Here is a 124,970-nt window from a genome sequence, read left to right as displayed (position 1 = left end):
ACAGATTTCATTAATATTAATATTAAATCAAAAGTACGTTAATTTTAGAGATAACTCTAAAAATATATGTATAATTAAAACACCGAGAAAAATAAACAGTAAATTAAACATAATAGTTCAATATTTATGAATATTAAATAAAATACATACCTTGATGCTTATTAACTAAAAATTGAGAAAAAATATAATTTATTATATTTTTTTAAATCTATTGCATTCGATTCGAATGTTGAACACGTTTTTCACTTTAACTACCAGGAGATCTTGCAATGTGCAATGTTCAATTCAAACTGATACAAAACTGTCCAGTAGCAGCGACAGCGACATGATGCATTTTGAATCGGCGAGCGCTTAACCAATCCGCACTGCGCGCCATCTGTCTTCAAGCTTTTTCTTAAAATCTACCTAGTGCAGTAAACGGAGCGTTTTAGGCCTGAATTATTTTACTGTGCTCCGAATTGAATGAAATTTTTGAATTAGGTTCATCTTACCCTTAAGATCAGAAGTGAAAACAATTCGGGTTGGCGCCATCACCCCCCGGGGGGATGACACCCCTTCTCAATTGTGTAATTACATTTTTTCAAAATAACGTCGGAAATCGATAGAAGAACTAATTATAAGAAAAAAATGTCTCTTATAGTTTTTTCAAAAAAACTAATACTTTTCAAGTTACTGGCCACTAAAGATTCATATATTTTTGACGTTTTTCTTGTTTTTTTTTTTTCAAATATCTCCTAAAATATACATTTTAACGAAAATCATGTAATGAACAAAATAATGTCAATAAAAATCTTAATAAATCGGTATTACATAAAGTGTTCTAGGAAAAATATTAAGCAAGATTTGAAAGAGCAAAGTCGTTTTTTATTTCGTTCAAGATTTAATTGTATTTAAAGCCATCTAGTGTCGAGGTTTTACATTTTATGCATTTCGGTGAAATTGGGTTTTATATTGTTCAACATAAGCTTTAAAATGAGTGCTGTTACAAGTTTTTTACATGTAAAATGAGTGAGCTATCATGCAAATAAGAAGCATATACGAAGTTTTTTTCTTTCAATTAATATGGTTTAATGAGCGCCATTTCCACCAGAATTAAAGTAATTCACATTCCATCTAGAATTCACTTCATTATAGGCATCTTGATGGATCCTAGCACATTCACAATTTTAGTACAAACTATTTTCAGAAAACTCACGATTTTATAAAAATTCACAATTTTTTTTTAAAAATCGAAATTATTTTCATTATATCTCAAAAAGAATAAAAGATACGTATAAACGCATATAGATAAAAATCAAAGGAATCTTGAGGGTAAGATAAACCTAATTCCAAAATTTCATTCAATTCATAGCACAGTAAAAAAATTCAGAGGTTATACCCTTTTTTCCTCTCCGTTTACTGCACTAACCCTTTATCGAACTATTGATATTATTCAATATAGATATTAAGACATAGTTATCCGATAGCTGCAATTAAAGAAAACTAAACAATTACTAATTGCTCATGTACGAATAATTTATAGTAACAAGTCATAACATGATCAGAAGAAGAAATAGATAGACAAGTATGATATAGTTTTTACTTTTGTGGATGTTAATTTGAATACAAAGAAGGTTTATTTAAAATAATCTGATATAGTAAATATTTTTGTATAAATTGTGAAGCATTTATCTAATAAATAGTATAAATTTGTCTACATTATCAAAAAGTAGATGATACGCATTTTATTTTAAAATAAACGATGGTTGTATAGTTTACCAATTACGATACCGTGTGGCGCCACATATAAATCATAAATGTAGTTACTGTATAAAATGTTTCCATAAATTAGTAAGTTTCTATTATTATCTATAGCATTTTATCTTTATTGAATAACACATCCAATTATATTGTAATTGATAATAATAAAATTTAAAAAAAACTAGTGGGGCGCATGGCATCGTGCCTTAAGGCAAATTGCTGGAACTTCCCGTACCAAGGAGTTTAACATTTTTGGAAAAAAATTACTTTGAAAAAATTAGATTTTTGAGAAACGATAAATTTTTGAAAAAAAAAATCACTTTTTTGGAAAAAAAGCTTTTGGAAAAAAAAAAAAATAGTTTGAAATATTTTGGAAATTTTGAACTTTTTTTCAAAGCAATCGCATTGCTTTAGCTGCATGGAGACGGAATATCGAAGCGCGAAAGCGCGGCGTCGCCGCCTAACGGATAAACATTGGTACGGAACCCATAGGAATGTGAACCAAATTTATACTCATTGTTAAAATCTCTATAAAATATCTGATAATTTGATGTGCATATGTTTAATGATCATTTTTGACCGCCAAATGGCATTTTATTTTACTTTTTTTACTAAATCTCCGAAACCGCTAGATCTGCCTTCATGAAAATTTGATCAGTTTTTCAACTTGTTAATACAAGTAAAATATTTTCTGAATTATTCAAATCGGAGGCTCCGTTCTCTTAAAATCTGAGTTACCGTTCTTGGCACTTTTCTCCCCATGCCTTCGGAACGGCTAGACCTGTCTTCGCCAAAAACTAATCAGCACGTCTCCCTATCAATACGATTCGAATGTTTTTTGAATTATTCAAATCGCTTCATCCGTGTTCCCGAAATCATCGACGAAAATTTGCATCCGCACACACACATACATCCATTTTTTCTAAAGTATGCCAAAATGTTCAGAAGGTTTTGAAACGTAAAGATATATAAAAAATTTCATTTTCGATTTTTTGCGATTACTATAACTTGCCCTACGGGAAGTTAAAAATATTCTCGGCAAAGATTAACTTTCCGGTTACTAAATAAACTTATTAACTTCCCGTAGGATAGTTATGTATGGGGCCGAAAATCGAAAATGAAAATTTTTGCATTTCTTCACGCTTTGAAGGTTTCTGACCATTTTGGCATACCTCAGAAACAATGGAGGTGTGCGTGTGTTTTGTGTGACCGTATTTTTCGGTTCACGTTTTCGGGCGCACCGTTCAACCGATTTGAATGGTTCAAAAAACGTTTGATTCCTATTGATAGGGAAATGTGCTGAATAGTTTTTGGCAAAGGCAAGTCCAGCCATTATATAGAGATATAGAGCAAAGAGTGCAGAAAATAGAAGTCAAGTTTTTGAGAAAACGGAGTATCCAATTTGAGTGAGCCAAAAAACATTCAATTTGTAATGATTGGGAGAAGTAGTAATTAGTTTTTGGCAAAATCAAGTCCAGCCATTTCGAAGATACAGAGCTAAATGTTTAAAAAATGGCAGTTTTTGCGAGAAATAAGCAGCCAATTTGAATGATTCAAAAAACATTTTGCTTTTGTTGACGAAACAATTGCTTTTGAAAAAAAAATTTTATTTCATTTTTTTGTATATCGACGATAATTCAGATTTCAATTTTAATTCTGGCTAAAGTTCTAAAGCTCACTTATATACTTTATATGAATAATTTTATCTTTGTAATTCAGTTTATATAATTCTTATAAATATTAGACCAACATTACAGTATTTATAATAATCTACGATACGGGAAGTTTGCTCAGTAATTTGCCTAAAGGCACAATATTAAAGTCTTCTGAACATTCTGGCATCCATTAGAAACAATTGATGTATATGTGTGTTTGTGTATGTATGGGTGTGTGTATGTGTGTATATTCGGATGTAAATTTTGTCTACTTTTTTGAGAGCACGGATCAACAGATTTAAATGATTCAGAAAACATTTAATTTTTATCGGAGGAATGAAGAATAGATTAAATTTTTGGAGTGGCAAGTTCAACGGTTTTGGAGATCTAATTTTTTTTTAAAGTGCCATTTGGCAGTCAATAATGATCATAAGACACATTTTATAGTAATTTTAATATTAAGCATACCTTTTATTTACATGTTTATGGGTTCCGTGCCAAGATTTATAATGTTTAACTGTTAGACTGCGAATCTGTACTTACGCCTTTCAAAGAAAATTTCAAAGCTTTTAATAATGTTAAATTACGGTACTGGAAGTTCCAGCAATTTGCTTTAAGGCACCACGCTTTATTTTGTCTCGTAAATCGTAAAACTTTTTGTTTGCTTCTTGAAGTGTTTTTTTTTTTCTTTAATATTTTAGCAAATGTTTATATTGGTATAAATTGCACGGTAAGAATAATTTAAAAATATTATATCGGAAATCGCAAAGTTTTACTAATAATTGGGTTCAAGTATAATAAAAATAACTAAAAAATAAATAAAAATAAAAAAACAATTCAACTATGTTGTAAATATTTTATATTCTGAACAGGGATTATAAGTAGAATTCTGGACAAAACATTTGCGAAACAATGAAAAATGAATGAATATAATAGTGAATCGCCAGGAGAAGATGCACTGTGAGTATGTAATTACTTTTGTTTGTGATCAAGGTAAATAAAAATACAAAGATAGAGTCCTGATAATAGTAGCCTCAGATGTAAAGTAAAATTGTTTGAACTGTATTGTGATCCAACAATAAAACATAACTAAGGTTCTTATAATAAGCAAAGAACTGCCTCCAGTAAAATCTAATAAAGTTGTTATCTTAAAATAAATAAATTTATATAATAAAACATTATACATTATTTAAGTAAAGAATTACTTATTTCACACTGAATATTCAATTTTGATAATAAATAATTATTTTAATATTATATCATACATATGAAAGCATAACAAATTATGTATGACGCCTGTGTAACATGTATCATTTTTTATCTTTAATATACATTTAATATTTATTATATATATATATATATATATATATATATATATATATATACGTATATATATATATATATATATATATATATATATATATACTATATACAAATATGTCTAGAAAAATATCATTATAAGAAATAACTAACTGATTGTGAAGTATGTCGTGTATATCGTATAAGTGAAAAAAGCAGCTAACACAAATTATATGGATGGTTCATTCACTGCAAATTATAACACTTAAAAATATTTCTGGGGTATATTAGTAGTCATTGCGAGTGCCAAGTGGGATTTTGATGAAATTTCAGATTCTGATAGTATGCCCTAAGTCTAAGATATTCTTTTGACTTTGACTTATATGACTTTACCGACTCAATCAACTATAATCACGACCGGTCCTGCCTTGCATGCAAAATGCGCACGCCTTAGGGGGCGCCGAAACGAGTTTCGAAAATTAAATTTATAATATAATATTTATATTTTTTTATATAAAATCTGGAATTATTTATATAAAATCTAGAATACTTAATAAATTATAATAAATAATTTAACTTAACTAGAGATACGGAGACACAAAAAGCATATTTATTTTGCAATGTGATATCAGTAGAAACAATTAATCGATTAATAACTCTGCAAATTAGTAAATAACAGCTCTATTTATTGCTATCCATTTTTTTATTGTTTGAAGTTGCCGTAGAATCAAAGAAGAAATTATCTAGTGTCAATCCCTTAATAGTGCAGTAAACGGAGCGTTTTAGGTCTGAATTTTTTTACTGTGCTCCGAATTGAATGAAATTTTGGAATTATGTTCATCTTACCCTCAAGTTCAAAAGTGAAAACAATTCGGGTTGCGCCATCACCCCCCGGCGGGATAACACCCCCTCTCAATTGTGTAATTACATTTTTTCAAAATAACGTCGGAAATCGATAGAAGAACTAATTATAAGAAAAAAATGTCTTCTATAGTTTTTCAAAAAAACTAATACTTTTCAAGTTACTGGCCACTAAAGATTCATATATTTTTGGCGTTTTTCTTCGTTTTTTTGCAAATATCTCCTAAAATATACATTTTCACGAAAATCATGTAATGAACAAAATAATGTCAATAAAAATCTTAATAAATTGGTATTACATAAAGTGTTCTAGGAAAAATATTAAGCAAGATTTGAAAGAGCAAAGTCGTTTTTTATTTCGTTCAAGATTTAATTGTTGTATTCAAAGCCATTTAGTGTCGAGGTTTTACATTTTATGCATTTCGGTGAAATTGGGTTTTATAGTGCTCAACATAAGCTTTAAAATGAGTGCTGTTACAAGTTTTTTGCGTGTAAAATGAGTGAGCTATCATTCAAATAAGAAGCATATACGAAGTTTTTTTCTTTCAAATCATATGGTTTAATGAGCGCCATTTCCACCAGAATTAAAGTAATTCACATTCCATCTAGAATTCACTTCATTATGGACATCTTGATGAATTCTAGCAGATTCACTACTTTGGTACAAACTATTTTCAGAAAACTCACGATTTTATAAAAACTTTTTCTTCCAATTTTTTTAAAAATCGAAATTATTTTCATTATATCTCAAAAAGAATAAAAGATACGCATAAAAGCATATAGATAAAAATCAAAGCGATCTTTCTGGCTTATTTTTGTTTTTTATTATTTTTCTTTCACACAAAAATTGACAGAGTTATGAATGTTTAAAGACTGCGCGGCCGCGCAAATTGGAAAAAAAAGTTTTTATAAAATCGTGAGTTTTCTGAAAATAGTTTGTACTAAAGTAGTGAATCTGCTAGAATCTATCAAGATGTCCATAATGAAGTGAATTCTAGATGGAATGTGAATTACTTTAATTCTGGTGGAAATGGCGCCCATTAAACCATATGATTTGAAAGAAAAAAACTTCGTATATGCTTCTTATTTGAATGATAGCTCACTCATTTTACACGCAAAAAACTTGTAACAGCACTCATTTTAAAGCTTATGTTGAGCACTATAAAACCCAATTTCACCGAAATGCATAAAATGTAAAACCTCGACACTAAATGGCTTTGAATACAACAATTAAATCTTGAACGAAATAAAAAACGACTTTGCTCTTTCAAATCTTGCTTAATATTTTTCCTAGAACACTTTATGTAATACCAATTTATTAAGATTTTTATTGACATTATTTTGTTCATTACATGATTTTCGTTAAAATGTATATTTTAGGAGATATTTGCAAAAAAACGAAGAAAAACGCCAAAAATATATGAATCTTTAGTGGCCAGTAACTTGAAAAGTATTAGTTTTTTTGAAAAACTATAGAAGACATTTTTTTCTTATAATTAGTTCTTCTATCGATTTCCGACGTTATTTTGAAAAAATGTAATTACACAATTGAGAGGGGGTGTTATCCCGCCGGGGGGTGATGGCGCAACCCGAATTGTTTTCACTTTTGAACTTGAGGGTAAGATGAACATAATTCCAAAATTTCATTCAATTCGGAGCACAGTAAAAAAATTCAGAGGTTATACCCTTTTTTCCTCTCCGTTTACTGCACTATAAGCGCAAACCGGCGAAAGATAAAATTAATTAATGGGCATTATTGACGAAAAATTGCGAGCTGATTTAGTTGAAACAAAACTTGTTAGAAAATATAATCAAATTATAATCGAAAAAAAGGGAAGTCAGTGCTTTAATGGCATGTTTATTCCGAAAAATTGAATTGTAACTTTTACTTTTGTTGCAAATGTTTCGCATCTGATGAATTTTGAATGTTGAAGATAGGTTAGGGTTATGGAAATGGAACAAATATGAAAAATGAAAGCAAAATTTACTTTGGAACGAAAATTTTAAGGCTTTTCTTATACCTAGTGGTGTCCATACTCTAAATTTTGAACTATGCAGAAATAATACATATCAAATATAATGAGATTTTTTTCAATATAGTTTAAGTAATGTGTAATTTCTTTGCAGTTTTTACTGATTTTTGGACAATACTTCTTAAATACGTTAAAAATTTAACTTTGAAACAACAAACTGATACTCTGAATATAACGGGAAAGCATGGATGAATACAATTCGGCTCTTACAATATCAATAAGGAGAAGTTTACGACGCCCGGTTATGATTTGGATAATAAATTAAATTAAAATTTAAAAAATCCATCATGGAATACGAGTGTTATGATTGAAAATAGAAAGCTAGTTTTTTTAGCTCACTTGGCATGATTTGCTCAATAGAATATATCGCATAATAAATAAGTAAAATGTTTTAAAACCCAAATATTATAATTGCACATACGTTAAAAAAATTGAAAATGTAAAAATATTTAATTATAATCAACCCGCGAATCACCTCGATTTTTTAAATAAATTTAAAATAAATATATTTTATACGATTTAGGATTATATGTAATTATTTGAGTACTAAATCCAAATTAATTAAAAATTAATTTTTAAAAAATATGCTAATATTTATATAATTTTAATGATAAACTGTTAAAACAGTTAAAATTAATAGTGGGGGGAGGCGCTGAAAAAAGTTGCATGCGGGTACTAAGGACCCCAGGACCGGCCCTGACTATAATCGATCTAACTATATAATCCAACTTCATTCGACTCATAAGACACACTGCATCAATCGACTTCAAGCGAATTATGTGACTTAACTGTATTAATTAACTTCTATCAACTTCAGAACAGATACAACGCGTCATTGTTCTTATATGTATTGTTTGTTATGTATGTATGTTTTTTTGTACACCAGCCAGAAACTCAGTAGGGGAGACTTGATACAGCTGTTCCGGGTTATGGTAGTGACAGTCGTCATAAAAGCTAAACTATAATAATTTTGTGATAGAGTCCAAAGGAAGAAAGATGAAGTATGATTGTTCGAACAAGTCCCCATTATTGCTTTCAGTCAATGTCTTACAGTGTGTGTGTGTTTTTTTTGTATAGCGAATAAAATGCATTTATGGATTCAAGACCGGTCTTTTTTCTGGTATGTCAAACGCAATACCGCCTGCATATAAGACCGACTAAAACCTCCGCTTTGCCTTTGCTTCCGGACTCCACGGAAACCACAATTGGGCATTACTTCATGGGGGAGGATCTAGAATGTTATTATTCTTGCACTGGAATTATACTTATCTTTTAAATGAGCAAAGTCCCATTCGCTCTTTCTCTTTTCATAGATAGCAGGTCAATTAGCATTTCTTTCGCAAATCTGTCTATGACGTTCCAAGCAGCCTCATTTGTCAGCATCACTTCTACAACAGTATCTATTTCTATTATGACAATATGGGCAATCCGGCAAGGTATCGAGCTTGACGTAGTGTAGGTAGACTCAGAAACGGCCGTGCTCAGATAGCATCTGTATAGTGTAATAAATAACTTTTCCAAGCTTGCGATTTAGCCAGACTTTGATATTTGGAATGAGACGATGCGTTCATCTGCCCTTTACTGCGACATCCCACAGTTGCTAATTCTTAACTTTTCAAGACTCAGTTGTTGATATCTTCAATGGTAAATTGTCCGTCTTTCCTCTGCTAAGACTAAGAGAGGCAGAGTTTTGAAATGACATACACTGCTTCCTCCGATATTGTGCGAAATGTGAAAGCAACTCTTGAAAAACCCCGCGATTTTTGAGTTTTGATAGCATCATCCCATATGGTAATACCATATGTAAGCACCGAAGTGACCACTGATGATAGTAATATCCATCGGGTTTGTTTTGGGCCTCCAAAAATTTGGCATCAGTCGAGCAAGACTCGTCTTAACTACTGACGCCTTAGCACTAACGTGTTCCACCTGTTGATTGAAATTCAATCGAGTGATTTCTAGATTTCCTATCTTCAGCTTGATGGTCTCTTTAGTTTTTCTATCACTTTTTTGTTGTGCTAAATGAAGGTCCATTGTTCCAGCGACTAATTTTTCTCAAGGTTATGTCAAATAGACTTACGATCTTATCAATTTGTTTGGAAACAACTACTATGGCTACGTCGTCCGCATATGCTATTAGTTTCACACATGCTGGAATCTCAAGTTTCAAAAGGCCATCTTATATAATATTCCGCAGCAAAGGCTTAAAACAGAGCACTGCGACACACCTCCTGTTATATTATATTCTTCTGTACCATCGCGTAAATCCTACATTAGAATTCTGTGGGTGTGTGTGGGTGTGCCGATACAAATTTTTGTCGACGATTTCTGAACACCAATCAACCGACTTGAATAATTTGAAAAACATTCGATTCCTTTTAATAAGGAGACGTGTTAATTAGTTTTTCGCAAAGGGAGGTGTAGCCGTTTCGAAGATACGGGACAAAAAGTGCCAAAAACGGTAACTCAGTTTTTAAGAGAACGAAGCGTACGATTTTAATAATTCAAAAAACATTTTACTAGTATTGGCAAGATGAAGGACTGATTAAAATTTTGGGAAGGCAGGTTTAGTGGTTTAGGAGAACTAATAAAAAAAGTTAAAAAAATGCCATTTAGCGGTCAAATATGAATTAGACATATGCACATTAAATTATCAGATATGTTATGGAGGTTTTAATTATACTATTTTTGTTTACATTTCTATGGCTTCCGTAACATCGTTTGACCATTAGATGGAGACGCAGCGCTTACGCGCTTTGATATTTCGTATCTATGCTGCTAGAGCAGTCCGATGGCTTTGAAAAACAGTTCAAAATTTTCAAAATATTTCAAAATAAAGAAAACTTTTTTTTTCAAAATGCCTTTTTTAAAAAAAAAGTATTTTTTTCAAAAATTAAAAATTTCTCAAAAATCTAATATTTTCAAAGTTCTTTTTTAAAAAAAATAATTTTTGGTACGGGAAGTTTCAGCAATTTGCCTTAAGGCACGATGCCATTCGATGCCATGGTGTTTATACATAACATATTGAAAAATATCATCGTAGCATTATTAATTACTTGTATAATAATCAGATTTATTACAAAGATTAAATTATTATTACAATTTGTAATACTAATTTAATCTTAATTTAATAGTAATTTACAAACATTTATTTTCATCATCTTTACATATTTTTGCGCAGCTCAGCCAGAAAAAATTAAGTAATATTGCACCACTCAGCATTACGTTGATAACAGGTAACACGAATGAATGCACAACCGAGTCATACTATTTTATAATAGCAATACTGTTTTGGCCTATGTTCGATATAAACAAAACGCAAACCGGTGAAGTTCAAGGCAGGCCTGCCGTTCCACCGCAGGGATAGGCAGGCAGATCGTCAGATCGCTCGGCCGTCGGCCCCCACCAAGTGACACATGTCAGTAGAAGACGCGATCATCTTCAGTACAGGTCACCGGTTGTGACTGTGAGTCGCCTCATTGTATCGCAATAATATCCCGTCAGCGCGGTGCTGCGCGTTCGAGCGGCTGAGCGGAGTCAACAATAAGCGGCACACATAACATCGCTTGCCGGCCGACGGCGGCGGACGCGTGATAAGAACAGTCGACTCCTCCGGCCTAGTGTCAAGTGAAGTGTCTGTGCTATCAGGCGTTGATACGGGACCGGTGCAAAACAAATAAAATCGTTGCAAATTGCAATTTGTGGAGCAGTGCTGTGCGTGCCTTACCTCCGAGCTGTTGTTACTTGTTCATTTTCGCCGGTTTGCGTTCGAGGAAATTTTGTTTTCGGACGCACGTGAGCGGTAACGAGGTATCTTATGTATGTGTGATTGTTTTAGATGATACTCAAACATAGATTGATTTTATTGAAGTAATTATTTTTATATTAATATTGAATTATTTTCTTTGAAATGTTTTACGCAATTATAATTTAACACGTTAATCGCCACGATATCGAAAAAAAAATCACATGGGACATGTTGACTTTATAAGATAATTTATTAACTTCCCATAGGGTAAGTTATTGTAATGGGCCGAAAATCGAAATTAAAAATTTTTACATTTCTCGATGTTTTGAAGGTTTCTGAATATTCTGGCATAACTCAGAAAAAACGGATGTGTGTGTGTGTATGTATGTATGGATACAATTTTTCGCCCACGTTTCCGGGCGCACGGATCAACCGATTTGAATGGTTCAAAAACATTCGATTCCTATTGATAGCGAGATGTGCTGATTAGTTTTTGGCAAAGGCAGGTCCAGCCGTTACGGAGATACTGAGCAAAGAGTGAAGAAAATAGAAATCGAGTTTTTGAGTGAACGGAGCATCCGATTTGAATGATCTAAAAAATATTCAATTAGTAATGATTGGGAGAAGTGATTATTAGTGTTTGGCAATGGCAGGCCCAGCCATTTCGAAGATACAGAGCTAAATGTGCAAAAAATGGCAGTTTTTGAGAAAACTAAGCGTCCAATTTAAATGATTCAAAAAACTTTCAGGTTGTTTTAAAAAAATAATTGATTTTGGAAAAAATATAGTATCCTTTTTTTCTTTTAGTTTTTTTTGTACATCGAAAATAATTTAGATTTTATTTTTTATTCTGACTAAAGTTCTAATATACTTTAAACAAATAATTTTAACTTTGCAATTCAGTTTATATAATTCTTATAAACATTAGACAATGTTACAATATTTATAATAATCTATTTGAAAACATTCAGTATTCCTCGAACATTTCGTTACGGTACGGGAAGTTCCAGCAATTTGTTTTAAGCACGATGCCATACACCCCACTAGTTTTACTAGTGGTGCGTAGCATCGTGTCTTAAGGCAATGTGGTGGAACTTACCTTACAAAAAATTTAAATTTGTAATTAGGCTTTAAATTTTTTTGAAAACTGAAAAAATAGATTTTTGAGAGTTTTGAAATTTTTTAAAAAAATTCGACTTTTTTGAAAAATTTTATTTTTTGTATTTCGAAATTTTCTGAAAATTTTGTAATTTTTTTAGCAGCTATTTTAAAGATGATATATCTAAGCGCGTAAGCGCTGCGTTGCATTGTAACAGATAAACATTGATACGGAGCCTGAAGAAATGTAAACAAAGTTTGAACTTAAAACTACAAGATTTGTACAAAATCCTTATAAAATATCTGATAATATGATGTGCACATGTTTAATGATAATTTTTGTCCGCCAAATGTTTTTTTTTTTTACTTTTCTTATTGGATCTCCGAAATCGCTGGACCTGCCCTCCTAAAATTTAAACAGTTCATGTCGTCAATATCGTTATAAAATGGAAACTAAACTAAACTTCTTACTGCTTTTCTTATTGTTTATTAGATGTACGCTACTGATGAATGTTATATAAAAAAAAATCTTTATAAATAATGTGTAAAAGGTAACATTTTAATTTCAAGACAAATAATTTGTGCATTATGTAACAAATTAAAACTTTGTATACTTCAATTTTGAACATTTAAACACTTCTTATTATTTATTCTTTCTTATTATTTATTATACATATGCTATACATTTAGTTTTATTAGATGTACTGATGAATATTATATAAAAAAATATAATTCGATAGAAAATAACGAAGAGTTCAAAATAATTTGAATTGCATTTCTGATAGTGAGTAAAAAAACATTGTTTCTATATATTGGCATAATTATAATGTTGACTAAGCATTTGTACTCATTGGCCATGTATCACTGACGATAATCTTTATCGTTTATTGTAAAATATTATTGAAAAAGGTGTGAAATATCACACAAAACTTTTATTTTAATGTAGTCGATTTTTACGGAATTTTTATGTGTTTTAAGTTTTAACAGGTTTTTCCTATGAATTTAAAAGAATCGATTTTAACAAACGACGTAAATAATGTATGCTGAATCAATTACTTCTATATCTAGCGTAGCTGTCGATATTCATTAAAGTATTATTTGATCGTATTTTGTATCCATTAAACAATTCTTCATCAATTTCAAAATAAGCAATAAACAATCAATGGATTTTAATAATTTACGGCACATTAAGTCTTGATATTTTTATATCACGTGCAGCAATAATTGTTTATCTTATCTTCAAATATATTTAATGCCTTCATAATAATTTACTCTAATATCGAAATGTAATATTTTGACATCGATTCCTTATTTCGTCGAGGAGAACGGCGATGCACGTGGTTTCTTGAGCTGTAATAGATTAAGATTTGACAGCTGCCAGAATAACGTCTTTTTGATGTATTGGCTTTCGTCCTTCACGAAAGACATAATTTTAAGATGTTTTTATAGAACCATTCAAAAAAATGATTCATATAGAAGTCATTTTTTGGTTTTACGTAATCATCTATAACTCAACAGATTGGCATAAAATTTATCACATAATTACTATTGTGTACTATAATGCACATCTTTCATAAGCATTTACATACATATATGACCAAAGCAGTAGTGAGCATGCCTCCTTATTAATATAAATCGGAATGTGAATATTTTGAATTATTCAACTCGGTTGATTCGTGCTCTAAAAATCGTAGGGAAAAATTGACTCCAAAAATACACTTATACATCCATATTTTTTAATCGTAAGATATGCCTAAATATTCAGAAACGTTTAAAATTTAAAGGTATAGAAAAATGTTCATTTTAGATTTTTTGCGTTCGCTATAACTAACCCTACCTGGAAGTTTAAAAAATTGTTTTTTTTTAATCTAATCTAAGTGTTTTAAATGTTTGTTTTTGTCCTGATGGCACACATCAAGTGTCGAAACCTATAAATAATAACTTTTTTCTATTAAATCTTTCGACGAATGGGGTGCTAACTATTTCAAATCTTGTTTTATATAATTAATAAAATTATATTTATATAATTATGTTTAGAGTTAACACGCTCTAAATTATGTATTCAAACTATCTATGTAAATAAAATTTGAGTTTTAAATAGTTTATAAAATTAATTGCATTGATGTTAAATGATGTCTCATTGTAACAATGCTAAATAGTTGTAATTCGGCACTCATTTGCTTTTATCGCTTACCTGTCAGAATCTACATAATACACTGTTTACAATTAAGTGCTTCAATATGAATAGATTATACAGCAATGCAACGAAAAATTGATTTCACTAAAACTAAATTCCAATTTTATATTTAAACCTTCTATATTTATAGTATTTTATATTTATAGACACGCGGCATACGCGCGCGCCCATTTGTGTGCGTTGAAAATTTAAATATTACGTGCGATGAAAAACAGGCTGAATTCTGCTCTGTCCGAAAATATTTATCATAATTGCTCTCAAAACAAACATGTAAATTTTGATAAAAAGCTTAATATTCAGTAAACAATTTTAATTGTGTCGTGCAATGATTATATTTGTTTAATATATAACACATAAATTGTTATGTAATTAGCCATAACAAATTATCAGAATTACTGGATTTGAAATTAACAATCGTACGCCGACTGTCCCAATTGTTGACTGTTCAACTATAATAAGCTATATTACATTTATATTAATTATTCATTCATATCACCGTGCAGAAAACCACATTATGTATAAATGCTTATTATTCTGTAATGAAAAATATAACGTACGCAGTTAATGATTTATTTTTATTTGCTGTGTAAGATGTGCAGATAAAAATGGTATTTTTATATTTATGAAAAGGTAATTAAAGATAACCGTTCGTGACAAAACATTGCATGAATATATACTTATATTGAGCGAGAAGTAATTCACTGAAAAAATCATAAACAAGTATGATGCCGTCCTATACGAAATAATTATTTGCATTATTTTTGATTTTTTAAGTTTTGTATTCATGAGAATTACATTATTAATTTTTTCTAGGGTAAATACAGCCTTTGCAAGAAATCGAAAATGTAAATTTTTGCATATCTTCACGTTTAAGAGGATTCTGAACATTTTGGCATACCTTAGAAATATTGACGTATGTATGTTTGTGTACTACACAAACCAGAAATTGAGAAAAACTCTGAAGGCAAACAATGATTTTTCAAAAAATTAATTTCGAAATACTTGGCATTTCCTTTTGTTTTCGAAAATTATTGAAATTTCAACTTTTAAGATAGCGATTAAATTCTTCATTAAAAAAATGGAATTTTAGGTTGTATTTGTAACATGATTGTTACTACTTCAATTATATGTATTTTTTTTTGTTATAATTTATTTTTGTTAATCAAGACTTTAATGTCTTATTTACAAAATTGATATGTGCAAGAAAATGAAATAATACAATAAATTGAAAAAAGTTAAAATGAACTGAAATAAAAACAGTAATACAAAAATAACATAAATGATTATCTGTATGATACGTAAATTTAATATTTATATTTAGATAAAGATCATCAATTAAATCATCTTGATCTTGCTCGGCAATCGAATCCTGCATAACTGACCTGACCTAAGTGGTTGTCAGACCTTTTGGCAAGTTGTGCTATTTCATTTGCTTTTAGAACTTAATATGACTTATTTAATATAAACTATTTTTGATAGATAAGTAAGAGGAGTTGAACTATGCAAGCAGAGTAATTCAAAGGATATAATTTTATAATTCACTAATTAATTAACAATTCTAATTTAGTATCATTAAAATTGGAGTCTAGTTCAAACACGCATATATAAAAGACGTTTTTGTACAATAGTAAATAAAAATATAACTATAATATTATCTCAAATAAAATATTCGTGAAAATTCAATCAACGGTGTATGGGAGACTGAGTACGGTAGTGCACTTTTTTTTCTTATCAGCAATAATCTTATTAATTTATCAGGGAGAAAAGTAAATTAGATGGTAAAATAAACATTTGCCCATGGGAAAATACAAAATGAAAAATTTTGTATTTCTCGACGTTTTGAAGGTTTCTGAAATTATTTTGGCATACCTCAGAAAAAATGGATGTGCTTCCTCCACGTTTTCGGGCGTACGGATCAACCGATTTGAATGGTTCAAAAAACATTCGATTCCTATTGATAAGGAGATGTGCTGATTAGGTTTTGGCAAAAGCGGGTACAGCAGTTACGGAGATGAAAAGCAAAGAGTGCAGAAGATAGAAATCGAGTTTTTGAGAGAACGGAGCATCCGATTTGAATAATCTAAAAAAACATTCAATTAATAATGATTGGGAGAAATGGTTATTAGTTTTTTGCAAAGGCAGGCCCAGCCATTTCGAAAATAAGGAGCTAAATGTACAAAAAATGTCAGTTTTTGAGAGAACTAAGCGTCCGATTTAATTGATTCAAAGAACTTTCTGCTTGTCTTAACAAAATAATTGATTTTGGAAAAAAAAAATTGTTTCAACTTTTTTTAAAATTTTTTTTTAAATTTTTTGTATATCGAAAATAATTCAGATTCTATTTTTAAATCTGACTATAGTTCTAATATACTTTAAACAAATAATTTCAACTATGCGATTCAGTTTATTTAATTCTTATAAATATTAGATAATGTTACAATATTTCAAATAATCTATTTGAAAACATTCAGTATTCCTCGAACATTTCGTTACGGTACGGGAAGTTCCAGCAATTTGCCTTAAGGCACGATGCCACCCACCCCACTAGTTAATTTTTTCACTTGATCTCTGAAACCGCTAGAGCTGTCTTTGCAAAAATGTAGACGGTTCTTCATATTGTCAATACAAATAAATTTTTTTTTTTGAATTACTCAAATCGTACGCTCCGTTCTCTCAAAAACTGATTTACGATTTTTGGCTTTATTTGCCCCGTTTTCTTCGAAACAGATAGATCTGCCAAAACTAACCAGTACGTCTCATCAATACAAATCGAATGTTTTTTGTATTATTCAAATCGGTTGATCCGTGTTCCCGAAATCGACGACGAACATTTGTATTCGCACACGCAAACACACATACACTCGCAAACACAAACACACACCACACATACACATACACATACATTCATATTTTTTTAAAATATGCCGAAATGTTCAGAAAGCTATGAAACGTAAAGATCTATAACAGTTTTTTTTCATTTTTTTGCGATCACTATAACTTACCCCACGAAAAGTTAAAAAAAAATGCTATTGGGCAATAATAATGCATATTAGACATATGCATATCAAATTAACAGATAATTTGTAGAGAGTTTAATATGTACAAATTTTGTTTACATTTAATTAAAAACACTTACTTGACGCAGCATTTCTGCATCACTAATACAGACGTTGTAATAACTAGTTGGTATTGGTATTTTGCCTTGAGGCAAGTTACATGAACTTCCCGAAATGTGTAAATCGACTTAATCAATATAAAATAAATTAATTTATGAGTGATTATAAGTATTCCGAGTGGATTTATTGCACATAATTGAAAACGAACGAACGAACACGTTAACTCGGAGTATTTTCCAAAAGCAAAATTTTCAAAAACCAATAATTTTTATAATCGAACCAGTTTCCGTAGGACTTTAATGGTTTACTATGTTTAAGACCAAGTACTTTATCGTTAAACCAACTAAATCATCTAATTTTAATTTTAACAAACGTCAAAAAAAACTACTCATTTTCTCAAACTTCGATGAATTTTTAAAATTAAACTACTAGTCGTAAGGCCGTAATATTTCAGTAAGTTCTTTAAGACCATAATATATATTGTCAAAAAAAGTTCCAATAAAATCGGCTTAAATTTTTTTTTCATCCGTTAATTACAAAAAACGGCTCGGTACATTTTCACCTAAAACTAATCAGTATCATTCCCAACTAATATCTTTCGAACAGTTTTTGGTTGTTAAAATCGATTCGGTAGTATGAGCTTAAATGTGGACGAAAAGTTTAACACTCTTTTTCAAATTACAATGAAACCGCTCGGCATATCGTCTCACGAAACTGACAAACGATAGTCTTCATTGAGATACATCAACTGGCTTTAAAATTTCTGAAATCGGTTTAGACGTTTTATTACAAGAAAACGGCCAGGCCGATCTCCACCAAAAACTAATGAGCACGATTCCCAAACAATATATTTCAAAGGGCTTTTGAATTTTCAAAATCGATTCAGAATTGCGGGCTAAAACGTAGACTAAAATTTTTTCACATTTATGCGATTTATAAAGAAACGGCCTGGCCGATCGTCGCACAAAACTGACATACAATAGTCCTCATCGAGATACATCGAATGGCTTTTAAATTCTTGAAATCGTCGAGCCATTTTTGAGAAAACGTCGATTTATGGCAAAAAATCTGTTCACACACACACACTTTTTCCAAATTTGGTCTCATTCGATTCAGAATGGCTTGAAACGTCGAGAAAACATAAAATTTGCGAATCGGATTTTTTGATGAAAACAAACTTCTCCTTCGGGAAGTTAATAAAAAATAAAAATTATTACATACTACAATTATTACATCTATAAAACCGGCATAGTAAATATAGTTAGTATTCCTTACTATTTGTATGCATATAGTTAAATATTCTTTGTAATAAGTTCAACTTTGAATAACTCTAAGTTCATTATATTTAGCCAGTTAGTGTAAATTATAAGTGTAACACCGCTAAACTGGCGAACGAAACAATTCAATATCTCTCCATTTGGCAACACAACATTAATTAAAATAAAACATTGATTAATTAACTAAATGATGACGTCTCCAATTAGTTATATTATTGAGTCTCATTCTTTCTTCAAATATATAAAATTAATTCTGATATATAAAATCATAAATTCTATAAAAATAGTTGAGGTTTTGCTGGGTGGACTCGAACATCATTTACTGGTTTTGTTTTTTTTTTTAATAGCTAAGTTTCTAATTTTTGAATATTAGTTGATTCCTGTAATTTCTGACTAATGTAATTTCAACTTTCTGTACTTTAAGTTAAATGAAAGTGCAAATCAAAAAAAAATCGAAGGATCAACCGATTTGAATTATTGAAATTATTCTATTCGTACTGATGGTGCGATGAGAGCCTTTTGGTTTTTATAGAAAAATGTTTGTAGGTGAGTCAAATTTCTCAAAAATAGCTGCGCCAATTTCAAAAATTGAATCCTTAGATGGAACACGATAAGTACTATCGTTGGTTATTAGTTTTACAAAGAGATCGGCAGATCTTCTTCAAAATTAGCAGAATATGCTATTTAGTTTCTTCCAAAGATCGGCCAGACCGTTTCTTTATAATTGTTCAAATATTGACTTCTTTAATGAAACATTGTGTAGGGATAGTTTATAGTCTGAATGCGCATCTTAAAATATTATGGGGATACAAATGATATAATTATGAAAAATAATTATAGTTTTCAATAATAATGTACGATTTATGTGCGGATTCATGAACTTAAATCAAAACAATTACAGATAGTAAACATATGATTGAAAGTCATCAATTAGAAATTGCATTAACAACATTTCAGCAAAATTTTCGAAATAAATAGTTGGAAATTTTAATGTTAATCTCAATTCTTATTAAGTCGATTATTTGTACTTATCGGGAATTTCATTGATAAGGCAAAATACCACTTATAGCTACATATTTTAAAATTAGTTCGTATTTATAGATTTTACTGTTTTTTATCATGAATTTGCATTTAATAAATATTTTTATGATCTTTTAACAAATCCAGCTGAACATATTAGCATACAACAGAGAAAATAGATGTATGTGTGTGTTCGTGCGAGCCTGCGTGCGTGCGTGTTTGTATGTGCGGGTACATAGATTTCGATGAACTCGAAAACACGAATCAACCGATTTGAATTATTTAAAATACATTTCATTGTTATTGATGGGGAGACGCTGATTAGTTCTTGGACAAGGCATGTCTAGCCGTTTCGAAGATACGGGACAAAAAGCGCCAGAAATAGTAATTCCGTTAAGAGAACGGAGCGTCCGATTTGAATAATTCATACATTTTACTTACCATATATTGACAAAATAAAGAACTGAATTTTTGGGGATGCAGATCCAGGGCTTTTGTAGATCTGATGAAAAAAGTAAAAAAAACGCAATTTGGTGATCAAATATGATCATTAGACATATGCGTTATAAATTATCAGATATTTTGTAGAGATTTTAATGAATTTTAGAAAAATTCTACAAAATATAATAAACAATTTCCATTTTTTTAAGAAAGTCTTAAACATACTCAAATCTAATTTTTTCGAAGTTTCCAATCAAATTAAATTACGGTACGAGTATTTCATCCATAGAACTCATTGAGCCAAATGCTATTCTATTCAATTTATTATTAATACAGCAAATATCGAGTATAAAAAAAAACTTAATTTATTATAAATTTCGATTTATTTGGTCGCTGACGGATAAACGTTTTTATAATGCTTTTATTTGTTTGTTTTATAGATTCGAAGCCTCATAAAAATTAATGACTCGTTAATGTTTGATTTACATGGAAAATCGAATAAAAGTGCATTTTTAGCGTGGCGCGAATTCAAGTATGCATGACGGCATGACGTCACACGGACGATTGCTCTGTGCGACCGTGATTACCTTATCAATCATTATTAACGCCATTGAACTCGATTCAACAATCATCGAGAGTTGTAATTATAATTATAGTTATCTGCATGCAATTCATATGCTGTTTATAGGCTTTATTATATTGCGAAATATTTTTACAAGTATTGTCTCGAAAAATAATCCGTAAGAGCCTGTTTTTAAGGTAAATTTTCATGACGTATAATTCAAGTGCTTTCATTGTTTTGCATTTATATGTTAGACACTGACGAATAGAATAAAACTACTAAAATATCACGTGGTGATAACGAGCCTTTAGAGGATTCTTACAGCAATTTAACTGATCAGGCAAATTTTAGGCATCAAGCAAATATTAGAATAATGTCAAAAATTAGACAAGAATTATTTGTAAGCTAGTTGTAAGTGACAATTTGCCTCGAGACAAGTTGCTTGAACTTCCAGATATGTGTAATTATTGAATTTAATCAATAATAATTTGATTTGTTAACGTGGGTCATTCAACAAATATAGTGCGATAGGCAGACGTGGGCCACGAGTTGTAGTGGGCCACCCGAACAACTCTAGACTAGTGACAACCGCGCACATATTTATCATATTATGATACTTGCTCAATTTTAAAAAGACTTTGAAGTCTATGAACCTACTCTCGCACTGCACAGAGAAACGCGCTAAGAATTTCGTCGAGAAAATTTTTACCCTCGTACGCTCTTACGTAATTTATCATCGAATTTTTACGAGAAAAATCTAAGCGAATATGCTATATTTTATATAGACGTTTTGTTGGATGCATATGCAAAAAAGGCGTTTGTAGGTAGAAGTGGGCGTTTATGAGTAGAAATTTTTATTGAAAGTCCATAACCGCTGGACCTGCCTTTCAAAAAATTCAATCAGTTCTTTATCTTCGTCAATACAAGTAAAATGTTTTTTGAATTATTAAAATCAGACGTCTCTGTGCAGTTATAGCAGTACGATTGCTTTGAAAAAAAATTTAAAATTTCCAAAATATTTCAAAATAAATCTTTCTTCAATCTTTTTTCAAAAAAAAGTAAATTTTTGTCAAAACTTTAGTTTCTCAAAAATCTAATTCGTTCAGAATAAATTTTTTTTCAAAAATGTTAATCTTTTAACAAAAAAAAATAATTTTTGGTACGGAAAGTTCCAGCAATTTGCCTTAAGGCACGATGTCATGCGCCCTGCTAGTTCCAAAAGCAATTGTTTTGTCAACACAAGCAGAAAGTTTTTTGAATCCTTCAATTCGGATGCTTATTTCTCTCAAAAACTGCTATTTTTGTATATTTAGCTCTGTATCTTCGAAATGGCCGGGTCTGCCTTTGCCAAAAACTAATAACCATTTCTCCCAATCATTACTAATTGAATGTTTTTTAGATCATTCAAATCGGATGCTCCGTTCTCTCAAAAACTCGATTTGTATTTTCTGCACTCTTTGCTCCGTATCTCCGTAAAGGCTGGATCTGCTTTTGCCAAAAACTAATCAGCACATTTCCCTATCAATAGGAATCGAATATTTTTTGAACCATTGAAATCGGTTGATCCGTGCGCCCGAAAACGTGGACGAAAAAATGCGGACATACAAAACACACAAATACACACACACATCCATTTTTTCTGACGTATGCTAAAATGTTCAGAAACCTTCAATCCGTCGAGAAATGCAAACATTTTTATTTTCGATTCTCGGCCCATTACTATACTATCTATACTATCATACTATCATACTACACTACGGGAAGTTAATAAGTATTCTACTGTATTTTTATTCTACTATAGTTTTTTTTTCTTTAATTTTTTTAATTTCACTTAATACTATTGCATAATCTTGTGAAGCTATAATGCGTCACTTAACGTATTTCAACTGTAAATAAAATTAACATACTTAATTAAGCATAAGTTGCGACATAATAAGGAAGAAATTATATCATTCTAATTATATCTACGGTGTTAATTACACATTTAAGCACACTATATTAATTATATTTAACAAGAGCAGCCAAAATCTTTCATTCAAGTGCCAGATGATTTATAGATTACTATAAAATCAACTTAATAGTATAAATAGGATTGGTGAGACACACGGTTTTATTATACAACACATTTTTCCTCAATATTCTATAATTAACTTCCCGTAGGGTGAGTTATTGTAATCGTCCAAAAATCGAATTTTTTTTACATTTCTTCACATTTTGAAGGTTTCTGAACATTTTGGCATACCTCAGAAAAAATAGGTTTGTGTATTTATGTTATGTATGGATACAATTTTTCATCTACGTTTTTGGGCGCACGGATTAGCCGATTTGAATGGTTCAAAAAGTTTTCGATTCCTATTGGCAGGGAGATGCGCTGACTAGTTTTTGGCAAAGGCAGGTCCAGCCGTTTCGTAGATTCGGAGCAAAGAATGCAGAAAAAAGAAATCGAGTTTTTAAGAGAACGGAGCATCCGATTTGAATGATTCAAAAAACTTTCTGCTTGTGTTATTATCTAAACCTTTTTACCCTATAGGCGGGGTAACTTAAAACGGGCAGGTGGCAAAAAGGTTTAAAGCCTTATTTTAATTATAAAGGTATTTTACAAAATAATTACATTTTTAACTAATGCTAAAATCTACCAACAGAAGAAAATACTTTTATTATGGATTTTCAAAGATTACCGTTTATCTCCCCCATTTCAAAGATTGCCGTTTTCAAATCAAGGTTATAGCTGGTTATACATCTTTTTTCCTTTACTTTCAAATATTGTTGTTAAACAATGCTTAACTTCAATGATTTTTGACACATCGGTGGTGGACCTTTTTAACCCCGGACCTTCATATATTACTATCTATTCTTCGATAAATTCTGGGAATTTATAACTGGGAAAATGTTATTCGACAAACTGTCCATTTGACGAAATTTAGGTTCTGCCAAATAAAAAATAATATAACCTAGAAAATGTTTTATAAATACCAATGAGTATATAATTATACAAATGAAATCTTTCGGAGCACCGTTTTTCAGAAAAATATGCCAAAAAGTGCATTTTGTATATAAATAAAACTACAAACAAAACTGCGTACTACAATTTAATCATAATTAAATAATATTCATGTAAAACATCCTATTAAACGTAATTGAACACCATCTGTCAAAAACATTTGACATTTCACGTATTAGTCACCGTCCAATGTTTTATTTAAATTGCGCTTCTACAAAAATTTTCAAATTAAAAATGTAAAGTTTCTACGCGATTTGAAATAATATCTCACCTTTCCGACCATCTCTGAATTGGCACGAATTTTTCAAGACTAAGACTGGCCAAATCGGTTTAGCCGTTTTCGAGTTTTACCGAATTATTTGATCGAGAGCTCCATTTTTATATATAAGATTAGAATAGCTGGAACTTATCAAACATACTAGATTGAAATCGACTATTTGACAGCTAAACCCTGACCTAACTCTGGCTTTTATCGAAATATACATATTCAATAAAAATTATCAATCTACAATCGGACAAATTTATTTTTTATAAAATCCGACACAGATATTCCCGTACATTTTATTGCAAAATGTTGATTGATAATCCCATGCAATTAAAATGTCTGTCGCAGATGTTTGAATTTGAACAGATTGTGAATTATTGATATTCCACAATATAATTAATGTATGCAGTACAACGTTCAATTATTTAAAACAGTATCCATATATTTGCATAAACGTGTAGTAATTTGAAATATAATGTAATAAAAAACTAGTGCATGGCATCGTGCCCTAAGGCAAATGGATCTTTCCGTACTGCAATGAAATATTCGAGGTATTTTAAATGTTTTCAAATAGAATTATTTTAAATACTGTAACTTTCATAGTTCGTATTTTGTCAACAAAATTAGACGACGACGTTTATATATGTTTCCAATAAGCAAAACTTAATAAAGCGGAATTAGAATGAAGGTCCTTATATCATATTCATAAGAATTATATAAACTTAATTTCAAAGTCCAAATTATTTATTTTAAGCATTTAAGTGAGAAGTATATAAGTTCGAATTGCAGCTAGAATTAAAATTAAAATCCGAATCATTTTCGACATTCAAAAAACATATTGCTTGGATATTAAAATAAATATTTTTTTGAACTTTTGAAATAAAAAAATGCTCTTAATCTCCAAAAACTAATACTTTCTTCACACTCACAACAAAAGCAAAATGTTTCTTGAATCATTCTAATCGGATGCTCCATTTACTCAAATCTGTGATTTTTAGCACAGATTGCTTTTTGCTCTGTATCTCCCTAAACCATTTGCCGAAAACTAATCAGCACGTCTCCTTATTAATGAGAATCGAATGTTTTTTTAATCGCCCAAAATTGTATCCACGCTTACGCAATACGCACACACACATAAACATGCGTAAAGTTTTCTAAGGTATGCCAAAATGCTCAGAAACCTTTGAAATTTAAAGACATGCAAAAATTTTCATTTTCGATTTTTGGACGATTACTGTAACCAATCACTACGATAAGCTGTAATAATCGACTTTCATTTATTTGACGATAACTCCGAATTGCTAAAATCAATTGGTAAATGGTGCATTAAGAATGAAAATAACCTTCTGTTATTTTGTAATGCATATTTTATTCGAGTATGTGTGCATATCATCTATTTAAGACAAGTTTTGTTATCTAATCATAAGATTATTAATATAAATTCAGAATATTTTTTTTTTATTATTGGTGTTCATTCAATATTAATTAAATAATACTTAATATTTCAGAATATTGAGTAAATAATTTTGAATATGGTTTATATATGTTTTTCAACATGGTATATATATTATTTCTGCATATTGGCCTCACATTCGGAATATGAGCGTAATATCGAAAAATGTTAAGCAAATCGTATAAGCTAAATATCCTATTCCCATATTTGCCCTACATTCCGAATCTGAGCGGAATATGGCCGAATGTTAACAAAATCATATGGGCTAAATATTGGGAAACAATATTTAGCTTACGTAAAAAACATGTTCAGCTCAGATTCGTTTCTACTCAGGTTCACTATAATAGATGTTTTGAAATATGTCGTCGGTTACATTCCTTTTATTGGTTTTCATTGTTCTTTCCGAGATATTCTGAACATATTCCTCCTAAAAGATATTTCGATTGTCTACGCATTATATGTATCATAGTATTGATGACAATAGATTCAATTAAACGTTGTCCAATATATCAGCATTAAACTGAAATAATTTTTAACTTCCCGTAAGGTTTCTGTACATTTTGGCATACCTTGTAAAAAATGGATGTTGTGTATGTGTGTATGTGCGGATACAAATTTTTGTTGATTGCTGTTGACAAAGAGACGTGCTGATTAGTTTTTGGCATAGGCAGGTCTAGCCGTTTTGAATTTAAGGGGCAAAAAGTGCCACAAACGGTAACTCCGTTTTTAAGAGAACGGAGTGCCCGATTTTAATAATTCAAAAAACATTTTACTTGTATTGACAAGATGAACAACTAATTTAATTTTCATGAAGGCGGTTTCGTAGATCTAGTGAAAAAAGTAAAAAAAAAATACCATTTGGTGGTTAAAAATGATCATTAAGCATATGCACATAAAATTATCAGATATTTTATAGAGATTTTAACAATAAGTATAAATTTTGTTTATATTCCTATGAGTTCCTTATCAATGTTTATCCGTTAGACGGTGACACGGCGCTTACGCGCTTTGATATTTCGTATCTTTGCAGTTAAAGCAGTACGATTGCTTTGAAAAAAGTTCAGAACATCCAAAATATTTTAAAATAAAGTAAACCCTTTTTTTCAAAAAGTCTTTTTTCCAAAAGAATAAATTTGTAACAAAAATTTATAGTTTCTCAAAAATCTAATTTTTTCAAAAATGTTATTCTTTTTAAAAAAAAATAATTTTTGGTACGGGAAGTTCCAGCAATTTGCCTTAAGGCCGGATGCCATCGCCCCACTAGTTTAATAACATTGTCTAAAATTCTATCTAGATCAATATTTTCAAGTTATTTTTAAACCGTAATTTGCATAATATATTTACATAATTCTATTTAATTTCTTTTTTATAAATCTTAAAAAGGTTTTAAGCAATAGTACGTCAACATAAACGTTTCTAGTGAGTAATTAGCATAAGTTTTTTGCGTAATTATTGAAAAATGCTACTTGTATTTGAATTACTTACGTTATTTTTTCTATAGACATTGACTTAAAAATATTATTTACATATCAACAAGTTTTTTTACAGTAGGGAGACTGGGTACGGTTGTGCCAGTGTATGGTAGTGATATTTGTCACAACAGGTAACACTTATATTGAGATAGGGTTCAAAAGAGAAAGATGAAGTATGTTTGTTCGAACAAGTTACCATTATTACGTATTGAGTGTACACGATTCTACTTTACACGATCTGTAGACCGCATTGCTTTGAGTAAAATTAAGTTTTTTTTTATTCAATTTCTTTTAATAATAACTATTTCTTATGATTTGTTTTTGCGTAAATAATTTAGCTCAATCATAATGATGATGTTTCCAAAAGTGTGCGTTGGGTACGGTTGTGACAAATTTTGTAGGTACGGTTGTGACATGTTTTTCTCTCTTTTGGTTGAAAAGATGAACATGTAAAGACAAATCTAACTAAACTAAGACAAAATACGAAAAAGAAAAGTAAGAGAAAAAGCAATACAAGAAAAAAAAAGATCTTGTCTGGTTTCTGGATACTCATACTTTGTAAGTGAGGGTGGTGCGAAATGGATTATGTGCCAAGAAACAAGGATCTCTGGTTCCACGTAAAATGCGCGCAGATGACAACATTTGTCACCATTGTAATGATGGTTTTGACAAGATCTCCGCATATTGATAATTGAACTGATAATTATTAGTTAACATTTTTGACTTAAGAGAAATTTATAATAACGCCACTCGTAATGATGACTTATTAATCATAAGAAGAAAAGTGATTGCATAGTTCAGTTTATTTCGTGTTAAGTTTGTTTAAAAAAAACATGTTATATATCACATTATATTCATAAGCTTTGTGATTGGTTACAATTTAAAAAAAAAATTTAATTGATTATGTTGCGTTGTTTTACATATTACTGACAAAAAGTCGTTATCAACCATTTTTTTGATTATAACAATTGTTTTTTAACTTATATTTTTGTCACTACTCACTACTGTCCTAGAGGTGTGGAAAGTTGTCACTCGCTCTTGTCACGTATGATTTATTTTATGACTAATCCATTGTATTTAAGGACAATATTTTTGTATTTCCACGTAGACGAATATTCAAATTACTATTAAATTACCAACTGACTGGTAAATTCACAAATTAATTGCTGATCAAACTAGCTGTAAGTGGAATTCTGTCTTAAGGCAATTAGGGCAGCGTGCCTTAAGGCAAATTGCTGGAACTTCCCGTACAAAAAATTATTATTTTTTTAAAAACGATTAACATTTTTGAATAAAATTTACTTCGAAAAAATTAGATTTTTGAGAAACTATAAAGTTGACCAAAAATTATTTTTTTGAAAAAAAAAAAATTTATTTGAAAAAAAAAAATTTTTTTTGAAAGAAATTTTTTTTTTTGAAAACAAACAATTTTTTTGAAAAGAAAAATGTTTTCTTCATTTTGACATATTTTGGAAATTCTGAACTTTCTTTCAAAGCAATCGTACTGCTTGAACTGCATAGAGACGAAATGTCACAGCGCAAGTGCCGCGCCACCGTCTAACGCATAAACATTGGTACGGAACCCATAGAAATGTAAAAAAAAATTATACTTATTGTTAAAATCTCTATAAAATATCAGATAATTTGATGTGCATATGTCTAATGATCATTTTTAACCGCCAAATGGCATTTTTTTTTACTTTTTTTATTAGATCTCCGAAACCGCTAGACCTGCCTTTATGAAAATTTGATCAATTCTTCATCTTGTCAATACAAGTAAAATGTTTTTTGAATTATTTAAATCGGACGCTCCGTTCTCTTAAAAACTGAGTTACCGTTTTTGGCACTTTTTGCCCCGTATCTTTGGAACGGCTAGACCTGCCTTTTCCAAAAACTAATCAGCACGTCTCCTTATCAATACGAATCGAATGTTTTTTGAATTATTCAAATCGGTTGATCCGTGTTCTCGAAATCGTCGACGAAAATTTGTATCCGCACATACATACACACACGTACATATATACACACACACACACACACACACATACATCCATTTTTTCTAAGGTATGCCAAAATATTCAGAAACCTCTGAAACGTAAAGATATATAAAAATTTTCATTTTCGATTTTTTTGCGATTACTATAACTTGCCCTACGGGAAGTTAAAAACCAAAGTGTCACAAGTGTAAATTTTTTTTTTCTCGTGTAAATATGTCGATAAATTCTAGAATAATAATTTTATAACTTTCCGTTTAATCTCCCGGATTCAATGTATAAATAGTATTTATACATTCTAAATACATTAATGTTTCCATAACATTTCTAACAGTTTAATTTTGATATTTTCAGTCCTGCAAAGATGTATATAAAATTCTGTTTATTGGCATTCGTGGCGGCTGAACTAATGTTAATGTTAGTTGAGGCCAATGTTATTCCTGGTGAAGAAGAAAAGAGCGATGGATTCGAGCTGCTCATTCTGCATAACAACGACATGCACGCTCGGTTCGAGCAAACGGCGGCACGCAGCGGCCCCTGCGTAGACGGAGAACGATGTTATGGGGGCTTCGCCCGGGTTGCACATTTGTAAGTTGTTAACTTCACGTAGGGCAAGTTTTAGTAATCGCAAAAAATCGAAAATGAAATCTTTTATCGATCTTTACGTTTCAAAACCTTCTAAACATTTTGGCATACCTTAGAAAAAATGGATGTATGTGTGTGTGTGCATGTATGTATGTATGTGCGGATACAAATTTTCGTCGACGATTTCGGGAACACGGTTCAACCGATTTGAATAATTCAAAAAACATTCGATTCAAATTAATAAGGAGACGTGCTGATTAGTTTTTGGCGAAGGCAGGTCTAGCCGTTCCAAAGATACGGGGCAAAAAGTGCCGAAAACGGTAACTCAGTTTTTAAGAGAACGGAGCGTCCGATTTTAATAATTCAAAGAACATTTTATTTGTATTTACTTAATGAAGAACTGTTCAAATTTTTGGAAAGACAGGTCCGATGACTTTGGAGATATGGAGGAAAACGTAAAAAAATGAGCCATTTGGCGGTCCAAAATGAACATTAGACATATGCACATCAAATTATCAGATATTTTATAGAGATTTTAACAATAAGTATAAATTTTGTCTACATTCCTATGGGTTCCGTACCAATGTTTACGCGTTAGACGGCGACGCGGCGCTTACGCGCTTTGATATTTCGTCTTTATGCAGTTAAAGCAGTACGATTGCTTTGAAAAAAATTCAGAATTTTCAAAATATTTCAAAATAAATGATTTAAGATAGAATTATTTAATATGGTTTGAAATTCTATTAAAAGTTTCAAATCATTGATCAACTTTTATTGATTATTATTATTGATTATTTTTAATTACTCGAATTTTGAATTGCGGTACGGGAAGTTCCAGCAATTTGCCTTAAGGCACGATGCCTTAAGACAGAATTCCACTTACAGCTGTTTATTTACGTTTTCAAGGGTTGCTATATATATATATATATATATATATATATATATATATATATATATATATATATATATATATATATATTGTTTAATATGAACAAAACAGCACTCAGATTTGTTTAACACAACTTTATTTTATGATTACAGACGTTTCGAGACCATGGTGTGTCTCATCTTCAGTGTAATTTCAAAAACAGTTACTTATATACTACACATTCTTTAATAATTTATTTAAATTTCATTTAATTTTTGGTATACAAAAAACACCAACTATTCCTTGCAATGCTTGACACCGTACTAAAGAAACATATAACACTTACAGAAATATTCTAAACAAATTTGAAGTACTTATATAGATGGAGACAGAGAGGGTATCATTATAATGTAAACAGAAGGAGTGCTATCGCATACAAAATCGATAAAAATGAAAAAACAAATTAATTTATTGAAAAGAATAAGATAAATGAAAAAATTTATAAATTATTAATGATGTTTATATAAGTGTCATGTAAAATATTTGTGTCGGTTCTTAGATTTATGCTATTGTTAGTCCGAACTATTAACATTGATTCTGCCATGCTCCGTTTAAATAAGTCTTTCTCATGGAATAAAATTTGGGGATTGTCAAAATCAAACTTATGGTTGTTGATATTAGCATGATCCACAAGTGTACTTTTAAATTTTTTGTTATCTATTTTTTCACATTGTAATTCATGTTGCCTGAGTCTCTTTTCTAAGTTCTGGCAGGTCTGGCCAATATAAGAGCAATTGCAATCCAAAGAATTTACTTTATAAACTATATCTTTCTTTTTTGTTAATGGAGTTTCATCTTTAATTTTGGAATATAAAAATTTTAATTGTTTTAATGGAGAAAAAGTAATACGAATATTGTGTTTTTTGAAAAGTCTTTTTGATAATTGGTTAAAATTATTGTCAAGATATGGAAAATTAATGAAAAAAGTTTTTTCAGGAACACTTGTTTTGCCAGGCTCTTCCGGTTTCTTATCAAAAGGTTCAAGTAATTTTGCGACTCTATTTTTAATAATTGGACAAATTAACTTATATGGAAAATTATTGCCAAGTAGGATCGTTTTAACTAATTTTATGTTTGTATCATAAAACAGGGGATCAGATAATAAAATAGCGTGATCTACAAGATTTAGAATGGTAGAAATTTTTATATTGAGAGGAACATGCGAATTAAAATTAATGTATCTCCCGGACCAACTATCTTTTCTGTACCAGTCTGTATAACATACACCGCCTCTATTAATGAGTTTTACGTCAAGAAAATGTAACGTCGAATCATTTTCAAGTTCCTGAGTGAATTGTAAAAAAGAATTGTACTCATTGAATTTGTTGAAAACATTATCTATATCTTTTTTATTAAGTAATATTAATGTGTCATCGACATATCTGAAATAGACCATAGGTTTGGAAGGTAAAGAATTTAAGACATGATTTTCCAAATCTTGTAATACTAAATCCGCCAAAACAGGACTTAATGGGCTGCCCATTGGACAACCTCTCTTCATCGTATAATATTTTTTATTAAAAGTGAAATATGATGCTTTTAAAAGTAATTCTATTCCTGAAATAAAAATTTCCATCGGTAAACAAGTGAATTCAACTATTTGTATCCATCTTTTCTTTATGGCTGTAATAATTAGATCATGCGGAAGATTATTAAATAAATTAATGACGTCAAGACTCATAAAGGAACAATCAGGAGGAATTACTTTGTTTTATATGTTCTATTAACTGGAAAGAGTTATTTAAACGGTATGGAGAATCTATGGTGACATTCTTTAAAATATCTGAAAAATATTTTGCTAAAAAATAGTATGGCGAATCAATGTAGGAAACAATTGGTCTAAATGGGCAATTAGGTTTATGGATCTTTGGAAGGCAATAGAATTTTGGGGTTAAAGGATGTTGTACTTTTAACTTTAATGATATGGTATTATTAATATGTCCCTTTTTCTCTAATAAATTTATAAATTTAAAAACCTGTCTATGGTGATAGTTGTTCGGATCCGATGCCAATTCTTCATATAGAGATTCATCACTGAGAATTTTCTTTGCTTCTTTATCATATTCCTCTTTTAACAAAACCACTGAAATGTTTCCTTTATCTGCCTTACACACTAATAATTGTTTGTTATCTTGAAGAAATTTATTTTTATCGATTTTGTATGCGATAGCACTCCTTCTGTTTACATTATAATGATACCCTCTCTGTCTCCATCTATATAAGTACTTCAAATTTGTTTAGAATATTTCTGTAAGTGTTATATGTTTCTTTAGTACGGTGTCAAGCATTGCAAGGAATAGTTGGTGTTTTTTGTATACCAAAAATTAAATGAAATTTAAATAAATTATTAAAGAATGTGTAGTATATAAGTAACTGTTTTTGAAATTACACTGAAGATGAGACACACCATGGTCTCGAAACGTCTGTAATCATAAAATAAAGTTGTGTTAAACAAATCTGAGTGCTGTTTTGTTCATATTAAACAATTAATATTCGTTCCACTCATATCATAAAATTCTATATATATATATATATATATATATATATATATATATATATATATATATATATACAGGAATACCCAGTTTAACGCGAGGGATGCGTTCCATCAAAGTAGAGCGCAGTGCAAACAGCGCCAAGCGAGGCTATCTTTACATGGAAATATTGGAGTTAGGGGAAGACAGCTAGGACATTGGTTCGGCATTGAGTTTAAAAATTATGTTTTTCTTTACTAAAAATAAAACCAAACATTTAGCTCTTAAAGCCCAAATCAATACCACATTTTTATTTCTTAAAAAAATAAAAACAAAATATAAATAACAAAACGAATATTCTTGGGAAAACAAACAACATTCTTAGTCAGCCATATTTAGTTAGTCTTCCGCGTTTTCAGTGTTTTGCCTTTTTGAGACAAAAGCATCTAATAATGTTTCACTTTTTCTTTTGCGTTTTTCTCTTAAAAGTTCTTCATAAACACATAGAGCATCCTTAACACCACGCCTTACTTTTCAGCTCAGAATTCAGATCATTTTCTCTGTCAAAATTCGGATCATTTTCAATGAATTGATTATCGTATTAGATCTGCCCACACATTCTACAAATCTCATCTTTTTAGAATTGGTATGGCAGAAGATCCCTTCTGTTCTTGCAGTTTAGAAATTCACAATCTTGACCACATCTTTTGGAAGTACAAGCTCTATGCTAATCAAAGAGCATCCTTACTACAAGAACTGTATAAATATAATTTCATTTTGCCTATTAACACCACAATATTCTTTTCGACTAATGATGAAAATATATATAAAATTTTTGTGTATTTTCTACAAAAATGTAACATTAAAGTATATAACTAAAAATTAAAGTGTTAGTTAATTAGGTTTTATGAATCAAGTCACAATCTTATGTAGCAAACAATTTGTAAAATATGTATTTCTCTGGTATTTATAAATTTGTAAAATATTATTTATGTAATAAGAGGTTAAATGTAAATGAATACACGGTCAAATGCCATAAATAAAATTTAAAAAAAAATGAATTGTTCAATTTCAGTTATGGTAGACAAACTGCTTTTTACAAACAAAATCGAAAGTCCTTTTTGCTTTTCTGCTGAATCACTGCTGTCAACATTTTTGTTTTTTTCTTGTTCAGTTCATTCCTTGAGCTCCTCACCATTAGAAAGTCTGCGCTGCTTCTTGAATTATTTCTTCAACATCTTCCTCATTTATCTCTTCAAAACCTGGGTTGAAATAAAAGAGCGTTAAACTGAAACAGCGCTAAACGATATGGCGTTAAACGGGGTATTACTGTGTATGTGATATGCCAAGTAGAATCAAGTGACTCGAATCATGCGAATCAAAGCTCTTGACAATCCGAGTCGAATCAGATGTCACTTAATTCGTATCAACCTGAGAAATATTTGCATTGATACAATATGAATGAACATAAATTTTAACAAATATAAATAAAAATATGACAGATATTTATATATATATATGTCTTAAGGCAAGTTGCTCGAACGCCCCGATATGTGTAATAATTGACACAATAAATCAAAATTGAGATTTGCTATTTGTATACAAATTTTAATTTCATTTCGAAAATAAATTTTACGCTTTCACTAAAACGCTTTCTAATTGATATCTCTCAAACACATTTATAATATTTGTAGTTATTTAAATTATAGTGCACAAACACTTGCTGGTATGTCCTAAAAGCGCCCAAATTTTAATTAATTTATATAATTCAACTAGTTTATGTAGGACAATTTAGTGCATGAACTTTATCGCCATATTAAATTTTATGAAAAAGGCTATTTTTTAAGAATCTTTTGAAAATCTTTTTTAAGAATCTCTTTAAGAATTATTTTGTGAAATCTTAAGTATCTGCTATAAAAAATATGATTACTTATATCACGTACGTAGTCCTTGATATTATTTAACCATAACTAGAGAACGCTTGTTAGTTGATACAGATATAAATAATCTGATAAAATAATAATTCTATAAACAATGCACAAATCCAATAATTTGCTATAGCAAGATTTTCGCAAAATTGGTTACGAAAAGCACTTTACTGCTAGCTCTTAAATTTTTGAAATCTGTTTAGCCGTTTTTAAGAAAACGTCTACGTTTTGACACAAATTTTAACTATCAATTTTTTTCCAACTTTGATGAAAATTGTACCACTTGTCGTAGAACCGTCAAATTTTAATGTTTACTATGACCATGATCTCAATCATGATTGGATTAGATTTATTTACATCTTGTCTCTATGTTGGCACATTTGGTTAATATTTGTTATTCAAATTATAAATCCACTGATAACATATTTTTTATTCTGAAACGTGTGAAAAAATAGATTTTTTTAAATATTTTTCATTTTATTTAATGTGTTGTATGGAAAACTCATCATTAGACGATGCTGAAAATTATTTATTTACATTCACACTAATGATTACCCAGCGAAATATTGATTTTCGAACATTGGTAACTTTAACACTTTTCGATTATTATTTTTACTATATTTCATTAATAATATACACTTGCAAAATTTAATAAATCGTATATGTACATGAACATTTGTAAATGCATACCGTTATCAAAGAAACAGTTGGATCCGACATGGTAAAATTCGAGTTAAATTTTTAAACGTTAAATTTTTTAGAGTTTGGATATATAACAAGTCTGTCAAAGTATAAAGTAAACGCAGTATTTTAATTTGGCAACAGTGATTTGACATTTAGCCCACTCAAAAAGCCATCATTACGTCAAGTCGAATAGTTATAAATTTAACAGAAAGGTTATAATTTCAAGCATTTTATATATCTTGAACATTCGCGAGAACAGGATTCAAGTTTAAAAAAAAGTTATTGCTGTTATTATAAGATTCGGTTTTCATTCGGAATACTTGGTTTTTAATCTCGGCACGCAAAATGTGTTCAGTTACTTCGCAGGCTGAATACATATGTTTCTATAAAAAGAATCGTTTAAGAATATTTATATAAGTCTTGATGCCAAACTAAGGATCTATGACATGCCTCTATTTCTGTATTATTCCATGAACGTACGTCTGTAAGTGTTTTTATCGTTAGACACTCTCAATAAATATTAGAAAAAACTTATCTACAAATGGCCTTATCAGGAGATCAAATCCAGAAGAACAACACATTGTTTTATTAGGAATTTGCATTAAAATTTAACTTCACGTTATATTTGTAATAGAAAATTTTTGTTACAATCAACACTTCAACACTTTCTTCTTGGATCCTTGATTGTTTCCATGTTAGGATATGCATCTATGTAAAATTTAAGATAATAAGTTATGCTATAAAATTAAGCTAATTAATTAATCAGTTCAATCAAATTATTACTTACTCGATATTACAAACTCCCGAAGAGAAGAGAAGTTTGTTTTCGCTAGAAGATACAACTTTTTTTTGCCGACGTTCCAAGAATTTTCCAAAATTTGAGACCAAAATTGTGCGTTCCTAAATGTAATATGTATATTTCAGCCAATTTTTAACTTCCCGAAGGAGAAGTTTTGTTTTCTCGACGTTTCAAGCCATTCTGAATCGAATGAGACCAAATTTGGAAAAAGTGTGTGTGTTTTTATTATTATTATTTGACGGTAATTACCATAGTCTTCTAGATCATAATAAAATATTACGGCCCTACAACTCGTTTAGCTTTAAAAATTTGTCAAAATTTGCAAAAATTAGTATCGTTTTTTGGCATTTGTCAAAATTAGACTTTTCATCGACGTTTGCTCAAAAACGACTGAACCAATATCAGAAATTTAAAAACCATTTGATGTATCTCGAAGAAGATTATCGTTTGTCAGTTTTGTGAGACTATCTGCCGAATCGTTTCTTTGTAATTCGGAAAAAAGTGTTAAACTTTTCGTCCACATTTAAGCTCAAACTACGGAATCGATTTTAAAAAATCAAAAACTGTTCAAAAGATATTAGTTGGTAATGATACTGATTAGGTTTAGGTGAAAATCTACCGAGTCGTTTTCTTATAATTAACTGTTGAAAAAAAATTAAGCCGAATTTTATGGAACTTTTTTGACTATATATTATGGTCTTATAGACCTTACTGAAATATTACGGCCTTGCGACAAGTAGTTTAATTTTAAAAATTCATTATAGTTTAAGAAAATGAACAGTTTTTTTGACGTTAGTTAAAATTAAAACTAGACGATTTACTTGGTATAACGATAGAGTACTTGGCTTTAATGAACAAAATTGTTGATATGTGAAAATTTGCTTTTAGAAAATACTCCGAGGTATCATGTTGGTTCGTTTTCAATTCTGTGTAATAAATCCACTCGGAATACTTTTAATTACTCATAAAGGAATTTATTTTTTTATTAAGTCGATTATTTACATATATCGGGAAGTTCTTGTAACTTGTCTCAATGCAAAATATCAATACCAACTAGTTAAAATTTGTCAATGTTTTCTCAAAAATGACTGATTTGATTTCATACATTTTCAAAACCATTCGATAAAACTTAATAAGGATTTGCCTACGATGTACACATGTCTAATAATCATTTTTGACCGCCAAATGACATTATTTTTCACTTTTTTTAATGGATCTCGAGATGCAGGTCCAGCGTCTTCGGATCCGGAGATGTTTTTTAAATTATTCAAATCGGACTCTCCGTTCTCTCAAAAACTGCACTACCATTTTTGCCACTTTTTGTCCCGTATCTTCGAAACGGTTAGACCTGCCTTACCCAAAAACTAATCCTCATCAGTAAGAATCGAATGTTTTTTGAATTATTTAAATCGTCTGATACGTGGTCGACGAAAATTTGTATCCGCAAATATTCAGAAACCTTTGAAACGTAAAGATATATAATAATTTTCATTTTCGATTTTTTTTAGCTCATAGGAATACAATCCTGATTGCTGAATAAAACGGAGTTAAAAAAAAACGATTTTTTTGCTACTACTATAACTTACCCTACGGAGAGTTAAAAAAAAGCTTTTCAAACTTTAAAATTATGGTGCGAGAAGTTTCAGCAGTTTGCTATGCAGTTTGCTAGAGTATTAGAGGCATACGAAAAGTGTTTGAATTATAAAAGATTCATTGAACATACAAGTGCTCTACATTTGCATATAAACCTACTTGAAACGTAGCCATTGGAAATCGTATTGATTAGATTTTAGTGAAAGCAAAATCTCAATTTTTATTGAATATGTCGATTATTTACACGTAACGGAAAATTCATGAAGCTTGCCTCAAGGCAAAATGAAATTTACACTTAATTTATATTGAGTGATATATAGTTTTTACGCAGGAGATATTCTCAAGTGGTAGTATATTTAACATTGAAATTTTTAAACAGAAATTATTTGCAGAGTACGGGAAGCTCGCAAGAATGAATCTAACGGCGGCCCTCCTGTGCTGTACTTGAACGCTGGCGATACATATCAAGGAACTCCTTGGTACACGCTTTACAAGTGGAACATATCTTATATGATGTTAAACGAACTCGCTCCAGATGCCATGGTATATAATATTCTTTATTTTTATTTCAATAGAAATATCTATAACTAGCTGACCCGGCAAACGTTGTTTTGCTAAGTAAGGTATATTCTAAACAATTTCTAAGGAATCAAAAATATTAATACTTTAAGTGTATAAGGATGTGTTGTTTCAATGCTATAAACAATGAGGTATTATAAAAACAATAAATGCCATTAGTTTGTCTATATTTTGTCAACACAATCAAACTGGAAGTTTTATACACTTTCTATAGAAAACACGGTATAATCCAATCAGAGTCTTTTTCGGTCTTTCAACTTATTGATTACGTTTCAAGATTTTTTCAGATTCTTTTTGAATTCCGGATTTTGTGTATAATTGTAAATAATACTACTGAACTTATAAAAAAAAATTAAATTTCAGACGAGAGATAAAAAATGAATTAAGTATTTCTTCTTCGTCCTGCTTTTTGAAAAGTTTCAAGTTACATTCGATGTAATAAATTTAATAAATGTAAATTTGAAAATCACTGTTCACAGCCATTCTGAATTTAAATAACATAAATAAAAAATAATATAACCTAAAAAATGTTTTATAAATACCAATGAGTAAATAATGATACAAATGAGATCTTTCAGAGCTTCGTGTTTGAGAAAAATATGCCAAAAAGTGCATTTTCATATTAACATTTCAAAAAATTTGATATTTTGAGTTCCTAGTAACACTTGCGGCCCGGTTACTAACGTTTTTGCATGTAATATGTAAATAAAACTACAAACAAAACTACTTGCTACAATTTAATCATAATTAAATAATATATACGTAAAACATTCTATTAAACATAATCGAACATAATATGTCAAAAACGTTTGACATTTCAAGTATTAGCTACCGTCCTTTGTTTTATTTACATTACGCTTCAACAAAAATTTTCAATGTAAAAATGTAAAGTTTCTACGCGATCTTGAAATATTATCTCACCTTTCTGACCATCTCTGGATTGGAACGAATTTTTCAAGACTAAAACTGGTCAAATCGGTTTAGCCGTTTTCGAGTTTTACTTGGACATTTGAAAGAGAGCTCCATTTTTATATATAAGAAGATATGTATGTTTATATATAAAGTTCTCTTGTCATGTTGCTTGTAGTTAGGGAATGCAATACCAGTATTTCGATATTTTAGGCTTTTAAAACCAGTAGGCCGGTAAAATACCGGTATTAATATTGTCTTAAAAAATACGAATAAAATTAAAAGTTACTTGTACAAAAATAAAAAATTATATATTTTGTAGAGCTTTGAACAAAGAATCCAAAAACTAATAAAAAACAAAAGTTTTTTAATAAACCATTTCTTTATTTATTACTGTCGAGGTTTCGGAACTAGGTACGTTCCATCTTCAGGACATCTGTCAAGATAAAATTGTGGAAAAAATTGTCATATTTCTGTATATGACAATATAATCAAAATGAAAATGATAAAACATGCACAATAATAAAAAATGATTATATAACACTATTATAAAAATGAATATTAAAAATGTTAAAAAATTTAGAAAGTTTTAAGAAAAGGTTACTGAAAAAAACAGAATTAATTACCTGTATGATTGATTTTTCACTAACACTTATTCACTAAAAAAAGTTTTTAGCAAAAAAAGTGATTGTATAAATTTCTTTTCAGTTGAAGAAACAAATTTTGTAATTCAAAATTTCTTTAAGGGGGTCGTTCTTTTTTTGTTACAAAAAATGCAAGGTATTTGTTTTTGTTTTGCTCGAAATGTATTTATCATAGAGACATGCGGTTTTTTTTAAACAAAAATTACAGAATCATAGAATATTAAGAAATTTTTTATTGTTATTTTTTCGCCGTCATTTTTTAACCAGGGGGCGTCAAAGTGGTCATTGCAAAATCGATCTCTTTTGCGGTGCCACGATAAACCCGTTGCGCATCGCCCGAAACAAAAAAAAGAAACTACGTTGAAGAAGAAGTTTGAATCCAGTCCCCCTACCAAAATGAAAGAAAAAATGCAAATAGGAAAAAATGGCAGCTATTTCAGAAAAAAAGTCTCAAAAAGGGCCTTTTTTGGGACGAAAAGCTTCGCAAATTTTTTTGCGCAATGTTATGAAGTTGTTTGAGGTAGGGGAACTAGGTATTGCAGTGATGAACAAATTAAAAAAAAATGCAAGTCCATCCAGTTTTTTTTTAATTTGTGGCCCCGCATTGAAAAAAGTCGATTTGAGAAAAACGTATTTAAAGTTTGTAATATAATGTACTAAATACACCATTTAATTTAATGTACTAAATACACCATGGTGTTCAAAGATGCTGACACATTAAAAAGGTCACGTGCATGAGGTATTATAATGAAAAAGAGAGCAGCTGGCATACAATAGCTCGCAGAGCGATGAAAGAAACGGTTTCAGAGAATCATACATATTGAGATATATATCTATAACTTCGTCAAAAAAATAGATATTGAGATGATTTTTTTTAAAATAATTCTAAGGTTTTAAGCTTTCATAATATCAAAAAATCTCAAAATGAAAAAAATGAATAAATAAAAACCGAACAACCCCCTTAAATTATGTCTTTTTTGAGTTTGTTATGTTACATAAGTTTTAAGTTTATCATTAAAATATTGTTAATATTATTTATAGCAGCTCTTGAGTTGTTTTTTCAACATGTCACTATAGTATACAATGTCCCTATTACGGCTGACAATTGTAAATTTCACAAATTTACTAAATGTCCTTAACTGGACAGTTGCAAATATAGTTGTGAATAAAAAAACCTTTGATCTGACCCTTATAGACTTATAGTCTTTTTTTCGTCCGCTTTTGGTCATCAACTTTCAAAATTTGCGAGAAAGTGTGCGATTTTTCTCTGACAAATATATTTTTACAGCGGGGGCGAAAATTGTCAATGTCCTCTCTTTGAATTAATTTGAGCAACATGTTTTTTTTAAATAAATTAAATAAAATGGCAACAGTTGAGTAAGTTGTGTGAAGCAAACTTAGTTTTGTGTAACGTTCGCGACCGGACAAAAAAGTTCGTTATGCGCAACAGCGCCGCGTCCTTTGTGCGAGGCGTACGTTGTGCGGGGTACCATTGTATAGCCTAAAATTTTCACTTTCCTACCACAAATCCCTCTTTCATAAGTCATTTCAGGAGTTTCATCATATTTCATCTAACTCGATAACTGATCAATTATCGTCTATTACTATTTGATGTGAACGTCTTTCATTTAATTTTGATCAAGATCATTCTGAGCTTTTGTAAAGCTTAGATTTATCCGCTCTGTCCGCTGAAACATTTTCAAAACAATTCTTAGATATTGGCGACGAATAGGATACAATCGATAAAATAGATGCGTCAAATTATCGATCGAGTTTTGCTTATACTCGTTGTACATACATTCAGTACATAGTTCATGAATGATTTGCAGAAAGAGCAAAACTATCAAAATATAAAAATTAATACATTTTTGAGAAAAAATAAGATACCAACCAAATTTCTGGCAAAGCTGTAAATTTTTCCAGAGTTTTTGAAATTCTACTCGATTCGATCCACACAGCGTAATACAAAAATCGATGCTTGGATTAAAAAATTAATGAATAATGAATTAATGAAATGCGCGGTAATAATATATCAAAACATTGAATCTTAAAATGTGCAAATTCAATTTGAATGAAATTTAAGTTTCATATTAGGCTAAGCACTTGCAATTTGCAATGGCTATCAATATGTGCTAAGAACTTTGCAGTGAGAAAACCAAACAGCTTTCACTTCTAAAATATACCACATATATTTCCATTAATAATTATTTTTCTAGAGATATTTTTTATTCACAGTACATACTTTTCTCAGTAAACATGAATTCTTCAACAAATTCATACCTAATTCTTACGAAAGGAAGACATATGCATCAAATAAAACGTATATAAGCATAGTACTATTACAATATATACTGGTTAAAATCAAACCATTAATTAATTAATTGAATTGTTATTGAATTTCTATCGGATTGGTTTCATTAACAATCTTAACTTTTTATTGTTAGATAAAAACAATAGTTTTTTTTACCAAATAGTTACCTCGATATAATTCGAAACAAGTTTTTTCACTTTGTGTTGAATCAGAATTATCAAACCATATAAACCTACATATATCTGGTTTATATAACTTGTATGGCTTGTTTATCTATAAACATAAACTTGCATCGTTTCAGTCGTTGGGAAATCACGAGTTCGACGACGGTGTCCCAGGTTTGCTACCATTTCTGGAAAATGTGAAATTTCCAGTGTTAGCTTCTAACCTGGATCTCACTGAAGAACCAGAACTAGCTAAACAAAAATCACTGGTAAACTCAGTTATTATTAAAAAGAATGACGTTGATATTGGAGTGATTGGTTATCTGACGCCGGACACGAAAGTTTTATCTGCATCTACTCGTGTTGGATATTTCGAAGAAGTACCGTCAGTGGCCAAAGAAGCTAAACGTTTGAAAGAACAAGGTGTTAATGTACTAATTGCACTTGGACATTCCGGATTTGAGATGGACTGCAAGTGAGCTTTATATTGAGTTTTTTGACATATTATAATTAATAACTAAATAACTAAATTACGAATGACGTAATAATTTTTAAATTAAAATATTAGAGTAATTTTCAGCGTTTACGCTAGAAAAAAATTAGAACGTAATGTCTAGCATATGTCTGAGAATGAACTTTGGTACTGTATATCTTTGCAACAGTAAAATTGAATATATATATATATATATATATATATATATATATATATATATATATATTTATAATATGCATTTTTTCTATTTTCTGGTTTTGTTTTCCATGTTTTTGTTTTCAACACGTTATAGTCACACTCAATCCTTGTAAAATAACAAAGAGAATGTCTGCATGGGTTTATATATTCTGTAGAAAGAGCCAACTAACACGCTGAGCCCGGCGTTAAATTTTCTGTCTTTTCATTCGGCCGGCAGTGACGAACGGGCCGTAACGTTTACAATACAACACATTTTTGCTTACTTTTTGCTATCGATCACACAAAACATTCAAAGAAAAATTCTAGTGCCGGATCGACCATACGGAAAGTTGACGGTTGCGGGCTCAACGTTTCCACTCGTGAATTGTGGAATTTGCATGTAATTTGCCGGCGGCGGCATCCGAGTCGAAAGGGTTAAAGTTAAATTTTGAATTAGATCAGTTGTGCGCAATGACTAATATAAATATTATCCACAGAATAGCCGAAGAAGTACCTGATATTGATTTGGTGATCGGGGGCCATACAAATACATTCCTTTGGAACGGCACACCGCCGCCAAAAAGTGAGCCTGTCGAAGGGCCGTATCCCACTGTCATAACTCAGAAAGGAAGTTCGAAGAAAGTACCGGTCGTCCAAGCGTACGCTTATACAAAATATTTGGGAAGCTTGATGCTGCGGATCGATTCAGACGGTAACGTGGTTTCTTTTGAAGGTCAACCGATTTTATTGGATGATTCGATTCCGCAAGATGAAGATGTACTAGATCTTATCAATGTATACAAACCTGGAGTAGAAAAATTAAAATATACAGTCATTGCAAACACTGCGGTGAGTAAATGGATAAAATGCAACCTAAAAAATTTCAAATATATTGTCCTAATAAAAGAAACTTATTCTAAAGTGACCGTACGTCCTGGTTTGACTGTGACATTCCCGGATTTCCATCTTGTGTTCCGGGTTTTTCTAAAAGCAATATTATCTTAGATCTTTTGTTCCGGATTGTCCAGGTCGATCTTCGAAAATTATAGGTTTTTATTAAATCTTTGCAATTGCTTAATAATCAAATTACAACAACCCATGAAATATCTGAAAATGATATATATTATGTTACAATTGTAACAAAATGTATATCAATTACAGATCGTCTTAAGACGAGTATGCTAATCAATACGTTAAAAATGAAAACGAATCAATACATTATAAATGAAAAAAATGTTTATTACAAAATTCCGAGGGCGGTTTCAAATAGTCTCTCCTTACATTATTAATTTCCATTTCAATTTCCCGAAATTGAACAAAATTTTATAAAATGCTCAAAAGTGAAGAGTACCATACATTAAGATCCAAAATTATAAGACTCTATATAACATATAATGGAATAAAGTTGTTAATAATTTTCAGTAATTCTTAAAAAATAAACTGATTTTTATTGTATTTTTAAATATTTGTTATTTTAAAATCATATTGATGTTATTTAGCATGAGGCTTTTTTGTTGCTAATTTTCGTAAATATGACGATGGAAGTTCGAAATTATCACATTGAGAGGCTTATTTATCTATGGCTAGAGGCTATTTTCAACCACCATGGATTCAGCAATTTGCTCTTTTGTAACATAGTTTTATACAGCATAATCGTTACATATATCATTTTTAGGATGGGCGGTTATAATTTTATTAAGTAATATCGAAAACTCAATTTCAATCTAGGATCACATTAAAAGAAACAAGTTTCTGCGCTAAAAAGCCGCCGAATAGTTGCCAAATATTTGGTATTATAGAATGTACTATTTGTTACAGACTTAAAATAACTTTACGTAGAAGCAACTCTATTTTTTAACGAAAAAAAAAGTTTTCCTATTTCAACAATGTATGTGATGCTTTGGACGCGGAATCATAATGATCCTGAATTGTTATATTCTTAAATATTTCTTTCATAACGTATCGCATCGCGTTTGTTGATTCAATATCAGTTTTCTATAATACAAGCAACTATTATTTGGGTTCAGGTTCTTCTGGATGGTAATTGTCGTAAGAGGGAATGCAATTTGGGAAATGTGATCGCTGACTCGATGGTCCATGCCTACACCGTCAACTACAAAGGTTCTGGCTGGTCGGATGCTTCGATCGCGCTTATCAGTGGCGGCGGCATACGCAGTACGATCGATGCAAAAACTAGCGGAGGAAACGTGACCATGGAAGAACTTATGACCGTTTTGCCTTTTGGTAACGATCTCATTGTTGCCCAGTATAAAGGATCTACTATAAAGAAAGCTTTTGAGCACTCAGTTCACAGGTGACTATAGATACTTCTTCATATCGGTTTTATAAGCCTACTTTATTAAAAATCATATATAACAATCTAATTTGTTAATCAAAAATTTCGATTTTTTTTTTGAATTTTTTTTTCAAGGCAATAGCGTTGCGTACCCGTTTTACAAACGAAATACCAAAGCGCGTAAGCGCCGCGTTCCAGTGTGACGGTTGATCATGATAGATCTTGGTACGAAACCCATAGAAATATAAACAAAAGTACTTAATATTAATTTTTTAATAAAATATCTTGATTTTTTGTGCATGTGTCCAATGATTATTTTTGACCGTCAAATGGCATATTTTTCACTTTTTTCATTGGATCTCTGAAACCGCTGAATCTGCCTTCCCAAAAATTTAATTAGTTTGTCATTTTGTCAATACGAGTAAAATGTATTTTTAACTCATTCAAATTGGACGCGCTCCGTTGTCTCATTATCTAAGTGCCGTTTTTGGCACTGTTTGCCTGGTATTTTCGAAACGGCTGGACCTTCCTACCTATCAATAAAAAACGAATGTTTTCAACCCATTCAAATGGGTTGATCCGCGTTCTCGAAATCGTCAACGAAAAATTGTACATACATCTATTTTTTCTAAGGTATAACAAAATATTCCGAAGGCTTTGAAACGTAAATAAATTTTCTTTTTCAATTTTTTTTGCGATCACTATAACTTACCGTACGGGAAGTTAATTATTATTTAATCTTATGCGATTATTTAATTAATTTGTTGCCATCTTCGTATGAGTACTACGTATTCAATTATAGATTAACGTACTGAGAATGCCCGCAAATTTGGTCTATGTTCTACCTTCCGTTCTATTTATGTTAACTATATTTTGCAATGTCTGTAGTATCAAAATACCTGTAAGATTTACGCTACAATTTAAAATATTAATTATGAGTGCATGAGCATGCACGTTTTTTGTGAAAAATGGTTCTAAACGCACAGACCGTTGTGTCCATAATTGAAATGATCAATGAATGTTGTTGGTATCGATTTAAACTATTCAACCACAACTCGTCATCGTACATTAAAATTATGCCTAATTTGTTAACCCCATTCCAACACCGACAGCAGTACGGTGCACATCGTGTTCTATTGTAGATAAAAACATTTTTTTCAGTGCAGTTCAGTTTACACTTTTTACCTGTCAGTGTTCAAATAAGACTCTTATCAGTGAGTGTAGTTCGGGGTTACGCAACATGGTCCCCATCGGAGGGGACAAAGAACCGGTCATACCTATTGTTCAATCGTTTAATGTTTTGAATGATATGGATATTTCTGCAGATCCTAGTGAAGAAATACCTCTAGCAAGCGGATCAGGTTTGATTTCAGAACCTATGCAAAATAAGGCAATAATTACTCACCAATTAGGTGAAAATTACTCTTCAAGACAAAGTGAATTCAGAAAACAGATTTCAAATGAAAATCCATAAAAGTATAGCTATTTCATCACGTCCAACTCAAGGGAATTCTTCAAATTCTACTGATAATACCAAAGATCTCAATAAATTTGACGTTAACCGATTTACTCATTCATCGGAAGAGAACTCGCTAGCATCGCAAAATCTTAATAATATGGAATACGATACACATTCTTCGGAACAACCAGCTACTGATTTTAATCCTAACCCTTGGCAAGTATTCACGCCTGAAAAACGAAAAACTTTTTATGTTTCTTTACAAATTAATATATCTACTAATAACAGATTTTCTGCATTATCTTCAATAAACGTAGAATATAAAACCCCTGCTGTATCAACCGTTAATAAACCTCCACCAATATTTGTTTATGGAGTTAAAGATCCCGCTGACATGTTAAACACATATGCCAAAATTGTTCCGCCAAATCAATACTATCTGCGAAGCCTCGCGGACAATACATTTAAAATCATATGTCAAACGGTTGATAATTTTCGTGAACTCTCAAAGTATTTAAAACAAACTAATGCAGTTTATCATACTTATCAACTAAAAGAAGAAAAGGCATACGGGGTAGTACTCGGGAATGTTCATTTTTCTACAGATACTGATCTGATAGAATCAAAACTACTAAAACAGGGTCATGTTGTGAGAAATATTCTCAACATACGGCATAGATTAACCAAAGAGCCCCTGAACAAGTTTTTTGTGGACCTGGAGACCAGTAAAAATAATAAAAATATCTACAACGTTTATAAAATATTAAATCATATAATCAGGGTAGGACTACCGCGTATATCCAGCAACATAGTGCAATGCACACGTTGCCAACAGTATAATTATACTAAGGCCTACTGTAACAGATCTTTCATATGTTTAAAATGTGGTGAAAATCATAGAACAAAAGATTGTACTAAAGACTCTAATACTCCAACCTGTTATCGCTGTGACGGTGCGCATACTGCTAATTACAGAGGATGTAGCTTCTACAAAGAAAATATCGAGCCAAGAAGTAGAAATCTTTATAAAGAATCAAATAATGTCCCATATCCCACACCTTCAATCCCAACTAAAATCAATTCACAAAAATTTACCACAACTTCTAATCCCACTAACCCCTATGCAAACGCCACAAGAAATCAGCAACGTGCTTCCTCAAATCCAACCATGGACTCCGATTCTACCACTTTATCGTCTTTTCTCTCAGAATTCAAGACTCTTTTCAGTCAACTTATGCAACAAAATAGCCTCGTTATCAACATGTTAAGTTAACCACTCTAATAACTTGAATCATGGCAAGCTTAATTAAAATCGCTGAAGGGAACGTAAATGGTTTAATACCTCACAAATATGAAGTGAAATGTTTCCTGAAACTAAATCATACCGATATTCTTCTCATTTCGGAAACCCACTTTACTGAAAAAATATATTTTAAAATTCAAAATTATCACTTATAATTCAAACCCAATTTGGCAGCGCCCGAGGTGGATCAGCATCATTAATCAAAAGTAGCTTAAAACATTTGCACTTCCGAATGTTCAAGAAGAATCCATGCAAGCAACACAAATCCTATTAGAAACAAGACTATATGAAATAACCATTTTTGCGATATATTGCCCTCCAAAGTTCAAAATTTCAGCTAATGTCTCTTCGTTTTTTTTGAACAACTGGAATCCAAATTTATATTAGGAGGTGACTATAATTGTAAACACAAAGCTTGGGGCTCCAAGCTGACAACTTCGAAAGGAAAAGAGCTTCACATGGCAATAGCAAATAATATTCTTCTCCCTATTTCAACTGGCAGTCCTCTCTATTGGCCCTCGGATTGAGACAAAGTATCAGATCTTCTGGATTTTTTCATAATCAAAGGTGTCCCCACAAATAATTTTGACATAGAGAACAGCTATGATCTTTCGTCAGATCATTCTGCAATTGTGTTAACATTTAGCACAATTCCTGTAGCTGAACAACCTTCATGTATTCTCCACAACAAATTTTCAAATTGCGATCAATTCAGGGCTTTATTGGATTCAAAACATTATCCACATTTCAGACCGAAAAGTTCAGCCGATATTGACTATAAGATAAACAAATTTACAACAGTTTTAAAAGAATCCTCAAAGTTAGTTACTCCAACCTCTCACACAAAAAACAACACACTTGTTATTCTTTCCGAGATTAAAAAATTAATTTTGCTGAAGAGAATAGCAAGAAGGATATGGCAGCAATCACACTTGCCACAAGATAAAACTAAGTTAAACCAACTCACTAGGACATTACAGAACAAAGTAAAGGTATGGAAAAACAACGATTTCAAGTCATATACTGCAACTTAACAAGTTTGATAACTCCAGTTGGAGGCCAATCAAAATCAAAGTCAACACTAACGAACCAAGATAAAGATTCGAACTCTGAATGGATTACATGGACAAAAAGGAATACGCAGAAAGCTGAAGGTTTTGCAGACCACGTGCAAAATATTTTTACCGATACAAACAGTATCGGTAATACAGTTCCAGTCTGCAATAATTTGTGACAATTAAATATCGACTCACTTCGAATAAAACATTTCTCTCCAAATGATGTTGCTTGTGCAATCAAAAAATTAAAAAACAAGTCTTCCCCAGGCATCGATAATATCACTCCAAAAATGCTAAAAGAACTGCCAAAAAACTCTGTAATATTTTTAACTAACATATACAATGCAATTCTTGAATTCAACTATTGGCCTACAGCTTGGAAAACTGGAGAAATAATAATGATTCCTAAGAAAAATAAAGATCCGCAATAATGCAAGTTCGTACCGACCAATTAGTCTTTTACCAGTTTTATACAAAAGATTCTTGAAAAACTCAGACTAGGCGAAAATCATCCAGGCGAAAAATGGATCCCAAACCACCAATTCGGATTCAGAAAGGACCACTCAACAATCCAACAATGTAATAGAACCGTTACCTATATTCTGGATTCTTTAAATCACAAAAGCATACAGCAGCTGTATTTCTTGACGTAAGTCAAGTTTTCGACAAAGTATCACACACGGGACTCCTTTTTAAAATACGAGCTACTTTTCCCAAATACTTCAACATTCTATACTCCTTTTTGTGTAATAGAAAATTTCGTATAAGAGTTAAAGGTGATTATTCAAGCACTCGTCACATAGAGTGTGGAGTTCAACAGGGCAGCGTCCTAAGTCCACTGTATATCCTTCACACAAGTGATTTACCTACTGATGAAGATTTCATGATTTGCGCATACGCCGATGACGTAGCAATAACCTCGAACAACATGGACATTGCAATTGCCACTGCTAAAATCCAAAAATATCTTTTGTCACTAGAATCCTGTCTCCACAAATGGAATATCACAATCAACACCGACAAATCTCAACATATTATTTTTTCTTTGAGAAAGCACAATAGTCCTCCTGTCCTCCTCAATAATTCAATCATACCGAATTGCAGCAGTGTAAAATATTTAGGTATGCACCTTGACACCAAATTAAACTGGAGAGAGCATATACTTAACAAGAAAAAACAAATTCAATTAAAAATAAAAGATCGGCATTGGCTGTTAGGCAGAAAAAGTAATTTATCACTTGAGAACAAAGTCCTCATCTACAAAACGGCTATCATCCCCATCTGGACATACGGCATAGAACTTTGGGGATGTGCCAGTATATCCAATATCAACATTATCCAGAGATGTCAAAACAAAATTTTACGTTTACTGAGAAATGCACCGATTTAAATATCAGAACAGTTCGTGAATAAATAATATCAAGAAGCTTAGTCTACAACAACAATCTGTAAATCGACGCAAATCCAACCATCAAAATGTTTCCCAGACCCACAAGACGTCTGAAAAGGAAATGGCCCGTTGATCTACCGCTGCAATAAACAAATGCGTGTTCCGGCGAATCTAGGCAGCAACACCTATCACCAAGTCATTTTTGTTTTATTTATATTTTTACTTTTACTTCATTTTATAATTTTCCTTTAGTTTCTTAATTATTATTACTTATTATGTACATTGTTTAATTTATTTGATTGTTTTTTTTATAGCAGTTTTGTATTATAAGACTTTATAAGTCTTGATTGACAAAATAATAAATAAAGGTATAAAAAAATATATATTAACCCTTTCGTTGTGCCGCCTATAGGGATATCGACATTGAATGTCATGTTGTGTTTGCCTTTGCTTCAAGTTCTTCATTGTAATTTCTAGTTCATTGGAAGCGTAATTTTTATTTTTCTAACAATATTTTTATTGGCAATCATAGAAATATCTTAAATATATCGTTGTGCCTGTCCATTCAGTAGTCTATTAAATTAACATAATTGAATCGAGATTAACTTAAATCCTTTCTAAAAAGAAAACCCTCTACCATACTTAATTTTGTTTGTAATTTATTAAATTTCCAATTGAATTGCGACGTCATTTTGTACAAATTCGATCATTATCATTATTTTATTATTGAAATTCATTGTTGTTTTTTTTTATTAACTATGATGTGAACTGTGAACTCAGCAACACCGATACTAATAATAAGGCAATACAATCTGTTTTTCAAATTCAGATACACCGGCAAGCATGGCTACGGCGAATTCTTGCAAATATCCGGTGTGAGAGTGATTTATGACTTGAAGGCAACCCAAGGGTCCCGAGTCATAGGCATTTCCATTCTGTGCACAGATTGTGAAGTTCCTGCTTATCAACCACTAGTGGAAGAGAAAGAGTATAAAGTGGTGTTGAATGCGTTTCTCGCAGAAGGCGGCGACGATTATGGTATGCTGAAGAATGAATCTCTATCTAGTAGAAGTATTACTACTGACGACTTGGAAGCTGCTCGAAAATACATGTCTAGCGAATCGCCAATAAGGCAGGGTATTGAGGGACGAATCACGTTCATCAATCTTGGCGATCCTAATTCATCAGTTAACCTGCACTCATCAATTGGAATGATATCATTTATATTCTTTATTGTCTTCAAACATTTTTGTACCTTGTAATAAAAACATGTATATTTAGATTAAGCAACAAAATGTAAATCTATTTTTGTCACAAAAGACATTAACCAGTAATTAATATGAATATTTAAATATTTTTATTAGTACTCCAAATTATAAATTTGTGACTTGAAGGTTTAAAAGTAAAACAAGAACTTTGTGTGTGATACAATCACTTTATTAAGAAAATATTTGTTTTTTTGTTGTTCATATGGTGCTCGCTATATTGTAATCAATATGTATTTATTGAATTAGTATATTTTATCACTTATTTGTTGCTAATTATTGAATCTTTATGATTACATATAATAGAAATGAAAAATTGTTTACACAAATCTCATTAATTTTTAATATTACATTTCAGTAAATGTGCTGAAACCTCTTACACAAGTATGAAATGTACTGATTTGTAGCTAGGAAATAGATTAAGTTTATATTATACATACATACCTGTATATATATATATATATATATATATATATATATATATATATCACTTTATTTTATTTTTATATTTTAGGTTCTCGTACATGTTAAATAACTTTATATAAACTTTATATGAAACATTAATATAATGTTATTACAAATTAAATATCAATTTTGTTTTATATTTTATTAAATTTTTGTCTGATTTGATTCACTTCATTAATTCTGAAAAAATCTCATTCACAGAATGAGAATAAGATAACTAGTGGGGTGCATGTAATTAAAAATCTTGCTACGGAATCCAAAAAAAATTACACAAAATGTGTATACATTATTGAAATCTCTATAAAATATCTGATAATTTGATGTACATATGTCCAATAAACATTTTTGACCGCCAAATTTAAACAATTCTTCATCTTGTCAATACATGTAAAATGTTTCTTGAATTATTAAAAACGGACGCTCCGTTCTTTTAAAAACTGAGTTACCGTTTTTGGGACTTTTTACCCCATATCTTCGGAATGGCTAGACTCTGTCTTCGCCGGAAACTAATCAGCACGTCTCCTTATTAATACGAATCGAATGTTTTTTGAATTATTCAAATAGAGGTTGATCGGTGTTCCCACAATCGTCGACAAAAATTTGTATTCACACACACACACACATACATCCATTTTTTCTAAGGTATGCCAAAATTTTTAGAAACCTCTGAAACGTAAAGAGATATATAAAAATTTTCATTTTCGATTTTTTTGCGATTACTATAACTTACCCTTAGTTTTAAAGTTAAAAATCTAAATTCATTAACCAATTTAAACTCAGTTTTTTAAAAGTATAAAAACTTTATTTTTATTAGAATAACATTACAATTGAGACAATGAACATTTTCATTTTCAATATTCATGCAACACAAAGTACATAAATATAAATTTTCGTCATTGTAAAATTAATCAAAAGTTCAAACAAATACATCAAAATAAATGTATTGTTCAATATTTAAATTGACCATATACTAAAATTTTATGATATAAAGTCGTTCAAAATTAAAATTAAGCATAACAGAATTATCACACTAATAAAATATTTCATAATTTTAACAATATCTAATAAACTCAAAACAGTAAAATAACAGTCTTAAAAAAATCTCTTATGACAAAGCTAAGTTTCTTTGGTGAGTATCGCCAAGCAGTGTTTCACAGCTTCTTGCAGATCACATGCCTGCTTATTAGGATAAGGACATAACTTGTATATTGATCCTAGTTGTGTCAAATACAGATTGAGCATTTTATGAGCAAAATCTTTAGATTGATTTCGAAGCCTCATATAAGCCTTTTGGGATATAATTGAACCAGGATATTCCTTTAGTATAGGAAGTTGATAATATATAGGAAAGTTTTCCAGACAAGCTAAGCACTGGCATTCAAAATAATATTGATCTCTCAACTCGGCACGCCTTTCATCTTTGGGTGTTATGGCAAAATGATGACTGAAAATTACAAAAATTAACAATAAAAAATCTCATCATAGAATCAATTATCATCAAATAATATCTTGTATATTATAGTTATATGAAAAATTAATATTTGATTAATGATTCAAAATAATATTCATACCCGTAATTATCAAATATTTCTTCTCCCTTATCTATTGGTAATAATGCTATGGTTCTCATAATTGTTTTACCTCCTACACTAAAATTGTATCTAGTAACATTTGGAGAACAGCTGTGATTAAACAAGCTGTGAACAGCAAAAGCTGCATTTCCAAGTTGCATATCATCACATGAATCATCAGCCAATTCTGAAATGGTATGCATGTTGCAAGCGCTCGTTTGTAGGTGATGAAGAATCAATCCTCCAAAAAAATCAGCTTCCTCCTCAGTAAATTTTTTTCCAACATCTGATTGTTGTTGAAAAATAATAACAAGTGCTGCTGCTACTACAGTTCTGTAACACAAATCAACTGTTTTGCGGTCTTTGCCGTGAGATACCAAACAATGTATTGGCTCATATTTATCACTTCTATATTTCCAATGACCCTGAGAGTCTTTACTAAAACCAGCCTTTTCTGAATTGCTTTCAGCATGTTTTTCAATTGCTTCCACAGATTTTTTTAAAGATTTGATGTTCGAATTGTAATATGTCAGTGCACAAATTGCTACTCTAAAGCTCAACAATTGGATTTTTGTTAACATTAATGATTTTATACTAGCTGAAAGAGAGCACTCTAAATCATGGTATTTATTAAGTCCAACATTCATGCATTCTTTGCTACAGTACATTGCGCTAGAACAATTTGGGCATGGTATTAAGTTAAAGCTTTTACACAAACAATTAGAACAACGAGTATGACATAAGTTAGCAAGAAGTGAACTAATAAATGGAGATTCTTCAGCAAGTACGGCACCTGGTTGAATATTACAATTGGCTACAAGACGTCTGCCTAACTCCGAATCATATTTCAAGTCTAATGCAGCAGAAACACAAGGTATTTCTTTATTAAAACCCTTAAAAATGGAATCGGTGATGTAATTTTCCTTTGTCTTGCTTGGAATATTATTCAAGAATTGCTCGCATTTTTTTTGCCGCACTTGCAATTTGTTTAATAAGTCTGCTGGGTAGTTGCAAATTTTGGCTTGCTCGATATCTTGTAATGAAGCTGCATACTGCTTCATCTGAAACAGCACAGCTGATCGATTACCATAAGCAAGAGCTAAATTCTTACCATTATTTTTAGCGAAGGCTATACTTTCATTATAAAAAATCAGGGCGTCGTCATAATGTCTAACTTTATACATTTCGTTGCCATAGTTACGTGCCCTTTCCGACTTGCTCTCATCTTTTCCGGAATCTATTAACGTTATGCAAACATTGTACTTTTTCAACAAAGCGCGAAAAAACTTGATTCGTTCCGAATCAAGTTTCAGAGCAGAAAATTTTAGAGAAACAGTTAGAGCGTTACCATCATCTTTAATTTTCTTTGTAATCGCATCGTGAATTTCGTCGATGGTTTGTAGGTTAGATTTATCGATTTCTTCATTTTGTGACATACCTGAGATATTCGCCGACCTCAAATATGTCTCAGCACATAAACTTATTCTTGGTTGTTAATTTGGGTTCAGAGATGTTATATGTGATAAATCAAAGACTTTTAGCCCAAGACATCTGTCAAGAAAAATCAAAACAAGGTAGAATTTCAATCGTCTGTAGCTATTCTGCACTTGTAGCGGCTGCACTATTTTGACGCATATAACTAGGGCTATGATTTTATGCACATGAAAAAGCAGACACCGCTATACCAAACTTGTGATAAAGCATATATCTATATTAATTAATATAATAAACGAGCACTTGTTATTATGTGATTACCTCCGTCTTTTACTTATGAATATAAAATGCACAAATGCGCTTATAACAATTAAGTATACTCTCGTTGTTACACCGGTTACACCCTTATCTATGCTTGTCGCTTTATGACGAGACAACAAGAGAAAAACTATGGAATTCAATCATTATTGTGATTCACGATTGCCAATTATCCGACTGTTATTTAAATGTGCTAAATTCAAATTACCTTTGATATAACAGAGTATATAACAAATATTAATATTTATATGTCGAGAAGTGTTAATTGCGAGTAGAAGTTTTAGTCCGGCAGTCCGGAATGCCCGATAGTCATTTTTACTGTATTTTTACGAAAATTTCGGTTTTTTTCAAAAATGTGCCTTTGTAGCAAATGAAACGCTCAAGAGCTATTAGAACGTTTTCGAGGTAGTTCAGAAATGGTTCGGAAGGACTCGCTATGGTTCGGTAATCATTGTGTTCAAGGTAAATTCCGTTTGTCTAGGTTCGTGAACGAAGAATGTTCTACGAAATACGTAGCCCCTACGTTTTACGAAGGATTCGGGCGTTTTTTAAGTTAGTCTATTGAAGACAGCTTCATAGTACACATATATCAGTAGATATGCTTATTTATCTATGAGTAGATTTAACCACATAACTGTGCAGTGACCATATTTTCAAAACCTAAACCTTGCTATTCAAAAGGAGAGAAACGAAACCACGTAACACTAACTCTCAGTCTGAAACTAGAAATCATCAAACGGCCAGAAATCATATTGTATTGTAAAAATTAATAATGGTTTTTGTTCCAAATAAATGTAAGTTTTAATAATGATCTTTGTTGTTAGTATTTCCTACTGATTTTGTAGTTCAATTATTTACCTCAGTGGCGTACATAGGGGTGGCGGTCCGCCCCGGGCGGCACTTATTTTGGGGCGGCATTTTTTAGTTCACATATACATAGTTGTAAAAAGCAACTTATTCGTTTCATATTTATTAACTTTCGTAGGGTAAGTTATAGAAATGGGCCGAAAATCGAAAATCAAATTTTTTGCATTTCTTCACGTTTTGAAGGTTTCTGAACATTTTGGCATACCTCAGAAAAAATGGAAGTGTGTGTGTATGTAGGGATACAATTTTTCGTCCAAGTTTTCGGGCGCACGGATCAACCGATTTGAATTGTTCAAAAAACTTTCTACGTGGATTTTAATTTGAATTCTGCCTAAAGTTCAAATGGTCACTTATATACTTGAAATAAATAATTTTAACTTTGTAATTCAGGTTATATATTTCTTATAAATATTAGTCAATGTCCTTCATTTTAAATTTGATTGATTGAGTTTTGTTTATTTACTTTTCTGTAAACATATATAAGTTACAGTATTTATTATTATCTATTTGTATATATATATATATATATATATATATATATATATAGTGTAAAATTGGAATTCTAATTTAGGAACAGGATAATAATTTTATTTTATTGTATTCAATAAAATTCGTTGAATTCGTATAAGCATCTTTACGATTTGGTTCGGCAATTTTTTCTATTTTTTTTTTATATCAGCTTATAAATGTCATTTCTTTTGAAAAGTTTATATGATTACTTTGAAGTGATATATCAATATTTATTTGAATCATCAATTTTTCTTTTGAAAATCAGGGCTGGCGGAAGGCGGCGTGCTAGGTCTGCAAAGCCTTAGGGTTATATAGAAATATGTTAACGGGGGTTGTCTAAAAAAAATACTCTGTGTATTAATTAATATTGATTAAATAACTTAATAATTTATTAACTTTTCGTAGGGTAAGTTACATATAGTAATCTTATATATCTTTTATATCTATATATCTTTACGTTTCAGAGGTTTCTGAATTTTGGCATACCTTAGAAAAATGGATGTGTGTGTGTGTGTTTAGATGCAAACTTTCGTCGATGATTGTGGGAACACGCATCAACCGATTTGAACGAAACATTCGATTCTTACAGATAAGACGTGCTAATTAGTTTTTGGCAAAGGCAAGTCCAGCTGTTTCAAAGATAAGGGGCAAAAAGACAAAAATTGTAATTTAGTTTTTGAGAGAACGAAGCGTACGATTTAAGTAATTCAAAAACATTTTATTTGTATTGACTAAACGGAGAACTGTTTTTGGAATGAGAGATCTAGCGGTTACAGAGATTCAATAAGAAAAAGTAAAAAAATGACATTTGGCGGTCCAAAATGATCATATTCACGTCAAATTATCTGATATTTTCTAGAGTTTTTAATAATAAGAACAAACTTAATTTACATTTCTACGGGTTCCGTATCAATGTCTATCCGTTAGACTGCAACGCGACGCTTACGCGCTTCGATATTTCGTCTCCAAAACAGCTGCGCAGCGCGATTGATTTGAAAAAAAGTTACAAATTTTCAAAAAATTTCAAAATATAAAAAAACAAATTTTTCAAAAAAGTCAATTGTTTTCAAAATTTTCGATATTCTCAAAAATATATTTTTTTCAGATTTCAAAAAAATTTAAACCTTTTTTAAATTTATGTTTTGGTACGGGAAGTCCTAGCAATTTGCCTTAAGGCACAATGCTATGCACCACTAGTTTATTTGTATTAATTTATGAAAAGTACTATTGGACTGACTTATAATTGAAAGGGCGGCAAAAGTTCTAGGTACGCCACTGATTAACCTAATTGTTCTTATATGGTAATTAACGCCCGATAGTCCGGAATTTATGCTAGTCTGACACAGGCTAACTACTGTAATATAACCCTCCAAACAGATAATAAATTTTTATTAACTGATCTGGGTGCCTAATTTAGCCCTAATGCTAGTCATAATCAGATGTTAAAAGATCAAGTTGATCAATAAGATTTATTTTAAATTAATTAATCTGTATGGAAACGCTATAAATTTTGGATTTGTAAAATTTCCAAAAAAATCTTTTCATTTGTTAAATACGAAAAATTCGGTTGAGTAATTTTTTTTTTCAAGATTAATATCAATCAGATTAGTATCGCGAACCAGTAAATACTCTAAGTTTTCAGAATCGAACAAAATTAACGCGTTCGATTCCTTAACATTTGGATAATCAACACCGTTACAATTATGTATTTCGCATGAATTTATAATTTTTAAAATCTATATGTTTTTCAAAAAGACTAGAAATGAAATTTATTTGCAACATTTATGTGTTAACAACAGAGCAATGGCCAATACTTTCAAATTTATTATAAAACGATATCTTTCACAATTGATTTTGATTTTTCTTTAATAGTTAAGTAGATCTAAAATATGTTGAAATATATCTGAAAAATTCGAAAGATAAATTATTTCATCACAAATATTTTCAACTGTAGAAGTATGTTAATTACGAAAAATGCGGCTTCAACGATCGTTATCAAAAACAATTCAAAAACATTTCGGTCGATTTTTATATAAGCATGTTAATAGTAAAAGAAAGCTATCGATCATTTTTTAAATGTTTAAGGGTTCAAAATAAATTTTTAACAGTTAATTACGAAAAAACTGTCTAATCGGTCATAACGCAAAACGAACCAACGTTAATCCTTATTGAAATTCATCAAAAAGCTAGGTTTTTTTAATTGGTGCAGTAATTACTAAGAAAACGTCGACGAAATACAATTTTTGTATTGACTACTTTGTATATTTTCGAATCGGACCTTCTGGTAAAATTAGACTTTAACATAGGGAAGTTAATTAGAGTGATCACAAATTTTTTGTAAACAAAATTGATTTTGCTCACAATTTGCTCCTTTTTTATTTGAACAGCGATCAGAACTTAAGCGGTTTCGTAGATGGCAACCCAAACTATTATCCCATTTCTACGTGTTGAATTCTTACATGTCTGCAATGGCGATGAAAAAATGTGAAATGCTTCACAATTTTGCATGTTCCCACTAAGCCAAAATACGTAATATTTATGTAATTTTTACGCAAAAAAGTTACATACTTATGTCATTTTTACGTAAGATTAATGTAAGATATGTGTCATAATTTCGCCTATCTTAAGTAATGTGGATTACGTAATATGGGATTACGAAAATATTTCATAATAATTACGTAATTTTTGAAAAAAAAATGACGTGGAGGGGCTCTTTTTTACACACATACATATATACACACAGCATATCTGTATATATGAACACACACATACACACATATGTGTATATATGAACACACACATTCATGAACATAGAAATGAGTATGCACACACAGTATGTACATACATATATAATATATATGTATGTACACACACGCATACATATAAACACACACACACACACACACACATATATATATATATATATATATATATATATATATATATACACTATCTGAAAAATGAACGAAAAAGCACATTTATATGGCATGTTTATTTTTTCGGCATATATACACAATTTAAACATTAGCAAATCCATAAAGTAATAAATAATAATTCACAATTTTTATAAAATAATGTAATTACATATAACATATTGATCAACATTTTCATGGCAAATGGAAAAATATACAATATGATAAATGATAAGTAAAATTAAATGATAAGTAAAATTAAACTCGAAATAAAAATCATCGAAGTATCCTTTACAAAGTCTTCATAAGTTCTTTCACTAACTATTTTATGGAAAATATTATGTAATTAGGAACTGTCGTATCTTCTGTTAAAACTAAATGTGGGTATAAGTCTATGATGTCTTCTCTACAAAAGCATTCTCGATATCTATTTCATGGCCCATTTGTGATGAAAAAATGCATCTCGGATATAAATTATTAGCTTTCGATTTTCACCTGAAATAAAAAACATGGTAATAATTTCTATTTAACTTTTGATACATATATTTTTTATATACTTACACAAAGCAAATGGTTTTCAAAAGGCCAAGTGATTCTGTTATATATAATTTGTCACTGAATTTATATTAACAATAAAATAGTATTTAGAATATGAATACCGTTACATTTGAAACAAAATTCTTTATATATCTAATTATTATTAGAAAAAAAATTAATAACACACACGATTAATTTTTAGGTTAATGGAGCGTTTTAGAGTAAAGATTTAAGTAATTCATGTAATTTAAGAGGCTTTAGAATATATTTATAATAAACATATATCTTCACATATTTAATATCACTTTCACATTTAATTAGCAAATTAAAAATATTGATAAGACACTACAAAACACAAAACTTAATTTAAAACGCATGGCGAGTCGTACTCCCATAATCCTTGCCTAGTAGCCGCTAGTAGCCGGCGGCTCGGCACGGCAGTCTCCTTGCAGACATAACGGTACTTATGTCACTTAGCGCCGTTCATTGGTTGACGTTTCGTTCATGAAACGAAATATTCCGAAAATTCGCGAGCCATTTTTATTTCGTCTCTATGCAGTTAATGCAGTACGATTACTTTGAAAAAAAGTTAAGAATTTTCAAAATATTTCAAAATAAAGCAATTATTTTTTTTTCAAAGTCTTTTTTTCAAAAAAGGTAATTTTTTGTCAAAATTTTATAGTTTCTCAAAAATCTAATTTTTTCAAAGTAAAATTTTTTCAAAAATGTTAATCTTTTTAAAACAAAATAATTATTAGTACGGGAAGTTCCAACAATTTGCCTAAAGGCACGATGCCATGCGCCGCACTAGTTTATGTAATATATATGAAATAAAATCTTCATTTTTCTTACGTAATATTTTTTCAGGAAAATTACGTAATATTTATGTAATTCTTTCGTAATATCTAATTACGTAATGTAGATTACATATTTCTTACATAAAAATTACGTAATATTACGTAACTGGTTTAGTGGGTTATTCTTGCGTAGAACTATGCTTCTGAAAAATCTTTACTGTGTAATTCCAATATTAGCAAATGCTCTGCCGAACCAAGAACATGGTCATAAATGTAAACAGAAAAACGGTTTTTATTTGTTTTCTCTAATTCTTTATTTACTTCAGTATCAGTGATGTGTTCATAAAACATTTCACCTCCATTTAACTATAGTACACAAATAAAAGGTAAACCATTGGGTTTTCCTATAGAAAATCAATTAATAACAAACAAATTACTCAATGTTTTTCTATAGAACGATTGTAATTTATATGGAAATAAAATATAAACCTTTCATTTTATTTGATTTAGGTGATCGTTTATGTGCATGTCGTATCTGTGATATCAGTCAGTTTATGTACATAAATACATGTAATTCACTTATATATTTTTAAGTAAGATACCATGGTATGTCACTGGTACTGCAAGCTCTCCAACAATTTACAATTTGTTGGAGGCTTTGTTACATCGACGTGGACCTCAAAGACTTGTACTCATTTGTCACTTTCGAATGACAATCTTATTGTTTTTCGGTTGAAAAATATTTTATAATTTCGCTTCTGGCGAAAAATGAATACATAGTCGGAAAAAAAACATTCGGGGAGAGCGGAGCTTAAAAGTTCGTGGGTAAAAAGATCCACTGCCAATATCTCAAAAACAAGTAAAGTTAGAAATTTTGTACATGTATATATACGTAGGTTTATATGTATATGTGTATATGTGTACTTATATATTCTTTTTCTTTTTTCTTTTTTATCTATTTTATATCTAGTTTCTATTACCTTTTCTATCTTTCATATTTTGTTTGTTTTTATTCATTTATAGTTTCTATACCAATCCACATATATTATAATTATCTAGTTATACTAATTTTTTATACTGTTTTAGATCCACTGATGATGATATTAAATTGAATGTCGAAACGTTTGGAATTAAAGATTAATTTATAAATCTTTGCTTTTTATTCTTTGATGTATCGCCCCACAAGAACTATATATATATATATATATATATATATATATATATATATATATATATATATATATATTATATAGCCTTATAATAATATAAATTATAAATTATCATAATTTGAGGAAGTTATTGATTTGTCTGCACACGTAGAGATAACGTTACGTAAAGCACTGAAGCAATGGCACAAAATTTAATATAATGATTTTTTATTTGTGTTTACTATGTTTCAGTTATACGCGATATAACAAGCGTGCTCCTAAATTCACGACTTCTAACTTCTCTTTCTAATACGAAAATACTGCATTCTCATAAATACATTTTTGCTCTCATGAGCGATATCGCATGTTGCTCAATAATGAGATTAGACAAGCATTCGATGGGAAAACTATGGGACTTAATGGTGATGATTTACAAATGGCAATTAAATTTAACAAATGAAACTCATATTTTCGATATCACTTGTCGACATATTCGTGGAATTTGCAAACTCAATCCCGAGGCAGACGTTGCGCGTCTGACCAACAATACAATAGACATATTTCGAAAAGTTTGGCTCAAATTGTCGCCTAAACAGATCATCCGACTAAGAGAGAGTTTGATCGATTGGCTGCGACCATATCGCGTTAAAGTAACGCTTTTATTGCGGTTAGGACTACAAAATCTGGATGGAAGTTTTCTTATTAATCCTTCAATCGAAAAATATGGAAGCATATTGTGCAACTTGGGTAGCAATATTTACATTGATTACGATTATATACAACCTATTCGAAATGACGATGAAAGCGAAAGCATCGACTCTTCAAATGAACGTGGAGATTTTTTGGATCTGAAAGCTTTGGTAGATGAGCTCCTAGGCTCATGCGAGATTAAAAACTCGAATTTGCCAACCATCGATTTAAATTTTCAGCAAAATCTGAAATCAGATGAATCAAGACTGGAAATGGAACATAAATTTGAAAGTAAAGCCGATGATATGAATCAATTACATCAAATTTATGGTGAAATGAGTATGGAAGAAAAAAATCCAATCCAAGGAGAGACATCATCATTTCAGCAGCAGTTGTTAGATATGTTGGAATCTGATGAAGAATAATTTTAAAATATTTTGGGATCATGAAGCACAAGTAGATGAGTTAAATATTAATCATGAGCCATTTCAATCAAGCTGTTGCATTTAAACTATAAAATGGTTTTAAGATTTATTTTACAAAGCAATAATATTGACTCCAAACATCTACACCAAGCAAAAACTATGAGGTCATTTATATTTGTTCATTATTTTAATATTGTATTCTAAAAACTATATATATCGCAAAGGTGTCAAATTGTTCTTAGTTTGATTATTAGCTCATCACATAATCACTGACCAATCCTTATTTTACAAAAATTGCTTGTCAGTGTATAGTTCAGTATTAATTGAAATGCAATGCAATTAATTCAAATACAATAAAATTGCATTTAATATTATTGTATAAATTTTATATTGTACAATTTGTATTTATTTAAATCGTGAGCTACAGCTAATGTCTTATTAAGAAAATAATATGCTATAAATATCTATAAGATAATGTGATAGATATAACTTATCTAATGTGAATTATGCAATTTTAAGAATAACGCGTTGTTATATGTACATTCTATGTTTTATTTATAAACTGTTTACGTAAGTATTTAAATTGTTTGCAAACCATTATAAATATTGCTGCAATGATTTGTATGTTTGTATGTGAGAAATTCGAGTTAATATATTAATGAGAAAGGCTTTAAATTATTATTATTAAACTAATTAACATTAATTAAATATTAAATAATAAAAGTTTTTACAGAATTTATTTTATTTGTGTAAAAATTACATGTTCAGTCACAACTTTATAAATTGAATGCAAAATATATATATACATAGCAAGTATTTCTATAAGTCACAAACAAAATAATTTTCTTTTTGGTAATGTTTCATTATCATAACTCATGCAATGTGTAAAATATTATTTATTCATTTATGTTAATATATATTAATAAATATATATTTGATACGTCAGTGTGAATTTACATTTACATTATATTTGCTATTTTACACCTATTTTTTTTATTATATATACAATTCTCAAATTACTAATGTTCATGTAGTAAAATCAAGAAGGTATTTTTTTCCAGTAAAACCTTGGATAGTCATAGTATTCATAAGAGCTTCAGTGTAATTTTGGAATGGCACCATTTTATATGCTGGGCCTCCCAACTTTTCACTACGCATCAATTCTATAATTTCATTAAACATGGCTATCTTTTGTGGGGAATCATGATTAACTTTACTCCAGTGTGTCATCCAAAATCCCTTAACTGCAAGGTCTTTGAAAATAAGTGCTGAAGTTGGTATGGTAACAGGTTCCCGGGACATACCACCATATGTGACCATGACGGCACTGTGCTCTAAATGCCTCACCATTTCTAAAGCTATTTTTCCTCCTACACAGTTCAAAGCTAGCACTGGTCTAGGTAATTTTTTTTCTTTAAAAATAGTGGTCACTCTAAGTTCCTGCTCCGTCAGCACAAGACTTGCTCCCATTTTTGTCAAAAATTCTTTCAACTGAGCAATTTCTGGACGATCACGGACTATAGCCACATTTTTTATACCCCAAATTTTACACAGTTGAATGACATTTTGACCACATGCGCTGTTCGCCCCATTTTGAATTATGCAATCGCCAGGTTTTAATTGCTGAAAATCGCGTAACATACGGTATGCCGTGCATGGATTTACAGTTAGGGTTGCGGCTTCTACGACACCTAGATCAGACGGAACCTAAGAAAAAGAATAGCTTGTGTCTAATTAGAAAATGTTGCTAATATGAGGAGATTGCATGCAATTGTTGTATTTCTAATAAAGGAATATTAACCTGCAATAATTGATCCGCACGATAAACAGCATGCGATCTCCATGTGCCTAAACCAGCAGATAATGGAACCACACGGTCTCCTTCTTTTACAGTTTGAACGCCTTTTCCAATTTGCAAAACTCGTGCTACACCTTCGTTGCCAGGAACTGAGGGCAGCAATGGACGCACAGGATATTTACCTGGTAATTTAATTTAATATTTAATTTTTCTGATTAATTATTATTGTATCACGTCATAATATGTAAATAATTGTACAAACGTTTACAATGTGTAATATGTATGCATATTAGCAGCATTTAGCCACCTACAGCATTTCATTTTTACATTCTAAATTCTTTTTTAATTCTTTTTGTTACTTATCTTTTTATGCAATTTCAAATCAACAATACAAATTCTAATTAATTTTAACTTAATATTTTGAATTACTATTTATTTAAACACTATTTACTTCTTTAACCCTCCATCGGTCGGCGTGGTCCGGCCAGACTTTTTTCGACTTAAATTAAAAAAAATAAATACGGCGGTCAACCCGGGCGGCACTTACCTTGGGGCGGCATTTTTAAATTTACTTATACTTGTAAAAAGCAACTTATTTTTCAAATAACTTTATATTTCAAATTTACTTTCTTTCTTGAATTATAAATGATTGTTAACCTCCCGAAGGAGAAGTTTATGTTTTCATAAAAAAAATCAGATTCGCTAATTTTATGTTTTCTCGACGTTTTAAGCCATTCTGAATCGAATGAGAACAAATTTGGAAAAAGTATGTGTGTGAACAGATTTTTTGCAGTAAATCAGCTGGACCGATTTCAAAATTTTAAAAGCCATTCGATGTACATATCTGGATGAGGATTAGCATTTATCAATTTTGATGATCAGCCAAGCCGTATCTTTATAAATAGCAGAAAAGTGAAAATTTTTTCGTCCACGTTTTAGCGCGCAATTCTGAATCGATTTTGAAAATTCAAAAACCGTTCGAAAAATATTGATTGGGAATCGACCTGATAAGTTGTTGGTAAAGATCGGTCCGGCCGTTTTCTTGGAATGAGGTATTAAAAAAATCGACGATTTTTATGATTTTTTTGACGGTAGATACCATAGTCTTATAGATCATACTAAAATATTACGGCCCTACGGTAAGTCGATTAATTTTAAAAATTCGTCAAAGTTTGCGAAAATTATTTTGCATTTATCAAAATTAGACCTTTCATCAACGGCCGAGCCGTTTCTTTGTAATTTGGAAAAAAGTGTTAAACTTTTCGCCCGCATTTAAGCTCATACTACCGAATTGATTTTAAAATATCAAAAACTGTTCGAAAGCTATTAGTTGGGAATGATACTGATTAGTTTTAAGTGAAAATCTACCGAGCCATTTTCTTCTAATTAACTGCTGAAAAAAAAATTAAGACGATTTTTATGGAACTTTTTTTTTGGCGATATATTTTATGGTCTATAAAGTTTGAGAAAATGAATAGTTTTTTTGACGTTGGTTAAAATTAAAATTAGACGATTTACTTGATTTAACGATAGAGTACTTGGTCTTAATCAATATACTGAACCATTAAAGTCCTACGGAAACTGGTTCAATTATAAAAATTATTGATATTTGAGAATTTGCTTTTAGAAAATACTCCGAGTTAACGTATTCGTTCGTTTTCAATAATGTGTAATAAATACTTTTAATCATCAATCATAAATTAATTTATTTTTTAACTTCCCGCAGGGCAAGTTATAGTAATCGCAAAAAATCGAAGGTTTCTAAATATTTTGGCATACCTTAGAAAAAATGGATGTATGTGCGTGTGTGCGGATACAAATTTTCGTCGACGATTTCGTGAACACCGATCAACCGATTTCAAAAACTAGCTGTAAGTGGAATTCTGTCTTAAGGCAATTAAGGCATCGTGCCTTAAGGCAAATTGCTGGAACTTCCCGTACCAAAAATTATTATTTTTTTAAAAACGATTAACATTTTTGAAAAAAATTTACTTTGAAAAAATAAGATATTTGAGAAACTATAAATTGGACAAAAAATTACTTTTTTTTTGAAAAAAAAAAAAATTAAAAACAATTTTTTTTTTTATTTTTTTTTTTTTTGAAAAAAAAAATTTTTTTCTTTATTTTGACATATTGTGGAAGATCTGAACTTTTTTTTCAAAGCAATCGTACTGCTTTAACTACATAGGGACAAAATATAAAGCGCGTAAGCGCCGCGTCGCTGTCTAACGCATAAGCATTGGTACGGAACCCATAGGAATGTTAACAAAATGTATACTGATTGTTAAAATCTCTATAAAATATCTGATAATTTGATGTACATATGTCTAATGATCATTTTTGACCGCCAAATGGCTCATTTTTTTACTTTTTCCTCCATATCTCCGAAACCGCTAGACCTACCTTCATGAAAATTTTATCGATTCTTCATCTTGTCAATACAAGTGAAATGTTTTTTGAATTATTCAAATCGAACGCTCCGTTCTCTTAAAAACTGAGTTACCGTTTTCGGCACTTTTTGCCCCGTATCTCCGGAACGGCTACACCTGCCTTCGCCAAAAACTAATCAGCACGTCTTCTTATCAATACGAATCGAATGTTTTTTGAATTATTCAAATCGGTTGATCCGTGTTCCCGAAATCGTCGACGAAAATTTGTATCCGCACATACATACACACACATACATACATACATACACACACACATTTTTTTTTTTTTTTTTTTTTTTTTTTTTTTTTTTTTTATAGAGAAGGAAAAATCTTTCAAAGACACCGTGTGTTTAAAAGATGATGGACGGTAGTTGGGATTTCCACCCACTAAAAAACCTCCTCTCCTCATTCCCCCGCATATGATCACGAGGAAGACTGGGTCGGAACCGCGTTAGCATTTCTTCAACCCAGTCCGTGTTGCGTCACGTGACGTTAGCTCCTAAGTTTATTGGTCCCTCTCGGCGATTTTTGCTGTCAAGAGGCGCCGTGCATAAGCTGCTACCTCGGCCCAGTTTTCCTTGCTTTGCAGCATAGTATTTACAATGTTCTGGGGATTAAGGGCCCTTCCCAGGGACAATTCGGTGTCAGCCCTGAAGTTCTTCCAGCGCGTGCACTTAAAAAAGGTGTGCTCAGCATCGTCGGCTTTTTCCGGACAGTATTTGCACGTCGGTGATGTGTGCAAACCGAACCTGAAGAGATATGCATTGAACGAGCCATGACCCGTCATCATCTGAGTTAGAAAGAAGTCTGTTTCGCCATGCTTCCTGTCGAGCCAGGCCTCGATATTAGGGATCAGGCGTGCTGTCCATCTACCACGATCAGACGCCTGCCACCTTACTTTCCATTCCTTCAGGGTGTCCTTTCTCACCATTGCCTTCGCTTCGCTGGCATTGAGGCCTCTTTTTTTGAGGTTATACAACCTGGCCCTTTCATTCGCCAAAAGGTCTATAGGCGGAGCTCCAGCTATAACAAGCACTGCGTCTTCGGAAACTGTGCGATAGGCACAAGCCACTCTAAGTGCTCCTCGCCGCTGCACTGCTGCCAGTTTCTTACGATACGTCTTCTGTTGTAATGTATGCGCCCAGATTTCCGCTCCGTAAAGCAGAACTGAGTGAACCACCTCCAGGAGAGCTCTTCTCTTTTTGGCACGTGGGCCGATAGTATTGGCCATGATTCTCGATAGACTAGACACAGTCTTGCTAGCCCTTGTACACGTGCGTTCCAAGTGTTCACGGAATGTCAGCTTTGCATCTAACTGAACGCCCAAATAGCGGACTGACTTTGTAGACGTCAGTGTTAGCCCGTCGATGATTGTACTAAACGGTTCTGGGAACCATTTTTGGCGTGTTAGGACTACCATCTCCGTTTTCTCTTTGGCTAGCTTCAGATGGTGCTGGTCCAACCAGGCCGCGACGGCTTCGATGGTGAAATCGACCAGTACCTCGGCCTCTTCAACGCTGTCTGCCACAATAGTAGCTGCGACATCATCCGCAAACCCTGTGAGATGCACCTGCGGGGGTAAGGGAATTTCGAACAGCTCGTCATAGTCAGCGTTCCACAGATCAGGTCCCATAACCGAACCCTGTGGTGCACCAGCTGTTATCTTGCGGCTCACTGTTCCCTCAGTGGTTTCAACGATGAGTACTCGATCGTCCAGGTAGCTGTCCACCATTGTCAAGATGTCATCTTTCACCCGGAATCTCATACACACACACATACACACACACACACACACATACATCCATTTTTTCTAAGGTATGCCAAAATGTTCAGAAACCTCTGAAACGTAAAGATATATAAAAATTTTCATTTTCGATTTTTTTTGCGATTACTATAACTTGCCCTACGGGAAGTTAATAATTAAAAAAAAACATTCGATTCGTACGCCAAAAACGGTAATACAGTTTTTTAAGAGAACGGAGCGTCCGATTATAAAACTTCAAAAAACATTTGCTTGTATTGACAAGATGAAAAACTGATTAAATTTTTGGCATAGGCAGATCAAGCCGTTTCAAAGATAAGGGGCAAAGAACCAAAAATTATAATTCAGTTTTTGAGAGAGCGGAGCGTCCGATTTGAATAATTTAAAAACATTTTATTTGTATTGATTAAACAAAGAACTGTTAAAATTTTTGGAAAGGCAGGTCTAACGATTATGGACTCTCAATATTTTTTTTTTAAATGTAATTTATCTTTAAAAATGTTCACTAAACATATGCACATCAAATTATCAGATATTTTATAGAGATTTTAATATTGTGTACACATTTTGTGTCATTTTTTTGGGTTCCGTACCAAGATTTTTTAATTTTGAAGTTTATGTATATGGTTGAAACAAATGTCCTCGACATTTTCGACAGTATGGAATAACCGATTTGTATTTTTGAGCAAACATTCGGTACTCGATCGCGAGGCGTTTTTGCAAAAAGCATCCTGCCGTTTCGCAGGTATGGAGGTAAAGGGTAAAAAAATAGTCATGCAGTTTTTGAGAGAACGGATCATCCGATTAGATTAATTCAAAAAACCTTTTGCTTGTGTAGACGGTGTGCAAAAAATTTCTTTTTTTTGAAAATTTTCAAAAAAAAAAATTCAAAATTTTCAATAAAAAATTTAAATTTTCAGAAAACTCAAATTTTTGAAACTTTTCATCATTCTGAAAGAAATATCTAAATTTCGAAAAATTTGAAAATCATCAAAATTAGAAAAAAATACGATTTCTTACGAGAATATTTCGAAATTTTTAAAAAATGGGACATTTTCAAAAATTTCCAGGTTCTCAAAAAATAAAAAAAAATCGTTTTTTTTTAGTATCAAAATTATCAAAAAAATAAAAAAAAATTAAAGAAATTTCTTGTAAGCATACACGCAAGTTGTTTGTAGAATACGCTCGTCGCCGGTACGGGAAGTTCCAGCAATTTGCCTTAAGGCACGATGCCATTCGCCCCGCTGGTTATTGATTAAGTCGATTATTTACATATATCGAGAAGTTCATGTAACTTGCCTCAAGGCAAATTACCAATACTAACTAGTTTACTTTTCTGTAAACATATATAAGTTACAGTATTTATAATAATCTATTTGAAAACATTTAATATTTCTCGAATTTTTCATTACGTTACGGAAAGTTCTAGCAATTTGCATTTAGGCACGATGTCATACACCACTAGTTATGATTATTATTATTGTCAATATTTGATTTATACAAATTATGATTAACTATATGATCTTGAATATAATTCCTCGGTGTATATAAATGCATTTCAGTGTAAATTTTAAATTCTAATATAAGAACAAGATAATATTTAATTATTTATTTATTTTATTGTATTCATTAAAATTCGTTGAATTCGTAAAAGGATCTTTACGATTTTGTTCGGCGATTTTTCCTAACTAAATTTTTTTGATATCAGCTTATAAATGTAATTTCTTTTGAAAATGTTTATATGATTACTGTGAAGTAATATGTCAATATTTTTTTTAAATCATCAATTTTTCTTTTGAAAATCAGGGCCGGCGAAAGGATGTCTGCAAAGCCTTAGGCATTATATAAATATGTTTACGAGTGCTTACAAATATGTCTAAAAAAATTACTCTGTGTATAAATTAATATTGATTAAATAACCGTAGGGTAAGTAATAGTAATCGCAAAAAAAATCGAAAGTGAAAATTGTTATATATTTTTACGTTTCAAAGGTTTTTCAGCATTTTTGCATACCTTAGAAAAAATTGATGTGTGATTTTAGGAACACGCATCAACCGATTTGAATAATTCAACTAAACATTCGATTCGTACTGACAAGACGTGCTAATTAGTTTTTGGCAAAGGCAGCTCCAGCTGTTTCAAAGATACTGGACAAAAAAGCCAAAAATTGTAATTTAGTTTTTGAGAGAACGAAGCGACCGATTTGAATAATTTAAAAAACATTTTATTTGTATTATTGACTAAACGAAGAACTGTTTCTGGGAAGACACGTCTAGCGGTTATAGAGATTCAATAAGAAAAGGTAGGAAAATGAACCTGGCGGTTCAAAATGATAGTTAGACATATGCACGTCAAATTATCTGATATTTTCTAGAGTTTTTAATAATAAGAATCTACGGGTTCCGTATCAATGTCTATGCGGTAGACTGCAACGCGAGGCTTACGCGCTTCGATATTTCGTCTTCAAAACAGCTACGTCATATAATAAAATATATATTAAAAAAACTTTTGTAACAATTTTTTGATAAAAACGTATTATTAACATCAAACAATATTAATGTGTCGGATGTGAAAGTTTATTTTTACACAAATAATTAAATCTAGGCTCAATTTGAGTTAGTGCAGATCGTAATAAATTTTCAACGTTTATTTGGTATTTTGTTTTTATGTAAGTTGGTGTGGAAAAGGCTGATTCACATAAATATGTTGTACAGAATGGCAATAATTTGTTCATTGCCATTTCCGATAGTAGGGGATATTCTGATTTGATTTCTATCTAAAATTCATGCACAGCCACTTGAAAAAATCTTTAGAACTTCAGAAAATCTGATTCGCAAAGTAGTATCACTTGTTAATTCGGCAAATTCTTCTTATGCTTTTAAGTTTAAAAAATTAATTTATTCCATTTTAATTGAAAATGAATTGCAAATTCGGTGAATCGATATCATTAGGAAAATACCTATGCATGTAAACTTCTGTATTTATATTTGTATGTAGGGTGTATACTAATTTTGAAATTTTATTTATAATGATTGAAAAGTATCAGATCTCTGTGACCCCTGTTCAGTAGTCTCGCGACCTCCCTGGGGGTCGCGACCCACAGTTTAAGAAGACCTGGTCTAGGATGCTAGCTATGTCCGCCATTAGATCGTATATAGATCATATACATTTATATCTGCCGTTAAAGACAGCGGTAATATATATATATATATATATATATATATATATATATATATATATATATATATATATATATTGCATCACATATGTGATATGCACTTACTAAAATTATTTTGTCTTTTATTATTTAGTTAATTAATAATTACTAGTCTACAATCAAATTACGTAATACTAGTCTACAATCAAATGTATTTATAAAAATTAATCCAAGAATTATAAAAATTTATTCAAGTTTAGGTGCCGTGCTTGAGCGATTTTAAACAAAATCTATGCCGAAAGCATCGTACGTATGGTGTTTCGTATGCAGCTACTGATTACAGTTTACGTCCGCACATAAAGAAAATACATTTTTAGAACACGAATAAGTTGAAATGAAATGTGTTATTAATTTATTTTTTTCAATTACAGATATTATAAGTATGTTTCAAAAATATCAATAGAAAATTATTTTTAATGAAAGCGAAATTTTTAATGTCGAAATAAATGGTTGAACATTTGATCTAATATAGCTCATTCTAATACTTGTTGATTAAGTCGTTGATTTAAGGCAAAATGATATTAACAATTATTTACACATGAATCTCTTTGAGCGAATAGAAACGGTGTTCAAATGCACTTACTACAAAACATGATACATTTATGGCGAAAAATATTATTCGTGCAGAATATTAAGTGTTGTAAGAGTGTATTATATATATTCCTCAAAATTTTCATTTGTAAATTAGTTTCAGCTACTAGACAATAAATAAAAATAAAAATATAAATCATGAGTTTCTCCAACAAAATAAATATTTTTTCATATACATAATATAGGATATACGTTTGCACAGAATGTGAGTAATCCTGATCCGATGTGAAGTACGACAAATAAATCACTATTGATAAAATGTAAAATGTTTACTTATTACCGCCGCTTCAATTTTTGTTTAACCAAATGAATGTATTTAATAGAAGAAGGAGTACTTAACTATTATACCATTATTTGTTAAAAATTATTACTTTAATTACCTTGGATCGTGTTGATATCAGCTGGATTCACGGGCGCTGCAATCATTTCAACCAGAACTTCGTCATCTTTGGGTTCTTCTAGAGGAATTGTTTTTCGTGTCACAACCTTGACAGGATCGCCATGTTCTAGATATTCTAACCTGTTACTCATTAAACTCATATTATTTTTTATAATATTGGTCGTCAGGTTTTTTGTCAAAAATGACATTTTAGAGAAGAGCGCCGACATAATGAAATTATTTCGGAATTGGTAAGTACTATATTTGTATACGGTTAATTTATCAATGCGAATAACGTTGTCTACGATAATGTATGTTTGTCAATTTTTAATTTTTACATTCAATTGTTCATGGTGTTGCGATAGATGTTAATGGTATTTTACTCCCGATTACAATTTCAATTTATTTATTATTATGTTGATCGTAAACCTATCAGATGATAATAACCTCACCGATTGTGCAGTAGTACCACCAACGCATGCGAAATATTTTTCTGTGACTATTCATAGTCAGCATGGCGAATTTGTTATTAATGTTATTATAAATATACCGTGTTCAGATTATATTTACACAAAAGAAATTTGAAGGTGAGTTTTCATCGATTTGCTTTTAATTGCGTCTTAATTAGTTACGTGTAGTGACGGATGAGTCGATCGTTTTCATAACAGCTGCGTTACGCATATTTCTCCAATTTGTTATTGATTAAAATACATAAATATTTATTCGCGCAAGGTGTTTTCAACCAAATCGTTTGTAAAATCTACTAATGTACTATTTTCTAATTATTTTTCAGCTTTGAACCTAACCTATTTTTACCTTACACTTTGTCTAATCTAACTTAGATCCTCTCCCTTGAATTCATTCCCAATTTCATTAGTCATTTTTTCCTTTATCCTTACACCATGGTGAAAAAGAAAAGACAATCTGACGCTTCCGAAAATTGTGGTGATTCTACAGAATCATGTGATGACAGTCAATGTAAAAATTGTCCTCATATATCTAAAGCTATTGATCTTACAAAAGTTAGAAAATATGTGCAACAAAATGGAATTTCTAGAATTTGTAGTGATTGCCAAAAAATGCCTCCAGATGCAGAATCATCGAAAGAAGAATTTGTGTATGACATTACCTTGTGGCTTTGTCTTAAATGTGGTTCGCAAGGCTGTGGTCGCACTCGTAATGAACATGCACTGAAACATTTCAAAACTCCACGTTCTGATTTGCATTGTATCAATATTAATACAGAAACATTGCAAATTTGGTGCTACAATTGTGACAAAGATTTGAATATGACAAGTGCCAAGAAGCTGACTGAAAGTGTAGAATATATCAAGAAGGTGTCTGCTAACTCTTCAAGTATAGAAACAGTTATCAAGAACACACTAAACAATATGGAGCCTTTACTTAAAGATACACAAGCTCAAGTAATTAGCACTGGAAGTATACCAAAGTCCAATGTTAGTTTGAATAAGACACCAGCAAAGGTGAAAGGGTTAACCAATCTCGGTAATACGTGTTTCTTTAACGCTGTTTTGCAATGCTTGGCACAGACTCCTTTCTTGTTGGATGTTATTGGTGAAATGTCAGAACCTGGTGAAAAGTAAGTTTTATTTAATTTTTATATTCATTTAAACAATTTCATATTATAATTGAACTTTTTTTAAAATTTTTGTAGGTTTATACTGCCTGGTGGCAAAATAATGATTAATGATAAGGAAGAGGTTTTAGAGCCAATATCAGGAGAATTGAAGGCTTGGGGTTCCATAACCCAAGCATTGCATTCTACGTTGTACGAGTTGTCTAACGGGCTAGGTGGTCAGTTATAATGCTAATTATATACTTTATTTATTTAGAATATTAATTGAATACTAATTGAATACTAATTTTGTGCTTATTTAAGGTGGCGTTGTAACTCCCAATCGCCTTTTGGGTCAGTTAACCACCAAATTTCCTCAGTTTGGTGGAGGTGATCAGCATGACTCCCATGAGTTACTTCGACATCTTCTTGAAGCTGTAAGGTAAGTAATGAATTTTGTATTTATTCAATACTGTATTAGTAGAAGTTCTTAATTGTGAAAGTAAAATGTTAAATTATTATTTTAATCATTTTTGGATTTTTCAGTTTTCAATAGTGCTAAATAATCTTAAATATTCTTTTTTAGGTCTGAAGATATTCGGCGATATCAGTCAGTGATCTTGAAGCATTTAAACCTTGGGAAAATAGCTACTTTGGAATCTGTTGATCCAGATTGTAAGATGAAAACCAAGTTTTATGGTAATCAAGTTGCAGAAGGAATTATGCGCGCTGAACAAGTTTTTCGTGGATCATTAGTATCTACTTTAACATGCCAGGTAACTATTAATTATACTGAATATGTCAAGTATTTCTAAATTAAACTAATTGAGTCATTTATTTTTTTAGGATTGCATGCATACATCGATAAGGCATGAATCTTTCTTAGATATTTCTCTACCCATATCATCTGACAAACCTCAACCGCCTAGAAGGAGATTGAGTCCAGATCCTGTTGATATGTATGTTATTGGTGGGAAACAAGATAGACAAAATGACACATGCCCTCCTATTAGCAAGCACCAATTAAAAAAGGAACGCAGAAATGCTCGAAAAGGACGGAAACATCATCCAAAGGGTAAATTTTAATACAGAAATCAATATTCTATCATTTCTTCTGAAGACCATGAATTTGATTTCACTTATAAACTTAAAAATGTAATTTTACTTATAATTATTTACTACATAATCACTCACAGGTGTAGCATCTCCTAGTAATGATTCTATGATTGCTGAAGAAGGAGCTCCTGGTGCAGATTCATCAAGCGAACAATCAGATGCAGATATTGAAGATAATATTGATGAGCCTCATAAAAATAAAATTGCTTCATCTACTGCAAATCAAAATAATAATGATGCTAATGGAAATTGTCGAGTGAATACTTTAGAATCTGGATACAATTCTGAAAAACATGCAAATTCAGATTGTGTTAGAACTAGTCCAATAATGAATGCTGACAATTCATTAACAAACAATATAAATGGGATTATATCTAAGAAAGAGTCAGAACCTGGGGATTCTTCAAAGAAGAATAGTGATTTTGATTCTGGAGTTGCAAGTCCAGATAATAATAAAGACATAGGTAATGCAATTAGTTTTTATTGGTTAAATGGTTAGTTAGTAAATCAATTTTAACATACCACTTACAATACAATTCTCTTTCAATTGAAGTTTAATCTTTTCTATAATTGTCAATATCCACTTTAAAGAAAATGACAATTTAATTCTTTTTTTATACTTATGCATAGAAAATTTATTGTAAGTAGAAACTTTCAATATCTGATGTATTCAATGGAATAATGTTTTTAATATATTTTTCATAGGTAATGGGCAAATGTTAAAGAATGAAGTTGTTGCCCTGGGCTTAAGTATGCGAGCATCAGCAAATTTTGTGGATAGTAGACAGAAACAAAATACTCCACACTGCTCTTCAGAATCTGGTTCAGAAGAAGAGAGTCCTCTTTCTAAAGTAGTTAATAAACTTGAGAATATTGCTCTTGAAGATGATGGTAAAGATGATGATTCAGAAATAGGTGCTTGTGGTTACAGCAAATCACACAAACAAGCAACTAACAAAGTAGTAAAAGATAAAGTTCCATCTAAGGCCGATGGTTGGATTACAACTTTGGGCTCCAGATATATTTGTGATGAATCCGAATGTTCTATTCAATCTTGTTTAAATCAATTTACAGCTTTAGAATTGATGACGGGTAATAACAAAGTCTGTTGTGATGCTTGTACTGAACGTATCAATGGGGCAGGTGGTAAAAGTGTTAATACAAATGCTACAAAGCAATTTTTAATTTCGAGTCCCCCACCTGTTCTGATTTTACACCTGAAGAGGTTTCAAGTAGGACCACGATGTATGTTTAGAAAATTAACTAAGAGTGTTACATTTCCTATTATTTTAGACATTGCTCCATTTTGTGGAGCAAAAGTAAAAGATTTACCAAATGTTTCAAGCTCACAAAATAAATTATTGTATTCCTTATATGGGGTTGTGGAACACAGTGGGGGCATGAGAGGTGGGCACTATGTGGCTTATGTCAAATCTAGAAATCCTTTAACAAAATCAGATTCTCGTTGGGGATTTTTACTTAACAGGCATAAGCCAGAATCAAATGGGCTAAATAAAGTCAATGGTAAATCTAGTGGAAAAATGAAGAAAGATGATGATAGTTCTTTATCAGGATATGAATCGGAAGATGGACCTTCACAATCGGAAAAATGTGAAGAACCTGAGGGCAAATGGTATTACATATCTGATAGTTATGTAAAAGAAGTTACGGAGAAGGTCGTATTAAATACTCAGGCTTATTTATTGTTTTATGAGCGAATTTTATAAGTGCACTATGCGTGCATATTGTCAATGTTTAATATTCATGTGTTCAATATATTTCAAATGGAATATTCATTGACGTAAAAATTACAATTTTGTATATGTATATTTCCTACCAGTTTGACTTAATATTTAATAGATTTAAGTAGTAATAAGAAAAAACGAATGATATAGAATTGTCTACATAAATAACAGAGTCTGCAAAATCGTATTATTTGATCAATTTTATTCTACTCCATAATCTCGTCTCTTACTGATATGTTAACTCTTTTAAATTAAAATTTTGTTACACGATTTTTAAAGTGATGTTTTTCTTTGTTAGAAAACTTATTGTTGTAAGTATTTGAATATTATAAATATTATATTTGTCGTACTTTTTATAACTCATTTAAAAATAGATTGAGTTTAAACATAGCTAATAAATTAAACAACAAAATATTTAATGTGTTTTATCTAATGTGTTGTTGTGATCAAAATTATAGATAATTTATTATATTATCTGTTACTAAAAATGTATTTCTATAAAAACGAAATTACTTGAAGGCATGCTAATGCGTAATTATTAATGGTATAGGTATCTATTTTGTTATTAAATCTGATTTATCTGTTGTTTTCTCCTAAACAAAATGTTATACCTTACATTGGTATTTTGTTTTGCAAAGCTCAAGATTGAAATGAATTGTGTGATCAAAATGTGAAGTGTTTTGTTAATCTTTTTCTGGGTTTGGTTATATTGACTTGTAGTATTTTATTCATTTTTGCAAAGTGAAAATACCGCATGATTTGATGATGGGCATTATTTAAATAGTATTTGTACTAAAGAGTAAAAGCCTTTACTTAAACTTTATTTCTGAACTCTTCTAATTCAAAACAATTGTAAATAGGTCTATATAATGAAACCTGTTTTTGTGCTGCCTTTTTTATGTGATTTCATTTTTGTTCAATTTTATTATTATGCGGTACAGGTAACCCCCGTATAACACGGTAGATACGTTCCAAAAAACTGGTACAAAAAGAGGAATTACATTCCAAGAATTCAGAAAAAACATATTACATATCATGATTTTTTTAAATAAATATTGTTATATTCATTAATTTTTTTAAAAGAAGTAATACATGAATAATATGAATTACTCAAAATTAACTAGTAACCGCTATCATTTTTTTTTTCAAGATATCCTTATCTTCTGAGCAGTTTTCTGTACCTACCTCCAGATCTGTGGGTTATTTTTGCAAAACAAATTATATTTGCGATTTCTTTCTTTGAGCGAAATGATATTTATATAGTAACCACATGCAATAAGTTATCTTCATTAAACTATATGCTCATGACATTTCTGATACTATTAACTGTCCACATTTATTATTTGCAGATGATCTGAAACTATATCTCAAAATAAATTCTATTGATGACTGCTTATTATTACAGTCTCAACTTGACCTTTTCCAATCTTGGTGTATCTATAACAAATTACATCTAAATATATCAAAGTGCAAGATTCTTAGTTTTACACATAAGCGCGTTCCAATACTTTTTGATTATAAAATTTCTAACACCAGCATTGATAGATGTAATAAAATTTCCGATTTAGGTGTTCTATTTGATTCTGGTTTGTTTTTCACAGATCATGTTACAGATATTTGCAATAGAGCACATCAATCTTTAGGTTTGATACTAAGAAATTGTAAACAATTTAAGTCTACCAATGCACTTCTTTGCATGTACTATTCTATTGTACGTTCAAAATTAGAATACGGTTCGATTATTTGGTATCCTCATCATATCAACAACTCTGATGCGATAGAGAAGGTTCAGCGAAAATTTCTGAAATACCTTTATTATAAAACATATAAAATTTACCCTGAACGTGGCTTTGACCACAACACTTTACTAAAAGAATTTGGTATTCCTTCCCTTGCCTCACGTCGATTTATCTGTACAATTATGTTCTTATTTAAGCTTTGCAATAATTCTATAGACTGTCCTCTTATTCTTAATCAACTATCCTTTAATGTTCCAAGGCTATCTTCGCGTTCACAATTATTTTTCAATTATCCCACCCCTAAATCTAATTCTCTCTTAAATTCGCCAATTTTACTAATGTCCTCTAACTTTAACTTAATTAATAATGAAATAGACATTCACAACACATCACCTAATCAAATAATCTCCATCTGCACAAGTTAATCTTTTTATTTTCTTTCAAATATCTTATTATTTTCTGTTTATAAATATTATTGTTACATTCTGCATTATATGAAATCTTATCGTAGCATTTTATGTTACTAACTATATATTGTAATTTTGTGTATATTTTAATTGTTATTCATTATGTCAAATAATTGTATTTTTGAGTCCTCTTGGAGAAATCTGTGGGCTATATATTTAAATAAATAAATAAATAAATAAATGCTCATTTTATTTAAAGGATCTTTGTTTAAGACTAATTGACTAATTGTTCGGATAAGCCTAGAATTTTTTTTCGATAGAGAAAGTACGCCCTCGATAATATCAAATTAGTTATGTTTTGCATTAGTTTCATCACATTTATTAAGCTAATGGCGATTTTACTAATTTTAGATTGAATAAAGTTTGATTTTCATACGTTTTACTATATTTTTTATTTTATTAGGGTTTCGCTCAATTCTTAAACCGTGTTAGAGCGGATTCGTTCTTAAAAGTACTATGTTATAAGTCTCAATTCTTGAACCGTGTTATGCGGGTGTTGCCTGTACATAGATCTCGTCGCGCGACAGAGTTATGCAGAGTTTTAGCCACGATTCACGTGCTTAAAATTGAATATTTTTACAATGTTTTAGGTCCAATTTACTTTATTTACTTGAATGCTATTTCATAAATCATTAACAAAGTTGTTATATAATAACAGAATTTATAAAATTTTCGAATATCTTTTTGTATGATTTTTTTATACAATTCTATACTGCCCAAAAATAGAATTTGCTCTAAAATTGGTAAAATATTTGTTTTTTATTAATTGTTTTTTTAGTATACATGTGTGCAGTCATAGATAAACAAGTATAATAGATCGCTATGTCTGGCGGTTTGACGTTACCTCGATTGAAATACAAATTTTTAAAAATAGATGGCAGCACATGTATAATATTTTAATTACCCCTGGTTTTACTTCTTAATTTGTACGTATCGTATACAGCCCCAAAAACCTGAATAATTTTTAATATTGGAAATAAGAACAAATCATACGAAATACAAAATATATATTTTCAAAGATATTACATATGTTCAAAGAACAATTAAAATTATGTTTATATTAACAATTATAATTACAGTTATGGAATGTTTGAAAATATAATAATTATTATACATAATTATAAAAGTATTATAATTTCACAATTATGCTTAAATAATATTTCAAAAACTAAATATCTAAGTGAAGAAAATCACAGAAGTATTTAACTAAACTAAGCACAAATAACTGACTAATATTAATTACTTAATGACTAATATTAATATATTAAAATCTTAAAAACTAAGAAGAAACTACAAGCACAGAAGCACGCAATGAAATTACAAATTTAGAAGGAATGACAAATAATACAAAAATTTAAAGGGTTAAGAAAAAAACAAATAATTTGTTAAAAAGTACAAATACTTCACAAACAAAAAAGTCCTAAAAACATAAAATATATATATTGATATCAAAATTGAGAGAAATTCAAATTCCTAGGATTAAAACTCATTTACGAGACATTGTTCTTTATTAATTCTGCATGTAATAGTTATTTCGCTATCTAATGAATTAATACTAAAGTTGCATTTAACAAAACCTTCGAATAGTTTCTGTACGAGTGTTTTATAACATTACGTTTAGCCATGTTCCATCATGAAAACATTATCATTGAAATTGCCATAAAAGATCAACAAAGTGTTTACAATGAACAGAATAATGTTTTATGCACATACAATTGTTTATGAATCAAAAGATAAAAGCAATATTTTTGATTCCCAAGGTCGGTAACAAATATATCTTGAATTTAAACATTATATTGGGATGTTACACAAGTTTTATTTGAAGAATATTATAACACTAATCTTCAATCAAAATACATTAAAATATTATGTATGGTATAGACTCTCTTTATAAGTGTTTACATTTGCTAATGTAATAGATAATCTTATTAAATATAACAATGAACTTACGTTGATGAACATTTAAACCAATACTAGTTTACTTTATAAGTGTTTACATTTGCTAATGTAATAGATAATCTTATTAAATATAACAATGAACTTACATTGATGAACATTTAAACCAATACTAGTTTACTTTATAAGTGTTTACATTTGGTAATGCAATAGATAATCTTATTAAATATAACAATGAACTTACGTTGATGAACATTTAAACCATACTAGCTGAATAACTGTTTTGCAACTTCAACAATATGAGATTTAATCCAATCATATAACAATTCCGAAGATAATGGTATTTCATCAAACATCAAAACACAGTATCTGCTACTAATACTTTTTAAAAGAAATAGCTGAACCTAATGTTTTAAATAGACACTCTTAAATACCGCTATACACTTGTATCTCTGAATGCAACTTTCTCAATGTTTGAGGACATGGCAAAATAAATATTTGTCTCCAAAAATAGTAGACCTTTGGAAACTTTTTGTACGACTTATTCCTTAAATTATTGCATTGTTTATGAATCCTTCTTGTCATTACATATTGCATTCCTTAGTTGTCAAAAGTACTCCTGCGCTTTGTTCGTGCATTTTGCAGCAATTTGCAGGTACCCCCAAGACACCTATTCAATATAATAATATGTCGACATATCTTGATTATATATAATTATTGCTGCAATTATTATTAAAAAATACCTTTGCGGAAACTTGTATTGGAATAGCTAAATATTTTAACCCGCACTTGACACTTTTTTGGGTACTATAAAAACACTTTGCCATATTGAATTTCACAAATGTTCACTTAAACAAAATTAATTAATTAGAAACAACACGAGTTCAAAAAGTTAGGTTATTCGTTCAGCCATACAGCGATCAAATACTTGACAGCCACTTGCATGAACCGTGAACAATTTGTAGTTGAAATTGGGTGCACATGAGCCATCTGTTTTTAAAAATTGAAACTACTCAGGACCAAAACAGTGCAACGCGCATTTGTTCGAAGATAACTCCCCATGTGTGCAGTACCGCCGCAGTGATATCCCGCACATAGATAAGTAAACATAACTAGATCGCTATCTGAGGCCATTTGACATTACCGCCATTTTAATATTTTTAGCGATCTAAAGGAGGCAGCACTTGTTCAGTATATAAATCAACCGCTGGTATTATTCCTAGATATGGTTCGCATACGTAATTCAAAATAAGAAAACCTAAATAATTTCTTATATTGGAAATGAGAAAAAAAATATACGAAGTACAAAATATATTTTCAAATATATCACAAACATTTTTACATAACAATTAAATTTTTTATAAATGTAATAATCAATATATACACAATAATAAGTATTATAATTTTACATTTATAAATAACTAGAAAAAGTATTCACAATGGTATGATAAATTTACAAGGAACAATCAATATGATTTACTTAATGATCAATAATATATAACAGAGATTGTGTAGTTCGGAATAACAAATTCAGAAGGAATCACAAATAATGCAAAAATTTAAAAAGTTAAAAAGAACAAATAACTTGTTAAAAAGTACAAATACTTCATAAACAAAAAATCATAAGAACATAATATAATAATATTATAAATAATATTTATATATATATATATAAATATATTGATATCAAAATTGAGAGTAAACTGAATTCCTAGGATTAAAATTCATTTACGAAACATTCTTCTTTATTAACTCTGCATTTAATAGTTATTTTGCTATCTAATCAATCATTAATAAAGCTGCATTTGACGAAATCTTTGAATAGATTCTATATGAATGTTTTTTTAAACATTACATTCAATCGTGTCATGATCATGATGAAAACGTTATCATCAAAATTGCCATAAAAGATCAAAAAGTATCAACATTGTGTTTACTATGAACAGAAAAAAGTTTTATGCACGTGCAATTGTTCATCTACATCAACAATAAGAGATTTTAAATCAGAACTATTAACCCCACCTTCAGAAAAGTAAAAAGCAACTGGTTGCTTCCAACGATTCTTCACTCCTTTAATCATGAAAACAAGTGCATGATCCGGAAATAAACATTTTCTGCCATTTGCTAACTCTACAAAACCAACAATGTGATCCTTTTTACGATCATATGACAATTCTGAAGATAGTGATATTTCATCAAACATCAAAACACAGTATTTGCTACTCTCATACTTTTTATGAGAAATAGCTGAACTTAATTAAAAAGACACTCATTTATACCGCTATACAAAGGTATCTCTGAAAGCAACTTTCTCTACCTGAGTATTTATCTACCTGAGATGGGATTAATATTCTTTGACAATCGGTATGTCTATGCTTTCACATTACATTTGTGAATCGACACACCAAGTTCTAAAATAATATAAGTTTTTTAAAATCTAACTATCAAATACATATATAAATTTTATTATTATTCTTACGGAATCTATGTTTATCCAGGAGACAATTCTCTTCTAGGTAAGGATTCCCAACAAATCGGTAGGGCATTAATTTTCAAATTTGTCTTCGAACTTTTTGGCAAATTTTCAACTTTACAAACATTTGTAAAGTGCGCATCACAGACATAACAACGTTTGCCACAATATAATGGAGTTAAATCGTCCATTAAAGGATTATTCGTCCTCTGCACCCAAATTGAAAACATCTAAAACATTTTCATTATATTTTTATTATACAAATTTATTATATAAACACAATACATCATTATATACATACCTGATCATTAGATGCCGGAAAGACATGCAACTTTATATTATTTCTGGAGTTACCACAATTTGGTTCACTGCACTTTGCCATATTAATTTGATAATAATTCCTTGAACACAATTAATTATAAACAAAATACTTCACAACGTAAATAAATGCTTCACTACGGCTTCACCGGCTTCACTATATAAGAAGGTAAAATGGCGATTAATTTCCGCTCAGCCATCTATTTTCTTTTCGATTAATGAGATTGAAACAAGTAGCGACATCTTTTTTTCGCTAAAAATATTAATCCTCGCCAAAACAGTGTAACGACTAACGAGCATTTGTTCGGAGATAACTCCCCATGATCCCGCATTCGTTTCGGGAGAAAGTTCGTTGTGCGAAAAGTTCGCTATGCAAAACGCGTTTTTCCATACCAAATACATAAAAATAAAATTCATTCGTTCTGTAGTCATAGAAAATAAGATATTTTTACATATAATTAAGACATCTAAAAAAATATTACTGATTTACGAAGTAAGTTATCAGAGTCGTACTGCTTTCTTTTGCGCCCTTGTAGTTTCTGCGTTGTTAAAGAAACCGTCGATGATAGTTTGCTTCGAAAATTCTTTGAATTAATTTGAGCAACATATGTTTTTTGAGTACAAATGACAACGATTTTGTACGTTGTGTGAAGCAAAGTTCGTTGCGTGGAACGTTCCAAACCGAAAAGAAAAGTTCGTTATGCGCATTGTTTATTGTGCGAGGCGTACGTTACGCGGGGTATCACTGTACAAAAATAATGTTTCGTTGGGTTCTTCAGAAAGTATTTTCGTTTCGTTACAGACATTTTTTATAATAAACAAATACTTCGCTAAATTAAGTATATATTGGCCATTTCGGTCGAACATCTTTTGTCATATTTCTTGTAGTAGCATAATTCCGTAATCATAATTTTTTTGGTCATTACACTAAACTGATCAAAATGTTTTTTTACTCAATCATTTGAGGTAAAGGTTTTACCGTCTAAACATTTTTTTAGTGACCAACACAAATAAAAGTTCGATGATGTAATATGGTCTGAATAATATGGTGTGTGGGGCATTGTGTCCCATTGAAGCTGTAAATCTTTTGGTGATTGACCAAACTTATGTGTGGTCGCGCGTCGTCTTGATGAAATACTACACCGTAACTGTTGATTAATTCTGACCTTTTCTGTTGAAGTACTTCATTTAGTTTATTCAGCTAATCATAATAGGCATCCGAATTAACCGTTCTGGATAAGCTGGAAAACAATTCCTTACAAATCTCACCAGACATACAGCATCAACTTTTTCTGGTGGATGAGATGACATGTGTTGTTATTCGCCGGTTTCGTGACTATTAACATCAAAATTTCTTGATTGAAATTTGACAAACCAGTTTTGGCACTATCATACTAACAATAAGTACAAATCGGTTTTAAAAATCATCTTTCAACCTTTAGTGTGTGAAAACAGTTCATAATTAAAGGGGCGCCATTCAAAAACTACTGTGCATAATTGATTATAATTTTGAACAAAACAAACATTAAAATATAAGTTTCAAAATCACATAATAAATTATTGGGCTTAAGTGTGATGTTAGGTACAAAAAAATATAATTAAATCCTCTGTTGTAAAAAAAATATATATTTTACAAACAACCCTATATTTTACTTTTGGTAAGAATAACTAATCTCACTTGTGACTAATTTGTTTACTTCTTATTTAATTGAAATTAGAACGATTATATTTTAGCATATTTATTCTGATTTACATTATATGTACTTATGATATTCATAAATCTAAACCACAGTAAATTTTTCTTGCACTTTGTGCAAAACTATATTCCAGTGTTGTCTGCCTTTGACACAGCTCAACATTTTGTTGCATTTTGCAATCTTTCACTAATATCTGCCCAGTTGGCAACATCGAAAATTGCTTTTACATAGTCAGCCCTGACATTTTTATATTGAAGGTAGTATGCATGTTCCCAGACGTCAATTCCAAATAGTGGAACCAGACCTGATGATAAAAAAACACAATTAAATTACAGAATGTACATTGGATAAAACATATATACATGTCCAGGAATACCCCGCTTAATACTGTTCCTTTTAGCGCTCTTTTATTTCAACCCTGGTTTTGAAGGGGTAAATGTGGAAGATTTAGAAAATTAAAGACGCAGCTTAGTCTTTCTAATGATGAGCTCATGGTATAAACTGAACGAGAAAAAAACAAAAATGTTGACAGCAGTGATTCAGAGGAAGAGCAAAAAGAACTTTCGATGGCGTATGTAAAAAGGAGTTTGTTTACCAGAACTAAAATAATGGATAATTCATTGATGGTGTTAGAGATGCTCTATCCGTTTATGAAGAACTTTTAGCAGAACAATGCAAAAAAAAGGCAAGCAGCATTAGATGCTTTTGTCACAAAAAAGCAGAACACTGAAAACGCAGAAGGCTAACTAAATATGACTGACATAGAATTTTATGTGGTATTAATTTCGGCTTTAAGAAATGAATGTTTGAGAAAAAACTTTTTAAATTTAATACCTAACCTAACCAATTTCCTAGCCTTCTTTCCCTAACCCCTATATTTCCATGTTAAGATAGCCTCATTTGCGCTGTTTCGCATTGCCATCTACCTTGATGGAGCATATCCCCCGCATTGAGAGGGGTATTACTGTACATGCAGAAACACATTCAAAATGTATGTTTTCTTTAAGTGAGTTATCTTAAAAAAATCAAATATTTTTTTAAATTATATTTATTGCATAAATGTACCAGTGGTTGCTTCCAATGGATCTTGATTTGCGCATGTAGCTATTTGTAACTTTTTAGCAGTTTTATTATAAGCCAGCCATCCCCATCCTGAGCCTTGAACACCTACAGCTGCTGTAGACAAAGCAGTTTTCATCTTATCCATAGATCCAAAATCACTGAAATTTATAAAAAAAAAATATATTTATGCACAATTAAGAGAAAGTAAATTCAATCCCTGTTTGCAATTAATACCATTCAATCATTTTCTGTAGCTGGTCACTTGGTTTACCCCCCTTCGGGGAAAGGTTTTTCCAAAAGATAGAATGATTGATGTGTCCTCCTCCATTGAATTTCAATGCAGGTTGTAAATTGATTATTGTTTGCACGCAATTTGCTTTGATTGCGGCGTTTAATTTTTCTTCTGCCGCATTATAATTTGTGACATATGTTTGGTGATGTTTGCTGTGATGTAGAGCCATAATGTCCCTTGAAATAATTGGTTCCAATGCATTATATTCATAACCAAGTTCCGGCAGCTGGTGAGCACTGCGATTGCTTACAGATGTTGATAATGGTGTCGCCAGTAACCTAATTACAACAAGAAATATATTCTGATTATTTTCAAAATAATTATTACAAACTAAGCTTAAATATAAATGATAAATTTATCATGTATTGCTTCAAATTTTACTGAGTAATATTCTTTAACATAGTTGGTTCAATTTAAAATTGTAAAAGATGAAGATCAATCTACAATCAAATACCTACTAATGTTAATATAAAAATAGTTAATTAAAGAAAATAAATGTTCTTAGAAGCAAGTAAAAGTGAGAAAAAAATTATTGGTTAGGGTATCTATTTTGCTCCGGAATTTTCAATTAACAACGTCAATAAATTGAAATATATGTAAGTTTATCACCTGGTTGCATGTTTCAGTGATCTTCCACCAACAATCATTTTTACTGCAAATTTTTATAAAAAATGGCAAATCTGCAAACAAAAGAAAAACTATATAACACGTATTCCATCAAAAATTTTAAATAAGCACATCTACAAAATTATTATAACAAACGTAATAATTTGATTTTCTGTATTTATAATTTACAGATATTCGATTTGATTTATCACTTACCTAATATATTTAAAGTATATCGAAGGTCATTTAAAATAATATAAGAAGGATTGCCGGTTGAGGCACGAACTTGATTTGTTTCTTCGATTAGGTTTTTATTTTGGAACATTCCTGTATTTCTTATTATATTAGTTCTGATATTATTATCTAGAGTGCGCTACTAGCTGGTTTTAAAATACAGTAGAACCTCGATTAACCCAATTAACCAGACTAATTGTTGTCGATGGGCATTCGGATAATCCAAAATCCGGATAATCCAATTTATGAAGAAAAATGTTGTGTATTTATTAAAAATAACAATTATATACATATCATACATAGATATCAACGAAAATTAATGTTTATTAAGAAATTAACACTTTCCTATGTTTGTACTAAAGATGGGCTTATTATATCCGAAGCCAGATCGACTCGGATTTGACTCCGCTTCATGGTGGAGTTATGTCCGCTAAACAACTCCACGACTCCGACAATTTTGAAAATGAAATACTCGAAACAAATGTGTTCTATAGTAGGCTGTTTATGTATTTAAGGATTTGTCAAATTCCATTAATTATTTGTAATAAAAATTTATGAATAATTATCAATAAAATAATTTTTCTAAAAAATTAACGAATAAATAACGGATTGTAAAATTTTTCGGTCGACCAGATGATCGACTCAGTGACTCGTATTTTTAGCACTGTTGACCAAAGTAAAAACGCAAAACTTGAGAATCAAATTCAATTTAATGATTTCCTTTTGATGAGAAAATAATTGATTTTTTTGATTAATTTTATATAAAAATTATGTAGTAAACTTTGTAATAAAAGCAAAACATAATACTTCTGCTTTCAAAATTTTTCTTCTGCTCTTTCCAGTTGAAAATTAATATTATATCGCGTAGTTCGATTAGCATATTATCACTTTTACACTATTATATAATTGTGTAAAAGTAATAATATAATACTGAATATTTTTTACTGCTTAAATGCTAATGATATCACTGATAAATTTTGTACTCTAAAGTGTTGTTATTTCAGCCTATGGAAAAAATATTAAATAAATGCATTTCGTCATTTACGGCCAAAGATTGTCGTAGTTAGAAATATGACCCCTTACTATTCAATAAATTATACATTTGAGCTATTCACACTTGTATACAATTTCATTGTTCTGTATCTTTAAAGTAACATTTTTGTATTTTCTGGAAAATACACAATGGTATTTATTTTGACTTTTATACTTAAAAATGGTCATAAAACTGCCTGCGAGACAAGAAAGTGATCGCTTCCTTCCCAAATCAAAAACGACAAAAACACTAAATGCCTGTACGAGTTAACAGATTTAATAACAGTTTAACGAAGTCGGATATGACAAATCCTGTGAAACAACTCCACTCGGATTCACTCCGAGGGAAGAGTTGTACCCGAATGATAACTCCGGAGTGAGTTACGCATCTCTAGTTTGTACATACCTATTTTCTTCGATTACATTACGTACATGTACTAAATTGCAGCATTAATCATGCTAAAATTCGAATTGTAGGTATATACATACATATAAATTGGTCGCGGTTGGTAATCCGGCAATCCGTATAACCGAGGTCCGGATAATTTAGGTTCTACTATGCGGACTAAAGCGTGAGGCACAATTATAAAATGGGCTCGACCATTTATATTTGTTTATCTATGGCCTCGATTTAACTATTTAGCTTTGGTTTATTGAAATGCAATGCGGCGTTTATACTAAAAAATATACTGTAAATTGTAGTGCATGGTATCGTGCTTTAGGACAAATTGTTGAAACTTCCCGTACAGCAATAAAATTTTAAAAAGTTTTGAAAATTGAACCTTTTTAAAAAATTTAAAATTTTTATTCGAAATTTTGAGATTTTTTTTCAAATAAAAAAATCGGGGCGCGTAAGCTAACGCCTAAACATTATAAATCTTACGGAACCCATAGAAATGTAAACAAAACACATACATATTATTAAAATCTCTGATAATTTACGTCTAATAATCATTTTTAATAGCCATTACTTTATTTATTGGATCTCCGCCTTCATAAAAATTTCACTACTATCAGTTCTTCATTTTGTTAATACAAGTGAAATATTTTTTAACTAATTCAAATCTGATGCTCTACAAAACTGAGTTACCATTTCTGACACTTTTTACCCCGTATTTTCGTAACGGCTAGATCTGCCTTGGCTACAAACTAATTAGCATGTCTTCCTATCAGTAGGAATCGAATGTTTATTGAATCATACCAATTGGTTGATCCTTGTTCTCAAAATCGTCGAAAAAATTGTATCCGCACTACATATACACAACCACACACACATACATAATTTTTTTCTAATTATAAGGTATGCTAAAATGTTCAAAAACTTTAACCTAATCTCTAGTTCTAAATATCTATCTAGCGAGCATTCTTTTGAGGTCTGCGAACAGAAAATAGTCGTTGGGGGACTGATCTAGATGGTGGGCCGGTCGGCGGATAGGGAAGCGATTCCAAACCCAATTCGACAAATTTTTCTAATGTTTTGAATGATTTGTGACACGTTTCATAGTCTTGATAAAACTGAACTGATCTTCTTTAAATCTGCCTTTTTTGCAATTTCGACCTTCATATGCTTCAATAACTGGATATAGTCACTATTAATGGTCTTTTCTTCCTCAAGATAGCCGATGAAGATCATTTTTCGTGAATCCAAAAACTGAGGTCATAACCTTGCCAGCTAATCGTTTGTGTTTTTCTCGATTACCGCGTCCAGTCCACTTGAACGACCGTCTATTAAATTTCGGGGTGTAGTGATAAAGCCAGATCACATCTATGGTAACATACCGGCGCAAAAACTGAGTTTTATTTTGGTTTCATAAACATCTCTAAACACTGCTCCGAATCATCAACTAAGTAATTATGGTTTTTGGTCAAATGTGAGAACGCGCAGCATACGTTTTGCATAGAGCTTTCTTATATCTAAATATTCAGGCACAATATATCCAACAAGCTTTCTTAATATCTTCAAATTCTCAGCTATCTCTGTCAACTTCACTTCACGTTGATTGAAAATTGTTTTTTGGATTTTTTTATGTTTTTGCCACCTCCCTTAGGCGCTCTTTGCACTATAATAGGGCAGAATCTTGAACGGTATTAAAATATTGTTTTGTCTCGATTGTATATGTAAACCTGCATAATATTGTCATAGCTACTAGCATACCTACTAGCAGGTGCGTTATTTTTTACATTTGAATTAAAATTGTACTATAAAAAGTTTGGTTTGCGTTATTATTTTCGATTGATTAAAAATTTTATGTACTTTAACATGCTTTAAATTTATCAATCTTTGAGAGTGTGTGATAATTTTTGTAATTGCTAAATTGTTTAAATAGTTATCTTGGTTAATGTAAAAAATATTCCTGGGGTTAGTTATAACACATTACAATATGCCCCGAATTTTATTTTGTTTCTTGCCGTTCCGGATATTATCAAAAAATTATAAATTTTTAGGTCTTATTAATGTTAACGGGTGTAACTTTTTGATATCTAAATAAAACACCAACAGAATGAAAAGATTTCTGCCACTGGCCAAAGAAACGATACTGTGTTTATGACAGTGTTGAAAATTTGGGTGATTTGAATCTATCTGAAATCTAACTGAAGTCCTAAGGCAAAAATAAAATTAAAAATATTAAATGCCCATATAAAACTATACATAATGAAAGACAATGTTGCCGAATGCATAATTTCAAAGAGTTCAAATAGAAGCTCACTAATAATTTTGAACTTTAACTTTCGAATCAATGAAGATTAGTAGAAAATGAGGAAATTAAGTTTCTGACTGTTTGGCATAAGTGCTTTAGGCCAGCGACAAGACCCGACTTGAACTATGCATACTTTACATTTTTTATAAAAATTGATTGCAAAGATTAACACAAACAGAGTTTTATCCAATCACTAATTATAGCTGAAAAATAAAATTCATTAAAAAAAACTGATTTTTATTGTATCCTTAAAGTATTGTTATTTTAAATCATATTTAAATTATTCAGCGCTTCGTTCGTCTCGGATCAGTGTGGTATAAGGTTGGCAGCTAAGTGCGGCTTCTACTCTCAGATTATTTCAATTGAATTTTTAGGTTTGCTAACGTACTCTAAATATTGAACTCTATTTAGTTCGTTTTCGTTTATTGTATAGTAAGTAATTCAGCTGTCAATTAGTAAAAAATAGTTTTTTGATCGGTTGCATAGCTTTCGTTTGGCGTTTGTTGAAAGATGGAAAATCAAAGCAAACATTTTTGTATTATTAAGTATCTTTATTTCTTTAAAAGAAAAAACGCATCTTTAGCTACCAAAGGTTGAGTTCTGATTATGGCGGCAACTTAAAAACAGTTATTTCAAAATTTGTTTGCTAAATGTCCTTCTGATGAATTTACACCCAAAGTTGAAAAGCGCTCTAATCGCTCACTTGAAGTTGTGGACAACCCAATCAAAGCAATGATCGATTCAGATCATGTCACTACAAAGTGTGAGATTTAAGACAAATAATTTGGCTATGTTTAAACTTACTGGAACTTGGTTGGAATGTTTTTTTACATCCACCATATACTCCTAAGCATGTACCATCTGATTGCCTTTTGTTTTAATGTTAATAAAACTCCTTGGATTTAAAAAATAATAATGATGGTGGTGTCATTTGTACCTGATTCAGTTTTTCGCTAATAAAAACTTTGTAAATATGTTTTTAGATGTGGAATAATAATGCTGCTTGAATGGTAACAAAAGGTGATTAATCAAAATGGACAATATATCATAAAACAAAATTATTTAATTTCATAAAAAACTTGTCAATGATTTTCTAACAAAAATTTTCTAACAAAATGGGCAATATATCATAAAACAAAATTATTTAATTTCATAAAAAAATTGTCAATGATTTTCTAACAAAAATTTTCTAACAAAAATTTTCTAACAAAATGGGCAATATATCATAAAACAAAATTATTTAATTTCATAAAAAAATTGTCATTGATTTTCTAACAAAAATTCGCACTTACTTAGTTGCCAACCCTATAACTAAAAGTTTTCGTTCCGGTTTTGAAATTTAAAAAAAATATGGTCAATTCGAATTAACAAAAGAAAAATTAGATATATTTTCGTTTCTTTTCACCCCAATTTGCATTTTATACTAGCTAAGTGAAATCAATGAATGGATTTATGAAGAAACTGAAATCAAATGCCCGAATGTAACCAAATGTACAAGATATTGCCATAATTTATTAATAAAAAAAGAAATAAACTTGAAATAACTCAACGCGGAGACTTGAATTTAAAACTCAGTAAGTTAGAACCTAATATAAAATCATAAATTCAGAATCGCATTTAATAAATATAAAAAAATCAGTAATAAAATTAATTTGAATTTTGGTTTTTATTTCTTATTTAGAAATTTCACTTATGATGTTTTGATATGAATCTAATAGTTATTTCTTTCTAAAACTTATATTACTTAAAATTTTTCAGGAACAAAAAAATTTTTAGAATTTAAAAAATTACTATGCGTGGCCCGTAGATAAGTAAACATTTTTTAGAAATTTCTTATTTAGAAATTTCACTTATGATGTTTTGATATGAATCTAATAGTTATTTCTTCCTAAAACTTATATTACTTAAAAATTTTCAGAAACAAAACAATTTTTAGAATTTAAAAAATTACTATGCGTGGCCCATAAAAGGTTGATAATCAGCGGTCTACAGTATTGAAGGATACTCCTGCAAACGTAGTTTAACGAAAAAAACAGAAAATAAGATGAGAAAAATTTAAATAAGAGGCGAAAGGAAAAGGTAAAGGTAAATTAACAAAAATATCAACTGAATGGGTAGAAATAAAAAAACTGCTATTTAAATTAAAAAACTGAAAAACAAGAGTGGCAAATTACACACCAATTAAACATATTGGGTTTTTGAGTATTTCAATTGTAAGTTGTGGGCAAGTGTAGGATGTGTTACATGAGAAATATGTTACACTTAGGTACTTTTAAAGGTGTCAATTTTGTTAAAATTGAATTGATTATTTTAAATATTATTGTCGTTATTACTTACTCTAGTAGATTTCACAACTAGCCCCTAATACGGGCTAACTCACTTTTTTAGAAAATGATTAAATGTGAAATAAGAATCATAAGCAATAGAGTCATTCTTACTTGACTAGACAAAGAAATGGTTACACCATCTATTCATCTTTATTTCATATAAGTATAATCAGTGAATCTCAAGACATAATGATTTGAAATAACTGTCACAACAAGCACTTATTTTACGGCCTGTACGGAATTTTTCTAATCACTTTCTAATGGTCCTGTCATATTGCTTGGTGCAGAATCTGAATAACATTCATCAAGCCACTTTTTGATGTAAGCAGCATTTTTCCCATTAAAAATGATTATTTCATTACCACACAAATTTTGTTGTTATCCACTTTCTCTAAATAACAAAAGTAGCTTTACTCAAAAAGCTGTAACTCATGAATCAGTTGTCGGATTGCACTTAAATTTATACACGTAGCATTTGAAGGTTGGTGCTAACTGAAAATGATATGGATGTAAAACTTTTAGCTTGTTTTTTTTTATTTTAACAATTATTACAACTGTCCCGAAATGGACAACTAGTAAAATATTTGACATAAAACTGAAGGCGTTGGCAAAATACAAATCATCTGACCATTGCCATTGATGTGTCGAAGGTCTTATCTAATGGATGTAATACTGAAAAATTGCATTTTTTTCTTTTTTTACTAGATCTCTGAAACCGCTAGACCTGCCGTTAAGAAATCGGACGCTCCATCCTCTTAAAAGCTGAGTTGAAAAAAAAGTACTTCGAAGAAATTAGATTTTTGAGAAACTATTTTGACAAAAAATTACTTTTTTTTGAAAAAAAAATGTTTTCTTTATTTTGACATATTTTGGAAACTCTGAACTTTTTTTCAAAGCAATCGTACTGCTTTAACTGCATAGAGACGATATGTCAAAGCGCGTAAGCGCCGCGTCGACGGCTAACGGATAAACATTGGTACGAAACCCATAGGAATGTAAACAAAATTTATACTTATTGTTAAAATCTCTATAAAATATCTGATAATTTGATGTGCATATTTTTAATGATCATTTTTGACCGCCAAATGGACCGCTAGACCTGCCACAAAGAAAATTTGATCAATTCTTTTCGATCTTGATCAATACAAGTAAAATGTTTTTTGAATTATTAAAATCGGACGCTCCGTTCTCTTAAAAACTGAGTTACCGTTTTTGGCACTTTTGCCCCGTATCTTTGGAACGGCTAGACCTGCCTCCGCCAAAAACTAATCAGCACTTCTCCTTATCAATACGAATCGAATGTTTTTCGAATTATTCAAATTGCTTCATCCGTGTTCCCGAAATCGTAGACGAAAATTTGTATCCGCACACACATACATACACGCACACACACATGCTAAAATGTTCAGGTTTTGAAACGTAAAGATATATAAAAATTTTGATTTTCGATTTTTTTGCGATTACTATAATTTGCCCTACGGGAAGTTAAAAATTCAAATGTTTTCAACATTTTCGAAAAATATTTTAAACTTTCCGTAGGGTAGTTATAGTAATGGGCCGAAATCGAAAATGAAATTGTTTGCATATCTTCACGTTTTGAAGGTTTCTAAACATTTTGGCATACCTCATAAAGATTTTTTTTTATTAATATTAGATTCTTAACGTATTCTTAAAGTATCTGATTATATTTATCATTCAAGCTAAATTTACTATTATGAGGATGATACTTTGTACGTTTGATCAGCCCAAGATTCTAATATTAATAAAAAAAATCCTTTTCGACATATGGCTTGAAAACGTTATTAATAAAATTTATTCACTGCAGTTTTTATGTTTTTCTTGTTTTTACGATATGTTCAATCCCCACAGTTGTAAATTTGAACATAGTTTTTCTATGAAAATAAATTATATCTCTTCTTCCGAATTATTATTGTTATTAATACAAAAATATAATGTTTTAGGAATCACTTAACATTTATATGATCGTAAGTTTCATAAGTAATATCAAAATAAAAATTTACGGGTGTAACGGAGGACTTTATTATGGAATATTTAGCAAAAAATATAAAATTAATTGAAAACTCAAATAAATTTTGATATTATTTACACGTGAAATTATAAATATCAAACAAAAATAATGAAAAAAATTATATCTGAATCGGCAATTGAACCCCGGAGCAATTGCGCCAAATTGTGCCAAGTTTCATCGAAATCCGAGATGAGCAACTCGCTGGTTCTCCTTATCAGAAAAAATGGATGTGTGTGCGTTTTGTATGTGCGCATTTTTTCGCTTACGTTTTGGGGCACTGATCAACCAATTTGAATGATTAAAAAAACATTCGATTCCTATTGATAGGGAGATGTGCCGATTAGTTTACTGCAAATGCAGGTCTAGCCGTTACGGAAATGCGGAGCAAAGAGTACAGAAAATACAAATCGAGTTTTTGAGAGAATGGAGTATCCGATTTGAATGATCCGAAAAATATTTAATTTATAATGTTTGGGAGAAGAGATGATTAGTTTTTGGCAAAGGCAGGTCCAGCCATTTCAAAGATACAGAGATAAATGTGCAAAAAATAGCAGTTTTTGAGAGAACTATGCGTCCGTTTGGAATGATTCGAAGAACTTTCTGCTTGTATTAACAAAATAATTGCTTTTGGAAAAAAATTGTTACAATTTTTTTTGTATATCGAGAATAATTCAGATTTTAATTTTAATTATGACTAAAGTTCTAATATACTTTAAACAAATAATTTCAACTTTGTAATTGAGTTTATATAATTCTTATAAATAATAGACAATGTTACAGTATCTATAATAATCTATTTGAAAACATTTAATATTCCTCGAACATTTCGTTACGGCACGGGAAGTTCCAGCAATTTGCCTTAAGGCACGATGCCAAACAAAAATTTAAATGAATTACAGTACGAGAAGTTGCAGCAATTTGCCTGAAGACTCTATAATACCATGCACTACTAGTTTGTAGGTGTATATATCTAACTAATTTCGAATTCGTTTGTTTTCGATTTAACTTTACTAATGTATATATGTGCATCACGAAACTTTCAGGAGTAAGTTTAATGCCACATGCAAATACAATAAATTACGAGCACATGTAATTGTAATTAAAGTTAATCTTCATCGTAGTGCACGATGTCCATGTATATATTTAATTCTCATTGTCAGATGCTAGTAAGCCTCATGTGTTTAACATATGTTCCGAGATAAATTCAAACAGATGTCTTATCAGTAACATCGTGCGTTATCATGTACTCACAATGCGTACTGCTTGTAAATCTATTAGCAAATACCTTTATCGTGGAGAAACAGACATTCCCGTCATCTCACAAGCTTCGGCCTAACAATAAGATTAAAATATAATTTTAAAAAACTATTCGTTATTCCGGGATGTAATTTATATGTCTACTCATGTATAGGATTGTTCACTTTTCTCAGCGTAAGATGAAACTAGTGGTGCATGGCATTGTGTCTTAAGACAAATTGGATATTCTGGATATTTGGCGAATAAAAATAATCAGCTAGAGGTGCATGACATCGTGCCGTAAGTCAAATTGCTGGAACTTTCCGTACCAAAAGTTGAAATTTTTAAAAAAGCTTTAAAGTTTTTTGAAAACAGAAAAAGATACATTTTAGAGAGTTTTGAAAATTTTGAAAAATAGTGAATTTTTTTATGTACGGAACCCACAAAAATGTAAACAAAATTTGTGCGCATTATTAAAATCTCTATAAAACATCTGATAATTTGATGTACATATGTCTAATGATAATTTTTGACCCCAAATGGCGTTTTTTAACTTCCCGTAGGGTATTAACTTCCCGTAGGGTAAGTTATTGTAATGGGCCGAAAATCGAAATTGAAAATTTTTACATTTCTCGACGTTCTGAAGGTTTCTGAACATTTTGGCATACCTCAGAAAAAATGGATGTGTGTGTGTGTATGTATGTATGGATACAAATTTCCAGTCACGTTTTCGGGCGCACGGATCAACCGATTTGAATGATTCAAAAAACATTCGATTTCTATTGATAGGGAAAAGAGCTGATTAGTTTTTGGCAAAGGCAGGTCCAGCCGCTTCGGAGATACGGAGCAAAGAGTGCAGAAAATAGAAATCGAGTTTTTGAGAGAACAGAGTATCCGATTTGAATGATCTAAAAAACATTAAATTAGTAATGATTGGGAGAAGTGTTTATTAGTTTTTGGCAAAGGCAGGCCTAGCCATTTCGAAGATACGGAGCTAAATATGTAAAAAATGGCATTTTCTGAGAGAACTAAGCGTCCGATCTAAATGATTCAAAAAACTTTTTGCTTGTCTTAACAAAATAATTAATTTTGGAAAAAAAAAATTTTTGTTTCAATTTTTTTTTTTCAAAAAAAAATTTTTTTGTATATCGAAAATATTCAGATTTTATTTTTAATTCTGACTATAGTTGTAATATACTTTAAACAAATAATTTCAACTTTGCAATTCAGTTTATATAATTCTTATAAATATGAGACAATGTTACAATATTAATAATATTTCTATTTGAAAACATTCAGTATTCCTCGAACATTTCGTTACGGTACGGGAAGTTCCAGCAATTTGCCTTAAGGCATGATGCCATACACCCCACTAGTTTACTTTTTTCATTGAATCTCTGAAGCCGCTAGACCTGCCTACCCAAAAATTAATATAATTGTTCAATACAGAGTCAAATTGGACCATTGTACTCGCTTTACTCTATTTATTATAATAATCTATATGAACATATATCTTTATGTTTTAAAGGTTTCTGAACATTTTGTAATACCTTAGAAAAAATGGATACAAATTTTAGTCGACGGTTACAAAGCATTAGATTCGTATTAATGGGGAAACGTGCTGATTAGCTTTTGGCAAAGGCAGGCCTAGCCGTTTCAAAGATACAGGGCAAAAAGTGCCAAAAATGGTAATTCAATTTTTGAGAAAACGGAGCGTCCGATTTATTATTCAAAAAACATTTTATTTGTATTGACAAAATGAAAAAATGATGAAAGGGCAGATCAAGCAGTTTTGGAAATCCAATAAAAGAAGTTAAAAAAAAATGCCATTTGGTGGTCAAAAATAATCATTAGACATATGCACATTAAATTATCAAATATTTTATAAAGATTTTAATAATTGTGTGCACATTTTGTGTATTTTTTTTTATAAATTTGACCAAAATTTTTAATTTCAAAATTCACTTATATGGTTTGAACAAATGTCTTCGACATTTTCGACAGTATAGATTAACCGATTTGAATGATTGAAAAAACACTCGTTTCTTACTCGTTTTTGCAAAAGGCTGTTTCAAAGGTAAGGAGCGCAAAGGGTGTAGAAATGGTCATGCAGTTTTTGAGAGAACGGTTCATCCGATCAGAATAATTCGAAAAACATTTTACTTATGTAAACGGTTTAAAAAATGCTTTTACAAAAAGTTTCGTGATTTTCAAAAAAATAATACCGCCAATTTTATAACACTTATAAAACAGTATGTATATATAATAAAAAAATCTATTTGAAAATATTTAAAATTTTTGAATAATTTTCATTGATTATTGATTATTTTTATATTTCGAATGTGTTGTTAAAATAATCTAGTTTTTGTGATATTGGTGGTGAACCTTTACTGGAAGTTATTAGTGCCCAATTTAATATTAGGTGACAAGAGTATTCGACAAATAACTTGTGTGTATACTTAAAAGAAATGTAATGAGTTTTTTAACTTTCTGAAAGAGAAGTTTATGTTTTAAAATATAAATTTGGTATCGAGATAAGTCACTTAGATTTTACAAATTAAAGTTTCTGATTTTATTTTTATAATTTCAGAATTAATATTAATTTGATATGTTTATTCTTCTAGAGCTTTTCACATATTTGATCCAATTTCTATTATCACATTCATTTGAAATGTAATATTATTACATACTCGCCTCTCAGTCTAAAAAGGCTAAGAGCATCTCTATTCAGGCTTCTTATATTATTATTATTATTAAAAAGAAATCATCATAATCTAAACGTTATGAAAGCTTAAATATAAGGTCAATTATTACATGAATAGAAGTACATATATGAGTTCGGCGAAAAAGTTTGCAGCCGTGTAGATACCATGATTCTAATCATATAGGGTAGAACGGGGAACAAAGGTCTAATTTGACTTTTAGCAATTATTTAGAAAACCAAACCAAATGCATCAAAACAAATAACAGATTACGAACAAACAAGTATCTAGCTATGTTTAATTAGTCCACACCCCCAAGGATAGCAGTGGCAATAACAAGCATAAAAATAGGTTAAAAATAATAGGTATAAACACCAAAATTATTTATAACGACTTTTATTGTCGCTAATAACAATAATATGTAATGATAAGTCAAGTCAAAGTCAAAATCATATATATATTTCAATAAATATAGATATGTACATTACATTTTCTACCAGGGCTTTTTACCCGTGGGTATATCATCCATCGTTGAATATGATTTTGTAAACAATAATAAATTCTGAATGTATATAAAAATTAGATCATAATTGTGTGACAAAAAAAAGAGGAAAGAAAAATTTTACTCCAGAAAAAAATCACGTTACAATATTTATAATAATAGATAATTACACAAAAATAAAAGATTTATTCACTCTTAAGGATAATCTGTGTCGAGCCAAGTGTCATTTGCCGCTATGGGTCGATCAGTATATAGTTTGGCATGGCGTGTTTGCCTTACCAAACTACGTTCCTAGTAAACTGCCCGAGACCCGCGATGTTGATATTAGGGTCATCCTCACATTTAGAGTAGAAATTCCCAGTGAGCTTTTCTATATGATCGAGTATTGTCGGTACTTAGTCTGTTCATGTATGTATTTTGTAAAGTAGTAATGTCTAGTCAGTGGGTCCCTTTTGTTAAGTACTAGTCGTAGTGTCTTATTTTGTACTGTCTGTAGTTTCCGTAAGTTAGTATTTGTTGTCGCGTTTCATGCTGGAACGGCGTATAGTAGTATCGGTCTTATTAGTGTCAAGTATAGTGTCCGCTTGTTCTTCACGCTTACCGGGCTGTTGTGGTTCAAGAGAAGTCTCAGTAGATTTAACATCCCGTACGTCTGTCCAATTTTCGTGTTAATATGTTTCGTGAAGCTGAGTCTATGCTCCTACGGCACACCAAGATATTTAACATCCTTGGACCACTCAACTTCATGGCCCATTACTTTCAGTTTTTCCAAGTCAGTCAGTCTAGTCATGGCAATCGGCTCTTTGTAAATAAAATTGCCTTCAGCTTTTGCGTATTCATCTTGATCTGCCATTTGTCAGAATATTCGTTTAGCTTGTCTATGTGTGTCTGTACTGTTTTAGTCAGTAGCGTAGGTGATCGTGATGATTTGTATATGGCAGTATCGTCAGCAAACGTCAGTAACGTAGAGTCGGCGTCAGTGGGTATGTCGTGAATGTAGACGTTAAACAATGACGGTCCCAGGATAAAGCCCTGCGGTACTCCCGTCGTCACGAAGGTCCGTTGTTTACTTGTACGGTGAGGTTGCGGTCTGAGAGGTATGAGTGTAATGTTTTTGTAATGTACGGTGGAAAGTTGAATTGGATAAGTTTATAAATAAGTCCGTCTATCCAGATGGTGTCAAACGCCTTCTCAAAGTCGAGTAACACCAATCCGGTATGGTTTTGTCTGTTAAAATTGAGAACTGTGTTTTCTATGAGTTGTGTCAGTGGGTGCAGTGTGAAGTGTCGTTTTTTGAAACCGTATTGTGTGTCAGGTATAATTTTGTTGTGTCTTATGTGTTTGTTCAGTCTTTTTAGTAGCAACTTTTCAGCTACTTTGCGCATTGTGTTGAGGAAGCTGATCGGTCTGTAGTTCTGTGGTATGTCTGGCTGTTTTCTTGGCTTCACTATGGAAAATATGGTGGAAGTTTTCCATGAAGCAGGAAAGCAGCCTTTCGTCATAACTCTATTTGTTATGCGGGTAAGTAAAATGAAGGCGTTCGTCGGTAGTTGTTTAAGTATTATGTTTTGCAGTCCGTCGGGACCAGGTGCTTTTTTGTTCGGTAATTATTTAACTATTGTTTCTATTTTGGAAACTATGGCATACTGCATTTGACATATTAGCATTTTCATCATATGTCAACGATAGATTTCTGAAAAATATGTAAACCGAATTGAAAAGTTTAAAACAATTAACTCAAATATATAAGTGCGCTTTGGAATTTTAGCCAAATTTGAAAATTAAAATCAAAATTTGAATTATTTGTGATATTCAAACATTTTTTTTGCTTTTATCAAAAATTATAGTTTTGTCAATACAAATAGAAAGTTTTTTTAAATCATTAAAATTGGATGCATCGTTCTCAAGAACTGCCATTTTTCCACATTGAGCTCAATATCTACGAAACGGCTGGACCTGTATTTGCCAAAAATTAATTACTACTTTTTTTCATCATCACGATTTGAATGTTTTTTGATTCATTCAAATCGGATGCTTCGTACTCAGGAAAACTCGATTTATATTTTCTGCACTCTTTGTTTTGTATTTTCAAAACGACTGAACCAACTTCTGTCAAAAACAATCAGCATGTCTTCTTATTAATAGGAATCGAATAGTTTTTGAATAATAAATTCAATTCGGTTGAACGGTGCTCCCGAAAACATCTACGATATACACCCATAAAAACACACACACATCCAATTTTACTATGGTATGTCAAAATGTTCAGAAACCTAAAGATATGCAAAAATTTTTGTTTTCGGTTTTTTGGCCGATTACAATAACTTACCCTACGGGAGTTAACAAAGCTTATAAATAAATATAACAATTATATAACAAAACATAATTTTTCAAACAAACTTAACAAGAATTTTCTGTGAATTTCTTTAGTTTTCTTATATTGAATTCTTCTTTTCCTTTCTCATTTGCATTCTATAAATTAGATTGTTTCTTATCTGTTTAATCTTCCGAGAATTGTACTTCTCGTATAAAATATAAATATATGTATACAAGTCACAACCGTATCCACAAATATGTCACAATCGTATCCAAACTTTTAAAATACTTTTGAAAACAAATCATCTTTATGACAGAGCTAAATTATCTATTATCTAAGCAAAAACTAATTTCTGTTAAATAACTACTAATGATCAACAACTTACATCATAATAACAAACAATGAGATTTATCTGAATACAAGTAACAGTTATTATCAAAAGATTCGAACATGAAAACTTACTTTTGATTCTTTAAAGGAGCTCTGACTAATTTCATTAATGGAATCATGTGTGAACCAACATACTTCATCTTTTTTCCTCTGGATTCTATCTCAAAATCAGTTTATCTGTTATGATGACTGTTACTACCGTACCCTGGCACAATCGTACCCAGTCTACCCTATCCGTTATAGGATATATTTATTCCAACCAGATGAAAGCTATTCTAGTTGTTATAGAAATGAAACTATTCAATCTAAATTAAAAACTAGTGCTGTATGGTGCCCTAAGACAAATTGCAAACAAAGACAAACATCGTGCCCTAAGACAAATTGCTGGAAATTTCCGTATCGAAAATTAAGATTTTTAAAAAAGCCAAAAATTAGATTTAGAAATTTTTTGAAAAAATGACTTTTTTAAAAAATTTGTTTTTTTTTTGTATTTTAAAAATTTTGAACTTATCTTCATAGCAATCGTGCCGCGTCGCTATTTTAAAGAAATAATGTCGAAGCGAATAAACTCATAGAAATGTAAACAAAATTTATACTTATTAATAAAATCTCTATAAAATATCTGGTAATTTGATGTACATATGTCTAATGATCATTTTTGTCCCCAAATGGCTTTTTTTTACTTTCTTAACTCTATCTCCAAAACCGCTACACCTGCCTTCCCAAAAATTTAATCAATTCTTCATTTTAATAATACAAGGAAAATGCTTTTTTTAAATTATTGAAATTGAACGCCCCGTTTTCACAAAAACTAAATTAACCGTTTTTGTCATCTTTTGCTCCGTATCTTTGAAACGCCGGACCTGCTTTATCCAAAAACTAATCAGCACGTCTTTTTATTGATAGGAATCGGATGTTTTTTGAATCATTCAAATTCAAAATTTGTATCCCCACACACACACGCACACAAATCATTTTCTAACTTCTAAAATCTTATCCTACGGAAAGTTAAAAAAGTAAAAGAAATAACTATACTTAAAAATTATATTCACATATCGTAAGCTAAACAACCGTGCTCAAATACAAAAAACTATAGTCATAACAATAACAATAGAAAAAAATATTTTCGTTACAAAATTTGCAATATGACCGTTTATCTTGTCATAGCAAAACCGCCCGATAGCTGGTTACACATTTATTGCCCTTTACTTTCAAATATTGTTGTTGAAAATATCAATATCAATAAACAGTTATTGGGTCTCTGCGGATGAATATTTCTTTCCAAGTATTACATTAGAGTTCTAGGATCTGTTGTATGATGTTGTACTATACATTTAAATGATGTAAGCATATTCTATTAATTCAAATCAATCAAATTGTCATACATGGGCCATCATAAACTCACCAGCATACAGCTTGTTGATAATCTCTCGTTGTTTAAACTAACCTAAATTAGTAGCAGATGGACGAAGAGCGATGAAACGGGCATCAAGCAACCGTGGCTTTATATTACATTTATAAGCACTATTCATGTAGAAGTAAATTACTGCCTTTTTTCTAGTTGATTACTTGTATTATTCTTAAATTTAAACTCTAGATGATATTCATGATAAATAAGTTGATTATTTAACTAGTGGTGCATGGCATCGTGCCTTAAGGCAAATTTCTGGAACTTCCTGTACCGTAATTAAACATTCGAGGAATGAAAATAATCAATAATTATTTTAAATAATTTCAAATATAATATTTATTATAAATAAATGCTGTAAATTTATAAGTTATATATTAAATTGGGCGTTTAATCTATTACTATAACGGTTGCGACAAAAAGTGAGTAGGTATAAGAAAAGGAGCCACTTTCGCTAGTTTATTGGGGCCAAATGATGAGCTAGAATGTTAAAAATGGGTATATTAAATTTTTTTGAAAAAAAAATTGATGAATGCTATAAATACCAGTATGGAGCTGATTTCGTATGTCAATGCGCCTATGCTCTTTAAGTATATAATTACAATCTAATGAAATTAAATTAACAAACATGTTACGCAATTATGTTCTTGAATATGTTTTCAACGACCTGTATGATATTTTATTTTCATTTATTTTTATTAAAAAACACCATAAGTGATAAAAACTTCAAACATTTATATAATACTATAAGAGTTTTTGCTTTTATATTAGTTTTGTTATGCTATTGAATGAAAAGAGATTGCACAAGTTTATCGGTAAAAATGTAAGAAAAATTGCCAAAAGTTTGTGTATAAAGTTGAAAAATGTATATTATACCTACATGTATTTATAATTTATAGTGTTAAAATTAACTAGCCGTGGAATACTAAATAAATTGCAAAAAGACATAGCCGTGGGATACTAAATGATTATTCGATAGGTGGTTTGACTATTGAAAAAGGATAGAGCGGTGTTTAAAGATCAACAGGTGAAATTATTCATCACCGAAATTTCAAAAACAAGTAAAGTTAAAAATTATTTAATAACAATATTTGAAATTATAGAGAAAATGATGTATAACCAGCCATCACCTTGATTATTACGGCGTTGCTTTTGGAAAAAAAACGGCAATGTATTTTCTTTCGTAAAGGGCAATCGATTCTGAACAAGCCAAGAAAGTAATCGCAGAGATAAAGTGGATGGGTGGTACAAAGGAGTATTGCCTGGTTGCCACACTGCGCAAACTGGGACTGCTCTTCAAGAATAGAACGTACCAGGTTACATGTATAGCATAGTGAGAAGCTGCTATAAAGTCACCGGAGATGCATTTCAAGACTCTGTTCTTGGACCACTGCTGTGTAATGTCGTATACGACAGGCTTTTGAGACTAAAGAACCAAAGTCGCGTCAAATTAGTGGCATATGCGGACGATGTAGCCGTCGTGATCGTCGCGAAACATCTAGACGAAATACGCCTTATGTTCGACGTTACCTTTGAGAAAATTGACCGATGGATGAATACTGATAATCTTCAACGAGCTAATCAGAAAACGGAAGCAGTATTCATCACCAGGAAAAACCATAGAGACCATAAAGCTAAAAGTCGATGAACAAAAGATCATATCACAACCTTACAATTTTAAGCAGCAAGTACAACATAAAGTAATAAAGCATCAGTAGTAAATTCTTGTCTTGCACGATTGAGGCCTAAGACCAGTAGACCAAAGCAGAGTAGAAGAATTATACTCTCCTCAGTGGTTGCATCGGTGCTAACTTATGGAATAGCTATTTGGGTGGACGCACTAGAGCTCCAAGATCATGGAGAAAAGTTGGACCTGTATACGTGTGAATGCTTTACGAGTAGTATGCGGATTCCGCACAATATGTGGAAAAACTTTCGGGCTTATTTTCACCGCTTTAAGCACGATGATTCTTCCGAGTGTCCACTTTGCAGAGGAGTTAATGAAGATGCAGAGCATGTTTTCTTTGAGTGTCCGCACTTTAGTAAGCAGTGAAATAAACTGAAAACAATCCTAAACAGAGGATTCAACCAGAAACACTAATGTAATCATCAGAAGCTGCTTGGAACTCCAGTAGTACGTATGATACAGAAGTCCTTGTATCACAGCGTTACATTGAGAGGACAAGAGCGAATGAAATATGTATGACATCTTAAATACCAGTTCTAAAAAACAGTTTTTAAATCCTCCCTTATTAGACTTGAGGAAGGCGGAGGTTTTAGTCGGTATTAACATTGCTGAGTCCGACATATCCAGACAATTTGCGTCTGTTGAATACGAAAACGCATTACTTGCGCTATACAAAAAACACACATATGGATAATTTTTTTGTAATGTATTCCAAAATGTTCAGAAGGATTTGAAACGTAAAAATATATATACATTTTCATTTTCGTTTTTTTTTTGCAATTACTATAACTCACCCTACGAGAAGTTAAAAGTTTATCACCAAGTCTTTTTTAACTTATAGTCATGGTTAAATGGGACGGCCAAAGGACACCATGTCTAATTTTTAATTTTAAAGAGATTTTACGAAATAATAGCTATATTATTCAACCAATGCGGAATATAAATTTTAAGGATACATTTTTTACAGAGATAACACCGTATACAACCTTGATCTGAAATTTTGTCATAAATACTCATCAGCACAGTTGGAATAACTATTTCATTTAATTTTTTTTAACTTTATTTACATTTTTATTCACTATTTTTCATAGGGCACACCTTGGGCAGGGTAAATATTTCCTTGGTCCTTTTTACCCCACCCACGTGAAAGCTTTTATAGATGTTATATAAAAAAACTGTATTAAAACAAATAAATAACGTTTACTTAATAATTATATTAAGGTCTCGTAACCAGCGACAGAGCTCCAAACCAAAAAAACTAACAACAGATGAAAATGCTTATGTTATGGATTTTTAAACATTGCTGTTTATCTCCCGATACTGACGTCGTAAAAATCAAGTTGATGGCTGGTTATACAACTTTTTCCCTTTACTTGCAAATATAGTTATAGGTAATGGTAACAGGTTAATAGTAACAGGCGTTTCTCAATAAAATTTGAAACAATATTAAAATATTGTTTTGACTTGATTTAACATGTAAACCGTCCTGCAAATGTTGACATAGCTTCCCGCAGACTGACACAATAAACAGAACTGTACAAATCCATCTTTTTTGACAGGTGATATAAAATTGATCTATCATAGCCTCTATCTATCGGTGTGCGTTATTATAATCGACTAACTTTAAACTTTATATATTTTTTTCGTTCCAAATTGATCAATATTTGATAATGTGTAACAATTTTTGTGATTGCTAAATTATTTAAATAGTTATCTTGATCAATGTAAAAAGATTACATCATAGATTATCAGAGTAAGAATAATTATTAATTTAACATATATGTTTTAAAATTGTCATATTTAACTTACTTTACATTTTTATTTACTATTTTCTTATTTTTATGTTATTATTTATCAATATTACTAGATGTTAATAATTTAACAGTTGTAATAATTATTGAAATTAAAAAAAAAATCTTATTGTTTATATCGCACCAGTGTGAAGGTTTAGGTGTTCCTTTTCACCTCAACTACATGTAAGCTATTCAATATGTTAAAAAAACAGCTGAATTAAACTTCAACACATCACATAAAACAATTAAATAACTAAAAATATGTTCACTTCATTAAATAACTTATAATATTTATAGGGTAGGGCGGGACACAAAGGCCACATTTGACTTTGTGAAATCCGAACCAATTATATCACAACATATAACACATATCAAACGAACAATTATGTGACTATGCTTCGTAAAACTCCCACCTACTTCATAATTATAGAAATGTGTTTATTTTCTATTTTTCAAAAGTTTGTAACCTGGTCCTTTTCACTTCATAGATGGCGTAATTTGGGACGGCCAGGGGTCAAACAAGCCCAATGTTTTATTTTAATTTTAAAGGGATTTTACAAAATAATATCTACATCTACAAACCTACTTGCAAAATTGCTTTATTAACATCTGGTAGAGTAAGATATTGTAATCGTCTAAAAGTTGAGAATAACAATTTTTGAATATCTTCATATTTCGAAGTTTTGGCATACCTCCGAAAAACTGAATATGTGTGTGTATGTATATATGTGTGAATGCAATTTTTTGTCGACATTTTCGGGAGCACCGCTTAACCGATTTGGATGATTCAAAAAGCATTCGATTCCTACTTATGAGAATTAGTGCTGATTAGTTTTTGGGAAATGTTAGTCTAGCAAAGAGTGCAGAAAATGGATATTTTGAAAATGATTCGGATTTTAATTTTAATTTTAGCTAAAATTCTAAAGCTCACATATGTACTTCAAATAAATAATTTTCACTCTGAAATTCAGATTATATAATTCTTTGAAATATGAAATAAGTTCCTTTATTCTAACTCCGCTTGATCAAGTTTTGTTTATTGTAAACATAGAAGCCATCATCCAATTTATAAGCTTTTATTATTTGTCTATAAAATACAAATAATGACAATAACAGTATTTAGAATAATCTATTTGAAAGCATTTAATATTCCTCGAATATTTCATTACGGTTTAACTTAGTTTACTTTTTTATTTGCTATTTTGTATTTTTTATACCTATGCTAGAGTAAAGGTTCACTTGATCCTATTTACCCCAACCAGGTGAAAGCTTTTATAGAGGTCATTTAAAAAAGCGGTTTAATCTAACTTAAAACTAGCTGTAAGTGGAATTCTGTCTTGAGGCAATTATGGCTTCGTGCCTTAAGGCAAATTGCTGGAACTTCCCGTACCGTAACGAAATGTTCGAGGAATACTGAATGTTTTCAAATAGATTATTATAAATATTGTAACATTGTCTAATATTTATAAGAATTATATAAACTGAATTGCAGAGTTGAAATTATTTGTAAAGTATATTAGAACTATAGTCAGAATTAAAAATAAAATCTGAATTATTTTCGATATACAAAAAACTAAAAAAAACTAAAAAAAAAAAAAAAATTGTAACAAATTTTTTTTTTCCAAAATCAATTATTTTGTTGAGACAAGCAGAAAGTTCTTGGAATCAATTGAATCTGACGCTTAGTTCTCTAAAAAACTGCCATTTTTTACATATTTAGCTCCGTATCTTCAAAATGGCTCAGCTTGCCTTTGCCAAAAACTAATAAACACTTCTCCCAATCATTACTAATTAAATGTTTTTTAGATCATTCAAATCGGATACTCCGTTCTCTCAAAAATTCGATTTCTATTTTCTGCACTCTTTGCTCGTTATCTCCGTACCTGCTGGACCTGCCTCTACCAAAAACTAATCAGCTCTTTTCCTTATCAATAGGAATCGAATGTTTTTTAAACCATTCAAATCGGTTGATCCGTACGCCCGAAAACGTGGGCGAAAATTTGTATCCATACATACACACACACACACACACACACATCCATTTTTTCTGAAGTATGCCAAAATGTTCAGAAACCTTCAAAACGTCGAGAAATGTAAAAATTTTCAATTCCGATTTTCGGCCCATTACAATAACTTACCCTACGGGAAGTTAACTAGTGGGGCGCATGGCATCGTGCCTTAAGGCAAATTGCTGGAACTTTCCGTACCAAAAATTATTATTTTTTTAAAAACGATTAACATTTTTGAAATAATTTTACTTCGAAAAAATTAGATTTTTGAGAAACTATAAATTTGACAAAAAATTACTTTTTTTGAAAAAAAAATGTTTTCTTTATTTTGACATATTATGGAAATTCTGAACTTTTTTTCAAAGCAATCGTACTGCTTTAACTGCATAGAGACGAAATGTCAAAGCGCGTAAGCGCCGCGTCGCCGTCTAACGGATAAACATTGGTACGAAACCCATAGGAATGTAAACAAAATTTATACTTATTGTTAAAATCTCTATAAAATATCTGACAATTTGATGTGCATATGTCTAATGATCATTTTTGACCGCCAAATGCCATTTTTTTTTTACTTTTTTTATTAGATCTCCGAAAACGTTAGACATGCTTTCATTCAGTTGTTCATCTTGTCAATACAAGTAAAATGTTTTTTAAATTATGAAAATGGGACGCTCCGTTCTCTTACAAACTGAGTTACCATTTTTGGCATTTTTTGCCCCGTATCTTCGGAACGGCTAGGCCTACCTTCGCCAAAAACTAATCAGCACGTCTCCTGATCAATACGAATCGAATGTTTTTTGAATTATTCAAATCGGTTAATCGGTGTTCCCAAAATCGTCGACGAAAATTTGTATCCGCATACACACACACACACACACACATACATCCATTTTTCCTAAGGTATGCCAAAATACTCAGAAACCTTTGAAACGTAAAGATATATAAAAATTTTCATTTTCGATTTTTCTGCGATTACTATAACTTGCCATACGGGAAGTTAATTAGCAGTACGTTTTATAAAACAATTAAATATATACTTAAAAATAGTATAGTATACTTAAAAATTATATTAAAGTCTCTTGAACTAAACAGTGCTTACAACAAGAAAAACTAACAACAAAAAAACATACTTTTGTTATGGATTTTTAAACATTGCCGTTTACTTAGCGATAGCGCGATCGTAAGAATCAATTATTCCTCTACTGGTTTCTGAAATATCTGTGGTGACCCTTTTTACCCGCGTACCTTTAAGCTCCGCTCTACCCTACTTAAACTCAAACACAAAAGACTGACAAAAACAAAAAAATACTTTCGATGAAAATTTGCTTATGTTGACGTTTATCTTCTGATTGCGATATCGCCCGATTTAAGGGTCTGCTGGTCACACCTGTTTTGTTTACTACTTTAAAATAGTATTGGTAAAAATGCCACACAATAGGGGGCGTCATTAATCACATGGTGGACTTTTTAAGGAATTTTGGACTCCTGCTCCCTCTTGGTGATACCTGGTGATATTCAATTAACTCCCCCCCCCCACCAAAGATCACATGCAGTGGCGTCGAAAGCAAATTTTTGATGGGTGGGCTCGTTTTATTTTCAGGCAGCCAGCCTCTTCTTTTTCCTTTTTTTAGTTATTTCTCAGCCCACGTGTAGTTTTAGTTATGAAAAATATTGTAATTTTTTTGACTATTTTTAAATGTTTGGATTTTTTTGAAAAATTGTAGGTAAAAAATAAATACACGTAATATCTTACTATATCCCGTGATATTTTGTGATTTTTTGTCAAACCCCCACTCCCCATAAAAACCTCATGTGATTAATGGTCGAACTTTCTACCCGCGAACCTTTGAGCCCCGCTCTACCTTACTATAAATATATCATATATTTTCATAAAAATGTTATATTTTGACGCTAAATTTTAAATGAACTTTCTAGGTTCGGTTTAGTTTTGGATTTTTTTAAAACCTACCAATTGTAAATGACATAAAACATAATAAATTTGCTAAAGGTGCGCGGTCTGTTGCTGTAGGGGTCAGTGATAGATAGGAGCAACAATAATGTTTCGACGATATGATGTGCCACCGCGGCCTGCGCACACATCAGTTCTAACTAACCCATAGTCAGCATATGGTATCATTCATCGTCCCTTTCGAGCGCGCGTTCCCTGCTCTGGTGCGAACAAGACGGAAGCTGGAACCGCCGAATATCGTGCTGAACGCATTCAAATAGTAGACGTACCTTGGTGGAAGTCTTACTCATTTTTTTGCGAAAAGATATACGACTTACAAATCATTTAATTTTATCAATGAAACTATATTAAGTGTTTATTACAGTATTTATAATAATGTATTTGAAAACATTTAATATTCTTTGAATATTTCATTGCGGAACGAAAAGATCCAGCAATTTGCCTTAAGCCACGATGCCATACACCACTAGTTGCATTTTGTTATTCATAAACAAACTTCACTTTTTTATCATCATCAATAAATAAATAAATAAATTTAATATGTTAGTAATTTAAGATCAACTAAAAACATAATTTCAAACAAAATAACATAAAATTTTAAGTATGTTATATTCATGCATACGTATTCATTTTTCTCATTTATTAACTTCTCGTAGGGTAAGTTATAGTATTTGCAAAAAATCGATAATAATTTTTTTTATTATATATCTTTACGTTTCAAAGGTTTCCGAACATTTTGGCATACCTTAGAAAAATGTATGTGTGTTTGTGCGCGGATACAATTTTTCGTCCACGATTTCGAAAACACGGATCAACGGATTTGAATGATTCAAAAAACATTCGATTCCTATTGATAAGGAGACATGCTGATTAATTTTTGGCAAAGAAAGCTTCAGCCGTTCCAAAAATACGGGGCAATACGGAGCGTCTGATTTAAATGATTTAAAAAGCATTTTATTTGTATTGACAAAATAAAGAACTGATGAATTTTTGGGAAGGCAGGTTTAACGGTTTTGGAAATCCAGCAATAAAAGTAAAAATATGCCATTTGGTAGATAAAAATGATCATTAGACATATTTACATCAAATTATTGCATATTTTATATATATATTTCAATAATAAGAATCAATTTTAGTTTGTATGGGTTTCTGTAATGTTTATCCGTTTGACTGCGACGCGGCGCTCACGCGCTTCAATATATCATTTCTACGCAGCTAACGTATTGCAATTGCTTTAAAAAAAGGTTCAAAATTTCCAAAATATGTCAATGTATAAAAAAAATCAAATTGTTCAAATAGATTATTTTTTGAAAAGCTATAAAATTCTCAAAAATATTTTTTTCAAAGTTCTAAAAAAAATTGAATCTTATTTAAAAATTTTAGTTTTTAGTACGAGAAGTAAATTCCAGCAATTAGCTTAAGGCACGATAATATGCACTACTAGTTAACTTCCCGTAGGGCAAGTTATAGTAATCGCAAAAAAATCGAAAATGAAAATTTTTTTCAGAGGTTTCTGAATATTTTGGCATACCTTAAAAAAATGGATGTATGTGTGTGTGTGTGTGTGTATGTGTGTGTGTGTGTGTGCGTGTATGTATGTGTGTGCGGATACAAATTTTCGTCGACGATTTCGGGAACACGGATCAACCGATTTGAATAATTCAAAAAACATTCGATTCGTATTGACAAGGAGACGTGCTGATTAGTTTTTGGCGAAGGCAGGTCTAGCCGTTCCAAAGATACGAGGCAAAAAGTGCCGAAAACGGTAACTCAGTTTTTAAGAGAACGGAGTGTCCGATTTGAATAATTCAAAGAACATTTTACTTGTATTGACAAGATGAAGAATTGATCAAATTTTCATAAAGGCAGGTCTAGCGGTTTCGGAGATCTAATGAAAAAAGTAAAAAAAATGCCATTCGGCGGTTAAAAATAATCATTAGACATATGCACATCAAATTATCAGATATTTTAACAATAAGTATAATTTTTTTTTACATTTTTATGGGTTCCGTACCAATGCTTATGCGTTAGACGGCGGCACGGCACTTGCGCTGTGACATTTCGTCTCTATGCAGTTCAAGCAGTACGATTGCTTTGAAAAAAAGTTCAGAATTTCCAAAATATGTCAAAGTGAAGAAAACATTTTTCTTTTCAAAAAAATTTTTTGTTTTCAAAAAAAATTTTTTTCTTTCAAAAAAAAATTTTTTTTTTCAAATAAAAATCGAAAAATCTAATTTTTTCGAAGTAAATTTTTTTCAAAAATGTTAATCTTAAAAAAATAATAATTTTTGGTACGGGAAGTTTCAGCAATTTGCCTTAAGGCACGATGCCCTAATTGCCTTAAGACAGAATTCCACTTACAGCTAGTTACATTATTGATTTGAATAACGCGCTGACTAGCTCTCCCGCGAATTGAAGCCGCACGTGTATGCCGGTCGGGGTAAAAATATCTCAGCACTGCATTGCATTCGTCTTTCGCGCACCTAACTGATCGCACTGCCGGCACAAGCTCTGAATTTGTCATAACGCACACGATACGCAATGACGATAGAGTGAAAATTAGACACACGAGAAATAAACATCAGTGAAATTGAATTATTAGTGATTGTAATTGTGTAGTGATTTGTGATTAAGAATACAAGTTCACAGGGTTCAACATTTTCTGGACCAAAACATATCAGGTGAGTTCTGTTGAGGTAGTACACATGAACTAGGACGAAGTGTTTTATAAATTAATTTGAGTCTATAGAATATTGTTCCTACTTAAAACTATTATAAATAGTTTTATAATTATATATTTTGTATCAATGACTAGGTAGAGATCCTTAGGTATTAAAAGTTGGCAAGGATATGCTTTACAGTTGATCCACAAGAGTATTTTATAACATATGCTTCAGTGATTATGATAATAATTGATAATGGTAATTAATATTTATAATAAATAGTAAAGATCAGTTTTTGGGAACATGTTCACCGGAACTGTCTTTCCGCGAATTTAACCAATTCTTCGTTATATCAATACAAGTGATATGCTTTTTGAATCAATCAAATAGAACGATCCATTCTCTCAAAATTGCCATTCTTGTTACTTTTTTAACCCGTATTTTTGAAACGTATCAGCACGTCTCCCCTTCAATAACAATCGAATGCTTTTTGAATTATTCAAATTGGTTGATCCGTGTTCCCGAAAGCGTATCCGAACGCAAAATTTGTATCCGAAACACACGCACACATACACACAAACACACCCACACACACACACATACATCCATTATTTCTAAGGTAGGGTGGCCTGGGTACGATTGTACCACTCTTTTTTGATCAGCCATAATTTTGTTGATTTACCAGTTTAGCTTGGACAAAAGTAAATTCAATGGTAATTTGTACATTTGTCTACATGGAAATACTGAAATACTGCTCTTAAATACGATGTAATAGTCATAAAATCAAATCATACAAAAAAGGAGCCAGTGGCACAACCGTCAACATCGGAGGGACGGTTGTGACAGTGATTGGGGTCAGTAGTACCAGACATACAAATAGGTTAAAAACAATGGCTGTGAACACCAGAATTTTATTGTCTTTTTATTGACTTTTATTGTCGTTAATAACGATAATATGTAATCATATTTAACACAACATATACATATGGAAACAAAACATATTTTTTTAAACAAAGCTAACAAGAATTCTTTGTATATATTTATACTTATTTATCTATGGTATATATGTAATATATTTTATATTATTATTACAATATTACTACATGGAAAATATAATTTGTAGCCCAATTACGCTTATTATTATCGGTCATCTCATTTTGAATACCCATAGTCATTCTACAAATTGTATTTTTTTGGGTAATAGTCCAGTCATTTGGTCGTTTTGCCGGTACAGTACTCCGGGAATTCTGAAAATTGGTAATCTTATAGATTTCGTGGTGCTCTTTACGAAAATCATGTTTGCCACCTCAAATTTGAACGGCAAGTTGCCGCCATATTGAAAAAATGGCGTCAAAAAACAGCTTTTTTAAAATATCTCCTTTATGGCTCATTCTACGATAAAAGTATCTATGTACGAATTAAACTAGAGAAAATTTCCTACAATTCTTTAGAAAACCGTTTTTTTGTAAAATTGATAGTTTGAGAGTACGGCCGCCTCAAAGTCTTTGCTGCTCTCGCCATAGTATCAAATCTCTCCATATATGACAGCACTTTGAACTTGATCACATTCCTTCTAATAAATAAATATTTTCAATGTTAAATTAAGTGAATAAGATCTAGAAATAAAATAATTCTAATATTTTTCTGTTTTTTGCTATTTTTTTGCTGTTTTTTTAATACTTCAAGCTACTTACTTATAGCTACTTTGCCATAGGAGTGTTAAAAAATTTCAGCAGAAAAAAACGAAAAATATTTGAATTATTTCATTTCTAGATCTTATTCGCTTAATTTAACATTAATAATATTAATTATTAGAGAGAATGTGGTCAAGTTCGAAGTGCTGTCATATATGGAAGGATTTGATACTACGGAAAGAGCAGCAAAGACTTTGAGGCGGCCGTACTCTCAAACTATCAATTTTACAAAAAAACGGCTTTCTAAGGAATTGTAGGAAATTTTATCTAGTTTAATTCGTACATAGATACTTTTATCGTAAAATCAGCCAGAAAGGAGATATTTTAAAAAAGCTGTTGTTTGACGCCATTTTTCCAATATGGCGGCAACTTGCCGTTCAAATTTGAGGTGGCAAAGTTGATTTTCGTAAAGAGCACCTCGAAATCTATAAGATTACCAATTTTCAGAATTCCCGGAGTACTGTACCGGCAACAGCCTTTTTTTGCACCAAATGACTGGACTATAATTCCTTCATGGGCAAAAGGCGGCAATATAAAGTTTATTTTTAGTTTATTTCAAAATAAACTCTCGTGCGGCATATGGTACTAGCATGTGTATCATGCAAGTAAAATACAAAAATTAGCATTTTCTGTAACAACTACAGTTCCAACATATAAAATGATTTGAACAGTGTTTTAGTAAAATGCACCGTTGTGCAGGGGTGGATGACGGCTGACCCCATGCGTGATTGTGCTTAGCTACTGGTTTCAGTGGTAGGGTAGAATTTGATACAGAATTTTATTGATTTATTTGTATCGAATAAAATATAAAAATGCACACACACACACACACACACATATATATATATATATATATATATATATATATATATGTATATATAATGCTCAAGTTAGCAAGGCCAATAAATAAATATATATTATATTGTAAAAACCAAACCAATTATATCACAACAACTACCACATATCAAACAAACAACTATCTGAATATGTTCAGTAAAACTACCAGCTAATTCATCATTCATGTTTTTTTGCTATTTTTTAAAAAAATGTTACTTGGTCCTTTCCACCCCTCATGCGGTAGCAAACAGGCCCAATATCTTATTTTAGGGAGATTTTACGAAATAATAGCTACATTATTCAGCCAATGCAAAATATAAATTCCATGGGTACATTTTTTACAAGACACTGTATATAACCTTGATCTAGTATTTTGTCGGAAATATTTATCAACGGAGTTGGATTAGCTGTTTAATTATTCTGTCTCTTGTAAAATTGTTTTTTTTAAATAAAATATAAATTAATTTAATAAAATAAAAAATATAATATATAAATAAACTTATAAAACAATAAGATAACTAAGGTCTCGTAAACTAAACAACATAGCTCACTCAAATACTTTTGTTATTTTCAAATATTCACACGTGTTCAACCTATTATTTTGTATAGAGAAAATAATTGTGATCTCAGAAGATTTGCTGAATCTTTTCCAGTGTCTTTAAATTTTTAACTTCCCGTAGGGCACGTTATAGTAATCGCAAAAAAATCGAAAGTGAAAATTTTTATATATCTATGGCGCTGGTGGGCCATATATTATTAATTAATTAATTCTTGAATGAAATCGCAATAATTTTATTTCAACTCGATAATGACTGTTTATTAATGTCTCAATTGATAAAGATGTTGATATTACATTAAATCAAATCTAAATTTCGATCACGAGAAAACGCTCGTTGGCAAAAAACTCGATACAATATTTTCGATCGTTTTCAAAAGCCCGACAATAATATTCGATCGTATAAAAACAATCAGATCGTTATAGCTTGCTTGATGCCAGATCCGAATCAACGTAGCCCAATATAATTTAGTTTTGTCATCAATTGACGTTATTCAACTGACATCTGTCATATGGTGTTCATTCCGCCATTGTCATCAATTGACGTCCTTCAACTTCATATGGTGTTCATTCCGCCATATAACTCCCCTTCAAAAGAACAAGAGGTATCCGGTAAAAATAAATGAATTTGATTATTAAAATTTGAAGGAGACTTTTTTAGGCTTCATCTTTTTTGGAGGGTCAATCGATAACTCCAAGTTATGTGATTTAAATTCTTGAGATGAGCTTGGTTGACTGTTATCTATTTTAACTGTGTATGCTGGTTTTAGTCTGTCAACCGATATGTTCTTATCAGTACCATCCATAGAAATTTTGAACACTTTGTCTGAAATTCTTTCTATAATTTCATATGGTCCACTATATGGAGGCTCAAGTGGTTTTCTAATATGATCAGATCTTACAAATACATGAGTGCATGTATTTATGTCCTTAAGCACAAACATATTGGCTTTATTATGATGAGCTGTGGCTGTAGGTTTAATATCCCGCATTATTCTTCTGTGGTAGTCCAGAAATGCTTGTGGATCAGATGACAGTTCTTTAGTTGTGAAAAATTCGCCTGGTAGTCTTAATGTGGTTCCATAAACCATCTCAGCAGGAGATGCTTTAAGGTCTTCTTTGTATGAAGAACGTAAACCTAGTAAGACTACAGGTAATACTTCGATCCAAGGCTCAGGAGAGCACATTAAAGCTGCTTTCAGAGTTCTATGCCAGCGTTCAACCAGACCATTGGACTGAGGGTGATATGCCGTTGTCCGTATTTTCTTAGCACCTATTGCATCCATTAGTGATTTGAATATAGCTGATTCAAACTGGCATCCTTGGTCGGATGTTATCACACATGGTGTACCAAATCTTGATATCCAGTTTGAAAATAGGGCTTGGACAATCGTGTCTGCAGAAATGTCCTTTAGAGGAACAGCTTCTGGCCACCTTGTAAATCTGTCGATGATTGTTAGGCAATAAGGATATCCATTAATATTCGGTAATTTGATTATGTCAATGTGAATATGCGAAAATCTGTTTTCAGGAATAGGAATATGGATAGGAGTGAGGTGATTATGTTTATGAATTTTGGATTTTTGGCAAGGAATGCATTGACGTGCCCACATGGTGACGTCTTTACCAATCCCAGGCCACACATACCTTCTTCGCAACTCCCTTGAAGTAATCCTTATGCTTGGGTGTGCATTTCCATGTACAATGTCAAAAGCAATTCTGCGAAGACTTTGTGGAAGGTAGGGCTTCACACAATTATCTTGCCTGTTGCAATAAACTGGATACCCCCCTAATGTCAATTTTTGAAGATTAATAGAGGTGTTGCCGTTCAATATAGTTTGCATTTCAACGTCCTTACTCTGTTCTTGCGAAATTTCCTCTTCGGTTAGCTTTGATGGCATTTGAATGGCATTGATCCTGGACAACGCATCAGCAACAACGTTCTGATCACCCTTCACATATATAATATCAGTGGAAAACTGTGATATGTATTCTAGCTGCCGTCGCTGACGATCTGATGCTTTCTCCAGTTTTTGTTGAAATGCGTGTGTGATTGGCTTGTGGTCTGTCTTGATTATAAAGTGCCTTCCTTCTAATAGATATTCAAAATACTTTAAAGCCGCAAAGATGGCTAGTAGTTCGCGATCGTAAGTTGAATATCGCTGTTCAGTAGCTGTGAGCTTTCTGGAAAAGAAACCTATAGGGTGCCATGCACCATTTTCTTCCTGCTCCAGAGTTGCTCCAATGGCTGTTGTGGATGCATCTGTAATTAAATTAATATTTGCTATACTTGAAGGAAAATGAAGAAGAGTTGCATTTGCTAGAGCTTCCTTCAGCTTGCTGAATGCTGATAATGAATTGTCATTCCATTCAATTTGAGTCTTGTCGTTTTTAACTGAGGACTTCACATACTCATAAAGTGGTGCTTGTATATTTGCTGCCTTGGGTATTGATTTACGATAATAGTTTACCATTCCCAAAAATCTTCTGAGTTCTATAACTGTCGAAGGTTTTGGATAATTAATAATTTTCTCTACTCGGTCTGGTGAAGGAGAATATCCTGCAGCACTCAGTTTGTAACCGAGGAAGTTAACTTCATCTTTTCCAAAGGCACATTTCTCTAAGTTTATTGTAAGAGAATATTCCTGTAGCCTCTCAAAAACCAATTGAAGATGACGACGGTGCTCATTCATATCAGTCGACATTACCAGGATGTCGTCTATATAAATGAAAACAAAATTAAAATCTTGGAATATGTGATTGATAAACCTCTGGAATGTCTGGGCAGCGTTTTTGAGTCCAAATGGCATACGTAGATACTCGAAGAGTCCCCATGGTGTGATAATTGCAGTCTTTTGTATATCCTCTTCATGCATGGGTACTTGGTGGTAAGCTTTTTCTAAATCTATTGTAGAAAATACTTCTTTTTGATGAAGATTATTGAATACATCTTGTATTAATGGTGGAGGATACCTGTCGGGCAGCGTGTTTGCGTTCAGCCTCCTGTAGTCTCCACACATTCTGAATGTGCCATTCTTTTTGGGAACCATGTGAATAGGGCTTGCCCATGGACTGTTGGAAGGCCTCAAAATGCCCCTATTCAGGAGATCTTGTATCTCGGACCTGGCTGCAACAGCCTTTTCTCCGAAGATCTTCCTGAATCTGGAAGCTAATGGTGGACCTGTTGTGGTTATCCTGTGGGCAAAAAGAGATGATTTATTATTGGTGGTTACCTGTGGCTTTGTTATTGCGATGTATTGTGCCAGTAAATCCTTGAAGGGCTCTGCCGGGTTGACAGTGGAGATGTTAACTTGCTGTGCCTTGAGTACCTTTCCATCAGAGGTAAGGCCTGTAGTCGAATCAATCAATCTTCTACCCTTCAAGTCTATTAATAAATTGTAGTTGCTTAGGAAATCAGCTCCTATTATGGCTGTGGCTACATCGGCAACAATAAACTGCCAGCTAAAGCTTCTGCGTAAAGATAAATCCAGTTCCAGAGTTCTCTTTCCATACGTGGATATTCTGCTAGAGTTTGCTGCAAATAGAACTAACTCTTCCTTAGGATGACCATCGGCAAACTTCTGAGCTGGTAAAATGGATATAACTGATCCTGAATCTATAAGAAATTGGATTGCCGTCTTTCTGTCTGATATATGAAGACGGAGCTCAGAGCAGACAGAATTTACTTCACCGTCATGGCAAGCTCCACTTAATGACGGTGAAGTAAGTTTTTTGACTGGTTTAGAGATTTAAGGAGGCAGGGCTCTTCACACTTTGTGGCCTTCTCCCCATATCTGTAATGATAGTAGCAAACCGATCCACGTGAAGGTGTCCTGGACCTATGTCGAGAACCACTTCTAGAACTTGACTGATTGAGTTGTTCACTTCTTGATCTTGACTGGTTGAGTTGTGATTCTTGCTGATCATTTCTCTGTCTTTCAGTGTTCAACATTGCCTTTAGTTCCTTGATTTCCTGGACGCATGACATAAGAAGAGTTTCGTGGCGGTCCAGTCTCTGTTCTACTGAAGACTTGTGTGTTGTGGACATCACATGTGATGTGGGGCTACAGTGATCGACTAAAATATCGGCAACTTCCGCCAGGGCTTCCGGACCAAGATGGCGAGAAACTATTAATTGTGGCCGAATATGGTGTGGCAGGCGTTCTGACCACAATTTAATTATGATGTCTTCACTGACCTCTCCCTTAGCCAAATTCATCATTTCTCGTAGGAGCTGTGATGGTTTCTTCTCTCCTAGAGTTAAGTTTTTTAATAGCTTGTCAATTTGCTTACCTCTAGATTCAGACATTCTGCTTAATATAGTGTTTTTGATATATTCGTATTTGCCTGTCATTGGTGGATTACGGAGGACATCCTGGATGAGGCGCAGTGTCTCGAAGTCTAGGGCTTTGAGTACTGCTGTGTACTTAGTATTGTCACTCCTGATCCTAGCAGACTGAAACTCATGTTCAATAACTAAAAACCATAAGTCTGGAGAATCTCCATTGAATGGAGTGAGACGGTGATTGTTAAATGCTGCTATATTGTATTGATCAGCATAACTGTCATGTTCATGTTCAGAAACACGAGGACTGCTCGTGTTAAAGATCGCCTCGTGATCCAGATCGATCAGAGATCTGTTGAGCGTTGTTTCGTCATTGACGGACGTAGATCGAGTCGACATGTTGATAAAAATTGGTATAATTTACCTTTATTAATTTACTTGTATTTGACAAGTGTTTTTCTTTCTCCGTCTGACGTCACCAATTATGGATACTAAGACGTTGAGAATGTCTCTTGCTTAATGATTTCACTTACACGTTCGGAGTCACCAGTTATGGCGCTGGTGGGCCATATATTATTAATTAATTAATTCTTGAATGAAATCGCAATAATTTTATTTCAACTCGATAATGACTGTTTATTAATGTCTCAATTGATAAAGATGTTGATATTACATTAAATCAAATCTAAATTTCGATCACGAGAAAACGCTCGTTGGCAAAAAACTCGATACAATATTTTCGATCGTTTTCAAAAGCCCGACAATAATATTCGATCGTATAAAAACAATCAGATCGTTATAGCTTGCTTGATGCCAGATCCGAATCAACGTAGCCCAATATAATTTAGTTTTGTCATCAATTGACGTTATTCAACTGACATCTGTCATATGGTGTTCATTCCGCCATTGTCATCAATTGACGTCCTTCAACTTCATATGGTGTTCATTCCGCCATATATCTTTACGTTTCAGAGGTTTCTAAACATTTTGGCATACCTTAGAAAAAATGGATGTATGTATGTGTGTGTGTGTGTGCGTGTGTGTATGTATGTTTGGATACAAATTTTCGTTGACGATTTCGGGAACACGGATCAACCGATTTCAATAATTCAAAAAACATTCGATTCGTATTGATAAGGAGATGTGCTGATTAGTTTTTGGCGAAGGCAGGTCTAGCCGTTCCAAAGATACGGGGCAAAAAGTGCCGAAAACGGTAACTCAGTTTATAAGAGAACGGAGCGTCCGATTTGAATAATTCAAAAAACATTTTATTTGTATTGACTAAATAAAGAACTGTTCAAAGATAGGTCCAACGACTTTGGAGATATGGAGGAAAAAGTAAAAAAATGAGTCATTTTGCGGTCAAAAATGAACATTAGACATATGCACATCAAATTATCAGATATTTTATAGAGATTTTAACAATAAGTATAAATTTTGTTTACATTTCTATGGGTTCCGTACCAATGTTTACGCGTTAGACGACGATGCGG

At 31.1% G+C, this 124,970-nt stretch overlaps 6 protein-coding genes across 8 annotated transcripts; 3 read left to right on the top strand and 3 right to left on the bottom strand.

Annotated features, from left to right (window-relative positions):
- Positions 1 to 10,928: 10,928 nt before the first annotated feature.
- Positions 10,929 to 52,606, top strand: LOC113376682 (protein 5NUC-like). 2 transcript variants are annotated; one of them, XM_026616693.1, is made up of 7 exons: positions 10,929 to 11,407; positions 29,587 to 29,820; positions 38,616 to 38,766; positions 42,968 to 43,305; positions 43,998 to 44,349; positions 45,528 to 45,814; positions 51,836 to 52,606. In XM_026616693.1, the coding sequence occupies exons 2-7, from the start codon at positions 29,597 to 29,599 to the stop codon at positions 52,266 to 52,268; spliced, it is 1,785 nt and encodes a 594-aa protein (XP_026472478.1). In that variant the 5' UTR covers positions 10,929 to 11,407; positions 29,587 to 29,596; the 3' UTR covers positions 52,269 to 52,606. The 2 variants fall into 2 exon arrangements, with proteins under 2 accessions (XP_026472478.1, XP_026472477.1); XM_026616692.1 differs by having other exon boundaries at positions 10,930 to 11,398.
- A 1,134-nt stretch (positions 52,607 to 53,740) lies between these two features.
- On the bottom strand, positions 53,741 to 55,871 carry LOC113377859 (SET and MYND domain-containing protein 4). The gene is made up of 2 exons (XM_026618297.1): positions 54,308 to 55,871; positions 53,741 to 54,180 (listed from the first exon to the last, which is right to left on the bottom strand). Exons 1-2 carry the CDS (start codon positions 55,741 to 55,743, stop codon positions 53,853 to 53,855), a joined length of 1,764 nt encoding a protein of 587 aa, XP_026474082.1. The 5' UTR covers positions 55,744 to 55,871; the 3' UTR covers positions 53,741 to 53,852.
- LOC113375851 (protein OSCP1) lies at positions 55,762 to 63,945 on the top strand. The gene is made up of 2 exons (XM_026615801.1): positions 55,762 to 55,881; positions 63,083 to 63,945. Exons 1-2 carry the CDS (start codon positions 55,770 to 55,772, stop codon positions 63,943 to 63,945), a joined length of 975 nt encoding a protein of 324 aa, XP_026471586.1. The 5' UTR covers positions 55,762 to 55,769.
- Positions 63,946 to 64,956: 1,011 nt separating this feature from the next.
- On the bottom strand, positions 64,957 to 74,382 carry LOC113376785 (enoyl-[acyl-carrier-protein] reductase, mitochondrial). Its single transcript, XM_026616841.1, has 3 exons — positions 74,123 to 74,382; positions 65,747 to 65,925; positions 64,957 to 65,652 (listed from the first exon to the last, which is right to left on the bottom strand). Exons 1-3 carry the CDS (start codon positions 74,349 to 74,351, stop codon positions 64,972 to 64,974), a joined length of 1,089 nt encoding a protein of 362 aa, XP_026472626.1. The 5' UTR covers positions 74,352 to 74,382; the 3' UTR covers positions 64,957 to 64,971.
- LOC113376784 (ubiquitin carboxyl-terminal hydrolase 45) lies at positions 74,256 to 78,670 on the top strand. Of its 2 annotated transcripts, none has more exons than XM_026616840.1 (8): positions 74,256 to 74,372; positions 74,915 to 75,721; positions 75,797 to 75,936; positions 76,022 to 76,139; positions 76,284 to 76,473; positions 76,544 to 76,772; positions 76,894 to 77,277; positions 77,519 to 78,670. In XM_026616840.1, the coding sequence occupies exons 2-8, from the start codon at positions 75,024 to 75,026 to the stop codon at positions 78,538 to 78,540; spliced, it is 2,781 nt and encodes a 926-aa protein (XP_026472625.1). In that variant the 5' UTR covers positions 74,256 to 74,372; positions 74,915 to 75,023; the 3' UTR covers positions 78,541 to 78,670. The 2 variants fall into 2 exon arrangements, with proteins under 2 accessions (XP_026472625.1, XP_026472623.1); XM_026616838.1 differs by lacking the exon at positions 74,256 to 74,372 and adding an exon at positions 74,567 to 74,708.
- An 8,539-nt stretch (positions 78,671 to 87,209) lies between these two features.
- On the bottom strand, positions 87,210 to 89,404 carry LOC113376718 (superoxide dismutase [Mn], mitochondrial). The gene is made up of 5 exons (XM_026616742.1): positions 89,325 to 89,404; positions 89,112 to 89,182; positions 88,445 to 88,780; positions 88,214 to 88,368; positions 87,210 to 87,452 (listed from the first exon to the last, which is right to left on the bottom strand). The coding sequence occupies exons 2-5, from the start codon at positions 89,147 to 89,149 to the stop codon at positions 87,304 to 87,306; spliced, it is 678 nt and encodes a 225-aa protein (XP_026472527.1). The 5' UTR covers positions 89,150 to 89,182; positions 89,325 to 89,404; the 3' UTR covers positions 87,210 to 87,303.
- Positions 89,405 to 124,970: the final 35,566 nt, after the last annotated feature.

This window comes from Ctenocephalides felis, unplaced genomic scaffold (assembly GCF_003426905.1).
Source record: "Ctenocephalides felis isolate EL2017-DRISC unplaced genomic scaffold, ASM342690v1 CF-g0.4_SCAFFOLD_01886, whole genome shotgun sequence".
Taxonomy (NCBI): domain Eukaryota; kingdom Metazoa; phylum Arthropoda; class Insecta; order Siphonaptera; family Pulicidae; genus Ctenocephalides; species Ctenocephalides felis.
Note: the sequence above shows the minus strand (reverse complement) of the source record. Positions and strands in the feature narration are given on the sequence as shown.

What these genes read in the sequence shown, in the direction of transcription:
- LOC113376682 (XM_026616693.1), top strand. Translation starts at nt 29,597, where the DNA reads ATGTATATAAAATTCTGTTTATTGGCATTCGTGGCGGCTGAACTAATG. An exon ending in AACTCGCTCCAGATGCCATG is followed by an intron (nt 38,767 to 42,967) that starts GTATATAATATT and finishes GCATCGTTTCAG; the next exon opens with TCGTTGGGAAATCACGAGTT. An exon ending in TTTGAGCACTCAGTTCACAG is followed by an intron (nt 45,815 to 51,835) that starts GTGACTATAGAT and finishes TTTCAAATTCAG; the next exon opens with ATACACCGGCAAGCATGGCT.
- LOC113377859 (XM_026618297.1), bottom strand. Translation starts at nt 55,743, where the DNA reads ATGTCACAAAATGAAGAAATCGATAAATCTAACCTACAAACCATCGAC. An exon ending in GAAATATTTGATAATTACGG is followed by an intron (nt 54,181 to 54,307) that starts GTATGAATATTA and finishes TGTAATTTTCAG; the next exon opens with TCATCATTTTGCCATAACAC.
- LOC113375851 (XM_026615801.1), top strand. Translation starts at nt 55,770, where the DNA reads ATGTCTCAGCACATAAACTTATTCTTGGTTGTTAATTTGGGTTCAGAG. An exon ending in TCAAGAAAAATCAAAACAAG is followed by an intron (nt 55,882 to 63,082) that starts GTAGAATTTCAA and finishes ACTATGTTTCAG; the next exon opens with TTATACGCGATATAACAAGC.
- LOC113376785 (XM_026616841.1), bottom strand. Translation starts at nt 74,351, where the DNA reads ATGTCGGCGCTCTTCTCTAAAATGTCATTTTTGACAAAAAACCTGACG. An exon ending in TGATATCAACACGATCCAAG is followed by an intron (nt 65,926 to 74,122) that starts GTAATTAAAGTA and finishes TTAAATTACCAG; the next exon opens with GTAAATATCCTGTGCGTCCA. An exon ending in GTGCGGATCAATTATTGCAG is followed by an intron (nt 65,653 to 65,746) that starts GTTAATATTCCT and finishes TCTTTTTCTTAG; the next exon opens with GTTCCGTCTGATCTAGGTGT.
- LOC113376784 (XM_026616840.1), top strand. Translation starts at nt 75,024, where the DNA reads ATGGTGAAAAAGAAAAGACAATCTGACGCTTCCGAAAATTGTGGTGAT. An exon ending in ATGTCAGAACCTGGTGAAAA is followed by an intron (nt 75,722 to 75,796) that starts GTAAGTTTTATT and finishes AAATTTTTGTAG; the next exon opens with GTTTATACTGCCTGGTGGCA. An exon ending in CATCTTCTTGAAGCTGTAAG is followed by an intron (nt 76,140 to 76,283) that starts GTAAGTAATGAA and finishes ATTCTTTTTTAG; the next exon opens with GTCTGAAGATATTCGGCGAT.
- LOC113376718 (XM_026616742.1), bottom strand. Translation starts at nt 89,149, where the DNA reads ATGATTGTTGGTGGAAGATCACTGAAACATGCAACCAG. An exon ending in TCACTGAAACATGCAACCAG is followed by an intron (nt 88,781 to 89,111) that starts GTGATAAACTTA and finishes TGTTGTAATTAG; the next exon opens with GTTACTGGCGACACCATTAT. An exon ending in TCCATTGGAAGCAACCACTG is followed by an intron (nt 87,453 to 88,213) that starts GTACATTTATGC and finishes TTTTATCATCAG; the next exon opens with GTCTGGTTCCACTATTTGGA.